Raw genomic sequence first — 126,609 nt, forward strand, 5'->3', positions numbered from 1 at the left:
AACATATTTGTATCAGAATGCAACAAAGTGCCCTCTTGCAAAAACTGCAGGTGGTATAAAGTATAAAGGGGAACAAAAGGCAAAAACTTACGACTCTGCACTTCCATTAAAATCATGATATGTGAGTGCTTGACGAACACCGGTTTCTTTCTCAGAGAGAGAATACCAGTCAGGAATTCCTACATCTCTCCCAGGAGCCCTTTGTAGTTGATATCCAAGCACAATGGCATCACGCAAACGTCTTGCTCCGCTCAGCTATATTTTTATAGCAAGTTGATTGGAACAAAAAAAAAGTCATTTGGATTAAATGTTCTGAAGTAACAAACACAAATACATCATATGAAAAATTTCACAAAATAATCAAATGGAAAACTTTGCCTAGAGCAAAAACAAGGACTATTAGCAAACAAAAAAATTACTTAGCAACAGAAAATACAATTCTAGCTCTGTACTAATGACAGCAGAATCTCCATCTGAACAATCGGAGGTCCAACATACAGGGTAAATTATGGCTCAACAATTTAAATATAACTTGTACATTAACTCACCTTTCCAGAAATATACTTCTTCCCAACAGCAGTATCTTGAAGGATATGTGCAGCCACCTGAATGACCACCATTAGCTTACCTACTAAGTATTGTAAATGCAATCTAAACAACTAGTGAATCACATCATCTGTTTGGTCTAAGGAAAACAGGAGGTGGATATTAAGCTGCTGCTTCCTGACCTATTAGAAGAACTAGTTTTCCTGCAATTTAAATGCTTCTAAATATTTGGCCCTTAAAGAAAATAAACAACTTCAAGTTATTCTGTAAAAATAGAAGCAAAACATGATTGCTAGATCGAGTTTTCATAATATTTAAAATATAAATATTATATCTAACAATAGGTAGTTATTACCTCTCCACCATTTATGGGACCATCATAGCAGGGTTGAAGTGTGATAGCACGTAGAAGATAAGGTTTCCAATGCCCAGTAAGTAAATCCCTCCGTATCATCTCAATGCCACATTGGTAATGCTGTTTTGTGATAGAACAGAAGAGAACACAGAACATAACCTCAGATAGGGCACTTGAGTGACAGTGAAACTTTAAATTAGTTTTAACATAAGGTAGGACCTAAGATGTTTCAACCTCAAGCATATTCCGCAAAAATGGTTCTTCATTGAAATAATCTCTTCGAACAAATACAAATGGCAGCTTGTAAGCCAAAGCCTCACTGACAGTGCCATATCCAATTTTCCCTACATTGGAACAGGCAGAATTTTTGTTTGTGTCAAGCAACGGGTAATAAAAAAACAAGATAATAAATAACCTTAAACACCAAAGGTTATAAAAAATTCATTACCAAGCATACAGTCAGATGCCGCCATCAAATCAGGAGTGTAGGCATCCTTTGCAAGCTTAATGAAATTTGGAGGAAGCTCTTGAGTATCAGATGCACCACATACCTTTCAGAATGTATAAAATGCCAATCAGCTGAGTCGGTCAGGCATTAATGGGCAAGGGAAAATGTTACTATTCAGACAAAACATACCAAACAGAGCCATCCGTCAGGCAACCACTCTCTCTTCAGTTCCCACCCCGCAGGCTGGATAAGAATATAGCAAATCACAATGTTATTAATATTTAAATAATTAAATATACATAGAAAACAAAATTAATGAAGTTTTAAAATAACTTTGATATAATGACAAAATGAGGACTATTTCTTTCCCGGAGATTCTACCCTTCTGTTGAAAAATAGAAGGGAACACCCAGCGCCTGAATTTGGTACTGATAGTAATTTCAACTATCGCAGCATATAAACTGATGCAGCAACACCACTAGCAAAATCAGATCAGAGAGCATTACTCGAAACTGATATACCATTATAACATTGTACATGTGACTACTAGCAGATTCAGACCAACCTAAACAAGTCGAGAAACAGGCAAATCAACTGAACAGAGATGTGCTACTGACAGCCATCAGTTAGATATTAAGATGAAGTAAGGCATCTACATATAAGAAAACAGAATGACCTCACTCACCTGTCCTCCGAAGTTGAAAATGACAACCTTAATAGCATCTGCAATTCCTAGTTCCTTTCTCACCTGATACATGAAAATTATGGAACTAACTTAGAAAGCAAGAAGTGGGTTAAATTTGTAGAATACCACTCTCCAGCAGGATATACAAACCTCGGATCTAGACTTGTGCAACCTTCTGACCACAAGAGGAACATCAATGACATCGCGGAAAGCGGGCACTGCGGAAAACATAATTGAGAACTTTTTCATGAAACTGCACACCTAGACCATTAGTAAACCATTATTCAGACTTAATGACGTACTGGGGCAGTATCCGGGGAGTCGGAGCAAGAATTCACAATGGGAGTAATCTTCTGCTATCTACAATTGTTGTCAACATGCACACATGGCTAATTAACAGACAGCTTAATTATCATATTACGTATAAACAAAGAGAACAGATGCTAAACTAGAACTATGTACATTTTTTTCAAGAAATTTTACTGTGTATGGCTGTTGGGATTTAGCAGGAATATTCAGTACTAGCCAGCAATCAACGATTGATTATGACATATCAAAGTTCATTAAGCTTGGATCCACAATTTAGCATTTTTTGTGCTGCTTTACCCCCACCAACCCATCTTTCTATAAGTAGGTGTCACAAGCTCGCCTAGCAAAAGTTAAAGATCTGAGATACCTGCCACACAATTGAGCGATGGTGATTTCCAGCTGCTACGACATACTCTGCATAAATGAAGTCCCAGCTGCAGACCAATAAGATATGTCAGGGAATTCAACTTGCATGTGGGAGTATGTTCAGTAATCAGCAATTCTTTTTCAAGTTTAGAGCAAATCAAGTTCAGGCAAAGCATGGCAGATAGTATGTAATAGTTGACTGCAGCAAGTAAACACGAATCCCCAGATACCTACACCCCATCAAGTTGGGGAAAAAAAGGCATAACTGAATCTAATGTTTATCTGTAGGACGTCATGCTTTTCGTGACACCTGGAACGAAGGAATCGAAGTAACCACCAACCTGAAATTGGTGACGCACACAGATCGAATGCCGGCATCTGCAGCGGCCCTGCACGCCACGGGGACAACATCTGAAACCTGCAACATTTGGTCAAGTGGGTTGTGTTCAGTCCTGTACAGTATTCAGAAATGTTCAGAGACAAGCAGTAACAGCTAACTGTCAGTGATCATGGTACGACACCACTAGGTCGGCCTTGATCGAGTTGAGCCACTCCACTTCGGCCTTGAGGATCGACTCTCGGGGCACCACGGCCGTCTGGTGATACTGCATTCCGCACGCAAACGCGATTACGCGAAGCAGGAGAGAAGTCAGTGCGCGCGAACTCTGAGGTCGAAGCGAGGGGCAGGAAGCATCGCGGTGGGATGGAAATGGATTGTGCCCGTTGTTAAGCCCCCGGAAGCGAACCTTTTCGAGCGAGGCGAGGCGGTCGACGGTGAGCGCGTCGGCCTGGACGGCGCCGCAGTCGAGCAGGACCTTGCGGATGTGGAGGCAGGGGGAGCTGATCTCGGTGGTGAAGACGAACTCCGGCGCGGCGGTGACCACGTGCACGTCGTGCCCCGCGGCGACCAGGTGCCGCACGACCTGCAGAGGACGCACGCGGACGGAATCACGCGCAGCGGACAGACACGGGGAGGGTGGAGGGAGACGGGGCGCCGAACCGGACCTCGAGGGCGCGGGTGGCGTGGCCGAAGCCGTGGCCGGTGATGTAGTAGGCGAACACGAGGTGCTGCGGCGGCGCGGTCACCTCGCCGCCGCCGTCCCCGTCCCCGTCCCGAACCCTCATCCTCCGCTTGCTGATCGAGCGATCACACAGTCTCGCTCTCTCTCTCTCTCTCTCTCTCTCTCTCTCTCTCTCTCTCTCTCTCTGCGGCTTTGTTTCACCTGAGTGGACTCTCTCTCTCTCTCGGTGGTCTCGTCTCCTGTTTTAAGTCGCCGTCGCGTAGGGGGTTTGGTCACATCCGATCCCGGCGCCGGCTTCAATGCGCCGCCGTGCGTTGCGCCCATTCGCTTATCCTCCTACCAAACCGCTGGTGCGGGACTCTCATCAAGTCATCATCTGATCATCGTTGATTCGTTTGGTCTCGTGGTACAGTGAGGTCCGAGAGTTTGGGAGTCTCAAGCAACAATGATGTGCGGTCTATGCTTTGCTGCAAGGGGATGGGATCATGGGACTACGCGGTATGGATATCCTTATCCTCCAATCTTATCTTCCGGGCATGATGGCAGAAGCAACCTCTAGTTATCCTGATTGTATAAATCACTGACGTCATGCCTGTAAGTTGTAACCTTCCTCCCCACGTCCTAAAATACAAGGATTTGTGACTAAATCCATTCTAAGTTGGGACGTATGAAAAGAAAACAAGAATTTTGACAATGTGAAATGAGCATCCATAATGAAATATACTTTCATAGTTTATTCCATTTATTTTTGGTGGATGTTAATATTATTCTTCATAAACATGGTCAAATTTGAAACAATGACATATGAAAAACTCAGAAATCCTTATATCTTGGGACAGATTAGTAGAAAATATAACCAAATATTTCCAACTTTTGACAAAAATTATATGCATATTCTGAAACCTGGAATGCTTTTTCGCAGTTTTAAGGGTGCATTTTTTTTTCCTTTGACCTGGTTTCAAAAGTCTTATAATGCCATAAAAAGTTTCAGCTCAAATAATGTCATTAGAAGTTTATAGACCAGATGATGCCAACTCCAACGTATCATATCTGTCGTGGTGTGCAAACCCACAGCCGGGTGGCGTAATGCACCCGCCTAAGCCCAGAGGGTGAGTACTCGGGGGTTAGCTAGGATTAGCCCAATCTCGGTGGAAGGATGCGATGAACACAGCAGGTTTAGAGTTGTTCGGGCCGCCGGAGCGTAATACCCTACGTCCACTGTGTGTTGTATTGCTTGTGTTCCCTTCGTCTCGAGAGAGTCTGAAGAGTGCGAGAGAGCTTGTGTACAAGCTGGGGGAGGAGCTATGCCTGTCTCTGCATGTGTGAAAAATTGTGGACCCTCCTGTCCCTGTGAACCTCCTTCCATTCTACCGTGTGTGCTCTTCCTTTTATAAGCCCAAGGGGAGCAGTACACTGAGCAGGACCCCGACAGGTGGGCCCGGCGATGTATTATAAACTACACTTTGGCCTTCAATGCCTCAGATCCGGAGATCTTGTCGTTCGCTTCCGTGCGTAGCTTCTGACTAGGGATGGTCTTGAGCTGTCCTGTCGGAATAGAGTCTAGCCTCTGGAGCCGCGCGTCGAGGTCATGATGAAGCGTCGAACTATTGAACCAGTCCGCTGTAGCAGCGTGCACTGTTGCTCCAGTTAGTAGCTGGTCATCATGACTCGTCGCCCACGCGCGCGGCGCTAAGACACTGCTGCGTGCCTCGGTAAGAGACGAGCCGCCTTGGAAACAGGCAGGCTTACCGTGTTGTCATGTCACACCTGTCCAACCCGTGAGTGGGTATCCGATGCCCTGCTCTAGCAGCGCACGCCCCAACCTGGCGGCAGGAGGGCTAGCTTCAGGCAGAAGACTCGTGCCTGTGGGACATGTAGAGGCACCAGACCCGGGGGTCGACAGCCGCACCCACATGGGCACGTGGCAGTTCCGGACCCCTGCCCAAGCGGGGAGCGGAGGTCCGGAGGTCGGCCCTGTGGGACACGTGACAGCGCCGGACCCTGGGGTCGGCGGCTGCGCCCACAGGGGCTTGCGAGGGCTCCGGACTCCTACCCAAATAGGGTGCTGGGTCCGGATCCCTTAGCTGGCTCGATGACTCAAGCCTCCTGGAGGTCCGGCTTCCACTTGTAGAGGCCCAGGTCCGACCCGCGGAGGTTCGGGACCTGTCCGCGGGGGGTCCGGACCCGTGGTCCGTGGTTGCCGCTCCTGAGCGCCTTCGTCCTTGTCTTGTAGGAGAGGGTACTCCTATCCGAGTGTACCGACAATATCAATTAATTGGATGTCAACCTAACGAGGTTCACCTGTAACAAGTAGTCTACTGACACTGAACCGGGAAGATCAGCATGCACCAGGAGGTATCATGCTACGCATACTCAATACGTTGTTTGGTTATCATACGATGATCTAAAGTAGCCACTAGCCAGCCACTTCCTACACAGCTGGTGGAGGCCCATTAGAGGATTCCTTAAAACACAGTATACAGGGCCTCCCGGCTGTCACCTTGACCACATAACATGGGCTGATGCATTTGGTAATGATGGCGGGGTCATACAATGTTGCCACTGGTGAACGTTCTCGCCGTCGAAACCCCCAGCAGTTGCTTCAGGCGCTTCCTCAACATCCATAGAAGTTACTTCACTCTCATCGGCCTCCATAGGCACTTCAAAAGTCTGTTTGCTCTCTGGCTCAGACGCAACCCAGTCAGATCTTATAGACATTTGCGGTGGTTTCCAAGGAACTAGAGCCAAGCTGTTGCTACGCCCCGGAGATTCATCCTCCAGCTCAAGATAGTTCGCTTGATTGAAAGCATGGTCTGAAAAGTAAAAAGGGAGAAGAAACTGGTGAGTTGTTAAATTCAGAACACATTAAAGAAATTTAAAAAGCAAACCAATGAATAAGCTCCACGAGGAGACAAAAGAACCAAAGAGAATAGAAGGACAAAGATAATCATTTGCAAGTACGTCGCATTAAAAATCACAGAACAGCAATGGATGCAGAATAATTATAACACTAAAAAAAGATCATATGCAAACCATGCAGTACCCACCCAAATTGGAATGTAGACAGGTGCTGCCTTCCTAAAACAAATACTCATCTCATGTCCCTAGGCAAATGGACGACATGCTTGCAAATATTCAACTACTAGGCACAACTAAGTAGAGACTCTTTGCAGCTCTGAATAACTTGCTTAAAATATTTATTATGCAACAGATTGGGACATGTCATGGATATAAAATTTCACAGATCATCTAAATAGGTTAGTGCATATATTACATTTACATAATGTTAATACAAGGTCTGGAATTACATTTGACACTGGTAGCATAGATTCAAGGGAAGAGTAAATTTAAATATAAGTGAGAGCTGAGATGGTTGGTCACAATCTACTTACTTTTTAGACCACGAATCAAGTCTGGACTGACTATGAATGATGAGCTTGAAATGCCAGTGTTATATACTGGTTTGTATAAAACAAGTGCCATGTCCTCACTAGGCACATAATGTGACATTGAACCTTCCATCATGACTTCCACACTGGGCATATTAACACCACCATTGATTTTCTCTCCCAGCATCTGAAATGAGATGGAAGGAGCTGGTGGTTCTTCTTCCATGATTGGTGGGAGCCCAGGGTCCTACCAAAAATAAGCAGCACTTTATTCTGTGACACATTACAGTTGCAGTAAATATTCTGAGTAAATATTTCCAACGAATGCAAAACATTAATATGACAGAATGCTTAATTATATGCACAACAAGATATGCAGAGCACCAATGCAGGACAAACCTCGCTTATCTATATACATGTAGAAGAAAATTGCAACACATATATTTTTCCTTCTTCACTTGAAAGTCATCAAAGAGAAGGCAAGGGGCTACTTTGCTAGATAATAGGATTTGTCTCAGCAAATGCATAGTAACTAAGGCTTATGGAATTGGTGTATAGAGATGATGCCATAAGAACACCCTGGATATAATCCTCAGACAAACCATGCTATACTTCTACACAAAAGAATTTCAATGAATAATAAAACGTGCAACTACCTGTATGTAAACAAAACAGACATTCTCATGAAATAGGACGACCAACAAAAAGGCTACCGATTCGCTGGTTGCGTACAGTGTTTGCAGAAAAGACAGTTTCATTACCTAAATATTCAGTAGGGAGCTCCTGACAGCAGTACTGCCTGACAGGGCAGATACTGGTGAGTAAACTCAACGTTTAGTTAATCAGGAATTAGCGAATGGTACAGAAACTGGACGCCAGAACTGATCAAACTTCTACTGAATATTGTGTGCCAATTGCATGAAGATGCTTTAAACACATAGCCACTTATACAGCTCTTAGACATGACGGTAAGCATAGAGAATCATTAAGTGCAGGAGCTAACAGTGGCACAATCCTGGGACCGTGCGATTGCATCAAATTACCACCTGGAATTTGTGACTATCTACCACAACTGAAAAATATATGAAGGCAACCGCTCCCGCTTTAAAAAATATATATATCATTAAAATAAAAACTCTCCCTATAATCAACAAATCAAGGTAGGCGTCCATCAATTATCACTAATTGGAGAGGTGAACACGCATGCACAGTAATTAGGGCAAAAGTTACGCCTCTAAAAATAGACATTAATCACAAACTAAAATGGGTAAAAAAATGCACAAAGACAAGCTCAACAACTAACCAATCTGCGGCTCTTGGCGGCGGGGCCGGAGAGGGAGAAGTCGGAGAGGCCGTCGACCACCTGCTCCAGTTCTTTCCTCTTCCCCGCGAACCCCACCATCGTCTCGTCCACCAGAACACGAGGCCCCGCGAAATCCTGCCGCGGAACCCGCAGATTCCTTGAGGAACCCGCCGGAATCGAGAGCTGGAGGACCCCCGGAGTGCGGCCGCGGCTGCCCCGCCGCGCTCGCAAGTGCTGTGCTGCCCGTGGGGGTTTTCGCTTCGCGCGCCGCGAGATCCTTGGGGAGGGTTTTCGCGCTTCCGATTTCGCACGCTCCGCTCGTGTGCGGCTGCTTGCCTGGTTTGGCAAAGGTTTGTTGGTTGGCTCGCGCTGGAGGAGGCTTCCAGAAAAACGCGGCGGCCTCGAGCATGCTCACATACAGGTGGGGTCGGATTTGCCCCCACTGTTTTCAAGAAAGTCCTTACTATCCCTAAAAAAAACCCGGGCCTGTTTCGTTTCAGTTGCGCTACACGCGCTGCAAAGATCTAGGCCATGTGTTGGTTTACCCGTGAAAACGTTTTCATGAAAACTTTTTGTTACTTTAACCACCAATTAAGGGTATTAAATAAAATCTAATTATAAAATTATCTCCACAACTATGGTACTGTAGCAGTTATTCTAACTAATGAGGCATTTGACCGTACAATTAGTGAATAATTAAGCGCGATCACTGTAGCATAACTGTAGCCAATCATGATGAAACTTGAGTCATTAGATTCGTATCGAAAAGTTACACTCATCCCTGAAAAGATTTTGCAAATAGACTTCATTTATTACTCTATGCGGACATTCGTCTTTTTGTGAAATTGTGATGTGACCTTTAACCAAATATGGCCCTAGCGCCGGGTCGACTCCCAACTTGCTCGAAGCCTTAGCGCCGCCGCCGGCGTCTCCAGCCTTGGTCCCCTCCTTCTCCTTCGGGGTCTCGCCCGAGGCCGAAGGGAGTGGAAATCCATTATTTTTTTTCTAGTTTCTACATTAGATCGAGTCATTTAAAGTAAAAGTCTTCTAGGTTTAGAGTCTCTCCATGTCAAGTCTCTTGATATTGGAGATTTATTTCTTCCTCCTCCTCTCCGGTGACGGCAAGAGGGCAGGGTGGATTCGTCTTCTCCATGGCGGATCTGTTGAAGATGAGGGCGACACCGACATTAACAACTTCATTGATTTAACAACATGGAGATTTGGTTTTCCAGGTGGTGACATCAAGGTGGAGATGATGCCGCCGTCATGGAATAATTTTCTCCGGTCTCTTCTCCGTTTTGTTGTGGTTAGATCTGACCACAATGAAGGACTAGAGAGATTATGCAGATCTGTCTTTATTTTCTTCGGTGGCAGAAAGAAGAAGACGGAAGACACAAGAAAGAAGAAGTTTCTCCACTTCGCCTGCAGGAGTGTTGGCCGCCATTCGTTGGGCTTGTGTTCTCGAGTTTGTTGCGGGTGTTTGCCTGTGCACGCCGAGTATTTGCCTGCGGAGCGTTCAATACGAAGCGTCATATAGGTCTGGAGTTGAGAATTTAGACTATACAAGACTTTTAGATGATCAGGTTGTATTCCAGCGTGCTTGTAACCTGATGATGTACTCAACTATGGTCTAATATATTTCTTCTTTCGTCTCAAAAAAAATACACGCGCTACAAAGAAATCTTATATACATGGAGTGCTAAGTGAAATTTATTTGCAAAACCTTTCCACAGATGGATGTAACTTTTCGCGATGAATCTAATAATAGTAATTGATCGATGATTGGCTACATTAATACTACAGCAACCAATCTCTAATCGTGCGGTTAAAGGCCTCATTAAATTCGTCTCGCGAAGTAGCGTAAGGTCGTGAAGTTAATTTTGTAAACTATCTTTATTTAGTACATCTAATTATTGGTCAAAGTTTGTGCTACATGTGCTACGGAATAAACCACGTTTTCAAATACTTGTCACTTTTGACCACTTTATTTATTTCAAAAAATTTGACACTTCACATTCCTCAAAACATGATCTCCTGTTTTGCCTAATAAGAATCTACACTATAAAGAACCAAAATAATTGAGAATATTTTCCACCAAAAAATAATCCTTACACCTCTCACAAAGACCCCACCTGGCAGGCTCGAATCAGTAGAAAGTTTTGGTGCACAAGAAAAAACTTTAGACTGCGAAATATTGCTGTTGTTTTTCCTATTCTTTTTTCATCCAACATTTTTCTTACCCGCTCGCGTACGCAAGAGTCAATCCGACATGTACACCTAGGATATATTTATTCTTCCATTATTTTTTTTCTTTCTATAGTCCAAATCAAGTGCCATGTAAGATGAACGAATGATTTACTGCACATTTTCTGAACTTGTCGATTATGATATTACGTGTACATGTTTGATGGTTGCATAAATGTTACTTTTCGCTGTAGGATAACTAAACTAGGATGGATATGATGTGTATGGCATGTGTGGTCTTAGACTGTTCGTGTTAAAATGTTCAGTTTTGCACTAAATTAGAGAAGATGGATATGGTGTATATTATAATATTCAGTTTATTTTTAATTTATTGGCCACATTCGACATGTTTATGGATATCAAAATTTTCAAAAAAAAAAGAAATTTAGTTTGAGATAAGCTACATTGTTCAAAACTCGCACACTGAAATATTTTCCTACAACTAGGACAGATTTCCAATATGCAATACAAATAGCACTGATCACGTTCTACTTGCCTAAAACTATAGTGTATTAGTATCAATATCCCACTACCGGGGATTAACTTGTTCCGGTTTGACAAATGTTTTATGCTGGCTGGTATAAAGTTGGCAGTAATTGCCCAACATGATATTTGTTTTCTGGTTCTAGCAGAAGTGTGTTGTATAAAATGTGCTTCTTGACTATGTGACACGTTTCTATTCCATTGGAACACGTCCATATATTCAGGTTGGTGTGTTGTATCTAGAAACCAATTATTCTTGTGCACATATAAATTGTTTTGCTTTATGTTCGACCAAACTCTGTATTTCTTCATTGTCTCTTCCTCTCTCATGTGATCCGATTGCCTAATGGTTACCATATTGTTGCGTCAAGTTCTGGTGGTCAGGAGTACCCGTGGTCTATGGTGAGTACTTAAAAAAATTAAACATTGAGGTAAGTTTGAATCAGTAGTCATCTGGCTGGTGTTAGACCAATGATTTCTAGAGTGATTAATATGTGGTTTACTGCCATATTGGTCACAATGTGAATGTAAGGTAATTCTATCCAACTTACTAGCTCCATCTGTATCTTTTTTTCTCGAATACGCAGGAGAACTGCGTATCTTTGTATTAAGAAGAAGAAAAAGGTCCAAATACAAAAGGAACCACTCCCCCCTTGGACCAGAGAGGGGAGTAGGAGTTACATCACTTCTAGGACTATTACAAGCAAAATAAGGGGCAGGACCTGACCACAGATAGTAACACAACTAACACTGTTAATAGGATGCTCTCCCTAATCCCAGGGCAGCAAGGCCCTTAGCACCACAAGCAATCCAGGAATGCGATTCATCTTTGAAGGCTTGTAGAGCAACTTGAACACTTGGAGCCGATCCATCAAAAATGCAAGAATTTCTATGCTTCCATAGAGTCCAGGCTCCAAGAATAACCAGGGAATTGAAACCTTTTCTATTCTGTTTTGGTACCTTTCTCCAAGATTTTCTCCACCACTCAGCAAAGGATTTGGCTTGTCGAGTGGGCACCAAGGAGGATAGGTCCATAGGTTGGAGAATGCCTAACCAGAATTGCCGGGCGAACACGCAGGAGGTAAGGATGTGCTGTGCTGTTTCATCCTCCTGATCACAGAGAGGGCAGCGGGCTGGATAGGGGAGCCCCCGTTTTTGGAGCCGATCAGTTGTCCAATAGCGATTGCGAATAGCCAACCAAACGAAGATCTTGCATTTGTTGGGAGCCCATGATTTCCACAAACGTTTCCATGGTTCAAACTGAATGGAACCAATGAAGAAAGCTCTATATGCAGATTGCGAGGAGAAAGTACCTGAGCTTTCAAACTTCCAGTGATGCTGGTCTACAGAATTGTTTAACTGAAAATCAGTTAGGGCATCCCACAGTTCCAAATACTCCACAAGTCCACGCAAGCTTAGCGCCCCCCTGATATCAGATACCCAAGAATGATCAACCAAAGCCTCGGCCACTGTTCTTGCTTTTCTTACCCGTGCTGGAACAGCCTGAAAAACAGATGGTGCAAGGTCCTCAAGTCTGGTTCCCAGCAGCCAACGATCAGTCCAAAAAAGAGTGTTTTCTCCATTGCCCACAGTAGTTACTACTGATATAGCAAACAGTGCAGTAGTATTAGGATGGACTGGTATTTCAAGGCCAGCCCAAGGGCGATTTGGGTTGGTCTTTTCAAACCAAAGCCAACGCATTTGGAGTGCCCACCCCATGACTTCAAGATTGTGAATGCCTAGTCCACCCAGGTCGAGTGGTCTCATAACTTTCTCCCAAGCAACTAGACAGCAACCTCCATTTGCCTCCTTTCGTCCTTTCCAAAGAAAGCCTCTTCTTATCTTATCTATTGCCCGGATAAACCATTTAGGGACCTTGAGAGCAATCAGCAAGTAGACTGGGATGGCGGTGAGAACAAATCGGACAAGTACCGCTCGACCAGCAAGGTTCATGAGGGGGACCTTCCATCCAGGGAGTTTATTTGCTATTTTTTCAATCCAGGCTAAGAGATCACCTCTTCTTAGTTTCTTGTTGGAGATAGGTAAACCGAGATAGGTGGTTGGAAAGGAAGAAGTTGTGCAATGTAAGGACTGGCTGACCACTTCAACAATATCACCATCACACTGAATAGGGACGACGCAGCTCTTTTGGAGGTTGGTCTGCAGTCCGGATGCCTCACCAAAAATCTGTAACAAGTCTTTTGTTAGATGCAAATCTTCTGCTTCGGGGCGAATGAATAATGCTATATCATCAGCATACAAAGATAGGCGCTGCCCAGAAGAATGAAGGGGCTGTATCTAATGGTACGACGAATCACTGGAAGTTATATTTGAAGTTTTGGAGAATCTAATGGTGTCATATTTTCTCAAAAATTCGTTCATTTAGTATAGTTGGTGGGGATTTAAAGTTAAACAAAAAAGCGTGCATACAAAAGTATACAAATACAATGTAAAAATAGTACAAAAAAGGATTGGAGGGTTCATTTAGACTAAAACATGTCATACAAATATTCATTTAGTATACTTTGCGGGCATTTGAATTTAAACCAAATTTTTTTTTGAATTTGGCCGGTTACCAGTCAAACCGACCGGTTACCAGTCAAATCGACCGGTATACCGGTACAAACCGTTTGCACAGAGGATTTTAAATTCAAATTTGACTTCGACCGGTTTGGACCGGTTTCCGGCCAAACCGGTCCGGTATTGTTGTCGGTCGAAACCCACCGGCGAGCAGCGACAGGCAACACGAAGAGCCGGGAGGTCGCCGGGGCGCTGGCAGGCACTGCTCCCTCGTCGACGGCCCGCAATTCCGTCACGTGCCCGGAGATTCCGTAGAAAGTCGGGCGTGCCACCTGACCTATACCCGATCAGGAAGATGCGAACGTGTTTGTAACGATCTGCCTGCATACACAAACACATGGAAACATAAGTCCGAGCCGTGGTTGGCTCCCCAGGACGACTCTTGCATCGGCTTTAAAGAGCCAATCAAGTCCCGATGTCAGATTGGATCTGTTTGTATCCGGATATTGATAAATAAAGCAAATAACTGTAAAGCTAGTTCAATTAAATCTAACTAATCTAATCCACGACGGTAAAAGCTTCACTGTTAGATCGGAACATCCTACCCGTGACTGGGCCTAATGAACATAACAGATAACTAAACCATAACCAAAACAGAGGCCTAAGAACTAGCAAGAGCCGATTCCCGGATCAATTCCATGTTAAGACTAGAGCAAAGCATCTAATACACCACCGGATCATCCAACCCGTTTGCAAGGCCTAATCTAACAGATATTACGCCAACTCTTAAGAATAAGAGCAAACCATGACAGATCAGATCTACTAAAGATAAAAGAAGCAAGGTGTTGTCTTTACGCACCTAACTCTATGCAACGAGAGCTAGTATAAGATGATAACATGATCGCGTAAAGACAACATAATATTCGTAGATGATAAGCAATGAAAGCATGATGAATCTACTAGAAAGCCATGCTACGAACATCAGGATAACTAGCATTACTCGCCAACAAAAACGCTTCAGCACGAGCAATACCAAGGTAAAAGCAAGAACAACGCTACCCTGATCGCGAGAAGCGATCAGGGCAGTATGGCGCTTACTTGGATGAAACCCTAGGATTAGGGGTGGCGATGCGCCGAGAGTTGTTGTTTGCGAGACGTGATGACGTTCTTTTTTTCAGGAATAACATAGGGTACATATTTATAGTTCGGAGACTTGGGAAACAATCTAAACTAATCTTGTCCCGATCGGACTCTATCTCTAATCTTGAATTAAATCTAAAGATACATGGCCCATGTGGTCCAAATGCTTACGCAGGAGCCGATTTACAAGCCTTCTTAATCCTCTGCTTTAAGCCCATCTTGCTTTCGGCCCATAAATTAATCATGTTAATTTATGGCGATAACACATGCCCCCCTGGTTTTGGCAATGATAATTCCAAAACCACTCCGTCGCTTCACCTTCCTGTTAATGTTCATTAAACACACTGCAACCACCAAGGAAGATGCAACGTCTCTGCAACTGGCTCCTCGTAGAATGTGAAACTGCCGATCCGTCTTCCATCCTTTTACTATTTAATCTCACCCCAAATCGGCTCTTCTTCACGGCAAACTCCTTCTTCCTCCCAAAGACAAGTAGCGCAGAAAAAACCCCAGTCCTCCAGCACCAGTAGCCATGGCAATCTCTTCCTCCTCCGACTCCAACTCCTTCGGAGACTCTTCCTCCTCCTCTTCTCCTTCTTCTTCCCCCCTCCCTGCTTCTTCCATCGACTCAATCCCGGAGAGTCGGGAGCCGATGCCGGAGTGGGACCCAACTGCAGCGTATGAAGCGCTGGCTCCTCTTCACTGGGATGCAGAGGAGTTCGACTTCGGGACCATCTCCGAGGAGGACGAGCCCAAGACCGAGGGAGAAGACCTCCGGCTCCTGTTCCAGGAGGAGTCGGAGAGCAACGACGAGGAAGACCCCTCTTTGGCTGGAGTTGACTCCTCCTCGGAAGAGGAGATCGACTCCCGCTCCGACGATGACGAGCCGATGGGCGGAAAGCCCTTCCAGTTCCTCGGGTCCTCCGAGGAGGACAGCGAGGAGGAGAACAGCGGCAGCGACAATGGCTGGAGCGACTCCGGGTCCGAGGGCGGCGGCAGCGCCTTCGGCAGCGACGACGACGACGACAGCGACGACGACGGCAGCGGGGATGCGCCGGCCCGAAGCCCCAAGCGCCGTAGGTACTAGGTACCTACGAGCAGTAGAAGTAGGTAGTATCGTAGGGGTAGGATCACAAAGCCGAAGGATTAATTCCTTTGTAACAATCGGCTTTCCCTTGTAATGATCTTTCTTTTAAATGGAATCGAATTTCCTTCAATTACTGTGTACTGATGTACTTTCCAAAAAAGCCAATGGCAACGCATCAGGCTCCTATAAATATCCAAGAGCCGACGAAATTCAAACTAGAAGCGACCCGCACAAGAGTAGAGTATCACTTCCACCTTGAACCGAACTCGAAACAGACTCTTAAATCCGAGCGTAATTCGAAAACCCAGCTCTACAAATTCGAGCAAGAACTCTCCAAGCACCCGGAATTCGAATCAGAACTCACAGCAACCAAACCCCAAGTCAACGGATCTGAACCATGGCAGATTCTGCAGCTCAAACGACAAACTCTGCAATCAATGATGCGGCAATCTGCGGCTGAAGGTAATATTCGGCCTAATCCTTTAGTTTTCCTCAGCTTACCAAGCCTCTGAAACACTAAACTCTGAAACATGACACCATATGCATACTTCTGAATTTCTGAACTTCAGGTGTCAGACATCCTTCTGCCGCATACCTCCAATCCAAAATCTTTCTGTCTTGGCCCACGAACTTTCAAAAATCCTATAGATTTGATCTCTTGTGAAGCAAATAGGATCCCTTTCGTAAGTCAAAACATCGATCTGAACCTCTGGGCCGACTGCTTAAGAGCCTAGCCTAACCCCCTTGAGAGCTGGATTACATGGTACAGCAGAGTAGCAAAAGCTTATATGCCCTTGTGGCAGGATTTGAACATAACCGATGCACTTAGCTTATCACTGTCTTCTCTCGACAAAGATGAAAATCTTCTGAAAATCATCGGCTATTTTTGGTCTGATGCACTGAACTGTTTCCTCTTTGGTCATGGACCCATGACTCCCACTCTGCTAAATGTCACCATGATCACTGGCCTAGACATTGAATCTCCTAATCCAGCTGCCCACAAAATGGCAGAAGTCCCCTTCAAACTTTCTTCTAAGGCAAACTGCACAAACTGGGGCACTAACATGAACCAGCATATGAAAATAAAAGGTCCAGTGACTGAGAAGGAACACACAGCCTTCTTAAATCTTTGGCTAGAACACTTCATCTTTTGTGGTCTTTCTTTAGCTCCAACTAAAAATTATCTTCCCGTGGCCTATCACCTGGCCCATGGCAACCACACCGGCCTAGGTAAACTTTTCCTTGGAGAAACCTACAGATATCTCCATCTGATGACATCTAACTTGCTTAACCAAAAGAAACTGAGAACTGGAGGCCCTTGGTGGTTTATTCAGTTGTGGACACAACTGTACTTTCAACACTAGATCCCAAACTTCCAAGGCCTGACCAAGAACTCCTTTTCCTGATGTGAATGGCAAACCAATTAGATGCACTAGTGATGGCCAAGCTCTATTTAGCCTCCCTGGCAGCAAACTGAATTCAACAGATGCAGCAAACTGGTTTAGAGTCTTCTATAAAGGCTTAGAGAATCCCCTCTATTTTCCACTTACTGAATCTGAATCCTTTGAAAACCCAACTGCCTTCAGACTAGATAGCTTTGCCGATGACGACAGCACTCGGCATCTATATTCCCTAATGATTCGACCTAGTTTCCTCCCTGTTGGCATGAGTACCTCTAATAGAATTATCAAGCCAGGTTATGAAACCTACCAACCAGTCATAGCAGCTCGGCAATTCGGCTTAGGACAAGTCCCTCCCCACTTCCATACTCACCACTTGGTGGAGAGTAGAGCCGATATGCCTGATGGTCTCACCAGCTCAAGATGCTACAACATGTTCGATGATCTCCACATTCCAATACCAGCCGATCTGTCCTTTGATCTTTCATCAATCGATTTTAGCACATGGTGGGGAATGTGGAAAACCCATGTCTTCAGAAAAGCTCTAGGTCCTCGACTGCAGCAAATTGATCCTGAACATGTAATCCCCGAGGAAGAGGTACTGAATTTATACATTCATCCTTTCTAAGTCCTCCATTCCTTTACTTGACTAATCCTGCTCACCCTGTTAGCAGCAACAGGATGGTCCAGAACCTATGACCAGCAACAGGGAGCCATTCCACATTCTTCCAACTGCCCCTGACGTACTCTTCTGCAAGGGATCATCACCAATGAAGAAAGTGATAATGACCATTCAGTCAGACTTACTTCAGTCGGATTCCAAACAAAGACAAATTTCTGTAATTGTTGCCCCCCGAGTCTTGACCAAGAAAAGGAAGATGATCACAAGGCGAGTCATCAAGAAACCATCATCAGCTTCCCCGAGTCCATCAGAGTCGAACACCAACCAGGTAACTCGTCTTTCTAAAACTTTTCGTAATTGCATACACATGTACCCTGGTTGACTGTAATTCTACTTCCAGGATGCAGTTGAAGACATCTCCAACGCAGAAAGCCCAGTACAACATGAGATGACTGCAACTCCTAATGTACTCACGGAGGCAAACGAGGAACAAGCCGATACAGTCGATATTCTTGATGTCAACACAAGCTCTAACAGGACGATCGCTCTTGAACCGCCCAACGCTTCTTCTTCAGAACAGGTAACATTACAAAAACCAATTCTGAATCAGCCGATAGATTCATAAACACACCTTGCTCTAACTTCAGATATGTCCATAGGGCTTTGATATTTCAGGTTTGCTCTCCTTTGACCCGGCATCAATGGGTCTGACTGCCCCTGGAGCAAAAGCACCATCCTTGCAGCAATCGGCTAATTTGGCACATCAGCTTCAACTCATCAAGGATCTACTATCTGCTCCGATCACTGCTTTGGTTGATGATTCCAGCAAGATAAAAGAAATTCTTGAGCAGATAGAAAACCAGCTTCCAGAATCACTTCAAGTCAAACTTTGGCCAGCCGGCCATCTCCTTTTCTTCCGGGCAGAGGTGAAGGCAGCTCAACAAAGAATAGAAGCACGTCGTTCTCAAGTCTCTCTGAAAACTGACATAGCTCAAAAGTGCAAAGCACTCAACCAAAAGAAAGCAACTCTGGATGCTAAAGCTGATATCTCCGAGAACACAAGACGACTCAACCTCTTGGAAAGGAACTGATGGAACTTGAAGAAAAGGTCCGCACTACCCAAAGACTAATCCAAGAGGAGAAAGCTTTGATCGCAAACTCCAAGCAGGAAGCCCAAGAAATGACTGAACAAATATAAGCGGAGTTTGCAGAGATAGGCACCTTGAGTCGGCAGATAATATCAGACAACGACAAGGACGACAAAGCAATCATAGCACGAGCAGATGCTGTACGTGCAGAAGCCATCCATGCGATAGAAGAATTCCTGAACTAGTAGAACTATTCAGAAAACACTTGATGTTGCCTGTTAAAACCTGAAACTTTGTACTCATTTAAAAACACCTTAAGTCGATGGTCACACATCGGCTATCTCGCTTCTCATATATTATCTCTTTCTTTCTCTTTTTTTACTGGCCAACTCAACGTGTTGGCCTCTCATGATTTTTTTGCGGCCAACTCAACGTGTTGTCCTATTACACTGCAGCCAGATGGATCTCATCGGCTTTCGTTACTCGCTTTCCCACATGCTCGGGAAATACTTCTTGAGGTGTTGGCCATTGATAGTGATAGGAAACTTGGCGCCATCCAATTCCTCTAGCATGTATGCATTTCCAGGCAAGACCTGATCAACCTTGTACGGCCCGTGCCAAGCTGGAGACCACTTGCCATACTTTTTATCTTTAGTTCCCAATGGCAACACTGCCTCCCAAACCAAATCTCCAACCTAGAAATTCTTTGGCTTGACTTTTTTGTTGTACGCACGAGCAACTTTAGCCTTATTTTCCTTGATCTTCTCCAGCGACGAAAGCCTTAGCTCTGTCAGATCCTCCACATTATCGTTCATCAAGGCTGCATACTGTCCAACAGATAGATCATTCTGAAACTCAACACGCCTTGATCCGGCCGTGATCTCCCATGGTAACACAGCGTCTTGACCGTAGACTAAATGGTACGGCGATGTCTTGGTGGATCCGTGACATGAAATACGATATGCCCACAAAGCCTCTGACAAAACTTCATGCCAGCGCCTAGGATATTCATCGATCTTTCGCTTTATGAGCTTGATGAGGCTCTGGTTGGATGCTTCAGCTTGTCCATTAGCCTGGGCATAATATGGAGATGATCTAATCAGCTTAATCCCCATGTCATCGGCAAACTTCCTGAATTCCTCTGATATAAAGACCGATCCTCCATCGGTCGTAATGGTCTGAGGGATCCCAAATCTGTGAATGATGTGCTCTTTGACAAAGCTGATCACATCTCTTGACGCTACTGACCTCATGGGCACAGCTTCTACCCACTTTGTGAAATAATCTGTAGCAGCTAAGACCCATTGGTGACCTTTGCTAGATGACGGGTTGATCTGACCAATCATGTCCATGGCCCAACCTCTAAATGGCCACGGTTTGATGATAGGATTCATTACTGATGCTGGCACTATCTGAATTTTGCCAAACCTCTGACATGCCTGACATCCCTTATAATATTTGAAGCAATCTTCAAGCATAGTGGGCCAGTAATAACCCGATCGCCTAATCAGCCACTTCATCTTATGAGCCGATTGGTGAGTACCGCAGGTTCCTTTATGAACCTCATGCAAGAGCTGATTCGACTCTGAAGGCCCCAGACATTTAAGCAGCAGTCCTTCCAAGGTCCTGTAGAACATGTCATCACCTATCAGAACATACTTCATAGCCTTGAGTCTTGTCCTCCTGGGTGCCCCCCCCCGAGCCGAATCCTTCAAGTAATTGAAGATATCGGCTCTGCAGTCTCCGGGTTCTAGAAACTGAACCTCTACATCGACTCCATCGGCTGTCTCCTTGTACCCAGAAGCCATCTGTGCCAAATCGTTGGCTTCATTGTTCAGAGTCCTGCGTATCCAGTGGAAATTGATGTACCTGAATTGTGACATCAACTCACGGCACTGCATCCATACCGGAAAAGAGCCTCGCTCTCACATCTATATTCTTCCGTGAGCTGAGAAATCACCAGCTTCGAATCTCTAAATATTTCCACCGCTTCTGCACCAGCTTCGAGGAGCAGTTCCATCCCCTTGCGAACGACTTCATATTCCACCAAATTATTGGTGCATGGGGCAGTCCCCTTATGGAAAAGGAGTAAGTCTCCCCACGAGGCGAGACCAACAGAATTCCCATGCCGCACTCATCATCGCAAGCCGATCCGTCAAAAAACATAGCCCAAGCACGAATGAATAGTGCAGCAACATCAGTGCTGATCCTGTCTGCAACAAGATCCGCCAGTGCCTGTCCTTTGACTGCTTTTGCAGCCTGATACCGAATATCGAACTCTGACAATGCAAACATCCATTTTCCAAGCCGACCTTTCAGTACATGAGCCGACAACATGTGCTTTATGACATCTGATCTGGTCTCGGCGTCTAACATGCGCCTGCTGAGGTAGAAAACCACCCTCTCCTGGCCGTCGTGCTTCTAAACCAATACTGAAGCAATGGAAGTGTCACACACGGACAGATACACATAGAACGGCCTATCTTGCTGAGGAGGAACCAACACTGGAGGCTTTGACAAATATTCTTTGATTTCATCGAAAGCTTGCTGCTGTTCTGCCCCCCAGCAAAACTCATCATCGGATTTGATCTTCACTAAAGCCAAGAACGGTTCAATGTGCCCAGACAGATTAGAAATAAATCGTTTGACAAAGTTAATTTTACCGATGAGCTTCTGCAACTCTTTCTTTGTAGTAGGTGGCTTCATCGTCTTCACAGCTTCTTGACTCTTCAGGCCAATCTCGATTCACCATTCATGCATCAGGAATCCCAAAAATTGACCGGCCGATACGCCAAAAGCGCACTTCTTTGGGTTCATCTTGAGCCCAAACCTTCGAGTCCACTCCAAAACTTGACGCAGATCTTCTAGATGCCCCCAGCTGATTTGGACTTGACCACAACATCATCAATATAAATTTATACCAGTTTACCGATGAAATCATGAAAAATGTAATTCATGGCACGTTGGTACGTCGCACCGGCATTTTTCAATCCAAAGGTCATAACCAAGTACTCGAACAAGCCGACCGCGCCTGGTACTCTGAACGCGGTCTTGTGCACGTCTTCTGGGGCCATGAAGATCTAGTTGTAACCGGCTTTACCATCCATAAAACTTATCATTTTGTGGCCGGCAGCTGCGTTGATCAATGTCTCTGCAACAGGCATCGGGTATTCATCCTTTGGCGTCGCTCTGTAGAGATCTCTAAAATCGACGCAGACACGCCATCGGCCATCCTTCTTTTGTACCGGTACCACGCTAGAGATCCATTCTGCATACCGGTACAGACTGATGAAACCAACATCCAACATCTTCTCCACCTCTTTCTTGACTTCATCTAGGACTTCGGCTTTCATCTGACGTGCTCGTTGCTGAAACGGCCGAAACCCTTTCTTGAGCGGGAGCCGATGCTCGATGATGCTTCTATCTAGACCGGGCATCTCAGTGTAGTCCCATGCGAAACAATCCCGGTACTCTTTCAGCAGTGTAATCATCCCCTCACGCAAGACCGGATCCACTTTTTGCTGATAAATGTCGGCCGTGGCTTATCTCCAAGACTGATGTCAACCTCTTCCAAATCGTCAGCTGACGTGAACCCGTATCCTAGCTTGCCGTCGTTTGAAAAACCAGCTGCAAACACAGGGAGATGACAAGAAAAATTATTTGGCCAACCGCATGGAGTGGCGTACAGGCCCCGCCATGTTGATCTGGAATGAAAAATTCTGTCCCGTAGGAGTGGAGTCTGACAACTCTACCACGTTGGCTTGCGGGAAGGGCTTCGTGTCAACCTTCATCGTGTGTTGGGCCAGGATTAATCGGCCTTACTCGATAGCCGATTGAATCTGACGACGCAACTCCTTGCATTCACCCGTGGCATGAGTGAACGAGTGGTGCCATTTGCAATACAGTCTTCCTTGCAGCTCTTATGCCGTCGGTAGCTTGTGATTCTCTGGGAGCTTCAACTGCTTCTACTTGAGGAGCAGATCAAATATCTGCTCTGCTTTGGTCACGTCGAAGTCGAAGCCCTTCACAAGCCCCTGCTGTTTGACCCACTTGCACGGGACATGGTTTGCCCCCCGAGTCCACTCTGCCACGGCCACTTCTTGCTCCTTGCCAGAGTCGTCAGATTCATCCGCCTGGGCCATGTTCACATGGCGCTTAAACTTGTCTTGGTACAGCTCAGGATGATAAAGATCATATGCAGTAAGCTTCTGCACCAGGTACGCCAGAGATTTGAACTCCAACTGGAAAGCCGTATCCTTGATCGGCTTAGCGAGTCCCAGAACTGCCAGATCGACTGCTTCCTTCTCCGTAATGCATGATGAGTAGCATCGATTCTTGACCTCTCTGAAGAGCTGTATGTATTCTGACACCGTCTCTCCTCGCTTCTACTTGACTTGGGCGAGGTCGGCAATTCCAGCTTCAGCAGCCTCTGAGTGATACTGGGTATGGAACTGATCTTCCAGCTGCCTCCAAGTTCGAATCGAATCTGGGGCTAATGACACGTACCATCCAAAAGCTGGGCCTGTAAGAGATTGGCCGAAGAAACGGACCCTCAGCGGATCCGATACTGAAATCATCCCAAGCTGCGTTAAGTATCAGCTCACATGCTTAATGGAGCTGGCTCCTTCTGACCCGTTGAACTTGGTGAACTTAGGGAGCCGATACTTGGGTGGCAATGGGATCAAGTCATAGTCACTTGGATACGGCTTGGAATAGCCGATCGCTTTTCTCTTGGGCAGGATGCCGAACTGGTCTCTCAGTATTGCACTGACCTGCTCCACACTAAGAACTCCTGGGGCCGATGGCTCAGCACTCGGCCCAGTAGCGTACTTTGCCGGCCACGCTTGTTTCTCCGTGTCAGCTCCAGAAGCTCCTGGGTTTACCAACTGCACCGAGCGTGTTGGATTGACGCTGTCAGGGATGTAGGCGCACGTGTAGCCGTGCGGGATCTCCTTGGGTGGCTCGGTGAAGAACTGGCCTTCTCCGGGGTCACCACTGATCTTGTGGACGACGTAGATCGGCGAACTCTGCTGTGCTGCTGCCGCGAGCGAGTAGGACACTGGCGGCCTGGTTTGCAGTGCAGCTTCCCCCTGTGACTCCCCAAGACTGGTCCCGACGGGGAGTACTGGTTCTTGATCACCTCCTGGACAACACGATATGCCATGCGCTCGAGCTCGTTTACCAGGCTCTCTGAGTGCCGATGAAGCACATGAGCCACCATGTAGTTCATCTCCTGACGTAGGGCCTTGGTACGCTCCTCTGAAGGCATGGACAGGTCAACGTTGTCGAGAGCGCCCTCTGGTGAGAATCACTTCCACCTGATGCCATGGTTGCAGGTCCTCTCAAAAGAGCCGATGAGATTGGCTTCGAACTGAACTTTGACCTCATCGTATTTTTGCTTGTGCTCTGTAGGCAGCTCTTCATACGTGACAGGTTTGGTGACCGGCAGAACCGATGCTTGGTCCTGAGCTCCTGCCATCTCTGCGGTGGGAGTTGTTGTTGACGGGTGTCCCAGCAGGCGTGACAGAATGTGTTGTCGGTCGAAACCCACCGATAAGCTGCGACAGGCAACACGAAGAGCCGGGAGGTCGCCGGGGCGCTGGCAGGCACTGCTCCCTCGTCGACGGCCCGCAATTCCGTCACGCACCTGGAGATTCCGTAGAAAGTCGGGCGTGCCACCTGACCTATACCCGATCAGGAAGGTGCGAACGTGTTTGTAACGATCTGCCTGCATACACAAACACATGGAAACATAAGTCCGAGCCATGGTCGGCTCCCCAGGACGACTCTTGCATCGGCTTTAAAGAGCCGATCAAGTCCCTGTGTCAGATTGGATCTGTTTGCATCCGGATATTGATAAATAAAGCAAATAACTGTAAAGCTGCTTCAATTAAATGTAACTAATCTAATCCACGACGGTAAAAGCTTCACTGTTAGATCGGAACATCCTACACGTGACTGGGCCTAATGAACATAACAGATAACTAAACCATAACCAAAACAGAGGCCTAAGAACTAGCAAGAGCCGATTCCCGGATCAATTCCATGTTAAGACTAGAGCAAAGCATCTAATACACCACCGGATCATCCAACCCGTTTGCAAGGCCTAATCTAACAGATATTAGGTCAACTCTTAAGAATAAGAGCAAACAATGACAGATCAGATCTACTAAAGATAAAAGAAGCAGGGTGTTGTCTTTACGCAGCTAACTCTATGCAACGAGAGTTAGTATATGATGATAACATGATCGCGTAAAGACAACATGATATTCGTAGATGATAAACAATGAAAGCACGATGAATCTACTAGAAAGCCATGCTACGAACATCAGGATAACTAGCATTACTCGCCATAAAAAATGCTTCAGCACGAGCAATACCAAGGTAAAAGTAAGAACAACGCTGCCCTGATCGCGAGAAGCGATCAGGGCAGCATGGCGCTTACTTGGATGAAACTCTAGAATTAGGGGTGGTGATGCGCCGAGAGTTGTTGTTTGCGAGACGTGATGATGTTCTTTTTTTCAGAGTCTGGTCCCATAAATTAATCCTGTTAATTTATGACGATAATAGGTATACCGGTACCGGACCCCGCCGGTTTGGCCGGACCGGTCGGTAACTTAAACCCTGGTTGGAGCTCACTTGCAGAGTCTAAAATTGCTTCAGATTTCAATTCTCACTTAACAATTTTATATATAATATCTCTATTGGATACTCTGAATATAAAATAAGCTATTTCATACCCGAGCCATTTGCGCGCCCGATCCGCCGGTTTTCCCCGTCTGGTCTTCCGCATCCGGTCCGGTGCTTCGCTCTCCCCCCGGCCCACCACCTCCCCACCTCCACCGTCACCGAACCCGAGCCCAGACCCCGACGCCGCACCCCCAAAACCGCCCAGCTCGGATCCTTGCCGTCGTCGTTCCTTCTTCCCCAGACTCGCCCCCAATCCCGGCGTCCAGCTCCGATTCGCGCCCCCAATCCTAGCACCAATTCGCCGCTCCCACCTTCAGACGCGACCCCAATACCGGCGCCCAGCTCGGATCCTGGCGGCGCCGCATCAACCTGCCGTCGGCGCTCATTCACCCACGAGACGCGTCCCCAACTCCGGCGCCGTACCACCCCCATCTCGGCGCGTCTCGGCCTCCCGTCGGTTTGTCTTCTGGTGCGTCAATTTGTCTACTATTCACTACTTTACTCGATTCCTCATGTGCGTTGATTCAGGTTCTCTCCACTTTTCTGGATCGGCGGTGACGGCCCCCAAGATCCGATAAAGCCGTCCACCTCAGGGTCGCCCGATCGCCGGAGAACAAGGCGGCTGCGTCCACCTCGCCCTCGGTGCCGCCCGATCGCCGGAGAACAAGGCGGCTGCCGCGGCACCGGCGCCGCTCGCTGCGCCTGCTCCATCTCCCTCGCCAGCAGGGCAGAGGATCTCCGGCTGGCAGTCCACGGGGTCAGTGCGCGCGCCCATGCGGGTCGGCAAACTGACCTCCGCCATGCCTTCCTCGAGCAGATCGACCTCCTAGCGCGGGGCCTCGGGCGCCAAGCAGCTCACGCAGCGACTGCGCCTGCAAGAAGACGCAGGCGGAAGTGGCAGCAGGGAGGAGGACGAGCGCCTGCCGCTTCTGCTTATTATGCAAATCGATGAGGTAGGGGCATATGATTTTTCGTCTCCCATTCGTTCAGTTGAAATCAATTGTTTTTCTCAATTCCCGTGGTGGATCTGGACGATTCGTGCAAGCATCGAGCATTAGCTTAGTCTGATGCGTTTTTCTTGGCAGTGTATCATCAGCGTCAATCCATCGCTCCCACCGGCACCGGCGACGGCCCACTCAGCCAGGTTCAGCGTCGAGTGTCTCAAACGGCAAGGTCAACTTGCGGGGTTGCGGCGCCTGGCTCCATCATCATCACCTGAAGCTGTCGATTTCTTCTAAGGTTTCCTCCCTGCTGCTCGAAGCCCTTCCATCCCCTCCTCTATCCTATTCTATGTTGCTCGATTTCTCATGGCTACTTGACTACTAGTGTAGTGTTAGGGATTTGCTCTTTTGGAATAGGTCCAGCTGCCGGCGCACGTCCCTAACCTAGGAGCTAGACGCAACTAGCACCCCCAACCTCTGCAGGCTCTGATCTGAATACAGTTGTAGAACATCCTCTTTTGAGCTGCTGAGTGCCAGGACCATCCATTCAACCCAAGATAATATTGACAGTGTTTTGAATTTTGAATTAGCTAAATACATCGACTATGCTATCCAATAATAGTTTTTGCAATTGGATTTAGGCTTTTTGTTTCTAATGGATTACCTTTGAAACTAAACTTTTTTACTTACTGATTTTCTAGCTGTTCATTTCGATCATTCATCGATGAAGAGGTGATTCTGCCGATGTTGTGTTTTTGAGCTCCCCATTTAAAAGATTGTGTGTTTAATCTTGCATGCACTGGATTTTATCCTCTTATAAGCAGATCTGTTGGGCCCTCCTAGTTTAATCTGGATCTCCTGTTTTAGCTATGCTTTTTCCCCAACAGTACCGTTGATGCAAAAAGAATCTTTATTTTTGTCAGGTTAAGATTCATTATGCCATCTACTATGCTTCCATCCTATCATCCCTGTAATTAACTAGCACATAAATAAGGAAAATTTTAGCAGTTCAATGCCTCTATCATTGATGTATCTCTGGTTTACTACCCAATACCCAATAATGTTCCAAATTAATCTACTTATACAATCAATGTTCTTAAGGCGCTGTCGCGGCGACCTACCCCCCTCACAACGCCTAGGCGTATAAGGCGCGCGGCGAGGCGACGCCATAGACATATCCTAAATATACCATGATAGTAAAATTTAGTAGCATATACATACCTTTGTTGAGCTGTTGCACCGTACATTCTTCCTTCCCAATTACTCCACTCAAGCAAGCAATAGACTAATAGAGGCATCGAGCAGAGCAAGCACAGACAGCAGAGGGAACTAGGGAGCAGGGAAGATAAACACGAGCACAAAGCAGAGGAAAGGGAAGGGAAGACCGGAGATTGGAGATGAATTACCTAGGCATTGCAGTCTAGCAAGGAGGCCGAAGATAGCAGAGGAGGCGCACGGAGGCAGGGGCCCACGCGGAGAGGCGGGAGCGCGTGAAGGCGCAGAGGAGGCGGGGCTGCGCCGCCGCGCTGGGCCGCACGGGTCTCGCGGATGAGCAGAGATACACGGGACCGCGAGGCTGCAAGCATCGCCGTGGTGATGCGCAGAGCCGCGAGGGTCGCAGTCGCCGCCTCGGCGAGGATCCATGCCACCACCGTGAGTTCCCTTTGTTACCTCTCTCTTCTCTGTTTCCCTCTCCTAATTAAGCCACGACTAGGCTTTTGCCGCTCGATTTCGCGTCCAATTCTCGCCCGCCCTCAATTTCTCGTCCGATTCCCGCCTGCCCCTCAAGTTCCCGCCTGCCCTGCTCCAATTCCCGCCTGCCCTCAATTTTCCGTGCGATTCCCGCCCGCCCCTCGAGTTCCCGCCTGCCCTGCTCGAGTTCCCGTGCGGCACCCATCTATGGCGACCGCCTCGTCCCCCAGGACGCCCAGCGACCGCCTCGTCCCCCAGGCGGACGCCTTGCGCCTGAGGCGGACGCCATAGGCGTTCTGGCAAGGCGAGGGGGACGCCTACCACCCCGAGCACGCCTCGATGCCTAGTCGTCGCCTAGGCGATGCCTTAAGAACATTGTATACAGTGCCACGAATGCTTCGTTATAGAAAATGTGATTTCTCAAACTGATTAAATGCCAATTCTTTTAGTCGGCTTCTTTTATAGATCAATTATTCTTTGCTGATCAATTTCTGTGAGCTGACGATTCCGTGGAAGTGAATGCTGGCTGAAAAACTAGGCATGTACATGCATCTGATTTTTTTTTTGAAAATTTGATCAATTTGCAATATACTAAGCACAATTACATTTGCATCTACCCATGTCTATTTATTTTAGGCAGAATAGATTATGAGCCTGTTGTGCTTTTGTTTGTTTTAATGCTATGTATATGTATTATGCTAGTACATTCCACAGTTTTTTTAGAACAGTATATTCCACAGTTAAGAAACTATCAGATGACTATGAGAACTCACAACAGCAATTTAATCATGTTGAGCTAGATTGGGTATTCAAGTTGGCATATTTGCCAACCATTTTACTTTCACCATTAAATTAAGCAATCTCTGGTGCGTGGAAGTACATTTGGATTTGTGTAGTTTGACTTAAACAATTTACATCTTCAGTTCAGCTGGTGAACACTATTGTTCATGGATCTTATTCACGGTATTGTTACAGATTTAAGGTTCCTGACTTTTACTTTGCTTAGGACACATTGCAGGTGTGAGAGCATCGAGTAATCTCTGCACCAGTATCACATTAGAGCAGATTGGTCATAACAAGCAAGCTTGACATTTGTTTGCATTATGGAAGACATCCAAACTCGCTGTTATGTCAGATGCTGTTGAAAGCTGAAATATCTCTGAGGGAAATGTAGAAAAATCTTACTAGCGTCATCATTTATATCTTTCCGAGACATACATTTGTGTGCCTGTAATATGATTTCCAAGGCATCCCGGTGCATATGATATATAAATTCTTTCATGTATACTTTGTTCAAAATTTCTAGCTGCTAATCCTTATTTTATTTTATTCATATATTTAGCTCATTTAGTTAGTTGATGAGTGCGTAATTTTGTTAGTCTTTCTCGTAAAAATTTGACGGCCTCAAGCGATAAATAGCACTTATAAGGGAAAGAATGATTATGCATGTTTACCGTCTCTTTCTACCACCGTGCAACGCACAGTACCTTGGGCCCTAGGCTGTCAGAGCCCTGACCTATGTTTTTTAATAGTGAAAAAATCGTGTAAAACTGATATAATGACGCGCCCAAAAAACTGCAGCAGAACGTGTGGACGCAACAGCGCCCAAAAAACCGCAGCAGAACGTGCGGACGCAGCAGAAAAAAAAAACAGAGCGGGACGCTCGGTCACGCGGCACCAAGGAACCGCACTAGCCGCTGGCGCGGAGGAGGTATTGAATAGCGGTGTCATATATATATATTTGTTTGTGCTTCTTCTATTTTGTTGTTGTATAAGATTGTAGGCGCTTCAATTGCCCAGGATTAAATGCATGCACCATGTTTCTCTTTGTATGACATTATGTGGTTTTGTGTTAATTGAATAAAGATTCGGTGTTATGATGTATATTCTATGAATATAAAATATATATTTAATAGTTTTTTAATGACACGTGCATGCCATATGTGCACTCTATTAGTATTATAGAAATGTACAAAGTATCTTTACAAGAATATTTTGATCATTTCATGCTATAATAATTGCCTTAGTATTCGTATCTTGGTCAAAGGTGAGCGATGGGCCAAAGCCCAGTTAAGAAAAGGAAAAATCTAAAAAAGGCCCAACTCGGCATCAGGACTCTTGTTCGTTCTCCACTTCTCGTAGGCTCGTAGCGCTGCTCCAACCACCACACTCCAGTTCTCCGCCTCGCCGCCCAAAACCCACTCTCTTCAAAACCCTTCCTACCGCGGCGGCCGCCGGCGCCGACGGCGACGGTGAGGCAGCCATGGCCGCCCCCGCTACCCGAAGGATCGTTGGCGCTGAGGTTCCCATCCCCAGCTCCGACAAGCTGCGGTGGATCGACCTCACCGTCCCCTCCTCCTTCGCGCCGGCTAGTCCCGCCGATCCCTTCGTCTGCGTGCCCCCGCGCGCCGCCTCGGGGTGCCACATCATTCCTTCCGGAGATTCTCAGTATTACCTCTCGTGGTATGTTTGTCGCCTCTCCTCGCTTCTTCGAGCTCTATTGTTATTCTGTTCGGGATGAGTGGCACATTGTGTTGGCTCAACAATCAGATTAGATTTAGCGTAGAATATAGTTGACGCCTTCGGAGTTGTTTGCGCTCATGTTTCTGTGAGATGAATCCTTTTAGAACTAGAACTAGAACTTAAACGCACACTCAGTCTTGCTGTGGTACTTGCCACGTTCAGAGAAACCCTAGGTTCATAATAGGTGTGGATTTTCTAAAGGAACCTTACGTCTTCCGTTTACAGGAGGATTCACGAGGAACAACCAAATTTGCTAGAGGTCATCGAACTTAGTGCTTCCAAAGAGTTCCCTAGCTCTGGACTGCGCTTGGTCTTCCAGGAGGCGCTATGTCCATTTGCCTTTTTATGTGAACGAGAGGTTGGCTCATTCCTCATATCTTATGCTAATTGTTATTTTTTCAGTAACTTTCTGGAACCATAGAGACTAGCTAATCACTTTTATGGCAATGCAGGGTCGAAGGCAAGGGGAGCTTGTCTATCTGTTATATGTGCTTACCGTTTCTGGAGTTGCGCTCTTGTGCCACTTGCGCAGCCCATTTTCATACTTATCTGGTTCAGTACTGCATCAAGATGATGTAGTTGAGTTTAGTCTCCAAACTCATGCTCAGAGTGCAAAGGTTACAGCGGTATCAGCAAAACCAGGATGCATAGTAATTGGTCGGCAAGATGGCTCCGTCTGCTCTTACAGCCTTGGCAAGTTAGCTCCGAATACACCAGGCATGTCCTCTACCGTAATTCACAGAAGCAAACTCACTGTTCTGGATTTAATGTGTTCCAGATGATTGGAATAGGGCCCTTCTGTAGCTCTCCCCATGGTTTCTGACAGTTACTGTCTTCGACTGTAGGATTCTCGAATGAGCTGCGAGATGATGCTGGGATTGGGCGTTTATGGACTCTCATGTCGAGGTACTACTTTGCTTATACCAAGCAATGAATACATTTCATAGCTTAGTGTAGCATAGACTAGGAAGCAAGAACTGCATGTGCACTGTTCATACGATGGTTGCTCAATTGACACTTCCATTTACTGTTGCAAGTCGCAGCGTAGCATATTTCTATATGTGAATGGAGTTCCAGTTTATTTTACAGCATGTTTAGTTGATCTACATTTCATGTTTCATTTTTTTTATCTATTTGCATGATGTTTATCTGCATTATTTTGCAGAATCAAAACTGTGGGTCCTGTGCAGGATATAGTGGCAACTGCCATAAATGAAAGGGACCTGTTATTTGTTCTTCATTTAGATGGACATTTGCGCATATGGGATAATCACACGAAACTTCTCAACTATAATGTTCACTCAAATGATATTGAAGGTAATGCCTATGTTCTGTATACTTGCTACCCTCTTGATCTTGTCCCTCTGAGCTGTTGATAAGTACGTTATGGTTCTTGTAAGCAATGTTGCTGTGTTTACAATACATGCAATGCCACTGTGACACTTGTGTAAGCCACAATCACAACTTTAAGTCCTTAAGTCAGTTTTGCTTCCAGCCTCGTATCCAATCTGTTCATGCTGTTGACATCCATTGTCTATACTAGTTAATGGACAACTGGTAACTTTTAGTGGTGGGCTGATTATAGCTTTATCTGTAGTTCTGTACATGCTTGTTTCAGTGAGCCCTGTGGCATAGCTTTGGAATGTGGAAAAGAAGTAAAACTAGGGCCAATTGTAGCTAGCATTTGGGGTTTCATTTGTTTGCACTAGTTCTAAGAGTCAAGGGAAGGGTTTGGTTGAGTAATTTGAGGCACATAAAGATTAATGATTTTCATGAATAAACAGGCGCGCTTTGTCAATGCATTGCAATATTGCTGTTGCCTCTGCAATTTTGTCTTTTGTTTGGCAACGCTGTTGATGATATCTCTCTATATCAGGCCATCCGTCCAGGCTATGGGTTGGTGAGGCTGATGACGATCAAGAGCTGATATCTTTGGCAATTCTGCATCAGAACACTGTGGTATGTCAAGAATGTTGTCTGACCAGTTATTTACTTGCTCATTCGCCATTTTCACAAAATCTACATGTATACACCATGAGAACAGAACCTAAGGTTTGTGGTGGTAACTAGGTAACTCCACTGTTTGAAAATGGCAAGAGGATGTTCTACTCTAGGTTTAGTGTTAATCGGAAGTGTATCCATACATACTATGCACCAAGAATAATCTAATCGCAAGCTATGCTTTGCCAGTATTTTCTTACTTGATGGGACTAGCATAGTTGGTAAACTACATGATCTGAATGTTATTGAGAATAAAGAAAACTTTTTTTTAACCTTACTGAGAAAGAGGAGTCGGGTAGATTGAGGGTGGCAGTTATGAGCTTAATGTTGGCCCAAATGATCTGATTTCTTTCCCTTAAGGCCCAAAGGGCAGTCTTAATACATATATAGACTCCAAGACTCTTAAGACATCTTAATAGACTCTTAACACCTAAGCAGCCACATGAGGCTAGAAAATCCTCTGTGTGATCCCATCAATGGTTGAGATCACCGCGCTGGGGGGGGGGGGGCTTTACCTAGCCCTATCTAGTATAATAGATAGATACATGGACACACATGTGTGAGACTTATCTAAAACTTAGTTTCGAGCTTGCCCTGGTTGGTGTTGTACTAAAATTGAACTGGTGACATAATTACTGTGAAGCATTGTTGTCCCCTCAGTTCATAAGATGGTGATATTTACTAGCTGTGGATTATATAACCTTTACCTGGTGATTATCCTGTGTTTAAATGTCGGATCTGATGATCTATCCTTTGCTTGTGCTCATGTCTGTCACTTCATGAAATCTATTTTTTTGTCTATTGTGGATTGTTCACCACTGTATAATGGCTTAATGTGATGAAAACTGCTATTTTTTCTCATCATTATTGCTGGAAATAGCTGACTGGTTACCATTATTACATTTTAAAGGTTCAAGATTGTGATCATGTTGCTGTGTATGGCTTCAGTTTTTCTGCTGGGGAAAAGTTCCCATTCTCTCCTGAACCTTCAATTTCTACTATACCTTTGCTGGAGGTAAAGCGCCACTGTGGGTGATGTGCTTTTATTTTTATTTAGTTTATTGGCATTGACATCAATGAAGGGCGGGCCTGGTGCAGCGGTAGAGCCTACCGTCTGTAACCGGAAGGTCCCGGGTTCGAGCCCCAACCTCTGCACATTTGTGTGGGTAAGGCTTGGGGCTTAAAGACAACCCTTCCCCAGACCCCGCACAGTGCGGGAAGCCTACGGCACTGGGTACGCCCTTTTTATTGGCATTGCCATCAATAATCTTTACTATTGTAAGATCTCCATCTACTTAAGTAATTTGAAATGAATCAGTTAATCATAATTATTCTGGACTTTCAAATATTTATATTTTTAAGCAGTTTTATGGAAAACAACGTTGATACATCATCCTTACATGTTAAAAACATCTTCCCTCATTAGATAATATTCCAACATCCTTACTCAGGGGAAGCTTGTCGACTTGAAAATAGGCATGGACAAGCTTTGGATACTTAAAGAATTTGGAACAATGCTGTATGAAATATTGCAGTATGACATTGAAACGTAAGTCTGTTGTACATCATTGTTGTCACCATGTTCCATTCCAATCCTTCAACCAGTGGTAGACTGGTAATTTGTTACGTAACTTATGTCGCACCAAGCACCTCTTATTTTAATGATCTTGATCACTATATGTACACAGCATCAACTGTCTTATTTTAATGACCTTTATCACTATATAAGTACATGCCATCAACTGTACTAGGCAAGTCAACTAACATACATTAGTACAAAAATACACGCCAGTCTTGATTTATTTTTTCTACTTTTATTTGTATTACATATATTATCACCTTTCTGCACATAAATTTGTAAGTGTGCATGCACTAACATATCCTACTTCCGTGAATTCTTGGGGGATATTCAGATGTGCAAATGTATGAACATTGAGTTAATTGGTGCTGGGGTGAATTTGCCACCAAGCCCATATATGCATCTCATCTTAACCAGTGAATAGTTAATTTCTTAACTACTTCCGTTTGATTGTCGGTTATTTTATCAGTTGATTGCAACATGATATAGTTGGATGTCACCTTGTCATCTATCTCCGAGCTTTTCTCAAAATTCTATAGTCAGTATTTGATTTCCTTTTTCTTATGTAAATTCTGGACACAGTTGCTAAATTATATCAAGTAATGCTAATTGATTGGCCAGATTTTATTTACAATGTAAAATATTGCAGTAAGAAAATTTGCTCTTATGTGCTACAAGAAGATGCTATCAGTGAGCAATTGTTTCAAAATTCTGACAATGCATTGGATGATTTGGTCTGGACAGCTGATTCAATGTTCTCCTCCTTGAAGGTAGCTGTATTTTCCTTTTGATTTTGTTCACAGTTCTAATTTCATCTGGAACACACAGATATGTTTATCTGATGATTAGCTTGAATAATTTGTTTGCTACTTTGCATTGCTGATAATTTTTTGGTTATCTTCTCTTTTCTCTTGTAAATTGAGTGATCTGCTGATGGATGCTTAATTCTATTGCACTTGGTCACTGAAACTCTAGAGATTCTTGGGCAATATAATTATAATCGTTCTCAAGTGTCATACATTTCTCTTTCTAGTTGCATATTCATAGTAATTTCCATAGTTCTTTAGTCTAGGGTTGTGCCTAATTTGATCCCTCCACTTCTGCCTGTTGGTTCATTTTTATCTTTTAAGTTTCACAACGGTTAGTTTTATCAGCATATTTTAAACCTATCTTTTCAAGTGAAATATCATATTATTCAGATGATAGAGTTTTATACTGTTGCGGAATATATTGTTTAGCATTTCAGAGCTCTTCCATGCATTTTAACTAAAATTTTTTTGGCATGTTTTGTGACTACTGACTAGAGAGTACTTCAATGTCCCTTAGCTATCTATACATCTTTGGTATCTGTAGGAAGATGCTTTCAATTTTATTTCATCCATGTTTCTGCGGAGGCTACTTCAACCAGGAGTAAATCACTGTTCTGCTCTACGTGAAACCTTATTAGAGCACAAAAAGTTTCTATCGGATTCTGAGTTTCAGTCACTTACAGCTAATGGGCTACGAAAAGAAATACTATCCATTATGGAACAAGAGGTATTTTTTTCCTTTTCTCGATTCTTTTGTACTTTTAAGGCTTCTAATTTCTAGTTTGTCTTTATAGCTGAATCTCCAGACTCATTTTTTGTTTTAGGGAAGTTCACAGACAGCGAGTGCTACAGCTTATCACTGGAAAAAATTCTGTGCACGATATCTCCACAATTGGTGCTGGAACAATAGGCCATATGGGTTGCTTCTTGATACTAACAACGAAGTGTTTGGTTTAATAAGAAAGGGTTCATTTTCCCTTTTCCGCTGTTTGGAGGGTGTGGAGATGCTTATTTATGGTTTGTTTCTGTCCTAGTATTTTCCAAAATGTTTCAGCTTATCAGTTGAGAGTAATTATGCAATGCTAACTAGCCTAACATTTCAGGTTCATCTGATGAACTGCGCAATATTGATGACCTAGAGATGAACTTATTGGATGACACATCTGACTTTGAACTCCTCAATGAAGTCCTTAGATGCATGGGCCATATACACCATCTGCTGGGGAGATCTTCCACGGCAATATATTACGAGTCCCTTATCAGTTCTGTTATATCATCTGATGAAATTGCTTTGCAGATAGTAAAAATTCTAGAGACTGGTTTTACTCAATCATCCTCATCCGTCACTTCATTACTTGGAACGGATGCTTATATAGAAAGAAGGCAGGCAGCTCACAAACATCAAAGGAAATTTTCTGTTGAGATGTTACTATCTTTTCATAAGTTGCAATCAAGATCCACATCCTGGTCGGTGGTATTCGATGTGATTGAGAAGTTTATGAAGTGTTTGAACACAAACATCAACGTACAAGACTATGAATCAAAGAGAGTTTGTAATGTTAATTCCATGTTACTAGTTCAGGCTACTTCACAAGTTGCAAGGACGATGTTTGAGTGTGCTTTTGATCTGTTTCTGTTCCTCAATTATCTTGTTGGTGTTGGTGGGCAGGTATGCTGTACCTTTTTGACTTTTGATATTTCTGTCTGCTGTGTACGAGCCTTGAATTTTGCTTCTTCTACCAAGTACACACATGACTGTCTATTGAGTTGCATACACCAACCAATTCAACCCAAAAGTTTAAGCTGATAGGGAGAGGTGGGCAATTCACTTATAATTCAACACTCCCCCACACGTCTAGGCTCCGTGAGGCCTCAAACATGGAAATAGCAGTCAGCTGCAATTATTTTATTTAATCGCGCCCGCCAGGATTCGAACTCGAGACCTCTAGCCCTGATACCATATTGAGTTGCATGCAGCAACCTATTCAACACAAAAGCTTAAGCAGATAGGGAGAGGTAGGAAATTGACTTGTACTTAAACACTATCACATAGCTAAAGATACACATTTCTTTGGCCTTAATGAGCTTACTTTTCTCATCTCAAATGTAACTTGCAATAGCTGATCAGAACTGTCACAAACTTATTCAAATACTGGGATGTTGGATTGCTCTTTGTGATATTGCAACTGGAAAGTTAAATAGCAATAATGAATTTTGGTTGGTGAGCCAATCTTGTGCACATAACATATGGCTAACTACCAACAACTGCTATTGTCTAACAATCATCTAGGTGAATATTTGCTATTTTACATGTCCAAAAAAGTTAATTCCATGTGCAAATATTAAGTGACAATGTTTCTTTTTCCTAATATTTTACACCTTTTCTTATGTTTGGGTTGTAAAATTGTAAATGAATGAGTCCCCATCTTCATTTATACAATTGTTCTTCTATAGTATATATTATTTTGATTTCTTTCTTTGATAATAATAATTTCTGAATCAGGTCTCCTTGTTGCAAAGTGATGTTGCTAGAATAAAACTGAAGCTGTTCCCAATGATTCAAGACATATTGGGACAGTGGATTGTTCTCCACTTTGTAGGAATCTCACCAACCTTGCCACCAACCATCGAAGATTTTAGTTATCAACTTTCTTCTCTTCAGCTCGGTAATGATCCCCTAAAAGATATGACCGTATCCTACCTGTGTCGTCTATATACATATTTTGAGTGGGCATCCTGCCACTGCCTTTATTGTCTTATTTTCCTCTGTTTAATGATGTTATATAATGAGTTCACACCAAAGGACCATGTGTCGGTTCGGTGTTTTGTAAAGGCGTGCATAAGATTTTGTTTTTAGGGACACTTGTGTGATCACATCTAGACATCTAGTATGTTCCACAGGACAATGCTTACCCTGGTTTCTTGTGTTTCTGCGAATCTGAACTAACTGTACAAGCTCCTGCAAAGCCTCCAAACAGGTTCATATACGCGTTGTGTGTGAGAGCCCAAAGAATGTGTTGTTAACTTCACATTCACTAGTTTTTATTCCTTCTATTATTGCATTTGTTAAATGTAAGGTCTCTGCATTAGTTACGCATATCTAATACTTTGTTCAACTGCAAAAATATTGAGAACAAGGGTATTGCGGTGTCTTGCCTCTGATTGTAGAGGACAGAGTCCAGCTCATTTTTTTTAATTTAGAGCAAAGGCAACTGATTATCATTACTCAGCTTGCCCCCATTTACTGTTCTGGGCAAATTAGAGATATGTGTTGTTTTCTTGCCCTCCCAAGACTGAGCTATATTTTTTCTTTGTTTCCGAGGGATAGCCAAATTTGGCATCTTCCTGTCCTCCACTAGCAAGGCCAGGCAGGGGTGGGCAAGGAAAAAACCCAAACATGCTGGAATTTGTGGTCCTGCGTGTACAACTGATGACAGATTTTAAATGGTGAAATCAATAGGATGACACATTTACTTGTTCGGGCAACTGCTGGCAAACTCTACATTTGGATAACTAATATCTTGCGTATAACAAATATACGACGAAAACTTGACCATGTTGGTAAATGTCTAAGAAAATAGATGTGAAATTTTCTATATCTCTTGTCAGACGGTACACTGTACCTCGCCATTTTATGATTTTCTGGTAGTTGATTATGTTCTGCAAGTAGATAAATCTTTGAAGCTTGCTCGCACATGCCGTTCTAAAAAGCTGTTTATTGTTACTTTTCTTCTTACAGGTAAAGTAGATGAGCTGTCTTTGCACAGAAAGCTTGGCTGCTCTGATTTTACATTGGCTTGTTTACTTGATTTTCCAAAATGTCCTGAAGGGGATGTTATGTCACCTTGTTTTCCTAATCCAGCGGAAGTAATCAATCTTGTAAGGACGTTTAGTAGTATGATTTTGTGTGGAAGAAATTTTGAGGGTGTACAGACTTTCTTGGGTTCCACAATTAATCTATCAGCAATTCTCATCCGCAATGGTCAATATGAAGCTGCTCAGGTACAAATATTTGTTTTGTGCTCTAAAATTTATTACAAACATATTTTGATTTTATTTGATGTTGCTTTATTTATACAATATATATCAGATAAGCCCTCCTTATCCACATTTTTCTATCTTATAGAATTTGTTGGGAATTCTGGAAACATACTTGAACAATGAGAAAGTATCCCATGCTGGTCTGGATGCAGATACTGCATGTTCAGCATATCTTCATCTCAATGGATTTTGCCTTCTGATGCTTGCACATGATGAAGCAAACACAGTTTTGAGAGAATCCAAGGTTCATGATGCTATCCGATGCTTTTTCAGGTACTACCTTTTCACTATTTGAACTTGTGCAATGAGCCTTATTGATTACCAAACGGCACATTCGTGGAAACTGTCTTTAGCGGTTGGGGGCAGCAATAATTTAATTTTCTTATTTTGCTCCTTCACAAACAACACTGTACATAAACACACATGTTACTGAGTTATTAAATATGAAAGGATTGCATCAGTGTTGCTAGCTGTTATTTAGAAGCCTAACTGACCAGGCACTTGATCTAGTTCTAGTTTACTCTGCTTTTTAGGTTAAAAAAGTTTGGTTGATCTAACTTACATGATAGTGATAACTGAAAACATATGGTTCTCCATCCTTAATCCTACATCTACGTACAATATTCTTATGTTTTTGAATGGAACTACGATGGAAGAACAGTACCTCATCAGTAACCTGGAGGTCATAAATTTTGTCCTACACCTTGCAATTAGTCTGATATATGGTTTGCAAGCTCTCAAATTTATAGAACCGTAACCACAAATCCAGTACACCCCTCACAAAGTAGTGACACGGAACAACTCATCTTTACCTGTAGCATTTGGTTTCTTGCTAGCATCATGCAAGGGATTGTCAAACAAGCAATTCAATGATTCAAGTTACCATTTTCTGGTAAGAGTCACTTCATTTAGTTTTAGTTATCTAGTTCCGTGGGTTCTGTGAAACTTAGTTCAGAACTGAGGCAGCACCATCTGTTAGTTTCTTCTATCAGATCAAAGGTATCTCACTGTTAAACTCACCTTAAGATAAAAAACTGCAGGAATATTTTAGTTTCCTGTTTGGAGGAGTGGGGTACAAATGCATAACTTAAGGATGTTAGCCTGAAAGGCTTGAAAATCTAATGATAAAATACTTGGATGTGTATACTTATCTCATTATCCGGTTCTTTTTAAATATTGGTAGTCTCTTTTGTTATAATGTGATGGCAACAAAACTGACTTTCCTATTAACATAGGCCTACACTAGGGGTCAGCATTGAACCCTTATTTATTTGCTTTAGTGATGGATGAGGTCACAAGGGATATACAAGGTGAGATCCCTTGGTGTATGCTATTTGCTGATGATGTGGTGCTAGTTGACGAGAGTAGGGCAGGGGTTAATAGGAAATTAGAGCTGTGGAGACGCACGTTAGAGTCGAAAGGGTTCAGACTTAGTAGGACCAAGACCGAGTACATGATGTGCGATTTCAGTGCGACTAGGCATGAGGGGGAGACGTTAGTTTAGATGGACAAGTGGTGGTCCAGAAGGATACTTTTCGGTATTTAGGATCGGTGCTACAAAAGGATGGCGACATTGATGAAGATGTTAGGCATAGAATTTCAGCTGGCTGGTTGAAATGGCGGCAAGCTTCTGGCATTCTTTGTGACAAGAGGGTGCCACAAAAGCTAAAAGACAAATTCTATAGGACAGCAATTCGTCCGGCGATGCTATACGGTGCTGAATGTTGGCCTACAAAAAGTCGACATGTCCAGCAACTGAGTGTAGCAGAGATGCGGATGTTGCGGTGGTTTTGCGGGCACACAAGGAGGGATAGAGTCCGGAACGAAGTTATTCGGGATAGGGTCGGAGTGGCACCAATTGAGGAGAAACTTACCCAGCATCGGCTGAGATGGTTTGGACATGTCCAACGAAGGCCTCCTGAGGCGCCGGTGCGTAATGGGGTTCTTGAGCGGGTCGACAATGTAAAGAGGGGTAGAGGTAGACCTAAACTGACGTGGGATGAGTCGGTTAAGAGAGACCTTAAGGATTGGAATATCTCTAAAGAGATAGCTTTGGATAGGGCGCTTGGAGACTAGCTATCAATGTGCCTGAACCTTGAACTTATTTCTTTCGGGTTTCATCTCTAGCCTACCCCAACTTGCTTGGGAAAAAAGGCTATGTTGTTGTTGTTGTAGTCTCTTTTGTTATAATAATGGGCTACTGTTTAGCTCTCTCTGGTGTTTAACTGTTAACTTGACATGTACTTTGGAAAACAGAGCTGCATCCAGGCATGAAGCTCCAAAGGTTTTACAGAAGTTTTCATTGGAGACAGGCTTTCAAGTTTCTGGTGACATCCTCCTCCTACCTTTGCTTGCTGTATATGTACCCCATTTAATTTATATTCTAACTGTTTAGCTTTTCTTCAGGGGAATGCAGATCTATTTCTTTGTGGAGACTTCATTACTACGAGTGGGCAATGCAAATTTTTGAGCAGCACTCCATGAGCGAGGGGGCGTGCCAGTTTGCTCTTGCTGCTCTTGAACAAGTTGACGACATCTTTGATTTGGATAATGGAACTGAAGCCGAGAGCCTTCCAGAGACTGCTGCAATGATTAAAGGACGACTATGGGCTAATGTATTCAAGTACAGCTTGGATTTGAAACACTTCCGGGATGCATATTGTGCAATTATCTCAAACCCTGATGATGATAGCAAATACATCTGTTTGAGGCGTTTCATCATAGTTCTTTGTGAACTTGGGGAAACAAAGGTTGGCATATTAAGTTGCTTATTTCCCCTTATTCTTCACCACATGCAATGGATAATTACCATTTTATCGGCTATGTTCATGTACATATTTAGTGTTTAGGGTTGACTGTAATGCCTAGGCAGCAATTAGGTGCTAGGTGGGTGGGTGATTCTAGAAAGTGTTATTGGTAGTGGTCATGAATCATGATACATGTTTAGACGCCAACTAGGTACTATAGGATTACTAGCTTGGCTGTTGACATGATCTAGCACACTTGATTGTGTCCTTAATTTTTGGTATTTTTACATTAGGGGTTCTCACAGTGTGAGATGTCCTACAGGGTTGTGCAGTGCAGTTTTGTTAGAAAAAAATCATAATTACGCCTTTTCTGTGTTAGTTATTCAATTATTTTAAATTTCCATTGTATATAAGGTATTGTTAACGGGTCAAGCTGGCTCCTCTAACTACTATTGCCTAAAATCATTTGAGTTGGATGCTTTTGTTGTGTTTGAGCATTTTTTCCTGACTATGGAAGACATGTTGACAAATCTGGCAGGCTTTCCTCTAAACGTCATGAGCTAATAGTCATTAATTGTATGCAAGACATGATGACAAATCTAGCAGGATTTCCTCGAGGCACCATGAACTAAAAACCATATAAATCAATGTTGTCTGTGTTCATGCTATCCAGTTGCTTTCCTTTTCATTTTATGCAAGGGATATTTGCTGCTTGATTGGAGCTTAAAGTTGCCTCTTGTCTGTGGAAATAGGTTCTTTGCAACGGAGAGATTCCATTCACTAGTTTGGTAGAGAAAGTGGAACAAGAACTGTTCTGGAAGGTTCCCTCCCTCCCTACCCCCCACCCTTTATCAGAATGGCCCAATCTTTGTGTCAATTGCTTCCTGCCATATCGTTCTTATTTTTGGTTTCACAGGCTGAGCGCTCAGATCTATCTTCTAGGCCAAATATCTATAAGGTTCTTTATTCATTTGAAGCGTATAGGAACAATTGGAGGAAGGCAGCTGCATACATGTACAGGTACTCTGTTAGATTGAATAGAGAGAGTAATGCAGGTGGCAGCCGCCAACTTCCTCACGTGTTGCAAGAGAGGTTGGATGCTTTATCTGCTGCTATCAACGCATTGCAGCTTGTTGATCCCTCATTTGCATGGCTCGATTCTGTATGTGAAGCTGATGATCAAATTTCTCCAAGTAAAAGGCCTAGGAATCTTTTGATGGAGAACTGTATGTCTTGTCAGACTTTTTAACCTCTATTTGATTTGTGGCATTGCACTGCAATATGCTTGATTTAACTTTATTCTCCATTTGCAGTGGCTTTTGGCACAGATTCTGAGCTTTCTAGATTGCAATTTTGTGTTGATATTGAAATCCTTGAAAAGGAATATACATTAACAAAAGCTCTGTATAGGCTAAGCACTGTGAAATCAACATTCAATTTTTCAGGTATGTCCAAAGCTACTCGTAAGACCTTATTACTTACATTTATAAAGATCAGCATCTTAACAATCTTTGAGAATTAACAGTTTAACACCGAAATCTGTTTGTGTGTGACCGCAGAAAGCCAATCTATCGAATCCCTGATGGATATTCTTATAGATGAGAAATTGTATGATTTGGCCTTCACAATCGTGCTCAAATTTTGGAAGGAGTCTGGAATGAAAAGGTGGACTGGATTTTCTTATTCGGTTTTTACCTGTAGTCTTGTATTAATGGTTTGTTTTTTGTCATGCCCTAGTTCTGGTCTGTGCATCGATCTGACTGTAGCTATTATTTTAATTGTTTCGTTGTAGGGAGTTGGAGCGTGTCTTTTCAGCCATTGCGCAACAGTGCTGCCCAAAAAGATCAGATAAATCAGGGTATGTTGGGTAGGTAATTGTACTAACAAGTAATAGTGTTATTACTGACGTGAAATGTTGTAACCTAATTCCAGGGGAAATTTGACTGACAGCCGACAACTGCTTTTGCTGCCTTCATCTGAGGATGATGCATGGGATGGCAACACTAAGAGTATTGCTGTGACCCAGCAGCTGCAGGGAAGCTGCCACTGGGAAACCCTTGAACTATTTATGGTATGTGCCTTTTCTAATTTTGCTGTCTTAAGCATCCTAAATGCTTATTTGAATGGGCTTCTTTTATTACATTCTTTACTGTTGACCTCTTGAGTGAGAGCTGAGAGTCAGTTAACAGTATCAAACATTTTGACCCCCCCTGGTACTGGTTCTACAGGAATTCTTTTTTTTTTCTTTTTTTAGTGGGAGGTTCTATAGGAATCCTAACATTTTGGGTCCTGCATGTGATGTGTTCTATGACCAGTCTTTTTGTTCATCTTTGTCTGATTATTAGTCGATGATTTCTACTTCCTGAGTAGCAGAATAGACCTATTAGGTGCAGGGGTGTATGCAGTTCTGTCAGCAAGTATAAACTGGAGTTTGAATTTGAAGCTCTGAATATCTATTTAAATTGAAGTATTTGAATTACCCTTGAAACTAGATTGAGCCATATTCTAAAAAAGTCTCCAAACTAGAGAGTGAAACTAAAGAGGCATGGCTTTTCTTCATATTATGTATGGAGTGTTTGATATTTTCTCTGCATTCCCAACAATGATAGCCGACACATGTTCAACATGCTAGTCTAAACTCTAGCTAGTCTCTATGCATTGCATATGGTAGTTCTATCGCCGTGTCAATACTTTTATTCCCCTTTTTCAGGAGAAATACTATGATCTGCATCCTAGGTTGCCAGTCATTGTTGCCGAGACTCTTCTTTATACTGATCCTGAGATTGAGCTACCTCTTTGGTTGGTTCAGATGTTTAAGGTGATCCTCTGATCAATAGCTTCTGCTAGATCTGTTGTTTAATTACATTGTTGGTGTGCTGATCGACTGTTGGTTTGGCTGCTACACTTTATTTTCAGACTAACAAGGCAGGGAGCAGGATCTCGTGGGGCATGTCCGGGAAAGAGGCCGATCCTGCTGCCTTATTCAGACTCTACATAAACTATGGCCGGCATGCAGAAGCAACCAACTTGCTGTTGGAGTATCTGGAGTCGTTCGCATCATCGGTAATGAACCGACAGGCCGTAATACCCACATTCAAGATCGCAGCAAATATAATCCTAATAACATATAAATCCCTGGAAACCATTTGCAGAGGCCAGCGGACATCCTCCACCGCAAAAAGATGTCGGCGGCTTTGTTCCCCTACACAGCCGTGGAGAGGCTGTGGTGCCAACTAGGGGAGATTCAACGCGCCGGCCACAGCGTGGATCAGTGCGACCGGCTCAAGAAGCTGCTGCACGGAGCCCTGATGAGCCACCTGCAGCAGGTTAGTGCCACATGCAAACCGCGTTCTGTTGTGCGTGTTGTTTTGATGCTGACTCCGTTCTTGTTGTTCCACCATTCCAGGTGGTGGTTGACTCGGAGGACGTGCTGTCGTCGGTTGGCGGTGGACAGGGGATGCAGGCCCAGAGCAGCTGAGATCGTGTTGGTGTTGGTCCGTGATGTAGAAATCAGAGATCTTTCCAAAAAAAAAAAATGTAGAGATCAGAGGCGCTTGAATCTTGTACATAATTGTTTGTATGGTTAGCTGTTTATCGAGTGATCGAACCATGTGTCTTGGAAAACAAACTGCCTCTGGCCCTCTGGCCTCTGCTGAAACTTCAGCATGGAAGTTCTGATAACGTGTTCGAGTTCCATTTGTAGATATTGCCAGAGCTTGTAGTGCTGGTACATCGCGGTCGTCGTTCAGGAATAGCACTGGCGACGGGCGCAATGGGATTGCTCCAATTGGAGCCTGCGCGATTTGTCACATTTGGCTACAAGCAGGGCCGGCACGAGTATAGTAGAAAAAAGAACGTAGAATTTGTATAGAAAAAAAAAACAGCATGATTGCAAGAGCCCAGTCATGTCACAGGTGGAAGGGCGGCGACGGCCACCTCTTGGCTTTGGCTGACAGGGTGGGCCCGCTTGCCGCACACCGAAACGATCGCGAACCACGGGCCGGCCGTTGTCATTGTTTCCCCCACCCAAAACTCCAATTCAGGTCTTGTTTAGATGTTTTCAAAATTCTAAAATTTTACAAGATTTCTTATTACATCGAATCTTTGAATGTATGTATTAAATATTAAATGTAATTAAATAAAATAAATAATTACACAGTTTGTCTGTTGCGAGTCGAATCTTTTGAGTCTAATTAACTCATAATGAGACAATAATTACCAAATACAAACAAAAATACTTCAATAATTTACATTTAAAAGTTTACGCATCCTCAATTCGATTCCTCACCCCGAACCGAGTCAAACCCCTCGGCTGGTGCGTGCGCGCGCGTCGTCTCCCACCTCCCGCCCCGCCCCGCCGCCCTCCCTCTCCGCCGCCGCGGGCTCGGCTGGCAGGCAGGTCGGAAAGCGGCGTCGGCGACGTCAACTCGCACCAGCCCTGCCCGCGAGCTAGGCGCAGGTAACCCCTCTCCTCGCCATTCCGCCACGCGACGCCTCTGATCCGATCAGCGGATCAGGTGGTGGTGCCAGTTCGGTTGGGCTCGTCCACTGCGGATGCGGGGTTGTTGGTAGCTAGCACATTTCGCGTGCGCCTCCACGGGTACGCTGTAGGCTGAGGCGGGGGGTGTTTCGGACGAGCAGGAGGGTCGGGGATAATGGGGCTCAACGGCGCGGTGTCGGGGGTGGTGTCGAGGAAGGTGCTGCCGGCGTGCGGCGGGCTCTGCTACCTCTGCCCTTCGCTGCGCGCCCGCTCCAGGCAGCCCGTCAAGCGCTACAAGAAGATCATCGCCGACATCTTCCCCTCAGCACAGGTTAGCGGTTCCCTTCTCCTGCACGTCTGCTTATTACTTGCTTAGGCTAGTTCCATGATTCTGTTTAATGTTTACTCGCCATCAACTATATTCCCTGGTGGCACACAAGGCTGTCTTAGTTTCGCCTTTCGGATACAAACAGAAGCAATGCGGGATATACTAGTTTTGAGCTGCCTAGTGCCCTGGTTTGACTAACATGTCTCCATCATGAATCTCTTGATCATCATTCACTAATCCCCACAATAATAGGGAGATGGTGATGGCATGATAATCTCTTTCGGTTTCCTCACATAACTAGGTTTCCCCAGGTCATAGTTCTCAATGAAGATAGATGGGTATGAATTACATGCAGTGGTGATTGATTACCTGAAAAATGAAAACATGACTTAATTTCATCACATATTGCAGGAAGATGAACCAAATGAAAGGAGGATTGGGAAACTGTGCGAGTATGTTGCTAGAAACCCTCATCGCGTGCCAAAGGTGGGGGTGTGTTCCTTCCACCTTAAGTGTCTTACAGATTGCACATGGTTCATTGCTTCCAGTTGACTTGCTTTCTCTTGCATACCGTGTCTGTGCAGATCATGAATTACTTGGAGCAAAGGTGTTACAAGGAGTTAAGACGTGACCAGTATGGCTATGCAAAAGTAGTTGTGCTAGTATACCGCAGGCTATTGGTATCTTGTAAAGAACAGATGTGAGTTTTAATTTTTCACTTTCAGTCTACAATGCATCAGATCTATCTCACCCTAAAGAAGAACAGCTTGATGTTTGGCTTTCAAAAAATAATATAGCTTCTGTATTTGCATGTTGTAAGTTCATTTCAAATGTTTGTAACTTGTAAATCAGAAAGTTAATTTTCTCAGTGCAGACCGTTACTTGCTAGTAGCTTATTAAACATCATACAGACACTTTTGGATCAATCAAGGCAGGATGACATGCGCATCATTGGCTGTGAAACCTTGTTTGATTTTGTTGTCAATCAGGTACCCAATTCAGTAAGCAATAGATGCCTTTCTATACTCATGGCGCTATTTCAATCTTTATCAGTCACTGAATTCTGAGCTGATTCCAGGTGGATGGTACATATCAGTTCAATTTGGAAGAACTTGTTCCAAGACTCTGCAAACTTTCTCAAGTAGTAAGGGAGGATGAGAAGGCTAATGCACTCCGTGCAGCAGCCCTGCAATCTCTTTCCGCTATGGTAAGTAGTATGTTCTCACCAAGCCATATTAGATTGCTGTCTTAGCTTGGATCAAACAACAATAAAGTAGGTTGTCAGTGAAGATACGATCTGGCAAACTGCCTTCAGTATTAAAAATATAGCCCAATCTAACTTATTATGATGATTCTCATCACAATTAGGTGTGCTTCTTAAAGCAATATATAGATCCGTTAGTGTAGCGACTGTTCATGGATATATACATGCAGTTCCATATTTGTACACTGCTTCTAAAACTGGCTAAGAACTCCAATTAGAATTCCGTAGTAGTTTATCACCTTGGATTTTCTGATCCTGCAGTATGTATTTCACTGCCAGCAATAGGGTCATGCTGAGTAACTTTGTGTGCATGTCTATGTTAGACTTTTGGTTTTATTTTGCATTCTTGTTACAATACATATAGTTCCAAAGCAATGCAAACTGCAGATCAAATATGCTCCAATGCTCACATATCCTTCATCTTATTATTATATGCTGAACAGGTCTGGTTCATGGGTGAGCATTCTCATATCTCATCCGAGTTTGATAATGTAAGTATCTTGTAGATGCTGATTTTACTTATCTGTCTTTGAAACTTCAGACTATCATTATTTTCTCAACGTTAGATGTTTGCTCAATATTGCGGTCAGACACTGTACAACCTAAAAAATAGGTTGCTTTATGCAGATCTGCTCAAGTTTTTTCACAGCTGTAGTACAATACTTATTCCACATATGATACTATTTTTGCTTCTATATTTTTTTACCAGATGTTATCTGTTGTGACTATGAGAATTTTCTATGCAAATATATCGTGCTCTCAAACTTTTGTCCTTATCTTCACTGCAAATCTGCAATTGACAGGTTGTCCAAGTAGTACTGGAAAGCTATGAGCCTGAAAAGGTGCAAAAGGACAACAGAGCCACTGAAAATCCAGGTGGTCAGTGGGTGGAAGAAGTCCTTAAAATAGAGGGTCGTGCCTCTCCATCTCCATTTGCTGTCTCTAAGATACCTTCTTGGAAGAGCATAGTTGGTGATAGTGGTGGAATTCATCTGCCTATGTAATATAATCTTATTTTTAACCTAAATTTGTAATTTCCTCTTGTTGTACAGTTCTTAACTGTCTCCTGTCTTGTAGGGAAGACGCCAAAGATCCTTATTTTTGGTCAAGGATCTGTGTGCATAACATGGCCACACTGTCCAGGGAGGCAACCACATTCCGCCGTGTTATGGATTCCCTATTTTGCCACTTCGATAGTACTAATTCATGGTCATCCAAGAATGGACTTGCACTTTGTGTTCTATTGGACATGCATATGTTCATGGAAAATTTAGGTGCTCTATTTGCATATTTTAAGGCACCTGAAAGTAGACCTTTGGCAATCGTCATTAACACTGCTACTTCATTTATTTATCTATAACTGGCTTTGCAGGGAAAAACATTAATCTGATGATATCAGTACTAGTAAAGCATCTTGAACACAAGGCCATACTGAAGCAACCTGAGATGCAACTCAGTATTGTGGAAGTGATATCTGCTCTTGCAGAACAATCAAGAGCTCAAGCTTCAGCAGCAACCATTGGTGCTATAAGTGATCTTGTGAGGCATATGAAAAAGACACTGCAAGTTGCTATTGGCAGCAAAGATTTGGAGGTGGTAAAGTGGAATGACAAACTCCGGAAGGCTTTTGATGAATGCATAGTCCAGCTGTCGAAGAAGGTCAATTTCCCTCCAATTCAAACTTACCAGTGCTGTGCCACTTGATGCTTTTTTACCTTATGTCCTTACTTTTCGTTCCCTTGCAAATTTGATGCTGCTAATATAATGCTTCTTACCTCTTAGCTTGATCTGCATAATATTATTATGATTATACATGCAGATCAAGCTGTCGAAGAAGGTCAATTTCCCTCCAATTCAAACTTACCAGTGTTGTGCCACTTGATGCTTTTTTACCTTATGTCCTTACTTTTCGTTCCCTTGCAAATTTGATGCTGCTAATATAATGCTTCTTACCTCTTAGCTTGATCTGCATAATATTATTATGATTATACATGCAACCTACACTTATAGTTCATAGGAGCCCACAACTCAGCTGGTGTTATTGATCAGGTAGGTGATGCTGGACCAGTTCTTGACATGATGTCCGTGATGCTAGAGAACATATCACGCACTCCTCTTGTTGCTATAGCAACTACCTCCGCTGTTTATCGCACGGCTCAAATAATCGCTTCTATACCAAATTTGTCGTATAAGAACAAGGTATGATGTGGGAGCACTTACTAATTTTGAATTCATTTTAACAGCAACACATAGTGCATGCTCTCTATAACAAATAATTCTCTGTCATACTTGTCAGGCATTCCCAGAAGCGCTTTTTCATCAATTACTGTTCGCAATGGTTCACCCTGATCATGAAACACGTGTTGCTGCTCACCGCATATTTTCTGTTGTCATTGTCCCATCCTCTGTTTCTCCCTTCCGCAATTTGAAATCCCCAGATCAGCATAGAAAGCATGAGGTTCAGCGGACACTCTCGAGGGCTGTATCTGTCTTCTCATCGTCAGCTGCTTTGTTTGATAAGTTGAGATGGGAAAAGAACTCCTTTATAGAAAATATACATGAAGAAATCATGAACAGAATTTTGCATGGTGCCGAAGATGAAACTGCTACTCCCAATGACTTGCAAGGCTCACAAAGTTTGAGACACAACCTCAAAGTTTCTTCAGCATCTCAAAAATATTCTTCGACATCCTTAAAGGAAAGCCAAAACTCGTTGACTGAGGCAACCAATGAAACAGTATGTCCTGCAATGTGCAACCTGTTACCTGTCCATTCCCCTCACAAAAAAAGAAGTCTAACATGTTGAACCTTGTGCTCAACAATATATAGGCTGGTAACGTTTGAGCAAAGCTTTGCTTCTATTCACATCCTTCTATGAACTTTTTGATACTTTCAGGAACCAACTGTGTTAAGACTAAGCGGCCATCAGGCCACACTTCTGCTCTCATCTATCTGGGCTCAAGCGATCTCTCCAAAAAATAATCCTCGAAATTATGAAGCTATTGCTCATACTTATTGTTTGCTTCTATTATTTCTGGGATCAAAGGTACTTCTATTTATGAGCTGTCATGTGTTTTATGTGTATTTTTATCTGAGTTTGCAGAAAGTTTCTATTTTCCTGCCAACTTTTTTCCCTGTAAAAAGGATGATATCGTATAGTTTTTTGAGCAACGATATCGTACAGTATCATGCTCAACCATTCTCATACATATTATTCTTTACTCTTGTTTTTGGTATTATCGTTTATAACATTATCCTCCACACTTACACAGTTTATTGTTTACTCATTTGGAATAGTCATCGCTCAGAACATTATTTCTCTTTGTTAATTATCTGTCCCCATTTCCTCTTCCAGACATCAATTTTTGAGGCTCTTGCTCCCAGTTTTCAGATTGCATTTTCTTTAATGAGCCATTCACTTGGAAGAACAGGTGAGGACACATTACTTATTGTTTGCCTTGCAGTTGCCAAATTACATGCAGGTTTAGTTGTCTGATGAATTACCTAACCATTTTATTCTTGTTTAGATTCATTGCCACCATCTCGCCGTCGGTCCTTGTTTACTCTGGCTACATCGATGATTGTTTTTGCTTCAAGAGCTTTCAACATAGCACCTCTTTTGCCAATTTGTAGATCAATGCTCAATGATGGAACAGTATGTCTCGTCAAATTCCACTCCACCACTCCAAGTCTTCTTGTTTTTGGTAGAGTCCAGTATATCATGTGTGTTCAGTGTTGTGAATGTTAACACATAACAAATACCACTGCACCTCAGCACATGGCTAGCCGAATAATGCCCAAAAGTGAACATGCTTTCATCAAATGAACAAAGAATTATGGAGCATCTTGTAGTTCGTTCACCAATTTCTTTCCAGTTGCACCAATTATTTTTTCTGTAGATGCAAAACATATAGTGGGTACATTATAGATTAATGATTTAATTTGTATTATTGTTCTTCAAGTCCTTTTTTTGCTGCCTGTGTTTTCTTTTTTCTATTAATTGCTAAGCTTTATGTATGACAACTGTTGTAGATGGATCCATTCCTTCGTTTAGTACATGACAACAAACTTCAGGTTGTGAAGGATTATCAAGAAATATCCTATGGCTCAATAGAGGACAATGAAAATGCCTTGAGGTCTCTTTCAGCAGTAGAACTAACAGAGAGAAACTCTCGAGAATCCATGGTCTCCGTGATTATGAATTCCATAGCAGATATACCAGATGTAATTTTCCATCCATTCTGTATAACCATTTCTTGAATTTCCTGAACTGAATTCCATGCAATGTCTTGATGAACTTTCCCCACAAATTTTACAGTCAGAGTTAGAAAATATAAGAATTCAACTGGTAAGTGACTTCTCTCCTGATGACATGTGTCCAAATAGTGCTCACTTTTTTGAATCACCCGGTAAGAATGCAGAGTCAAGGTATTATGATGATACCTACTATCAAGAGGTATACACATGACATATCACCTTTATATTTCTCCCGCTTTCTTTTTGCTGTCCTAAAGTACATGTTAAATTTGAGCAGGCTGAACTTATCGATTTGACAACTGACAACTATATGTTTGCGGAAGTCTCTGCACCTACACCAGGCGTCCCTGTGATCACACCAAACCTTTTGAGTATTGATGAACTTCTAGAAACAGTATGTTCTTTCTCTCAGGTCATTGTTCACCTCCTCTCTCTTTGTTTATTCAACTGGTTGATAACTTGATATGCGCATGTTTATAGGCTGCAGCTTTTGACGAGCCCAGTGAGCTAAAAGTTACATAGCTAAACTAGAACAAAGTATTGGCATTTTTTGCTTTTACTTTTGTTTACTCCAAATAATCCATTTCATTCTTGTACTATGCAGTAGTACTTTGAATGGCGAGGAATTACCTGGTATATATGATTCCTGGGGTCAATTTATAACGTCATCTATGTGCATATTACAGTTGGTCAATGACACATCATCTCAGGCCCAAAGATGCTCAGTACCAGCTGCCCCAGACATCCCATTCCAGGAGATGACTAGCCACTGCGAGGCCCTTTCAATGGGAAAGCACCACAGGATGTCTGTCCTCATGAGCTTCAAGCACGGCAGGCAAGCATCCATCGTGCCGAACAACCAGGTTAACCACATCGAAGCAGGTTATGCCTCTAACAAGCAGGTGCAGATCAACTTGATTTCGAGCTCGCAATTTACCTTTCGCCGATGCATAATTTATGTGGCCGAAAAAATATCAGGGTATGGGGTGGGCGGGATGGAGGCTGACTGTTGCCGTTTCGTTTTTTTCAGAGCACGAACCCGTTCCTCCAGCAGATCCTGGATGGCTACCCGCAGAGCATGGCTGCCGGCGGCGGTGAGCCACAGACTGATGGTGGCGTTCAGCAACAGCTACTGAGGCTGCCGGCGTCGAGCCCATACGACAATTTCCTCAAGGCTGCTGGCTGCTGATTTTTCGCCTGTGTGGATAGTGTGAGTTTACAGCTGATGGGTCACAGGCCAAAGTTGCCATTTGTACAGCTATGACCTGGAAAAAAGAAGAAAAGCGAAAAGGGGCACACCCAACTCATCGCGTTCGTTGTCGTGGGCTGTATCTGTAAAAGCTGCCTGCCTCGACCTTACAACCTAAACAAGAGCGTTACAAATTCTCAAAAAAAAAACAAGAGCGTTACATGCGGAGTTTTTCTTTTTATGAAATCATGCAGAATGGTCAGGGATGCAGGTTTTGCTTTCTCGATGGGTCGATCCAAAATCTCGTTTGGTCGAACTAGTTTGGATTTCAAAGTTGTAAAAATACCGCTAGACTAAATGAATTAAACGTCGCGGTGTTTTTTTTTTGAAAGGAACTACGGCACCCCCCTTGGGTGCCTGCCTGAACCTTTATTTCAATGTGAGAACAACAATTTACAAAGTTTACAGGGAGCTAGCAAACTAGCTTAGAGGTACATCAAGAGAGGGAAAAGAACACAAAGAAAAAGAGAAGGAACTGCTACTTAACTAAAAAAAGAAAGCCTAGCCAAAGGCACCCTAAGCTCTGGCTACAGGGGGGGACTACTCCAAGCTACAAGGTTCAACTTATCGTCGTGGTGTCACCACTACTTGCGTCTCTCTACATGTCCAAATCCGTCTCACCAGATGAATCCAAGCACGAAACGCTGTCTACTCGACAACGATCAGATTCAGATCGAGAAGCTGCCGAGACATGGAAGGTTCTTCTTAATGTAATGATACGCAGCTCTCCTGCCTATTCTCGAAAAAAAAAAGACATGGAAGGTTCAGAGAATGGGAAGTTGGGAACCGTCCGGATTCTCCGATGAAAATTAGGCCGGTTCAAGAACCAGGACGGGCCGGCCACGTACTCTGGCCTACACTCTCCTAGTACCATCCGTACTCCGTGCGTCCGTACCATACCCCGGAATTTCATTCTCGTCCTCTACTTCGGGCCATCGTGTCATCACCTCGCTAATGTTCGATGGCTTTTTATGCGTCGTTCTCGATCTTGTTGTTCATCTTCTATTTTTGAAAACGATTTTTTTTTTGAAAACGTGTTGTTCATCTTCTAATTGGGGTAGTACGTGTGGACCTTTGCATCGGACAATGAGACACTGACAACCGTACCCCACCAACGCCCGCAGCGATATCGGGCCCCACCTGCCGGCGAAACACCCCGTTCTCAGATAATCCCAACAAGGCGCGGCGGCGCGCGCCCAACCAACAGGCGGCCATGATATATACGCACGCATGCAGGCCGATGCAACAACACTCCAAGGCACTCGCATTGCTTTGATCCCTCCTCTCCCGGTCCCTCAACACCAAGACAAGATCGTTCCAGGAGTGTCGAGTCGATCGATCACAAAGAACTCGATCATCCGGATTCGGATCTGAATCACGCCATCTCATTCTGATCTCGGCATAGAAAGAGTTCACCTCGATCGGAGGCGACAGCGAGTGGTGGAGTAGGGGGACAGACAAAGGAGGAGCAGGCGGTCTTGTTCTTGGGTCGAGCCGATGATGGCGGTGAAGGGTTACTTCCGGGCGCCGAGGCTCCACGGGCGGAAGCAGCAGCAGGCGGAGCTGTACGGCGGGGAGAGCCCGAGCGCCGCGCTGCTGGACGTCGGCGACGAGATGGCGGCGGCGGTGCCCAGGTGGTACTTCGCGGTGTACGTGGGCCCCGAGGCGCGGCGGTTCGTGGTGCCGACGAGCTACCTCCGCCAGCCGGCGTTCCGGGACCTCATGGAGCGCGCCGCCGAGGAGTTCGGCTTCGCGCAGGCCGGCGGCATCCGCATCCCGTGCCGCGAGGACTTCGAGGCCATCGTCGCCGCGCTCGACGACGCTGCTGCGGCGCGCCGGCGGCGGCGAAATTGCCCAAGGCCTGGTCGTTGTAGCGTGCTAGAAGCTGGGCAGCCATGCATGCAGAATTGCAGTCATGGAGATCAAGATCGTGAAGAAAACAAAGGATTATTTTCATCTCAAACTGACTTGATTAACTCAAATCAGGGGAAGCGCCCTTTGGTTTCTATTATGCTATTACCTCATTATTAGGAGTAATCTTTGTTTTGTAAGGGCTCCAAAACTGACATGAAACAGAAAAGAAAAAAAAAATTCTTTGTATTTCTCCGGTTTTCTCGAGCTGCCACTTTCCCTGTATTTGGTTATCTGTTGAAATACTGTCCAGATTTTATCAGAAAACAGAATGTTAAAGATCTTCTGCTCTTCCAGTTTGCAACAAGATATATTCTTTGGGCTGGCAGCACTGGATTACTTATTGGTGACGACGACGATATGTCTATCTGTCACAATACATGTGAAGAAGATTTCAAGCCTTTGTGATCTAGTGCTCAAGCCATGTGTAACCGTACGGCCTATTTCTTTTTGATCTGGAACCCTCTTTAATCAGTAACATAGTTTAAAATTAAAGAATGTGCTGTGGGATAGCATCCCCTTGTTTAGAGAAATATGTAGCATCTCTTGTTAGCAGAGGGGATTAAGTTAATTAAGGTAGCATACATGTCCAGAGGCAATTTAGCAAGAGAGGTATACTAAATTATAGTATCCAAAGGTACAACACTCTTTGAGGTAAAGCATTGACTTCCCTATAGAATTCCTAGTAGTCAGAAACTGAACCTTTTCTCTCTCTTTTTCCAGTACTGGAATAAATTGAATATTTGGATACACACAAAGAATTTAACATGGTTGGAAATAGCCCGCTATAGCTTCGCTATAGCCCGATAATAGCTTTTTAGGAGATCTACCGCTATGCTATACAATATTTGTCCGCTATATCCGCTAAAGAAGGTTTTATGAGATTTAGCCATACTAAATGTCTGCTAAATAGGTTTTTGTGAGACTTAGCAGTGCTAAATGTCAATGGGTACTGTTGGGTAGTTAAGAGACGTGTTAGACTCAAATTTTAGGTGTTAGACCAACGATACTTATAATTTGTATGAGATTATTTATTATTTTATTATTCCGCTAAATGATTTAGTTTTCGCTATAGCCCGCTATAGCTTCGCTATAACTATTCTATAGCTTTTAGAGAAGGTTACCGCTAAACTTCATAGCCCGCTATTTCCAACCTTGGAATTTAAGGAGGACAGAATGACAGATGAGAGCTGCCAACTCATGATTGCAGAGTGTTGAGCAAAGATGCATCTCTTGTGTGTATGTATATTGGAAACACAGAAGTAGCGTTTACTTCATTGAGGCACAAGTACATTAGACCCAGGGTTCAAAAATAGCCCACAAGAACATTGTTCAACTTCTGAGCAATTAAAAGGAAAGTTAAAAGTACAAAGAAGGGTGGAAAACGAATTCTTGGAAAGGAGACTTTTACCCAATCTCCTTGGCGCAGATCCTTCATTTTAACATCTTTACACAAAAAGAATGTGAATCCCTTGTTTAATCCTCGCGTATAAATTTGCAAATCTCATCAATTTGCGGATTCTTCCCCATCTCTTCTCGGAACGCCAAGAACCAACCAAGAATGGAAAAATAGGAAGTGTTGAAAAAGAAACTCATCATCTGCACAAGATCCCAGGTTCTGAAGAACAGTAGCAAACTGCCTCCTCCTTCCTGCCCACCAGCCGCAGGATGCCCTCAAACACCTCGACATCACAGGGGATCCTCAGGGCCCCCTCATGCCGAAACACGAACTCCTCTTCTGCCTCCTTCAGGAGCTCCTCAAATGCCCAGTGGCCCAGGTATTCCGTGGGAATCACAAACCTCATCATCTCCTCGCCGACGCACACCGCGAAGAACCCCTTGGGAACGCCATGGCTGCCGTTGCTCTTGCCGGCTTTTGGTGAGAGTGCAAGCCGCTTCCACTTCTTGAGAAGCTGTTGTAGCCTCACAATGTCTCTGATCTTGTTGCTGCTTGACATACCTTGCTCCCCCATTGTCAGTCTAGGTAGCTACCTATCTCTGCCTCTGGTTTCTGCTCCCCTTGCTGGGTGCAACTACGAATATATAGGAGGATGGATCAGTGTCTAAAGATGGCTTAGCGTGTTCATCGGGTTAGTTTGAATGTACTAATCAGTGGCTTGATATGATGCTTATTTTATGTCTGAGAGTACTATTTTTTATGCTGCTGTTCTGACATTAATTAAAGCAGAAAAGGAAACGATGAGCACCTGTGGCAGCAGCTGCTGAGAGTATTCTGATTGTACTGTCCTGTTAAACATGTATAATGTGACATTCTGATTTCTGCATCTGAAGCCCTCAGCTGCTTTCAGCAGTGACATCATACTTCATTAGTTTGAAATGTGCTTATATGGAAGTAAGAACACGGAAAACTTGGTCACATCTGTTGGTGTATATGTGAGTCCGTGTATAGAGGTCCGTCTAGAGGCCCATATATAAGAACTATATATATCCACCCTTCTAGGGTTTGGAGGAATACATCACATTATTCTCTCCTATATGGGTCACACGCCGGCCGCGCAGGCGGCCTGCTGCAGGGCAGCGGCTGCGGCCGGATCGGCGGCGGCGTTGGGCAGGGGACCCTGCAGGGCGGCGGCGGCGGCCACGGCAGGCAGGGGGCCTGCACAGGCGGCGCGCCCCTCATGGGCGGCTGCAGCAGGGGTTGCAGGGCGCCCGCGGCCGCAGGCCCGGCGGCCCCCGCGGCGTCCTGCGCCGGCGTGAGGGCTGCTAGCGCGGCGGACGGCGCGCGCCCGGCCGGAAGGCCCAGGCGGCGGCGCCAGCGGCAGCAGAGCAAGGGGCGGCGGCAGTAGGGGTGCAGGCACGCGGCGTAGGGGCGGCGATCAGAGCAGAGGAAGGGCGAGCGGCAAGGGCAGCAGCAGCACCCTGGGGGGCGGATTCGGCGGCGGAGGCCGCGGGGCCGGCCGCGCCCGCGCCCGCCCCCGCGCCGGCCTGGCCCGCGCAGGCGTCGGCGTCCAGCGCCGGCGGCCGCGCAGAGCCCACGGCAGCAGCATCCAGCGCGAGCCAGGCGTCGGCTGCAAACGGAGCAGGGGCCGGAGCGCGCCAGGCCAGAGCAGAGGAAGAGGAGGACAGGGGAGGGAAGGAGGGGCGCCGACGGGATTTGTGGACTCGAGTCGTCCGGATATGGTCTGCCGGCTCAACAAATCCCTCTATGGTCTGAAGCAGGTTCCTCGGGTTTGGTACTCTCGGTTCGCCACGTTCTTGCTGACTTTGGGATTCACCGCCGTGGGGATGAGACTGCCTACCTGTTGCTCTATGTTGATGACATTGTGCTCACCGCCTCCAGTCAGCAGTTGCTTGAACGCGTCATCTCCTCTCTGCAGCAGGAGTTTGCTATGAAGGATCTTGGTCAGCTCCACTACTTCTTGGGCGTTACTGTTGAGACTCGCCCGTCTGGCCTGTTCCTTCACCAGCGGCGGTATGCACTCGACATTCTGGAGCGGGCTGGGATGACTGATTGCAAGCCATACTCCACTCCTGTCGATACTCAAGCGAAGCTGTCTGCTGATCTGGGTGATCCCGTGGCTGATCCTACTGCCTACCGAAGCCTTGCCGGTGCCTTGCAGTACCTGACCTTCACCCGGCCGGATATCACCTATGCCGTTCAGCAGGTCTGTCTTCACATGCATGATCCCCGGGAGTCTCACCTTGCTGCGCTGAAGCGTCTCCTCCGGTACGTCCGTGGCACTGTTGACTTCGGCTTGATTCTTCACCGCTCTCCCACCTCTGAGCTGGTAGTCTACACCGACGCTGACTGGGCTGGCTGCCCGGACACTCGCCGCTCCACTTCCGGCTACGCCGTTTTCCTGGGCGGCAACCTGGTCTCCTGGTCGTCCAAGCGGCAGCCAGTTGTCTCCCGCTCCAGTGCTGAGGCGGAGTACCGGGCTGTCGCTAACGGCGTGGCGGAGGCGTCCTGGCTACAACAGCTCTTGGCGGAGCTCCACAGCCCGCTCGCCAAGAGCACGCTCGTCTACTGCGACAACGTCAGCGCCGTGTATCTCTCCACCAACCCCGTCCAGCATCAGCGGACGAAACATGTGGAGATCGACCTACACTTCGTGCACGACAGAATCGCCATCGGCGATGTTCGGGTACTCCATGTCCCGACTACCTCCCAGTTTGCTGACATTTTCACCAAAGGATTGCCCTCCTCGACCTTCTCGGAGTTTCGCTCCAGCCTCAACGTAGCCGGTGGCTAGTTGTGGCTGCGCGGGGGGAGGGGGGGTATTTGACATTTGTACTCTCTTCCTTGTCCAGTCTTGAACACCGCTGCGCCAGTAGTTCAGACTGCGGGGGGTTGGCTTTTTTGTTGTCTAGTCTTGAACACCGCTGCGCCGGTAGTTCAGACTGCGGAGGGGGGGGTGTTGGTGTATATGTGAGTCCGTGTATAGAGGCCCATGTATAGGAACTATATATACCCACCCTTCTAGGGTTTGGAGGAATACATCACATTATTCTCTCCAACATCAAAATCATCATGCAGATTTCCGTAGTATTTCCTGAACAAAAAGTATTAATAAGCTAATAGCCAGTTAAGTGTGAAATTGCTTAAAGATTCCCTGAATTTTATACACAGACATGGTACCTTTTTCTAAAAAGAAAGTCGTTCTTTCCATGTCAAGTCAAAAACCTGACTAACTTCTGAAGAATGCAAGTGCGATCCAACTGATGAAAGATTCCCCCACTCTGCTAATGATGAGCAAAGGGCCCAGATGTTTGTAATCAGCACCAACTCTAGTCTGCTTATCTGAACAACTACCATGAATGATTTGCTTGATTGCTTCAACCTCATCATTGCTGCAAACCAATTGACAGTTCATGGATTGGAGAAGTACGCCTCTAGTCCTAGCTTTAGGTAGCATCCCAAAACTACCCCTGCAAGTTCTGGTGTTTGACTATGAAACAGAAGGTTCTCAGACAATTGTATATACATGGTTTCATGTTGTTTATTCCTCAGTTTTCTTACTGGTACTAATCATTCACAATGATACCTTTTCTCTACTTAAGATCATTTACTAATCTTTGATATCCTCTTTCTTTATTTGGGGGTTATTGGGTCAATATCAGTGCTCAAACCTTGGTTATGCTTCATATCTTCCGTGTATGGTCAGCTCCTGAAAGCACAGTTCTTGCTACCTTCTCCACCTGTGAAAAGAATACATTAATTCTGAGTTGCAGTTGTTGGGAAGAATATGGAGATGTGCTATAAGAACAATGACAATCATGTTTCAGGCACTAGTAAACTATCTCAAATAACTGCTACTTACAGATTTAAGGTACATATCAAGCTCAGTTTACTAATGATAAATGGTGCAAAGCTAGTAAACATTGGTTCCCCTAACAAAAAAGTAACTATCGGTGCATAAAATTTCTTCGGACAATCAGAACAGAAGATTCCTCTTTCGGTAGTGGACCAAGTCAGATTAGTATTAATTTCTTAAACCTCTGAAACTAATTAAATGAATGTAGCATGGCTCTCCCCACTAGCCTGTCTACAATCACACAAGAGCTCCTTAGGTACTGGACAGAACAATGCACCAACTGCTATAACAGAGGTTCATGCACCTTAAGTTTCGTAACTAGAGCAAGCAATGTTGGCTCACTCAGGAACACATCTTAAACAAAAATAAAAATACTATCAGGACTTAGGTCCTCAGGATGCATCTTAAAGAAAGAGAAGGCGCCTGTGCCCGTGGCCAGAAAAATGAGTCCAGTTGTTGCAATGGAGTGCATAACTGAAGAACTGTTGGGACCTTCTTCCTGACACATGAGTCACTCACATGGGTAGAAATTCTAGCAGCTGAGAATATCGAGGCAGATATGAGGAATGCAACACCATAGATCACATGCTAATAGCATCAGCTATAGCTAGCTGACACAAATTTCCAGATCTGGTATCATGGACTCTAGAGGCTGGAGCTGGCACATGCATTGTGAGGGAAGCTTATGTCATGCCATTCTTTTTTTTTTCTCGAACGGCGCAGGAGGACTGCGCGTCATTTCATTTAAGATAGAAAAAAAAGGAGAGAGCACAGAGGTTAGACAACCCCTGTACTCCGTACAGCTCACACAAAAGGTCGACTCTTACAAAAGAAAAACAACCCGTGACCATGCCCCTAGGACCCAAGGTGCCGGTGGCATCGACCTATCTAGGAGCTCCTTGAGTTTGGATGCTCCTGCCATGCACCAAAGAGCACACTCACTAGACACAGTCTGGAGGAGCAACTGAACACTTGGACGAGCACCCTCGAACACACAAGCATTGCGGTGCTTCCAGATTTCCCACGTGACCAAGATGATGAGGGAGTTCAGACCCCTGCGACGATCTTTTGGCACCGATTTTATAGTCATTCCATTCTTCACATCCATGTTTTAGAAGATCATCACTGAGCCTGCAAGATCATCAGTGAAAGCCTGCAAGATGAACGTAGGTGAACACAAAACTTCCAGTGTTTAGAAGTAGTACAGACAACAGGTGTTTTCTTGTGGCAGAACTTGAGTGTAGCACATAACTTAAAAATGGCAAATGGATTAGAGAATATAAATAAAGGTGATAAGGGTCTCATAATAAGTAACTAAGAATTTATCTGCTACTGAAGAATCACGTTGACACTAAATATACAAGGACAAGAAGGACCTTATAGCGCCTGCTTTTTTCTGTCAGATATTTAACTTCGTATATGAAACAGAAGCAACAAGAATTAGTAGCTCGGCTGTCAGATAACTTGAAAACATATCAACTCCCAATGATAAGGAAGGGGTACTGGATTCATCAAAGATCATTACTTCCTTTTTCTTTTTCCATTTCTTTTCAAGGGAAAGATGATCACTTCACGTAATCAAACATATCAAATCTATGCAACCAACCAATCAGATCAGAAGATTTTAGGAACAAAAAACATATGCCCAATGATTACCATAGTATGGATGCCACACTTGTTCAAGGAGACTTTTTATTTAGTTCCATCCAAGCAGATACTCTTTTTGCTTTGCGTGTCTTGAGTACAAGTCTACAACAATTCCATCTCGAGAGCAGTGTTTGTATTCCATTCTCCCACAGTAAAATATCAACAGGGTCCGGTGCAGTCATAATGCTCTACTCCCACCATAACAGCATAACCAGATATGAACCATGAGTTGTGATAGGATAAACAGAAAAAACTAAGATGTCTTACACAACAGTTCTGACTACTATACAGTTTGATGTGGTATGCTTGAGTGCCAGATATTAGTTCCTTGAGTAGAATGCTAAAAATTTGTAGACCATGTAAGTTTTGTAGGAATTTGGATTTATTACGTTTAAATAAAGCTGTCAAGAACTACACAGAGCCTGTTAACAAAAACTGTCTATGTCCATTGCTGCTTTTGAGCTACCATTAGAATTCACACATTCTATCTAAAAGCGAAGTCCAAATTTCAGAGTAACAGCGGTTTAGTTTCAGTGGTAGTTTCCTATACTTAACAGTACATTACTTCTTTTAAGTGAAAACTGGGGTAAAAAAAAAGCAATGATCTTCAAACTGATAAAGTTGTGTCGTGAGAGATTTGTAGTTGGCATATTTCATCTGCTATAGCTAAACAAAGTATGTGGATCAATAAATTTGCTAATAAGATACATATGTAATTTTTTGCAACTTCCACGATGCAACAGTTGTCGACAAATAACTTTCCGGAACATACTCACAATTCCTTTTGTGGCCCTCTTTTAACCGAATCCTTTACCTTCGTAATATTGTAAAAAATAGCAAACCTTATCATAAGAATTTTTTTTTGATGTTATCATAAGAATTGATTCACAAGTAATGCTCAAAATATCAACCAAATATCTGGTAAAAGATTGTCACTAGACACAGAAATATAGAAGCTGACCGAGTATTGCAAAATGGTCAATGCAGTTATTCTGGTCTAGTAAGAAGCAAACCAAATGATAACATTTTCTCACACAGCCTTTCAGCAGTTACAGTGAACTAGAAACATCAACATATTGAACTCCTTCAACAGAAGATATTCCAGCAAACGTAATAACAAGCACGGATGCATCGACTGACAGCGCCAGTACCCTGGATCGCATAGTTCTTGTTTGCTTCTGCAATGATCCAGGAAACACTATATATCACGAGGAAATCTTGCAAATGTCCTCATATTCGACGGCCCTGAGAATCTTCCCATCATAGAGGCCTTTCTCAACCTGCACTTTTGCACAGAATTTCTCTGTATCCACTGAGAGCAACCTGGCATTCGAACCTCGATAAGCCCCATTCACAATCCGCACCAGCCCACCAATCTGGGGGATCACAGTCTCAAGCTCATCTTGGTCAACTCTTAGAACATGCTTGCTCTCCAACATCTCAATCTCCCCAACATATTTATCAATAACTTTCTTGACCACCCCTTTCTGCTTGTAGTAACCCTTCTCTGCCAATGATTTACTCATCACCTTGACCACAATCCCAGGACACAGCCAGTAGTCCTTTCTGTTGCTCCTTTCCTTGGCCTTCTCCTCCTCCTTCATCAGCTCATCCAATGCCGACCTTCTTGCCTCCGCTGCTTTCACATTCTTCCCCTTATTTCCCACCTCATCCTTCTCCTTCTCTCGGACACCAGAGTCCTCTTCATCGAACCCAAAATTCAACTTTGGCTTATCCTCGAAAGGATTAACCTTCGGCCCTGGCGCAGACTTCTGAAGAGCAATCGCAATCTTCCCGGTTGCTTTATTGGCCTCTTTTGAGCCATTCTCCCGTTTCTCTCCACCATCGTCTGAATCTGAATACTCTTCTTCACTGTCGGACTCAGATTCGCCCTCGGCAACATTACCATCATCGACATCATTGGCTTTGGCTAGGGACTTCTGTGCACGCTCAATCTGGCGGGCGATCATGCGCTCCTGGCGCTCGTCCTCGGCCATGTCTGACTTGATCCTCTTGCGCTTGAGGCGTGCCTTGACGGCCTGCTCCGAGTCACGGTCGATGTAGGTCATGAACCACCCCTTGGGCGTGTCCTCGACCTTGCAGTAGCCCTCGCGTCCCAGGAACTTGACGAACTCGGTGAGCGTGGCCCACCTGGTGGAGTTCATGTGGACGTGGTGCCGGTCGGCGATGTACTCGTTGTAGACGACGGTGGCGGCGACGCGGGAGTGGCGGTGCGCGCGGCGGATCAGGGCGAGGAATGTCTCGAGGAACTCCTCGGAGAAGCCCTCCACAACGCGCTCGGGCGCCATGCCGAAGACCTGCATCTGCCGCTGGTGCGACTCCGACATGCAGTGGCACTTGAACCCGTTCTCGTCGCGGCACTGCTTCTGGCACATCTGGCAGTACCACCGCAGCTTCTGCAGACCCTTGGCCTTGATCCGGTTCGCGATCGCCTTCGGCGTCAGGAACTCGTGCTTCCCCATCGCACCGCCGCCGCCCTTGCCGACCAATTGGGTGAAGATCTGTTTATTTCAGGTGGGGAGTGATGGAGACGGAGGGCGGGGGCTGCCGGAGAGGAGGGAGGCGGCGGCGCCGACGAGACGGATTGGGGATGGATTTGGGTCGGGGACTTTGTTTGGAGGCTTTGGGATTGAATGGGCTTATTTGAAAAAATGAGTCGGTGGCGGAGGCGATCAGGCGAATTATCACGGCCGTCGAATTGACTTTTGTGATGTAAAATTGATTTTGACATCGATTAAGTCGGTTCCTAGCCAGAAAATCGACGGCCTCGATCGTTTTCGTATAGATGGACGGACAAGATCACTTCTAGGAGCCCGGATTTATCAACCCCACACAAGGGAAGGAGACGCTCGGCCTTGCTAGTCCCCTCCCCAATCTCGCATCTTCCGTCTCGTCCACCAAACCCTAGCTCGCCCGCGCCCGCGCCCGCGCCGCCGCCATGGACGGGGTCGAGGCGGAGATCGCGCGCACTCGGGAGGAACGGCTCAAGATGGAGGAGGCGCTGGCGGCAGGCGCGCCCATGGCCGTCTCCTCCGTCACCTTCGACACCGACCTCTACGGCGGCGGGGGCGCCGACCCCAACCGCTTCGCCGGCTACGACACCTCCATCCCGGCGTCCGAGGACGACGCCGCGGAGGAGGACACGGAGGCCGCCAACCCCGCGCCGCGCCGCCTCGCGGCCTACACGGGCCACGCCATCGCCGCCGCCGACCTCCCGCGCTCGGCCGACGACGACGGGCTGCCCAAGAGGTCCCAGCGCATCATCGACCGCGAGGACGACTACCGGCGCCGCCGCCTCAACCAGATCATCTCGCCGGAGCGCCATGACCCGTTCGCTGCCGGGGAGGCCACCCCGGACCCCTCGGTGCGGACCTACGCCGATGTCATGCGCGATGCGGCGCTGCAGAAGAAGAAGGAGGATCTGCTGCGGGAGATTGCGAAGAAGAAGAAGGAAGAGGAGGAGAAGGAGAAGGAGAAGAAGGCTGCTGCGCCCGAGCAGCCCGCTGCCACCACGAAGAGGCGCAACAGGTGGGATCAGTCGCAGGACAGCGATGCTGGTGCTGGGGCCAAGAAGGCAAAGACATCCTCGGACTGGGACGCCCCTGACGCAACTCCTGGGATTGGGCGTTGGGACGCAACACCTGGACGTGTTGGAGATGCCACACCCTCTGTGAGAAGGAATAGATGGGATGAGACACCGACTCCAGGGAGGATGGCTGATGCTGATGCAACGCCTGCAGCTGGCGGTGTTACCCCGGGTGCAACTCCTTCTGGGGCTTGGGATGCTACTCCAAAGCTGCCTGGTGGTGTCACACCAACTCCTGGTAAGAAGCAGAGATCAAGGTGGGATGAGACGCCAGCGAGTATGGGGAGTGCCACCCCTGGTAGTCTTGGTGCTGCGACACCTGCTGGTTATACTCCTGGACCGACGCCGTTTGGTGCAGAGAACCTTGCCACACCAACTCCTAGCCAGATTGCTCGTGGCCCGATGACTCCAGAGCAGTACCAGCTCATGCGGTGGGAGCGGGACATTGAGGAGAGGAACAGGCCTCTCACTGATGAGGAGCTTGACGCCATGTTCCCGCAGGAGGGGTACAAGATTCTTGAGCCTCCGGCTTCCTATCAGCCTATAAGGACCCCGGCAAGGAAGCTTCTTGCAACGCCAACACCTCTGGGAACACCACTTTATGCTATTCCAGAGGAGAATCGTGGGCAGCATTTTGATGTGCCCAAGGAGGTCAATGGTTTACCGCTTATGAAGCCAGAGGATTACCAATACTTTGGAACTTTGCTGAATGAGGAAGAGGAGGAGCAGTTATCGCCGGAGGAGCAGAAAGAGAGGAAAATCATGAAGCTGTTGCTCAAAGTGAAGAATGGCACACCCCCACAGCGTAAAACAGCACTTCGGCAGCTGACAGACAAAGCCCGGGAATTCGGTGCTGGACCACTGTTCAACAAGATCCTGCCCTTACTCATGCAACCAACACTGGAGGACCAGGAGCGGCATCTTCTGGTGAAGGTCATTGATAGGGTACTGTATAAGCTGGATGAGCTGGTCCGTCCGTTTGTGCACAAGATTCTTGTGGTTATTGAGCCACTGCTAATTGATGAGGACTACTATGCTCGTGTTGAGGGCCGGGAGATCATCTCAAATCTTAGCAAAGCAGCTGGTCTTGCCACTATGATTGCTGCCATGCGGCCGGATATTGATAACATTGATGAGTATGTCAGAAACACCACTGCTAGGGCGTTCAGTGTGGTGGCATCTGCTTTGGGTATCCCCGCTCTCCTACCATTCTTGAAGGCTGTCTGTCAGAGTAAGAAGTCTTGGCAGGCTCGGCACACTGGTATCAAAATCGTTCAGCAGATAGCTATTCTCATGGGCTGCGCTGTTCTGCCACATCTCAAGTCACTAGTTGAGATCATTGAGCATGGTCTGAGCGATGAGAACCAGAAAGTGCGGACCATTACCGCCCTTTCTCTTGCTGCACTAGCTGAGGCTGCTGCACCCTATGGCATAGAAAGCTTTGATACTGTTTTGAAGCCTTTGTGGAAGGGTATCAGATCTCACCGTGGGAAGGTCCTTGCTGCCTTCTTGAAGGCCATTGGTTTCATCATCCCTCTGATGGACGCTCTGTATGCTAGTTACTACACAAAAGAGGTGATGCAGGTCCTTATTAGGGAGTTCCAGTCACCAGATGAAGAGATGAAGAAGATTGTCCTCAAGGTCGTGAAGCAGTGTGTCAGTACAGAGGGTGTGGAGGCTGATTATATCCGGAATGACATCCTTCCTGATTTCTTCAAGCACTTCTGGGTTAGGAGAATGGCTCTAGATCGTAGGAACTATAAGCAGCTTGTGGAGACTACAGTGGAGATGGCGAATAAGGTTGGAGTTGCTGATATTGTTGGGAGGGTTGTTGAGGATCTGAAAGATGAAAGCGAGCCCTACAGAAGAATGGTGATGGAAACAATTGAGAAGGTGGTGGCCAACTTGGGTGCTTCAGATATTGATGCTCGTCTAGAGGAGCTGCTTATTGATGGTATTCTGTATGCTTTCCAAGAGCAGACAAGTGATGACGCAAATGTTATGCTTAATGGTTTTGGAGCTGTGGTTAATGCACTTGGACAGAGAGTTAAGCCTTACCTTCCTCAGATTTGTGGTACCATCAAGTGGCGATTGAACAACAAGAGCGCAAAAGTTAGGCAGCAGGCTGCTGATCTGATCTCCCGGATAGCCATTGTCATGAAGCAGTGCCAGGAGGAGCAGCTCATGGGCCACTTGGGTGTTGTGCTGTATGAGTACTTGGGAGAGGAGTATCCTGAAGTGTTGGGTTCAATTCTTGGAGCCTTAAAGGCTATCGTCAATGTCATTGGTATGACTAAAATGACTCCCCCAATCAAGGATCTTCTTCCTCGTCTGACCCCCATCTTGAAGAACAGGCATGAGAAGGTCCAAGAGAACTGCATTGATCTTGTTGGTAGGATTGCTGATCGTGGAGCAGAATTTGTGCCAGCAAGGGAATGGATGAGGATTTGTTTTGAGCTGCTTGAAATGTTGAAAGCTCACAAGAAGGGTATTAGGAGAGCCACTGTGAACACATTTGGTTATATTGCTAAGGCTATTGGACCTCAGGATGTGTTGGCGACCCTGTTGAATAACTTGAAGGTGCAGGAGCGTCAAAACCGTGTTTGCACAACAGTAGCGATTGCTATAGTTGCTGAAACCTGCTCACCTTTCACAGTTTTGCCTGCCCTTATGAACGAGTACCGGGTCCCAGAGCTCAACGTCCAAAATGGTGTTCTAAAGTCCCTCTCTTTCCTCTTTGAGTATATTGGTGAGATGGGCAAAGATTACATATATGCTGTCACTCCCTTACTTGAAGATGCCCTCATGGATAGAGATCTGGTTCACCGGCAGACTGCTGCCTCTGCTGTTAAGCACATGGCTCTAGGCGTTGCTGGCTTGGGATGTGAGGATGCTCTTGTCCATCTGCTAAACTATGTGTGGCCCAACATTTTTGAGACATCTCCCCACGTCATAAATGCTGTCATGGAGGCGATCGAGGGGATGAGGGTTGCATTAGGTGCAGCTGTGATTTTGAATTATTGCTTGCAAGGTCTCTTCCATCCAGCAAGGAAAGTGCGAGAAGTGTATTGGAAGATCTATAACTCTCTATACATTGGTGCCCAGGATGCGCTTGTTGCTGCATATCCTGCACTGGAGGATGATGGGGATAACATCTTTAGCCGTCCCGAGCTGGCAATGTTTGTCTGATTAACGTGAGTCTTGCTTACTCCAACTTTCTGCATGCAATGATTATTAAAAGAATTATTTTCACCTTAGTTTTGTATCCTAAAACATGTGGCTGTAATTTACTTTCTTAGATGCTCAAGTCTCATGGTATGTTTTAAGATTGCTGCTATGTTTTAATTGATTTCTCATGCTGTGCTATTCCTTAGGTGATTTTTTTTTACGTATAACCCTTGGGTGATTACTTAAAACGATGATACTATTCGAATGACATCGTTCATTGTTCTGTGAGCTGTCACGGCTATCTAGATATATGCATCACTAGCTGGCCCTTGCCTGTAGGCAGCGTGTATGGCACCCAAGTGTTGTTACTTGTTAGTGTTTGAGCAGTGCTGTAGGAAACAGTAATTGGTCTGTGTCGTGTTCCTTTTTTTCATCTTGTTTTTCCTGTATATCTTTCTGCAAAAGAAGGATCTGATATACAAACGCATTGGCAGGCTGGATGTACTTGTCCATATGTCGTCATCAATATGCATGTGAAGCTTGAACTGGGTGGTATTTGAGTTGGAGCTTCTACTTAAATTACTCGGTGTTACCTCTTGTGATGCATGTTATTGAAGTTGCATCTTTTTTTTGTGTATTTGCAGGATTATTCTTTCTGAAGGGGGGTGCAATGTTTAGGAATTATTTTTCCTGGTTTACTGCAATTTAGTGCTGAATTGCTGACACAATCTGACCTTACTGACCATTTGGGAAATGCTTTGTTTTCAGGGCACTTTGGGTTCAAGCTGCCGAAGAGTTGCACCTGGATTTAGGACCAGTCCTAGGCGCAGAGTCCCCGCGGCATCTTTAGTTTACATTATGATCCTATATATCCTGAAGGAGAAATGACAATGCTAGTTTGCTGTCGTCTTGTTATGAATATTGAAGGCATTGTGTTCTTATAAACTTTGTATTTGCCCCAGGATGTTATATACTTAGTGATATGCTGTGAACCATGGAGGTTGCGAGCTCCTTCGTGTTTTTGTTCCCTCGCTGTATTGTTAAGTTGTTATGCTTTTATGGTTTTCTTGCTCATGTACCGTGATCAGTGAGCCAATGAGGGATTTGGTATTTTGGTTGCTACGGGGCACAAGCTACCGAGTAATGAGCGCCTTCCAACTGTGCGCATGTTACCTTAACTAGCTCGACAACTTTCTGTTTGTGACAATTGAATCGTCTAAACTTTGGTCCTGCTTGAGACTCTGCTCTGAGGTTGAACATTGAGGATTATTTGAGTGGAATCACTTTTTTTTTTGAGAAAGTGGGATCGCATTAATGTTAAAAGAGTTTGAAACAAGAATAGATGGCTGTGCAAGTATTGAACATTTACGCCTTGTTTAGTTGCGAGCATAAACTTTTTGGAAGAGAATCTTTTCACATTTGAAGTATTAAATGTAGACTAATTTCATAATTAATTACAAAATTTGTCTGTAAACTACGAAGGGACTAATTAATCTGTCAGCAGCACATGTGTACTGTAGCATTTATTGTAGTAATTTAGTATCTAATTATAGCTTAATTAGGCTCATTAGATTTTTCTCATAATTTACAAGCAAACTATGCAATTAGTTTTTTATTTCGTCTAGATTTAATACTTCATATATGTAATATTCTCATTTGATGTAATACTTTTAGAATTTTGAATTTTACATCTGCTTGGAGCTTGCAAAATTTTGTCCGTAGGCGTTCCAATTAGACAGACCTACGGCAGTGTCAGTGAGCGGAATATGCTCAATATGCTCTCCGGCCGACGGGAAGGGGAAAATGTTAGGCGGCGCGTCCTTGGTTTTTCAGTTTTGTCGTTGGCGACACGCCACGCATCACGCGTCTCGACGCTACTTTCCATTCATCACGTCCATCCAGATCTAGGAGCACACGGATAATTCACCGCATGTTGTTGCTGTCGATTTGAATGGTTTCTACTTCAACAATTATGCAGCGGGATTTGAAGGCATCTTTGCATACCGCCCCACCGCAGATGAACAAGATCATTTTCACCGTGTTCGGCTGGTGTACCAACCTCCAGCCCTACATTATTTCTCTCACACCGCTCCAACACCAGCTTCTAGCCACCAGTCAGACAACAGTGTTTTTCTCTCACACCACTCCAGCTCCAGCCTCCAACTCCAGTCTGCCTCCAACTCCAGCCTGCCGAACAGAGGCTTTGTCCTTGCTGTCCTACGGCGACATCAGGGTGGAAAGTCCCCATTGTCTAGTACTTTTTTTTTTTCAAAACAAAAACACTATAAAGATTACGAGATGGGGTCAAGAATTACTTTTTTTTGTCGAGAATTACTTAGTAGGATGTGGTGGTTTCAATTTCAAACAGATAAAATGCAGTTCTGTCAACAAAGAAAAATATGAAAAACTGTATACATCAAGTTCATGGTAGATGCACAATTGCACAAATGGTGATGGGTAGGTCGTGTTACTCCTGCTAATGGGGCGGGGCTTGATGGATTTTTTGGGTGGGTTTTAATACGGGTACTATTGGATGGGTGGAAACGGGTGACACTATGAAATGAGTTGGGGCGGGTTGGGTTGACGATATAGACGGGTTGGGACGGGTTGGGGCGCTATGGTAGTAGATCGGCACGTAAGTCGCATATCATCTTCCATTGTGACTTCGGGTTGGGGCGGGTTGGGGCATTGGGCCGACGGGGTGGGTCGGGGCGGGTGGTAGTTAAGACTCTTGAAATATGGGTAGGAGCGGATTTGGGGTGGGTTCAACCCCATTAGCAGGCGTAGGTCGTGTAGAAACGCGTCGCAAGGTAGTCAGTTTGGTCACCAACTTTGACCGCGTCCGCGCCCGCGCCACCAGCCCACGGTGCCCACCAGCCACCGCCCAAGGCCACACCGGCACACCGCACCAGACCGGACCGGACCAAACCCGCCCGCCGCGTTAGCGTAACGGGCCGACCAACGCCGATGGCCGGGTTCGCGCGCGCCACCGCGCCTCCGTCCCCGGCGGCGGCGCCGGCGCCGGCTCTGCTCACCGGCGAGCGCCTCGTGGTCTTCCTCTTCGCCGCCCGCGTCGCGCTCGCGGCCCCAGCCGGCCTCGCCGCGCCGCTCGCGGCCCTCGCCGCCGCCGCCCTCGCCGTCGAGATCGCCGTGGATGGCTCCGCCCCCGCCTCCTCCCCGCTCCGCCCCTTCAGGACCAGGTGCGCGGGTGATCACCCCTGTCTCGTTCCGTGCGATCTCACCCGTGTCCCCCGGTTCAATTGGAGTGGAAGTCTCCGCGATTTGGTTTGCTGCGGTGTGAATTGAGGCCATGCTCGGCTCCCCCCATCCAGCGAACGAGGTGCGTAGGAGCTCCGTTTTAGTGGATGGTAGTGCAGTGTCCTGCAAAGCTCCTGGTGGAACCGGGAAACCTGAGGCTGATTCATGCGAATGGTGGCCGAATACAGGTTGCTTCAACGTGTGGGCTGTAGTGCATGCGCAATTGGGGAACAATTAAGGGGTTGGAGAAGTAAGGAGTGGATCCCTATCCAATTGGGTTGCTAGATTTAACATGCAATGTAAATGCAGTATACTCCACAGCAAACAAATGCGTTTAGCCCATGGTTATTTGGCTGGTAGGAATGCCAAGGTTAGATTAGTGACTCTGTTCAGATTAACTAGGATTTGTGATGTCCAAACCCACTTGCATGCTCTTTTGGGGCTAAACTGTCTGTAGTTGCTGGATTGTTAGTTCACCTTCTGTGTTATGTGTGTGACCAGGGGCGAAGCTAGCAATTGCGGCCACCAGGGCCATCACCATTTTACGACGGGGATATCAACGCTAAAAATCAGTAATGAATAGTACTTTGTCTAGGATTCCCGGAATTTCGTCGGGGTCAGCTGACCCCACCGGCAATAGCTCCGCCCCTGTGTGTAACCTACCTAGTTTCTACTATGCAGATGCTATTCTGCATGCTGCTACGAAGACCCATAATAAGGAAACCGTAATAACAATTATGTATTGTGTGCTCCAGGCCAGGTGCTTCATCAGGCATACTTCTTGGTGCCACTACTCTGCCCAGCGTCATGCTTTCTCGGTTAATCCAGCGGGCAAGGCTCTTATCAGCTGATCATAATGGACTCGAAGGTATATTTCTGTTTTGTTGTCTTGATCATGTTGTTTTTTTTAAACCGATCATGTTGGCTATTAAATAAGATATTCCTGAATTCTTCATTGAAATTTCATGAGTTGAAGTATTTCTGAAGTGTATCTGGTGTCTATTTTGTTGTTGGTTAGGTTCTTATGTGATACACACAGTTTACTAATTACACATCCTGTTTCTGTTGCCAGAATTCTTATACCTTGAAATGCAGTACTGGGCAGCATCAATCAGCTGTCTCAGTGTGCTAGCTTTCTTCCTATGGCACCTACGGCGGTCTAACAGAAATGGAATTCCAAAACATTTCAAATACGGCTCGTTGTCGGTAGCCTTATATCTCATGACATACTTCATTTCCTTTGTAATGAAGACTGGAGGTACCGTGCAAGTTTAGTATGCATTTTTATGCAATTTAGGTCTAGCATGCCCAGGGAAGTTGTCAAAAATGACATATGTGTTGAATTTATTGTAGGTCTGATGGTAATGACCAATATGGTGTATATTCTCTGCCATGGAGTGGCTGCTGTGATCTTAATCAAGCATATTCTAGAGAAGTTTCCTTCATGTTCATCTTTTGGTTTGTATTTGAAGTCTGAGATGTAATTAGATCTTTATTTCTCTTCTTTTTGTCATGTCTGGTTTATATTAATAAATTCATAAACTTTTGAATATCTTATAGTTTATACAAGTCCTGTTACCTTGTGTGGTTCTTTTTAGCTTCTGTAATCTATCAGCGTATTGTTCAACTACCTTGGCTTGGAGCCCCCCTCACACTATTTACGCTGTTGCATATTTTCAGGCGAAGCGCTTCTGGTGTCCAGTGGTCTTGTTCTTTACTTTGGTGATATGCTGGCCCATACTCTTTCAAAGGTGTCATTTATTGTTCCAGAAAATAGTGCCAGAGCTGATTGTACATATTGACTTAATTATTTTGTCTTGCATTTGGGATGACAGATGGATTGCTCTATGTCATCAAAAGCATTCATTCACACACCTGGAACTAGAAGCGATATGACCACAATTATTCAGGTAGAGTTGCTTTTTGTTGTCTGGCATGAGTGTAATAGCACATTTATAATTTTCCCCCTTTTCTTTTGGTAGGGGAATTTACTTGGGCTTTTTCTACTTCCATTGCTATACAAAAGTTCGCTTAAATTTCGGGATTACTGTAGAATGGATGGAAAGCAACAAACACAAGAAGCTGAGGAACGTACACAGAAAACAATTGGTTCTGCTGTATTCTATATCTTGTTGGTGGTGGTGTTAATGTTTTTAGTGCCATCATGGACACACCTTGTTCAAGGTCTCAAAGTGCATCCTTTTGTTTGGTAAGCACTGCAGTTCATCTTTTCACGGAAAGTGCCTAAAAAGCATGCGCACGAACACGCCATTCTTAATCATACATATCACTGAGTTTGGCACACCCTTAAATTGGATATCCCTCTGTGCTTAGATATAGTTGTTTGGTTTATGGGATTCCTCGTTTTAACATATATTAGAGTCGACAAGATAGTTTTCATCATATATGTGTGCTATTAATGTTGACTGGTTGAGAGACATAATTTAACAGGGATGAGTACCCTCTATTGCTTCAAGTTTATGACTTCTTGGTCTGTGTGAATAGGGTAGTTGGACAATGTTTTTGGGATGTATTTACACTTTGTGAGATGCTATTGCTGCTCATTGTTGGAATATAAGTGAATTGCACACCTCTCCTCATCAGCTTAAGCTTTTGGGTTGAACTGGTTGGTGCATGCAACTCAATATGATATCAAAGCCAGAGGTCTCGAGTTCGAATCCTGATTAGCGCAATTAAATAAAATAATTGCTGCTCGCTCCTATTCCACATTTGAGGCCTGAGGGAGCCTCCACGTGAGGGGGAGTGTTGGAATATAAGTGAATTGCACACCTCTCCTCATCAACTTAAGCTTTTGGGTTGAACTGGTTGGTGCATGCAACTCAATACTCATAAAATTTTTAAAATGTTGACTTATGTTTGCTAAATGATTCATTGTTTCACAGGATTATTAACTACATGTTCACTGATTCACATGAACGACTTGCTTTATGTGCATACTGGATATGTGTGATATATGTATCAGTTAGACGGTTCTACAGCATATCAAAGCAAAGCAAAACAGAGAGGATTCTTTTGCGCAAGTACTACCATCTTGTCGCTGTTCTGATTTTCTCTCCTGCAGTTATATTTCAGGTGATTTGTGCAAAAAAAATTTAGTTCAATTTTCATCTGTGCTAAAACAAAGGTCAATGTCCATCAGAATATTGAGTAGTTTGCTCTGGAAAAATGTTCATTTTTTGCAGCCTGCTTTCTTGGACTTGGCATTTGGTGCAGCATTTGCAGTTTTCTTAACATTGGAGATGATACGAGTAAGAAAACTATTGCTTTGTCTTCCCGATTTCTTTTTACTTATTTGCTTTAATTTTAGTAACCTGTGCTCTTTGCCCCACAAAATGTTTTAACCATACATCAGATTTGGGAAATATACCCGCTTGGGCATGTTGTGCATCAGTTTATGAACGCCTTTACTGACCATCGTGATTCTGAAATTCTTATTGTCAGGTTGGTGTGCTTTAGTAGGCTTCATTTCCCTCACCTCATATCTCATCATTTTTTTTTCATGTCCTATGGTATGATAAGCCTAATATTATTGGTGTTTTCAGCCATTTTTCACTCTTACTGGGCTGTGCACTTCCTAAATGGATGTCATCTGGACTAAATGACCGACCGCTTGCCCCTTTCGCTGGAATTCTCAGCTTAGGGATAGGTGATACCATGGTAAGTTCTATGTCTAATGTGTGCGACCTGTTAATTATTATCTTTGATCCATATGATAAATTCTTTCCTTTTCTTTCCTAGGCATCAATGATAGGGTACAAGTATGGCGTGTTAAGATGGAGCAAGACAGGAAGTGAGTATTAGTTTCTTACTTTCTCTGTGTTTTGCCCTTCCACTCTTTGTTCTCACTCGTATGCTTTGTTTTTTTTATGAAATATTAGAGAAAACAATTGAAGGCACAGCAGCAGGCATAACTTCTGTGCTCGCAGCCTGCTCGATTCTGGTGTCACTCTTAGCTTCCAGTGGGTACATTCTTTCGCAGGTCCGAGCTCATTCTTGCTTTTAAGCTACTGAAAGTAAAACCAACAAAGCAATCACAACATCTTGCTGACCATCTTTTCCTGCTGATACAGAATTGGTTATCGCTATTGGTAGCTGTAACACTGAGCGGATTATTAGAGGCATATACAGCACAGCTCGACAATGCTTTCATACCTCTCGTGTTCTATAGTCTTCTATGTCTATAGGAGTAACCTTCTGTACATCAAACTGACCTCAAGGTCCTCTTTTTGTTTGCTAAAATATGCTAGTATATAGTGGGATATGTTACTTCAACATGATTCAGACTCCTCAGCGCATCATCTGGCTGATTGAACTGATCACATTCTCTGTGATCTCTATTCAGAAGTTGAGGAGAGGTGCTCATGGTTGAAACAGTTGGTATAGGGGTAGGAACAGAAGTAGGAAAACATACATGTTCTCCAATAGATTGCATTTTTGGCATAGTTGACTGTACATAAAGTATTATCTGAACCTGTCATTGTAATATACATGTTCCTCCAAACAATTTGTGGGCAAGGTGTTTCTCTTTGGTCGCCCACGGGCAAGAATAGAGAGGTGTGACTGGGTGGGTCTGTGAGTTCATATACGTTGTGTTTTTGTTCAACATCTTAAATATATATAGATAGATCTGAATTTGCAGGAGCCAGTTTCAGCCTGTTAGCATCATGCCTTGATGTGGATGCTTCTGATCATCATTATGTGGAGTGTGTGGGCTGATCATGTATCATGAACAGGAATGCGCTGCTTCATGCCTTGATTTGGTGCGCGTGTTTCTTACTTTATTACCCTGTCAAGCCACTGTTGTATGTTTGTGCTTCTCCCATTCTTTTGGAACTTTGGAATCTGGAAGTAAGTTGGTGCGAGTTCCATGCTACAATGCGTCCGTGGAGTGGTTTAGCTGCTTCGCCGGAGCGTTGTGAAAACTGTCAATCGTCCAGCCCTGTGAAGTTTCCTCTTCAATATCTCCATGTTTCGTACCCGATTTCCTCTTGGAAGTTTCAACATGGATTCTGGAAGATGCTCAGCCAGAAATGGCTAGACCGTTTCCGGCATGGAGCCGGAGCTGTGACTGTGAGCATCGCGATCGCGACGGGGTGTTATGTACGCGTCGCCGCGTTGGAACCTGGGTCCGCCCGTGGCGCGCACGTCATGAACCGCGTCACGTACGCGGCGATGCACGGTGGCGGATCGATCAGGCACACGTCCAAGGTTCCGTTTGCATCATCCAGCAGACCAGCACCGATCAAGCAGCACATGTCCGGAGCTGAGGCTGAACGGAGCCCGACACGAACTCCTTCGCAGGGAAGGAAACGAGACGGGGACCTCCCTTCCGGCCCCACATGTCACAGACACGCAGGCAGCCGGGCGCCGACGTGACGGCCTAGGAAAAGACAAGCGGGAGCCGGGAGCCGACGGAAGGCGGCGGCCGTGGGGAGGGGAAGGGGAAGAGGAGACTCTCGGAAAGGAAATAAAAGGCCCAGGATGCGGCGGGCTCGGGCCCAACTCCGGAACGAGCCGAAGCCCAGCGCGAGAGCAGCAGAGCAAACCACCAAACCCTACTGCGCTTGCCTTGCCGGGCGTCCGCGTCCGCCACACCCACCCACACACAGACGCGCTCGGCGAGGGGGAGCCAGCCGCCCAGCCCAGAGAGGCGGAACGAGTCGAGCCGCGCCCCGCCTCCGTCGGGACCCCTTATAAGCCGCCTCCCCCCAAACCCTCCCTTCCCCTAGCCCCTGTTCCTCCCCCCGCACCAGCGCCACCGCCGAATCGAATCCGAGACTCCGATCTCGGATTCGCCGCCGCCGTCCCCGCCGCGCCCAGCGTTCGTCGCCGTCGCCGTCGCCGTCCCCGCCGCGCCCAGCGTTCGTCGCCGTCGCCGTCGCCGTCGCCTCGCTCTCCTCCTCCCCGCAGCTCGTCAGGTAACGCCGAGATCTGCCCCCCGCCTCTCGCGCCCGCGCGCTCCGTTTCGTTTAGTTCGCCTCCGCTCGATCCGTGGTTCCCGCCGGCGTTTTTGGTGAGTGGTCGGGTCTGTCGAACGCCGTCGGGCCCGGATCTGGGTCGATTCGGGGGAACAAGTTCGAGGTGCGATGCGGAAGGTTTTCGTGGCCTTCGCCGACCCTGTGCGAGGGGTTTCAGAGAGGAGCGGCGCGGGGGATTCGGCTGGTGGAAACTAGGGGTGCCAATTGGTAACCATTAGGTGCCCCTCCAACCCAACCCTCTATAGTTCAAAATTTTGTACTAATTCTCCAAAACCATATCTCAATTTGGAAAACTAGTATAAAATTTTGAACTAAAGAGGGTTGGAGGTGCACCTAAGGGTCACCCATTTGCACCCCTAGTGGAAACGTTGGGGTTCGTAGATTTGGGAGGCGTCTGGGTGTTCCCTGCTGATCTTAGAGTTGTAGCTCTATAAGCATGGTGTTTTAGTATTAGCAGCGCTTGTTAGTAGAAAATTTCGTCTTTTCTGGTTGAGTGAAGAAATTTAATTTCGCGTTGCCTCCAAGTTTGTACGCTGCAGCCTCCTTTGTGTTGTGAACCTCGTATCCAATGAGTTTTTGTTATTGTACTGTTAGTGATACTGATAAGAAGCTTGAGCTTTCTAATAAGGCGCAGTGTTTCTTGTACTTGCCTTGCCTGTGTTGTGTTATAGTCATCTCTGTTGGCGTCGATGTCCCAGTTTTCTAGGTTAACCTACACCTTTTCTTGCTGTACAGCCATGGCAGGACTAGCACCAGAGGGTTCCCAGTTTGATGCCAAGCAGTATGACAACAAGATGCAGGAGCTACTGTAAGTCATATTGAATCAGTTTTGTTTTTTTAGCCACTCGCTGTGTTTAGCTCTCCGTACTCCCATCACTTTGTTCATGGATTCACAATAGTTTTCTTTTTGTACCAGGACTGAAGACTTCTTTACCACCTATGATGAAGTCGTTGAAAGTTTCGATAACATGGGGCTCCAAGAGAACCTTCTGAGAGGCATCTATGCCTACGGTATGTAAAACTCTATACTTCATGATATTCATTCAATGGTTACAGTTTTGATTTGCTATGTAAACACTTTTTACTTCGTTTGCAGGTTTTGAGAAGCCATCAGCCATTCAGCAAAGGGGAATTGTTCCCTTCTGCAAGGGGCTTGATGTGATTCAGCAAGCTCAGTCTGGAACAGGGAAAACAGCTACATTCTGTTCTGGAATTTTGCAGCAGCTTGATTATGGATTGGTTGAGTGCCAGGCATTGGTTCTTGCTCCAACCCGTGAGCTTGCGCAGCAGATTGAGAAGGTCATGCGTGCTCTTGGGGACTATTTGGGTGTCAAAGTCCATGCCTGTGTTGGTGGAACATCTGTCCGTGAGGACCAGAGGATTCTTGCTAGTGGTGTACATGTTGTTGTGGGCACACCAGGGCGTGTGTTTGATATGTTGCGTAGGCAGTCTCTACGCCCGGACAACATTAAGATGTTTGTGTTGGATGAAGCTGATGAGATGCTCTCTCGTGGTTTCAAGGATCAGGTTTGCTTCTTATACTCCTTTATTCATGCTTGATACTTGTTATTGGTCTAGCAATCAGTATGTCACATGGACCTGGGTTTATCCGGTTGTCTGCTGATTAACATAGTTAGGTTGATGTGAAAATTTACCAAAAACATCTGATAATGAGTTGCCTGAATTTTTTAGCAGCTTAGTAGGATTCTAAATTTTACATGGTATTCAGTGCTTGATTAAATTAAGCTTAGTAGGATTGCAATTTTTAACTTAGATTCAAGCTTTACTAGGATTGTAGTATGTACTGAGAATTTTGCTGAGCTGGCTTTGCTTGGTCTAATCTTCCTAAAATAGCTTTGAAACTTTCATGTTCTTTGAACTGATATTATGTGCCCTTTTCAGATCTATGATATCTTCCAGCTTCTTCCATCAAAGATCCAGGTTGGCGTGTTCTCTGCTACCATGCCCCCTGAGGCCCTTGAGATTACCCGCAAGTTCATGAACAAGCCTGTCAGGATCCTTGTCAAGAGAGATGAGCTCACCCTTGAGGGTATCAAGCAGTTCTATGTCAATGTGGAGAAGGAAGATTGGAAGCTGGACACTCTCTGTGACCTGTACGAGACCCTGGCCATCACTCAAAGTGTCATCTTTGTGAACACCCGCCGCAAGGTGGACTGGCTCACAGATAAGATGAGGAGCAGGGACCACACCGTCTCTGCCACGCACGGTGACATGGATCAGAACACCAGGGACATCATCATGAGGGAGTTCAGGTCCGGGTCTTCCCGTGTGCTCATCACCACCGACCTGCTTGCCCGTGGTATTGATGTCCAGCAGGTTTCCCTGGTCATCAACTACGACCTGCCGACCCAGCCCGAGAACTACCTCCATCGCATTGGCCGTAGTGGTCGGTTCGGGAGGAAGGGTGTTGCCATCAACTTTGTCACCCGTGACGACGAGCGGATGCTGTTTGACATCCAGAGGTTCTACAACGTGACCATTGAGGAGCTGCCTGCCAACGTTGCTGATCTCCTCTAGATTGTGTCCTAGGATATTGCTGCTAAGGTGCTGGATAAAGAAGCCTGTTTTAGTTAAATATCGCAAACTTTTCTCTTTCCTGGAGGAGTGGTAATGTCGTGTTATCAACTATTTGCATTGTGGCTAAGGATGGTTTCTAAGCTTTTCTTCTATGCAACGTTTGGGAAAAATTTTGTAGCGTGTAGGTCTGTGTGCCGCATCCTGGGCTAGCTGGGTGCTGAGACACTACTGGAGTATTTACCTTGCTGTTAAGCTATGCTTGTCCTGAGTACTTGCTTTTCTGTGCATCATGACGGTAAATTAGTTGCCTATTTACTGTGTCTGACGCTCTTACAGCGTTCTGATGACTTGCTTCGGTCTAGTCAGAGCGTTGTATCCTCTACGATTTGCTTGGAAAGAGCACTTGTTGAAGCGATGGCGATTGTTTTTTTGACATTTAGTGTTGTCCACTTCATATCCTCGTCAGCCTTGTCTTCCCTTTGGGGGCGTTATAGATCTTTGGTCTCTTTGTGAAGACGTGATAGCCTCGGTGCTATCTATCTTGTTGCTGCTTCGTCCCGTTGAAAGCGACCTGATGTCCGTTCAGCTTATCAGGCATTCAGGTCGCTCGATGGTTGGACGTTACTTTTTTCTAGCCAATCTCCCTTAGCAAGAAGGGCGAGTCAAATTCTAGCCCTAACAATTTCACAATCTGAGCCCTTCTGATTTGCCGTGAATTGTCTTGCTTTTGCCTAAACTATCTGGCGAAACGTGGGGAATCAATTGGTCGGTTCCATTGGAAAATAGTTGCTGAAAACCACTTTGCACTGGCTGTACCCTCCACAATGTTGGTCCAGAAATGAGACATATAAGCATCACTTTTTTTTTTTGAAGCAATATAAGCATCACTTGCTGTTAAGAAAAGTTGGAGCGGCACCTGTTGGTGCGCAGAGGCTTGCTCACTAAAAAAACGAGGAAAGCACGTGCAGCAAGTGGCAAGGCATCCTACAGCCACACATCCATCCATCTTCACTGTTTTGTTTTCATTTTTCACTATCTAATGGGCCCTGTTCGGATGCACTGAATTTGGCTGATCTGGGGTGATTCAGCTGAGCTTAAGTCCAGCCGAACGGCTGGGGAACCAGGCGTAGCACTGCCTTAGTCACGCTATCCAGCACAAACAGTGCGAAAATCAGCCAGCCAGCCAGCACTTTTCAGTGCATCCGAACGGGCTAAGAGCTTCCGAAGAGCTTAGGCTGCCCGCAGCGGTATCCGGGAAAGCCTCCTTCAGGAGCTTTTACCGGACGGGAGAGCTGCAGCGGCGCTCTGTATCATCTCCGCTATCGACGCGGAGCGCCCCGCGTCCTCCAAATCGAACGGAGGTAGCGAGCGTGTGCTATACTCCGATGTGGCATGGGGCTCGCCTCCCAACGTTGCCTTGCCTCGCCTCGCCTCCAACGGATCCGCGCCGCCGCCGAACGAGAAGAGCTTCCGCCATGGCCGCCGCAGCTCCCCGCCTCGCCTCCGTCGAGTCCGAGCCGCGCAGCCACAAGCAGAGCCTCCACCTCCGCCCGCCATAGCCGCCCCAGGTCCCGCCTCGCCTCCGTTGAGTCCAAGCCGTGCGTCCACGAGCAGAGCTGCCACCACCGGCCACCATGGCCGTCGCCTGGTGCTGCACGCCGCGCCCCATCCTCCGGCCACCCTCCGTCGATTCCGCACGCAGGAAGCTGCTCGTCGGTGGGGAACGCCGCGCTGCCCCGTGCGTCGGCCATGCATGGCCACGGCTGGCCATGGCGAGCGTGCGTGGTAGAGCGTGGGCGGCAGCGGCCTCCGCGGGCGAGAGCTGGGGTCGCGGCACGCGCGGGCGGCGGCCTCGGTCGGAAGAGGGGCGACGACGGCGCGGGCGGCGTTCTCGGTCGAAACGGGGGCGGCGGCGTGTGACAGATCCGCCGAGTTAAAATGCTTAATTAAGCATAACTACCATCATTTGGCGCATCAGTTTAATTAAGTGTAACTTGACAGGCTGTTTCCAACCCACAGGCCGACCGAAACACACCAGAAGCCTCGCACGAAGGCGAGCGCAGAAGGTACCAGCATAATAAAATTTTACAACAAAAGTTATTAATTTTTAATTATTTACAAAACCGCTTTCCATTTAGAATAAACATAAGAAATGATAGCAGCAGAAAAGAATTTAACCTGAGGAGCATTTTTAATAGAGAACAAATAAATCAAACTAAATAAATCGAGAACTACCGAAACGTGAAGACAAGGCGCCACATCGAGCCCACCGATATGACACCTAGTTAGCTCCTAAACCTAAAATAGGGTAAACAACAAACCCTGAGTAACTAATACTCAGCAAGACTTACCCGACCAGTGGGTATAACTTAGCCCACATATCTAGACATGCAAAACTTTTTGCTGGTGGTTACTTTTGCGAAAAAAGCGACTAAAGTGAATCCTTATTTCCATATTTTAGCTCATGATTCTATATATCTTGACCATCATCTAAATTTGGAATATCTAGAGCAAACATGGTAAAAGCATATAATAACATTCCAAGTGAATATAACCATATGCCAGACATACTCCCACTGGATACTACGCTGTGACGTAGTGATCAAGGTGCCCATGCCCGAGAGCGACTGACGGTGAATCGATTCGTTTTAACCTTACAAGGTGGACCTAACCAACACGACACGCGTATGTCCCGTCGGACCACACGCACCAACCGTTCCCCTTCCCGCCTCGAATTACAGAACCGCCCCACCTACATATAGTCAGCCGAGCTCAACGAGAGACCACCAAAAGTAAACATATGCATCCCGTTTCTCCACGACTACTCGACTCGCCCTAAGGGGTGGTGATGAAGTTCTGTACTTTCGAAGCGAGACAGTACTAGGCTTACCGGTTTCGACTACCTCCTACTCCCGGCATGCGGTTAGTACAGTTCAAAAATGATCAGCAGGGCCAACAACAGCTCGGTCCTTAACCGACACAGGCGGAACTACACCTCTCCCGCCCGGTCTCAGATTCTATTCTTTCTTTCATTCCAAGACTTCCATCCCAAGATGAGTAACTCATATACGGAAACATAAAAACATCCTATATCTTGCGAGTAACAAAAAATTACTCGACTTCTACCGAACCCTATTTAGCATAGCATTTCTATCGTCCTATACATACTAGTACAACTCAAGAAAACCTAGGGTTCATGCAACTAGGGTTTCAAATAACTCCTAAACATAATGCACAAGTAATAAATACATATCTAGGTGTCATAATTTAAATTAATAGGATCTGCACCGGGGCTTGTCTGGGGTAACACTAAGTCAGTGTTAATGCTATTAAGGCCTTGGACCCTTCCGACCTTGGGCCGGGTCTTTGGTTGCTTCAGCGGGTCCTTCCATCTTCTGGCGATATTCGTCGAACGCCGTCTTGTGGGTCAACTCCAACACCGCGTGCTTCACGTCCACACGTGTACCTCTAGCGCACCTAAATGAGGCGCAATAATGCATATGCATGAATATATATGAATTGACAATTAATGCACATGCATATGACCCAAATTAGTGCAGCTAAAATTCCCTACTTACAAAAGAATCATACTAAAAAATGAACTAGTTGGCGGACAGTCCGCTATGCAGCAGCGGACTGTCCTCAATTCAAACTTGCTGACGTACCAGACCTAAAAATTGATTGCTCATGTTCTAATATAGATATATTCTTTTGAGCTTTTCTATGCGGTGTCTTTATGCTATACCCTCACTGTATATACATGCTAGCACTTGTAAATGCTTTGAGACATACCTGGAAGCTCACACTCACTCTTTGCATGACATAGCATATTTTTGTGGGGGGAACAAATTTTTATCAATGATGATGGTTTGGTTTATGCGGACTGTTTGGCTAACCGAATATGATTCATCAGCTATTAGCCGATCCACAATGATCTTTGTAGCATCGGTTCGGCAAGTGATTGTTTTGCAGGAGAGGTCGTATGTGTTGATGCTGAGCTGATGAAGCACGAGGATGATCACATAAGTCAGTGACATCCATGGAATATGAAAACTAAGACCGGTCTGCAACAACATTGAGATTGGTCGAGGAAGGCGTGAGGCCGGTTCAAACAATCAGTCACAAAGTCAGTTGGCTAATAGCCGATCTATCGGCTCGGGGGGAAAGACCATCAGTGGCATGAGAAGACAATTTGAGGAGATGATGTTTTTAATTGGTTTACGGTTGGCGCTTAGAAGATTTTGTCATATTTGACCAAACTTGGGGGGCATGTGTTATCGCCAGAATTTGACCAGGATTGGTAGGCCAAATGTCAGAAGAAGCCCACGGTAAAGGAGTCCACTTAGCCAGGCTTATATCATAAGTTTGGCCAAATACAATGATAATTGGGCACTCAAGGGTCAAGCTGAGATGGGGTCACGGGCCTAATCCGTGTTGAAGCCCAGTCTATTCGCGAGGCTGGTTCGGACTGCAGGAAGAGGCCGCACAAAAATGGACGCCCAGGCCACATATGGACTCCGTTTTGGACGTTCTAGATATGCATGGAAAGCTAAGGAGATAAGCTTTCCAATATAACTGGAATCACGTCCAGATTCGCTCAGAGTTGACGGAAACTGCCGAAACAATAGGACGACCAGAATCTGCCACAATTATACGGCATGTTTCGGCTGATATTTGGAAGTTTCATGAAGATCTGGACTGGTGGAGGGAAGAGTCCAGATCATGTTATCTAATCTTCGAGTCTTTATTGAGTTGTAATCTATCTCTAGTCTTCGTTTAGGAAAGAGTTTAGAGGTTGCCTTGCACGGCAAGAAGTCTCAGGACTATAAATATGTACCCTATGACATTTGTAAAAAAAACGTCATCACGTCTCGCAAAACAGCAACTCTCGGCGCATCGCCATCCCTAATTCTAGGGTTTCATCCAAGTAAGCGCCATGCTGCCCTGATCGTCTCTTGCGATCAGGGCAGTGTTGTTCTTGCTTTTACCTTGGTATTACTCGTACTGAAGCATTTTTGATGGCGAGTGATGCTAGTTATCTCGATGTTCGTAGCATGGGTTTTAGTAGATCTATCGTGCTTTATTGCTTATCATCTACGAATATCATGTTGTTTTCGTGCAGTCATGTTTCAATCTTATGCTAGTTCTTGTTGTGTAGAATTAGTTGCACGGAGACAACACCCTGCTTCTTTTCTGTCTAGTAGATCCAATCTGTTACGGTTTGCTCTTGTATATAAGAGTTGGCGTGATATCTGCTAAGTTAGGCCTTACAAACGGATTTGATGATCCGGTGATGTATTAGATGCTTTGCCTTAGTCTTAATAGGGAATTGATCCGGGAATCGGCTCTTGCTAGTTCTTAGGCCTCTGTTTTTTTCTACGGTTTAGTTATTTATTACGTTTATTAGGCCCAATCACGTGTAGGATGTTCCGATCTAGCAGTGAAGCTTTGACCGTCGTGGATTAGATTCTTTAGATTTAATTGAAGCAGCTTTACACTTATTTGCTTTATTTATCAATATCCGGATAAATACAGATCTAATCTGACACCGGGACTCGATCGGCTCTTTAAAGCCGATGCAAGAGTCGTCCCGGGGAGCCGACAACGGCTCGGACTTATGTTTCCACGTGTTTGTGTATGCAGGCAAATCATTGCAAGCACGTCCGCACCTTCCTGATTGGGTATAGGTCAGGTGGCACGCCCTGCGTCTTCACAAGTCGCGGCGTGTGCTGGAATGGCTGGCCGTCGACGAGGGAGCAGTGACTGCCAGCGCATCGGCAACCTCCCGGCTCTTCGTGTTGCCTGTCGCTGCTCGCCGGTGGGTTTCGACCGACAACACATTCTGGCACGCCCGGTGAGATCTTCATCAACAATAACGCCCACCGCGGTGATGGCAGGAGCTCAAGATCAAGAACCCGCTCCCAAGCCCATCACGTATGAAGAGCTGACTCCAGAACACAAGCTAAAATATGATGAGATCAAAGCTCAGTTCGAAGCCGATCTCATCGGCTCTTTTGAGAGGACCCGCAACCATGGCATCAGGTGGAAGGGGTTCTCACCAGAAGGCGCTCTCGACAACGTTGATCTGTTTGTGCCGTCAGAGGAGCGTACCAGGGCCCTACGCCAAGAGATGAACTACATGGTGGCTCACACGCTCCATCGGCACTTAGAAAGCCTGGTGAACGAGCTTGAGCGCGTGGCACATCGCGTTGTCCAGAGGTAATCAAGAACCAGTACTCCCCATCGGGACCAACTCTGGTGAGTCACAGGGGGGAAGCTGCATTGCAAACCAAGCCGCCAGTGTCCTACTCGCTCGCGGCAGCAATACAGAAGAATTCGCCGATCTACGTCGTCCACAAGATCGGCGGTGATCCTGGAGAAGGCCAGTTTCTCACCGAGCCACCCAAGGAGATCCCGCACGGCTACACGTGCGCATACATCCCAGACAACGTCAATCCAACGCGCTCCGTGCAGTTGGTGAACCCAGGAGCTTCTGGAGCAGACGCGGAGAAACAAGCGTAGCTGACAAACTACGCTACTGGGCCGACTGCTGAGCCATCGGCCCCAGGAGTTCTTAGTGTGGAGCAGATCAGTGCAATACTGAGAGTCCAGTTTGGCATCCTGCCCAAGAGAAAAGCGATGGGCTATTCCAAGCCGTATCCGAGTGACTACGACTTGATCCCATTGCCACCCAAGTATCGGCTCCCTGAGTTCACCAAGTTCAACGGGTCAGAAGGAGCCAGCTCCATCGAGCATGTAAGCCGATACTTAACGCAGCTTGGGATGATCTCAGTATCGGATCCGTTGAGGGTCCGGTTCTTCGGCCAATCTCTTACAGGCCCAGCTTTTGGGTGGTACGCGTCATTGGCTCCAGTTTCGATTCGGACTTGGAAGCAGCTGGATGTAACATCCCAGTTTTCATCACGATTAAGGGAGAGTGTTGAAATTTATAATGCAAACTTCTAGAAGGTTCTATAAAAATAAGGATAAACCATGGCATAATTTTGTTCACCATGACAAGGTTCTAGAATGTTCCACAAGAATCATAAGAAGACAAGAAGCTTGGATATTTTCTTGCCATGGTAAAATTTAGAATTTTCTAGAATTAGATATTTGTAGGGAATATAGATATTTGTAGGGAACCTCCTAGAGTGTGACATGTGTCACTCATCCAAGAGGGTATGGGTGCCTATATAAGGAGGGTGTCACCCCTTGCCATGCCATACTACTCCACTCCATCCCACACACATCCAAGGGCATGGTAGAAGTGAGCATAGGTAGAGTGTGCTAGGTGTGTGTTCCTTTGTTGCTTCAATAAGGTAAGCGTCTTTATAAGTGTTAGTCTCCCGGTTAAATTTAAGTACTTAGTGTATAAGTTGTGATCCATCGAAGGTTGGCTCTGCCACCCGGGATCACAAAAGGGTCTGGGCTTCATCGAAGGTTGGCTCTGCCACCCGGAAGCCAGCTTCATCTGTTGGTAGGCTCTGCCTCCCGGAAGCAAAAGGCGGCTCTGCCGTCAAAAGGACCCGGTACACTAAGTAACTAGAAGCTGACCGACTCTGAATTGAGTTGGTGTAGGTCCTCAACTTAGTAGGGCTGCCTCAATCACTAAAATAAAACTTATGTTGCAATTAAACTAGTAACGTAAAATAATACTAACGTTATACGAGGTATTACATAACTACTAGGTAAACTATTTTATACTCTTGCCTTGCGTTAGTACATTCGTTCCCTCCAGTAACCAGCATACGCATGCTTGCACCCACGACAAAAATCATCTCGTCTCTTTCCATAAAAGCCTCTCAAGTCACCGTACCATGCCATAATTCCCAGACAATCATGACAGCGCCTACCTCCTTTAGCATAACTTCATCATTCCCTGGAAGCCATAGAGTACCCACACTATTGACCTTGAAAAGACCCGTCATGGCAGCACCCACCTCGCTAAAAAAATCGGGGTCGCCACGAACAGTGCCGGCCGAGATCTTTTTTCCGCCGAACCGCCTCACCCGCTCGCCCTCGCTCGCGCACGCGCGACACGCCGGCCCCATGACGGGACCGCACACTGCCGCCGGCACCATGCCGTGCCGCCCACCCCCACGTCCCCACCTCGCCCACGCCGCTGCAGCGCCCTCGCCGGCTTTGCCGCCTCGGCGCTCGCGCCTTCAGTGCTGCCACTGTTCGCGTTGACGGCGAGCTACCGCAGCCCACGCCGTCGCCGTCCTTGCGCGACGCCGCTGCTGCTCTCCTCGCCTATAAAAGGAGCAAGGCCGTGACGAGCCCCGTCACCAGCCCAATCGCACCGAGCCGCTTCGCTCCACCAGCTGAACCACTCCTCCCGAGCCCAGCTCACTCACGAAACGAAGCTCCAATAATTGATCCTCTTCCTCGAGCTGTTCCACGCCAAGGTGAGATGGCAGGCAGCTCCCCCGACCATTAACTCCACTAATAAAGGCCCAAAACACCCCCAGGCCATGAGCACTTAATCCAAATCATTCTACCAATCAATACTGTAAACTCAAAATCTCCTTCATATCAACTCCTTTTCACGTAACTCTTTTTCCTCCTATTTTCATCTCCATTTGAGCTTATTGCTTGCTTGTGTTTGTTTGCCGGTTGTGCCGTTCTCGCCCGTAGATCACGGAGTGACCGAGGAGGAGCCCGCCAAGGAGCCAGAAGACCCATACCACGAGCAGGAAGCCGCCGCCGACGACGCGTACGCAAGCGAAGGCAAGTTTCATCGACCCCTACGTGAGCGGTTGCATCCATGTGAGGACGTTTAGCTGTAGCCTGGGTCTAGGATCGATTACATATACCAGTACTTGAGTGATTGAGTGTGCTCATACATGCATATGAGTAGTTATGCATATCCAGAGTTGAGACTAGGATATGAAGGGTTTTGGATGAGGCTAGGGCAGCTGGGTATGCTGGAGCCGGCGCTACCGTGGTGGTAGACTGGCAGGTGAGTGCTACCGTGGTGGTAGGCTCGAGTTGATATGTTGAGGGATGATTGCTGCCCTGGTGAACCATAAGGACCGAGTTGTTTTGACATCTCACCTAGCTTACTTTCAGTACGACCACATGAGTTTGTATGGGCAAACCCTAGCCTAATCCCACTGGCTAACCTGGTAGTCGTCCGAGGTGGATATGTTTTGGGGTGAGACCTGGATTGGTCCAGACCCGAGGGTTTGGGGGCGACTAGTCGGGGTTGAGCCACGGCTGGGTGTCGGCTATGTCGGTTGTCCGTTCGGGCAGCCGAGCGTGTGGGTACAGTGTACGACCTCTGCAGAGTGTATAATCCATTCGAATGGTCCGTGTCCATGGTATGGACAGGCTACGGTGTGGTCCTGACAACTAGTGAGCTACCTATTGTGAGTTGTGTCGGGAAGAGTTGCATACCATTAGTTGCATTGTTAGTAGAATGTGCTTATTATGTGTCGTGCATGTCATTTCCCCTCCCGTAGGGTGAGGTGGAGCTTGCTGAGTACTTTTGTACTCACCCCTGTTGATTTTTCTCCAGAGGATCCTGACTTTGTGCCAGAAGACTACGAGTAGATCGTGTCCACACCCAAGCTGATCGAGTGGAGCCGTGATGGATGAAGAGCTAGTCATGCATGTCGTTATGCTAGTTGTTATCCTATGGTTGTTCTGTGTAGCTTTGTGTTGTCACTTTACTCCTCATGTACGTGTTAAATAAAGCTCTGTATGACTCTGGACTCCACTTGATGTAACATGTATTGTACCGGAGACTTTATTCGGTAATTAATACATGGTTTAGCCCTGATCTTTGGGTCGGGGCGCTTCAGGTGGTATCAGAGCCATGCTTGGCTGTAGGACGCGAACCGGTAGTAAACGATGACCGTAGGAGCCGTAGAATGGTCAATCCTTGAAAATATATTACTCCTTAAACTTTGTCCTTGTTATGCTAACCCTACCCTTGAAAATCAGATGGCGGATGACTGGACCACCACCTACTGCATCAACGAAGATGGATTCCCCAGAGTGCTTTATGCTGCCACAGTGCGACTTGGTATTCCGGAACGACCGGAGTACATGGGTCGCGAGTTCATGGAGCATGGCACCGAAAGCTGTGAGGTCACCATCCATATTGGCGCCAGTGATAAGTACTTAGAGATGCAACCCTGGAGCGTCACCGCCACTGGAGCCCGTATGCCTGACACCATTCAACTTGCAGCTCGCAAGGCGCTGCGGTACCTGTGCCAGATGTTTGAATGGCACTTGGGTTCCACTCCCATGAAGTACTTTCCACCGCTGGACCGTAGCCGTCCTGCTTGGGCGGCGAGGATCCGCAACCTGGAGAGCCCCGCAGGGACAGAGAAGAACCCCACAGTTGTCGCTATGTCTGGCTATTTGCTTAGCCTCGACGATTTGTGCGACCAACTGCATCAGCGTGTGAGAGATTTAATCCAGCGTGCTGAGGAAGCGGAGTCCCGTTGGCGTAAGGCTAAACTGGCCGTAGCCCAAGCAGAAGCCCGAGCAGCCGAAGTTGAAAGCCGCCTTGCCATGGCCGAAGAGAACCTTAGGGAGCAAGCAGATCGCCACAGTCAGCTCCTTAGGGGTGTCTACCTAGTGGACCGTGCCAAGCGCAAGGAACGCCATCCCAGGACTGCCGCGGAGCTGCCAATCCTAGAGGGAATTCCGCTATGTTCCTCGTCCCAACCACGCAGGAGGATTTGTGAATCAGTGCCGCCCATGCCTCCCGCATCTCCCCGAGATCCCGGAAACAGTGACCCCGAAGACCGTGTTTTAGGGTTCAGTAGTCGAGTCGTCCCGGCCGACCCTTAAAAGTCAAGCCGCATTATTGTAATCCGTCGTGTCATGTACCCCTGCTTGTTTGAATGAATGCTTGTTGGTGCTTGAATGATTTGTTTGTGTGCATTGTGCGGTACAAAATATTATATATATACAAATATACCCCAGCATTATACTATGGGAGTCACCTAATCTTGCCCTCCTTGACCGTAGATGTCTCATCGCTCGAGCCGAGTCCAGGGACTCCATGCTCAGGAAGACGGTGACGAGGTCAACCCGAGAAACCAAGCCCCTCTGAATGTAGCCCCAGAAGCACCAGAAAATGGACAACTACCGCCGCTACCTCCCCGTGCCCCGGCACCCATTGACTTGGCATCCATACTGCAGCAGCAGAACCAACTCCTTCAAGTTCTTGTGACCACTCTCACAACACAAGCTCAAGGCAATCCTGGCAACAATAGACCTACAATGCATCATAATGGCAATGGCAGTAGAATTGCAGATTTCAACCGCCTGCAGCCACCTAAGTTTGGAGGATCTGATAACCCTATTGAGGCAGATGATTGGCTACGAGAAATTGAAATGAAGCTTGAAGTGGTCCATGCAGATGATAGAGACAAGGTTTTGCTCGCAGTACAGCAGTTAAAGGGACCAGCCCTTGTTTGGTGGCAGAGTTACCGGGAAATAAATGAAAATGCTAACGAGATGGTATGGACTGACTTTGTCAAGATCTTCAGAGAACATCACATTCCCAGTAGTGTTATGAAGCTCAAGAGGGATGAGTTCAGAAAGCTTTGTCAAGGTGGTATGACTGTGACAGAGTATCTTCATAAGTTCACAGAGTTGTCTCGTTATGCACCAGAGGATATCAATGATGACGGGAAGAAGCAAGAAGCCTTTCTTGGTGGGCTTAACCCTGAAATCAGGACCTTGGTTGAAGTCACCACCCACAGTGACTTTAATGCTATGGTCAACAGGGCCATCACCATTGAGAGAAACAGGAAGGCAGAGCTCAGTGAGCGCAAACGTCGGTTTGAAAGTAAGAAGCCCCAGCAGTTGGAGAAGTTCCAAAGGACCCAGTATCCGGCTCACTCGGGCCCAAGGAGCCAGGGTGCCTTTTCATTCAAAGCGCAGCCCAGTTCTTTCCAGAAGCCCACTCAGTCAGCTCCTGTTATGAAGACCCAGAATACCCTCCGTAACCAACCGTCTGGTGGAAGTCAAGTGACCGATGCGAAGACCTGTTTCCACTGCCGCGAAGCCGGACACTACAAGGCCAACTGTCCGTATCTCAATCAGCCCGCCCCTTCTGTTTTCTCCAACTCTGTTCAAGGACCGAAGCAGCCGACTGGAGCCAACCGTGCAACACCAGCTAAGAGCCAGCAACAGTCCTTCGGCAAGGCAAAAGTGAATCATGTGAATGCTGAAGAAGCAGAGGATGCACCAGGAGTGATTCTCGGTGAGTTTCTGGTCCAATCAGCTCTAGCCTCAGTGCTTTTTGATTCTGGATCATCGCATTCCTTTATATCCTCCCATTTTGTGGAAAAGCATGATATACCTACTATAGCCCTTAAGAGGCCACTAATAACCCGTTCCCCTGGAGGTCATATACCTTGCCACTTAGGTGTCTTAGATATCCCGATAAACCTAAGTGGGGTAGTATTCCTTGCCGACCTAGTAGTCCTTACTTCCAAAGGGATAGATGTCATACTCGGTATGGACTGGCTCACCAAGCACCGCGGGAACATAGCCTGTGCTGAGAGAGCAGTGACAGTCACCAACCGCCAAGGGTTAACAGTCACATGCCAAATCCAGCCTAGCCTGTTAGACTCCATGGTGAACCACATCCAAGCAGAATCCCCCGAAGATGTGCCAGTAGTTCGGGAGTTCGCAGATGTGTTCCCAGATGAATTACCCGGTATGCCTCCAGAAAGAGATGTAGAGTTCACTATTGACTTAGTCCCTGGAACCAAGCCTATAGCAAAGAATGCCTATCGGTTAGCAGCCCCAGAGCTTGCCGAGTTGAAGAAGCAGCTTGAAGAGCTTCAACAAAAGGGATTTATTAGACCTGCTGCTTCTCCGTGGGGAGCCCCAGTGCTCTTTGTGAAGAAGAAAGATGGAAGCATGAGACTTTGTGTGGACTACCGTGACCTGAATGCAGTCACCATCAAGAACAAGTACCCTTTGCCTCGGATTGATGACCTGTTTGATCAGCTGAAGGGAGCTAAGTTCTTCTCCAAGATAGATCTAACTTCAGGTTATCATCAGCTCAGAGTGCGACAAGAGGACATCTCCAAGACAGCCTTAAGGACCCGTTATGGCCAGTATGAGTTCACAGTGATGCCTTTTGGTCTGACTAATGCCCCTGCCTTTTTCATGACCCTCATGAATAAGGTGTTTATGGAAGAGTTAGATCGGTTTGTCGTGGTATTCATAGATGACATACTGGTCTACTCTAAGAGTGCTGAGGAGCATGGACAACATCTTAGAATTGTGCTGGGAAAGCTCAGAAAACACCAGTTGTATGCCAAGTTTAGCAAGTGTGAATTCTGGCTGCAGAGAGTCAGTTTTCTGGGTCATGTCTTAACAGCTGAAGGTGTTGAAGTGGACCCAGAAAAGGTCAAGGCAGTATCAGAATGGAAGCAACCAACCTCAGCCTCGGAGATTAGGAGTTTCTTGGGATTAGCCGGCTATTACCGGAGATTCATCGAAGGTTTCTCTAAGATAGCCCGGCCTATGACTGAGTTACTCCAGAAGGACACGAAGTTTGTTTGGTCTGAAGCTTGCGAGAGAAGCTTTCAAGAGTTGAAGAGGCGACTAACTTCTGCCCCAGTGCTAGTTTTGCCAGATAATCAGAAGAGCTTTGTCGTTTATTGCGACGCATCCCGACAAGGATTGGGTTGTGTGCTTATGCAAGAAGGAAGAGTTGTGGCTTATGCCTCAAGACAGTTGAGAGCACATGAGCAGAACTACCCCACCCATGACTTGGAATTAGCCGCAGTGGTGCATTCCCTCAAGATTTGGAGACATTATCTGATTGGGAATAAGTGTGAAATCTACACGGATCACAAGAGCCTGAAGTACATTTTCACCCAGACAGACCTCAACCTTAGACAGAGAAGATGGTTGGAGTTGATCAAAGACTATGATTTGGAAATTCATTACCACCCTGGAAAGGCTAATGTGGTGGCTGATGCGCTCAGTCGTAAAGCATATTGCCATCACTTAGTCACACAAGCCCCAGAGCTGAGTGAAGAAATGAGGAAGTTGAACCTAAGGGTTGTACGCCACTCTTGCAACTATAACCTTAGTGTCCATCCCGTCCTGGATGACCAGATAAAGGAGGCTCAGATGGAGGATAAAAGATTGGTATGGATTAAAGATCGCAACAGTGAAGGCAAAACCCCAGATTTCAGAGTAGATAAAGATGGAGTCTTGTGGTTCAAGAAGAGATTATGTGTGCCTAAGCAAGGTCATTTCCGCAGGACCATCTTGGATGAAGCCCATAACTCAGCCTATTCCATTCACCCCGGCACTACAAAAATGTACCTGGACCTTAAGGAGAAGTATTGGTGGAATGGTATGAAGGGGGATATCGCTCAATTTGTCGCTCATTGTGATGTGTGCAATAGGGTTAAGGCAGAGCATCAGAAGCCTAGTGGATTACTCCAGTCGTTGCCGATCCCAGTATGGAAGTGAGATGAAGTTAGTATGGATTTTATCACCGGTCTACCAAGAACCCAGAGCGGTCATGACTCAGTTTGGGTGATTGTTGACCGACTCACTAAAGTGGCACACTTCATCCCAGTGCGTACCACTTATGGAGGTGATAGATTAGCCAAATTATATATTGAGCGTATTGTGAAGCTGCATGGAGTACCTAAGAGGATTGTGTCAGATAGAGGCACCCAGTTCACTTCGAGATTCTGGAGCAGGTTACATGAAGCACTTGGTACAACGTTGGACTTTAGTTCAGCCTATCATCCTCAGACTGATGGCCAGACCGAAAGAGTTAATCAGATCCTTGAAGACATGCTAAGAGCCTGTGTTCTTACTTATGGCAAAAATTGGGAAGACAGTTTGCCATATGCAGAGTTCTCTTACAACAACAGCTACCAGTCAAGCTTAAAGATGTCGCTGTTTGAAGCCCTCTACGGGAGGAAGTGTCGCACACCTCTCATGTGGACCGAAGTCGGTGACCGCATTATTGAGGGCCCAGATTTTATTAAAGAAGCAGAAGACAAGATAGCAGAAATCAGAGAGAATCTAAAGGCAGCTCAATCCCGCCAGAAAAGTTATGCCGATAAAAGAAGACGTACTCTCAGCTTCGAAGTTGGAGACTATGTGTACCTTAAAATTTCCCCAATTCGCGGCACGCGCAGATTCCAGGTACGAGGAAAGTTGGCCCCACGTTACATTGGACCTTTCCCAATTATCAAGAAAGTGGGAGCGGTAGCCTATAAACTTCAGTTGCCAGCAGAGATGTCAGATGTACACGATGTATTTCATGTGTCCCAACTCAGAAAGTGCCTGCGAGTACCAGAAGAACAAGTGGCCCCAGAGACAATCGACCTGCAGGATGATCTCAGATATCAATAGGTACCAGTAAAAATTCTGGACACTGTGACGCGAAGGACCCGCAACTCAGAAGTCAGGATTTGTCGAGTTCAGTGGAGCAGGCATTCGGAAGCAGAAGCAACCTGGGAGAGAGAAGACGCGCTCCGAGCTGAGTTTCCCAGTCTCTTTAGTGCTGAAGCTGAATCTCGGGGACGAGATTCAACCTAAGTGGGGTAGGTTTGTAACATCCCAGTTTTCATCACGATTAAGGGAGAGTGTTGAAATTTATAATGCAAACTTCTAGAAGGTTCTATAAAAATAAGGATAAACCATGGCATAATTTTGTTCACCATGACAAGGTTCTAGAATGTTCCACAAGAATCATAAGAAGACAAGAAGCTTGGATATTTTCTTGCCATGGTAAAATTTAGAATTTTCTAGAATTAGATATTTGTAGGGAACTTAGATATTTGTAGGGAACCTCCTAGAGTGTGACATGTGTCACTCATCCAAGAGGGTATGGGTGCCTATATAAGGAGGGTGTCACCCCTTGCCATGCCGTACTACTCCACTCCATCCCACACACATCCAAGGGCATGGTAGAAGTGAGCATAGGTAGAGTGTGCTAGGTGTGTGTTCCTTTGTTGCTTCAATAAGGTAAGCGTCTTTATAAGTGTTAGTCTCCCGGTTAAATTTAAGTACTTAGTGTATAAGTTGTGATCCATCGAAGGTTGGCTCTACCACCCGGGATCACAAAAGGGTCTGGGCTTCATCGAAGGTTGGCTCTGCCACCCGGAAGCCAGCTTCATCTGTTGGTAGGCTCTGCCTCCCGGAAGCAAAAGGCGGCTCTGCCGTCAAAAGGACCCGGTACACTAAGTAACTAGAAGCTGACCGACTCTGAATTGAGTTGGTGTAGGTCCTCAACTTAGTAGGGCTGCCTCAATCACTAAAATAAAACTTATGTTGCAATTAAACTAGTAACGTAAAATAATACTAACGTTATACGAGGTATTACATAACTACTAGGTAAACTATTTTATACTCTTGCCTTGCGTTAGTACATTCGTTCCCTCCAGTAACCAGCATACGCATGCTTGCACCCACGACAAAAATCATCTCATCTCTTTCCATAAAAGCCTCTCAAGTCACCGTACCATGCCATAATTCCCAGACAATCATGACAGTGCCTACCTCCTTTGGCATAACTTCATCATTCCCTGGAAGCCATAGAGTACCCACACCATTGACCTTGAAAAGACCCGTCATGGCAGCACCCACCTCGCTAAAAAAATCGGGGTCGCCACGAACAGTGCCGGCCGAGATCTTTTTTCCGCCGAACCGCCTCACCCGCTCGCCCTCGCTCGCGCACGCGCGACACGCCGGGCCCACGACGGGACCACACACTGCCGCCGGCACCATGCCGTGCCGCCCACCCCCCACGTCCCCACCTCGCCCACGCCGCTGCAGCGCCCTCGCCGGCTTTGCCGCCTCGGCGCTCGCGCCTTCAGTGCTGCCACTGTTCGCGTTGACGGCGAGCTACCGCAGCCCACGCCGTCGCCGTCCTTGCGCGACGCCGCTGCTGCTCTCCTCGCCTATAAAAGGAGCAAGGCCGTGACGAGCCCCGTCACCAGCCCAAGCGCACCGAGCCGCTTCGCTCCACCAGCTGAACCACTCCTCCCGAGCCCAGCTCACTCACGAAACGAAGCTCCAATAATTGATCCTCTTCCTCGAGCTGTTCCACGCCAAGGTGAGATGGCAGGCAGCTCCCCCGACAATTAACTCCACTAATAAAGGCCCAAAACACCCCCAGGCCGTGAGCACTTAATCCAAATCATTCTACCAATCAATACTGTAAACTCAAAATCTCCTTCATATCAACTCCTTTTCACGTAACTCTTTTTCCTCCTATTTTCATCTCCATTTGAGCTTATTGCTTGCTTGTGTTTGTTTGCCGGTTGTGCCATTCTCGCCCGTAGATCACGGAGTGACCGAGGAGGAGCCCGCCAAGGAGCCAGAAGACCCGTACCACGAGCAGGAAGCCGCCGCCGACGACGCGTACGCAAGCGAAGGCAAGTTTCATCGACCCCTACGTGAGCGGTTGCATCCATGTGAGGACGTTTAGCTGTAGCCTGGGTCTAGGATCGATTACATATACCAGTACTTGAGTGATTGAGTGTGCTCATACATGCATATGAGTAGTTATGCATATCCAGAGTTGAGACTAGGATATGAAGGGTTTTGGATGAGGCTAGGGCAGCTGGGTATGCTGGAGCCGGCGCTACCGTGGTGGTAGACTGGCACTTGAGTGCTACCGTGGTGGTAGGCTCGAGTTGATATGTTGAGGGATGATTGCTGCCCTGGTGATCCATAAGGACCGAGTTGTTTTGACATCTCACCTAGCTTACTTTCAGTACGACCACATGAGTTTGTATGGGCAAACCCTAGCCTAATCCCACTGGCTAACCTGGTAGTCGTCCGAGGTGGATATGTTTTGGGGTGAGACCTGGATTGGTCCAGACCCGAGGGTTTGGGGGCGACTAGTCGGGGTTGAGCCACGGCTGGGTGTCGGCTATGTCGGTTGTCCGTTCGGGCAGCCGAGCATGTGGGTACAGTGTACGACCTCTGCAGAGTGTATAATCCATTCGAATGGTCCGTGTCCATGGTATGGACAGGCTACGGTGTGGTCCTGACAACTAGTGAGCTACCTATTGTGAGTTGTGTCGGGAAGAGTTGCATACCATTAGTTGCATTGTTAGTAGAATGTGCTTATTATGTGTCGTGCATGTCATTTCCCCTCCCGTAGGGTGAGGTGGAGCTTGCTGAGTACTTTTGTACTCACCCCTGTTGATTTTTCTCCAGAGGATCCTGACTTTGTGCCAGAAGACTACGAGTAGATCGTGTCCACACCCAAGCTGATCGAGTGGAGCCGTGATGGATGAAGAGCTAGTCATGCATGTCGTTATGCTAGTTGTTATCCTATGGTTGTTCTGTGTAGCTTTGTGTTGTCACTTTACTCCTCATGTACGAGTTAAATAAAGCTCTGTATGACTCTGGACTCCACTTGATGTAACATTTATTGTACCGGAGACTTTATTCGGTAATTAATACATGGTTTAGCCCTGATCTTTGGGTTGGGGCGCTTCAGGTGGTATCAGAGCCATGCTTGGCTGTAGGACGCGAACCGGTAGTAAACGATGACTGTAGGAGCCGTAGAATGGTCAATCCTTGAAAATATATTACTCCTTAAACTTTGTCCTTGTTATGCTAACCCTACCCTTGAAAATCAGATGGCGGATGACTGGACCACCACCTACTGCATCAACGAAGATGGATTCCCCAGAGTGCTTTATGCTGCCACAGTGCGACTTGGTATTCCGGAACGACCGGAGTACATGGGTCGCGAGTTCATGGAGCATGGCACCGAAAACTGTGAGGTCACCATCCATATTGGCGCCAGTGATAAGTACTTAGAGATGCAACCCTGGAGCGTCACCGCCACTGGAGCCCGTATGCCTGACACCATTCAACTTGCAGCTCGCAAGGCGCTGCGGTACCTGTGCCAGATGTTTGAATGGCACTTGGGTTCCACTCCCATGAAGTACTTTCCACCGCTGGACCGTAGCCGTCCTGCTTGGGCGGCGAGGATCCGCAACCTGGAGAGCCCCGCAGGGACAGAGAAGAACCCCACAGTTGTCGCTATGTCTGGCTATTTGCTTAGCCTCGACGATTTGTGCGACCAACTGCATCAGCGTGTGAGAGATTTAATCCAGCGTGCTGAGGAAGCGGAGTCCCATTGGCGTAAGGCTAAACTGGCCGTAGCCCAGGTAGACGCCCGAGCAGCCGAAGTTGAAAGCCGCCTTGCCATGGCCGAAGAGAACCTTAGGGAGCAGGCAGATTGCCACAGTCAGCTCCTTAGGGGTGTCTACCTAGTGGACCGTGCCAAGCGCAAGGAACGCCATCCCAGGACTGCCGCGGAGCTGCCAATCCTAGAGGGAATTCCGCTATGTTCCTCGTCCCAACCACGCAGGAGGATTTGTGAATCAGTGCCGCCCACGCCTCCCGCATCTCCCCGAGATCCCGGAAACAGTGACCCCGAAGACCTTGTTTTAGGGTTCAGTAGTCGAGTCGTCCCGGCCGACCCTTAAAAGTCAAGCCGCATTATTGTAATCCGTCGTGTCATGTACCCCTGCTTGTTTGAATGAATGCTTGTTGGTGCTTGAATGATTTGTTTGTGTGCATTGTGCGGTACAAAATATTATATATATACAAATATACCCCAGCATTATACTAGGGGAGTCACCTAATCTTGCCCTCCTTGACCGTAGATGTCTCGTCGCTCGAGCCGAGTCCAGGGACTCCATGCTCAGGAAGACGGTGACGAGGTCAACCCGAGAAACCAAGCCCCTCTGAATGTAGCCCCAGAAGCACCAGAAAATGGACAACTACCGCCGCTACCTCCCCGTGCCCCGGCACCCATTGACTTGGCATCCATACTGCAGCAGCAGAACCAACTCCTTCAAGTTCTTGTGACCACTCTCACAGCACAAGCTCAAGGCAATCCTGGCAACAATAGACCTGCAATGCATCATAATGGCAATGGCAGTAGAATTGCAGATTTCAACCGCCTGCAGCCACCTAAGTTTGGAGGATCTGATAACCCTATTGAGGCAGATGATTGGCTACGAGAAATTGAAATGAAGCTTGAAGTGGTCCATGCAGATGATAGAGACAAGGTTTTGCTCGCAGTACAGCAGTTAAAGGGACCAGCCCTTGCTTGGTGGCAGAGTTACCGGGAAATAAATGAAAATGCTAACGAGATGGTATGGACTGACTTTGTCAAGATCTTCAGAGAACATCACATTCCCAGCAGTGTTATGAAGCTCAAGAGGGATGAGTTCAGAAAGCTTCGTCAAGGTGGTATGACTGTGACAGAGTATCTTCATAAGTTCACAGAGTTGTCTCGTTATGCACCAGAGGATATCAATGATGACGGGAAGAAGCAAGAAGCCTTTCTTGGTGGGCTTAACCCTGAAATCAGGACCTTGGTTGAAGTCACCACCCACAGTGACTTTAATGCTATGGTCAACAGGGCCATCACCATTGAGAGAAACAGGAAGGCAGAGCTCAGTGAGCCCAAACGTCGGTTTGAAAGTAAGAAGCCCCAGCAGTTGGAGAAGTTCCAAAGGACCCAGTATCCGGCTCACTCGGGCCCAAGGAGCCAGGGTGCCTTTTCATTCAAAGCGCAGCCCGGTTCTTTCCAGAAGCCCACTCAGTCAGCTCCTGTTATGAAGACCCAGAATACCCTCCGTAACCAACCGTCTAGTGGAAGTCAAGTGACCGATGCGAAGACCTGTTTCCACTGCCGCGAAGCCGGACACTACAAGGCCAACTGTCCGTATCTCAATCAGCCTGCCCCTTCTGTTTTCTCCAACTTTGTTCAAGGACCGAAGCAGCCGATTGGAGCCAACCATGCAACACCAGCTAAGAGCCAGCAACAGTCCTTCGGCAAGGCAAAAGTGAATCATGTGAATGCTGAAGAAGCAGAGGATGCACCAGGAGTGATTCTCGGTGAGTTTCTGGTCCAATCAGCTCTAGCCTCAGTGCTTTTTGATTCTGGAGCATTGCATTCCTTTATATCCTCCCATTTTGTGGAAAAGCATGATATACCTACTATAGCCCTTAAGAGGCCACTAATAACCCGTTCCCCTGGAGGTCATATACCTTGCCACTTAGGTGTCTTAGATATCCCGATAAACCTAAGTGGGGTAGTATTCCTTGCCGACCTAGTAGTCCTTACTTCCAAAGGGATAGATGTCATACTCGGTATGGACTGGCTCACCAAGCACCGCGGGAACATAGCCTGTGCTGAGAGAGCAGTGACAGTCACCAACCGCCAAGGGTTAATAGTCACATGCCAAATCCAGCCTAGCCTGTTAGACTCCATGGTGAACCACATCCAAGCAGAATCCCCCGAAGATGTGCCAGTAGTTCGGGAGTTCGCAGATGTGTTCCCAGATGAATTACCCGGTATGCCTCCAGAAAGAGATGTAGAGTTCACTATTGACTTAGTCCCTGGAACCAAGCCTATAGCAAAGAATGCCTATCGGTTAGCAGCCCCAGAGCTTGCCGAGTTGAAGAAGCAGCTTGAAGAGCTTCAACAAAAGGGATTTATTAGACCTGCTGCTTCTCCGTGGGGAGCCCCAGTGCTCTTTGTGAAGAAGAAAGATGGAAGCATGAGACTTTGTGTGGACTACCATGACCTGAATGCAGTCACCATCAAGAACAAGTACCCTTTGCCTCGGATTGATGACCTGTTTGATCAGCTGAAGGGAGCTAAGTTCTTCTCCAAGATAGATCTAACTTCAGGTTATCATCAGCTCAGAGTGCGACAAGAGGACATCTCCAAGACAGCCTTCAGGACCCGTTATGGCCAGTATGAGTTCACAGTGATGCCTTTTGGTCTGACTAATGCCCCTGCCTTTTTCATGACCCTCATGAATAAGGTGTTTATGGAAGAGTTAGATCGGTTTGTCGTGGTATTCATAGATGACATACTGGTCTACTCTAAGAGTGCTGAGGAGCATGGACAACATCTTAGAATTGTGCTGGGAAAGCTCAGAAAACACCAGTTGTATGCCAAGTTTAGCAAGTGTGAATTCTGGCTGCAGAGAGTCAGTTTTCTGGGTCATGTCTTAACAGCTGAAGGTGTTGAAGTGGACCCAGAAAAGGTCAAGGCAGTATCAGAATGGAAGCAACCAACCTCAGCCTTGGAGATTAGGAGTTTCTTGGGATTAGCCGGCTATTACCGGAGATTCATCGAAGGTTTCTCTAAGATAGCCCGGCCTATGACTGAGTTACTCCAGAAGGACACGAAGTTTGTTTGGTCTGAAGCTTGCGAGAGAAGCTTTCAAGAGTTGAAGAGGCGACTAACTTCTGCCCCAGTGCTAGTTTTGCCAGATAATCAGAAGAGCTTTGTCGTTTATTGCGACGCATCCCGACAAGGATTGGGTTGTGTGCTTATGCAAGAAGGAAGAGTTGTGGCTTATGCCTCAAGACAGTTGAGAGCACATGAGCAGAACTACCCCACCCATGACTTGGAATTAGCCGCAGTGGTGCATTCCCTCAAGATTTGGAGACATTATCTGATTGGGAATAAGTGTGAAATCTACACGGATCACAAGAGCCTGAAGTACATTTTCACCCAGACAGACCTCAACCTTAGACAGAGAAGATGGTTGGAGTTGATCAAAGACTATGATTTGGAAATTCATTACCACCCTGGAAAGGCTAATGTGGTGGCTGATGCGCTCAGTCGTAAAGCATATTGCCATCACTTAGTCACACAAGCCCCAGAGCTGAGTGAAGAAATGAGGAAGTTGAACCTAAGGGTTGTACGCCACTCTTGCAACTATAACCTTAGTGTCCATCCCGTCCTGGATGACCAGATAAAGGAGGCTCAGATGGAGGATAAAAGATTGGTATGGATTAAAGATCGCAACAGTGAAGGCAAAACCCCAGATTTCAGAGTAGATAAAGATGGAGTCTTGTGGTTCAAGAAGAGATTATGTGTGCCTAAGCAAGGTCATTTCCGCAGGATCATCTTGGATGAAGCCCATAACTCATCCTATTCCATTCACCCCGGCACTACAAAAATGTACCTGGACCTTAAGGAGAAGTATTGGTGGAATGGTATGAAGGGGGATATCGCTCAATTTGTCGCTCATTGTGATGTGTGCAATAGGGTTAAGGCAGAGCATCAGAAGCCTAGTGGATTACTCCAGTCGTTGCCGATCCCAGTATGGAAGTGAGATGAAGTTAGTATGGATTTTATCACCGGTCTACCAAGAACCCAGAGCGGTCATGACTCAGTTTGGGTGATTGTTGACCGACTCACTAAAGTGGCACACTTCATCCCAGTGCGTACCACTTATGGAGGTGATAGATTAGCCAAATTATATATTGAGCGTATTGTGAAGCTGCATGGAGTACCTAAGAGGATTGTGTCAGATAGAGGCACTCAGTTCACTTCGAGATTCTGGAGCAGGTTACATGAAGCACTTGGTACAACGTTGGACTTTAGTTCAGCCTATCATCCTCAGACTGATGGCCAGACCGAAAGAGTTAATCAGATCCTTGAAGACATGCTAAGAGCCTGTGTTCTTACTTATGGCAAAAATTGGGAAGACAGTTTGCCATATGCAGAGTTCTCTTACAACAACAGCTACCAGTCAAGCTTAAAGATGTCGCTGTTTGAAGCCCTCTACGGGAGGAAGTGTCGCACACCTCTCATGTGGACCGAAGTCGGTGACCGCATTATTGAGGGCCCAGATTTTATTAAAGAAGCAGAAGACAAGATAGCAGAAATCAGAGAGAATCTAAAGGCAGCTCAATCCCGCCAGAAAAGTTATGCCGATAAAAGAAGACGTACTCTCAGCTTCGAAGTTGGAGACTATGTGTACCTTAAAATTTCCCCAATTCGCGGCACGCGCAGATTCCAGGTACGAGGAAAGTTGGCCCCACGTTACATTGGACCTTTCCCAATTATCAAGAAAGTGGGAGCGGTAGCCTATAAACTTCAGTTGCCAGCAGAGATGTCAGATGTACACGATGTATTTCATGTGTCCCAACTCAGAAAGTGCCTGCGAGTACCAGAAGAATAAGTGGCCCCAGAGACAATCGACCTGCAGGATGATCTCAGATATCAAGAGGTACCAGTAAAAATTCTGGACACTGTGACGCGAAGGACCCGCAACTCAGAAGTCAGGATTTGTCGAGTTCAGTGGAGCAGGCATTCGGAAGCAGAAGCAACCTGGGAGAGAGAAGACGCGCTCCAAGCTGAGTTTCCCAGTCTCTTTAGTGCTGAAGCTGAATCTCGGGGACGAGATTCAACCTAAGTGGGGTAGGTTTGTAACATCCCAGTTTTCATCACGATTAAGGGAGAGTGTTGAAATTTATAATGCAAACTTCTAGAAGGTTCTATAAAAATAAGGATAAACCATGGCATAATTTTGTTCACCATGACAAGGTTCTAGAATGTTCCACAAGAATCATAAGAAGACAAGAAGCTTGGATATTTTCTTGCCATGGTAAAATTTAGAATTTTCTAGAATTAGATATTTGTAGGGAACTTAGATATTTGTAGGGAACCTCCTAGAGTGTGACATGTGTCACTCATCCAAGAGGGTATGGGTGCCTATATAAGGAGGGTGTCACTCCTTGCCATGCCATACTACTCCACTCCATCCCACACACATCCAAGGGCATGGTAGAAGTGAGCATAGGTAGAGTGTGCTAGGTGTGTGTTCCTTTGTTGCTTCAATAAGGTAAGCGTCTTTATAAGTGTTAGTCTCCCGGTTAAATTTAAGTACTTAGTGTATAAGTTGTGATCCATCGAAGGTTGGCTCTGCCACCCGGGATCACAAAAGGGTCTGGGCTTCATCGAAGGTTGGCTCTGCCACCCGGAAGCCAGTTTCATCTGTTGGTAGGCTCTGCCTCCCGGAAGCAAAAGGCGGCTCTGCCGTCAAAAGGACCCGGTACACTAAGTAACTAGAAGCTGACCGACTCTGAATTGAGTTGGTGTAGGTCCTCAACTTAGTAGGGCTGCCTCAATCACTAAAATAAAACTTATGTTGCAATTAAACTAGTAACGTAAAATAATACTAACGTTATACGAGGTATTACATAACTACTAGGTAAACTATTTTATACTCTTGCCTTGCGTTAGTACATTCGTTCCCTCCAGTAACCAGCATACGCATGCTTGCACCCACGACAAAAATCATCTCGTCTCTTTCCATAAAAGCCTCTCAAGTCACCGTACCATGCCATAATTCCCAGACAATCATGACAGCGCCTACCTCCTTTGGCATAACTTCATCATTCCCTGGAAGCCATAGAGTACCCACACCATTGACCTTGAAAAGACCCGTCATGGCAGCACCCACCTCGCTAAAAAAATCGGGGTCGCCACGAACAGTGCTGGCCGAGATCTTTTTCCCGCCGAACCGCCTCACCCGCTCGCCCTCGCTCGCGCACGCGCGACACGCCGGGCCCACGACGGGACCGCACACTGCCGCCGGCACCATGCCGTGCCGCCCACCCCCACGTCCCCACCTCGCCCACGCCGCTGCAGCGCCCTCGCCGGCTTTGCCGCCTCGGCGCTCGCGCCTTCAGTGCTGCCATTGTTCGCGTTGACGGCGAGCTTCCGCAGCCCACGCCGTCGCCGTCCTTGCGCGACGCCGCTGCTGCTCTCCTCGCCTATAAAAGGAGCAAGGCCGTGACGAGCCCCGTCACCAGCCCAAGCACACCGAGCCGCTTCGCTCCACCAGCTGAACCACTCCTCCCGAGCCCAGCTCACTCACGAAACGAAGCTCCAATAATTGATCCTCTTCCTCGAGTGTAACACCCTAACTTAGTTTTCCTAGTTAATAATAAATTTATTTGGTTTTATTTAATTTTCTAGGAATTTATTTGCTTAGTCTTGCATTTAATCTAATTTTTGTTCCATAAGCAATTAAAATTTATCTTAGGGTTAAAATGTTTGTTGCATTCATGCTGGAGCATCTCTTTTATTTGTTTGAGTGTTAGTGTGGAATTCAAATTTGAATTTGAATTCGAATAGTATTAGTTTGGTTTGAATTAGGAGAAAGAAATAGAGGAAGAAACCAAACCCAAACCCAGTTGGAAGCCCAAACCGCTGGCCCACTTCCCTTTTTCCCAGCCCAGCAGACCAGCCCAGCTCCTTCCCTCTTCAGCCCAGCAGTCAACGCGGCCTCCTTCCTTGGGCCCGCTCCCCGCATCCGGCCCGCGACGCCACTCCCCTCTTCCCCCACGGATGGCCTGATCCAGCAGCGGCCCAGCGCCCCTCGCTCACGTCCAGCGCAGCGGCCCGTTCCGCGCGCATGGCCCACTCCCACGCCTCGCGCCCCGCCGGCCCGACTCCCACCCTCTCCGCTCCCTCCGCACCGCGCGCTCGTTCTGAGTCTGCCCGTTCGGACCCACCTGTCGGCGCCTTCGGCCACTCGCGCGTCGCCCGTCCCGACCCGCCGGTCCCACCTACCGTGTCCCCGCCTCAATCGCTGCCAATGCTGGCCCACTGGTCAGCTCTGTCTTCCTCGCCTTACCCTGCCGTGCAACAAACGCCCGCCGCTAATCTCGCCGTGACGCTCGCCCGCGCCCTCCACGGCACACACGCCGAGATCCCAGCTCCCCTTCCATATTTAGCACCCCGGCCTTCCCTGCACCCGCACCTTCCCATCTCCCGCCCCACAACCCTAACCCAGCCCTACCGCGCTCCTGGCGTTGGGGCAGAGGACCCACGCCGTCGTGTCCCCGATGCTCCGTCGTTCCCCCGCCATCACCAGTCGCCGCAAAAGCCCTGCCTTGGAGCCAGAAAGGTCTGCGAGCCCCCAGTCCCCACTTCCAGTTCTGTTGTGCGCGGAATTTCGCCGGGTCCGCCACGCATGTGAGCTCTGGCCTCGCCGGAATTGTTCACCACCGGTGATCCTCCGGCCTTGCTAACCGGTCTCCTGACTTCGCAGCGCGCTCACGCACCAGCCCGAGGGACTAGGATGCTCGGACCTGTACTCCAGCGCCCGCTCCACGAGCTCCGCCGTGCCACCTCCTCCCGGACTCGCCGTTGACACCCTCTGCACTTCATCTCCGCCCGATTCGGGCCACGGTGAGAACCGTCTCCATCTCCTCTCTCTTTTCTAGCTAGGTTTCATAGCCAGTAGACCTCCCCCGAGGCCAGAATGCCCTGCGCCGACGAGTCTCGCCATGCAGAGCCGCCGCCGCGGTTGGATCCGCCGCCCTAAGCAACGCCAGCCCCCGCTTTTGCCCTAGGAGCTTTACCCGTTCCGCGCGCAGTCTCTAGAGCCAAGCTGCGCTCGATTTCGTGCCCGGACGGCCAAGTTCGGCCCGGTCCGGTGAGCCCCAGCCGTGCGCCGCCGTGAAATAGCTCGCCGGCGACAGAACCGCCGCCGCCCTCGCGTGATTTGTTTCTGGCCGTCCGATCTGAGACGCACGGCCAAGATTAGATCAGCTTACCCTTTGATCCACACCATTAGATCTAGATCCAACGGCCAATATCCTAGGATACCGGTTTGGCCTGGGTGTTTTGCTAAAGAACCCCTCAGGTTTTCCACAATCAACCCGGGGTCCATCTTTACTCAGAAATATTTGCAGATCAGTTCTGTTTTCTTGCAAGGAACCCCCTGAGTTTGTCGAATATCGAACCCGCAGTCTAGCACTAGTCTTTTCATGAGTTAGACCCCAGAGTTTTAGTTTAATTATGTTTTAGTCCTCGGTTTTTGCAGAAAACCCCCTGGAATTTAGTTTTTCTCGCAGATAAGCCCCTAGAACTTGTTTTTGGCCTAGATTATGCGTTTTAGCTCCGTTTTAGGCGTTCTTTATGTCCACGCGATCGTTGTAATGCGTAGAATAGTTTTAGACTAGTTTAGTGTGCTGTTTTTATGTATTGTTGTACTGTTTCTTAGTTTTTGTTAGAGTTTGCTTGTATGCTTATTTTTGTGCATTGTTTTGGCCACGTGCTCGTGAGTAGACGTTGAGCTACCGGAGGAGCATCAGTACCAGTACCCGGAGCAGCAGTCTTCTGAGCACTTTGAGCAGCAGCAGGAGCAGTACGAGGAAGGCAAGTATAACATGAACAACCTATCACTTTAATTACAATTTCATACTGCATTTTAATATTGTATGCCTTTAAGGATTTCCTAGCCAGTTTATATTCTTTAAACATACCTTTGGGTTGCATTTTGGTTAGTTGTGCTAGGTTGCTGCGCTATAACACACTCTGGTCCTTTTTAATTAATTTGATTAATGGTTTACTTGAATTTAATTCTGAGAGTGGCACTCTGTGTGGCTTGAGTGGCTCACTTCTCGTTAAAAGATGTTTTTTTAGAAACATGGTTTAGGGGGCCAGCACGGTGCTTAGTGCTTGGTTGGCCACTCTCCATAAGGACCGGTTCATAGAGCGACAACCTGGGACAACAGCGCTACCACAAGGCTAGAATGGGATAGACTTGGCGTAATAATTAGATCTTTTTGGTTTGGAGTAACTTACCTGCGGGGCAAGAGTAGTAAGCTTCAATGGTCCCTGCTCCTCCGGCTTGGTCTGTGCTACGTGCTTGTACCCCTGGAGGTGGGCCCCATCGTCGCCGACCTAACTCTCGCGGTTACGCCTTACCAACGAGATTCTTTTTAAAGGCCTCGTAGTGAGTCGCTGGCCATCTCACCTAAGGAAGTGTGATGAACAACTGGCGTAGCTCACGACTTGTGGGTAAAGATGTGCAACCTCTGCAGAGTGTAAAACTGGTATACTAGCCGTGCTCACGGTTATGAGCGGCCCAGATCCTCCTTTTGATTAGTGAAGTTGTCTCCTTCCGACGAGGGAGGTGCTTCTCGGGGTTAGCTTGGTGGCTTGGTTTCGGTTTGGTTCTCAGTAGTAGTATAATTAATTCTGATTAATTACTATGTAACTGGGTCAATGGAAATTCATCAACTCGTAGTAAATAGCTTTAATAAAACTTTGCCAACACTTAAAAGCTAATGCAGTTGAGTCAGCCAGCCTAGAGCCTCATAGTTTGTGTTATACTTGTTGAGTACAAGTTGTGTACTCACTCTTGCCTCTTCTCTACTTTTTCCTCTTGGCTACGCTACTGCTGCTCAGTTCCTGCCGACACGAGGGAGTTCGTCCAGCGCTACCAGGACTACGAGGACTTCTAGGTGCTTCGTCTCCCAGTCGACGTCCCTGTGGCGCCCTGCTTCAGCTTCGGAGAGCTTTATTCGTATTTTGTACTTCGCTTCCGCTGTATCAGACATTTTGTCATTATTGTAATAAATAGCATTCGTATTCGCTTTATTATATCTTTTTACGTGATATGTGCTATGATATACTGTTCATTCTGTTGTATATACGTGTGACTTGATCCTGGCACGTATATGAATGCTCGGTTTATGTTCTTTTATAAACCGAGTGTTACATCGAGCTGTTCCACGCCAAGGTGAGATGGCAGGCAGCTCCCCCGACCATTAACTCCACTAATAAAGGCCCAAAACACCCCCAGGCCGTGAGCACTTAATCCAAATCATTCTACCAATCAATACTGTAAACTCAAAATCTCCTTCATATCAACTCCTTTTCACGTAACTCTTTTTCCTCCCATTTTCATCTCCATTTGAGCTTATTGCTTGCTTGTGTTTGTTTGCCGGTTGTGCCGTTCTCGCCCGTAGATCACGGAGTGACCGAGGAGGAGCCCGCCAAGGAGCCAGAAGACCCGTACCACGAGCAGGAAGCCGCCGCCGACGACGCGTACGCAAGCGAAGGCAAGTTTCATCGACCCCTACGTGAGCGGTTGCATCCATGCGAGGACGTTTAGCTGTAGTCTGGGTCTAGGATCGATTACATATACCAGTACTTGAGTGATTGAGTATGCTCATACATGCATATGAGTAGTTATGCATATCCAGAGTTGAGACTAGGATATGAAGGGTTTTGGATGAGGCTAGGGCAGCTGGGTATGCTGGAGCCGGCGCTACCGTGGTGGTAGACTGGCAGGTGAGTGCTACCGTGGTGGTAGGCTCGAGTTGATATGTTGAGGGATGATTGCTGCCCTGGTGAACCATAAGGACCGAGTTGTTTTGACATCTCACCTAGCTTACTTTCAGTACGACCACATGAGTTTGTATGGGCAAACCCTAGCCTAATCCCACTGGCTAACCTGGTAGTCGTCCGAGGTGGATATGTTTTGGGGTGAGACCTGGATTGGTCCAGACCCGAGGGTTTGGGGGCGACTAGTCGGGGTTGAGCCACGGCTGGGTGTCGGCTATGTCGGTTGTCCGTTCGGGCAGCCGAGCGTGTGGGTACAGTGTACGACCTCTGCAGAGTGTATAATCCATTCGAATGGTCCGTGTCCATGGTATGGACAGGCTACGGTGTGGTCCTGACAACTAGTGAGCTACCTATTGTGAGTTGTGTCGGGAAGAGTTGCATACCATTAGTTGCATTGTTAGTAGAATGTGCTTATTATGTGTCGTGCATGTCATTTCCCCTCCCGTAGGGTGAGGTGGAGCTTGCTGAGTACTTTTGTACTCACCCCTGTTGATTTTTCTCCAGAGGATCCTGACTTTGTGCCAGAAGACTACGAGTAGATCGTGTCCACACCCAAGCTGATCGAGTGGAGCCGTGATGGATGAAGAGCTAGTCATGCATGTCGTTATGCTAGTTGTTATCCTATGGTTGTTCTGTGTAGCTTTGTGTTGTCACTTTACTCCTCATGTACGTGTTAAATAAAGCTCTGTATGACTCTGGACTCCACTTGATGTAACATGTATTGTACCGGAGACTTTATTCGGTAATTAATACATGGTTTAGCCCTGATCTTTGGGTCGGGGCGCTTCAGGTGGTATCAGAGCCATGCTTGGCTGTAGGACGCGAACCGGTAGTAAACGATGACTGTAGGAGCCGTAGAATGGTCAATCCTTGAAAATATATTACTCCTTAAACTTTGTCCTTGTTATGCTAACCCTACCCTTGAAAATCAGATGGCGGATGACTGGACCACCACCTACTGCATCAACGAAGATGGATTCCCCAGAGTGCTTTATGCTGCCACAGTGCGACTTGGTATTCCGGAACGACCGGAGTACATGGGTCGCGAGTTCATGGAGCATGGCACCGAAAGCTGTGAGGTCACCATCCATATTGGCGCCAGTGATAAGTACTTAGAGATGCAACCCTGGAGCGTCACCGCCACTGGAGCCCGTATGCCTGACACCATTCAACTTGCAGCTCGCAAGGCGCTGCGGTACCTGTGCCAGATGTTTGAATGGCACTTGGGTTCCACTCCCATGAAGTACTTTCCACCGCTGGACCGTAGCCGTCCTGCTTGGGCGGCGAGGATCCGCAACCTGGAGAGCCCCGCAGGGACAGAGAAGAACCCCACAGTTGTCGCTATGTCTGGCTATTTGCTTAGCCTCGACGATTTGTGCGACCAACTGCATCAGCGTGTGAGAGATTTAATCCAGCGTGCTGAGGAAGCGGAGTCAAGTTGGCGTAAGGCTAAACTGGCCGTAGCCCAGGCAGAAGCCCGAGCAGCCGAAGTTGAAAGCCGCCTTGCCATGGCCGAAGAGAACCTTAGGGAGCAGGCAGATCGCCACAGTCAGCTCCTTAGGGGTGTCTACCTAGTGGACCGTGCCAAGCGCAAGGAACGCCATCCCAGGACTGCCGCGGAGCTGCCAATCCTAGAGGGAATTCCGCTATGTTCCTCGTCCCAACCACGCAGGAGGATTTGTGAATCAGTGCCGCCCACGCCTCCCGCATCTCCCCGAGATCCCGGAAACAGTGACCCCGAAGACCATGTTTTAGGGTTCAGTAGTCGAGTCGTCCCGGCCGACCCTTAAAAGTCAAGCCGCATTATTGTAATCCGTCGTGTCATGTACCCCTGCTTGTTTGAATGAATGCTTGTTGGTGCTTGAATGATTTGTTTGTGTGCATTGTGCGGTACAAAATATTATATATATATACAAATATACCCCAGCATTATACTAGGGGAGTCACCTAATCTTGCCCTCCTTGACCGTAGATGTCTCGTCGCTCGAGCCGAGTCCAGGGACTCCATGCTCAGGAAGACGGTGACGAGGTCAACCCGAGAAACCAAGCCCCTCTGAATGTAGCCCCAGAAGCACCAGAAAATGGACAACTACCACCGCTACCTCCCCGTGCCCCGGCACCCATTGACTTGGCATCCATACTGCAGCAGCAGAACCAACTCCTTCAAGTTCTTGTGACCACTCTCACAGCACAAGCTCAAGGCAATCCTGGCAACAATAGACCTGCAATGCATCATAATGGCAATGGCAGTAGAATTGCAGATTTCAACCGCCTGCAGCCACCTAAGTTTGGAGGATCTGATAACCCTATTGAGGCAGATGATTGGCTACGAGAAATTGAAATGAAGCTTGAAGTGGTCCATGCAGATGATAGAGACAAGGTTTTGCTCGCAGTACAGCAGTTAAAGGGACCAGCCCTTGCTTGGTGGCAGAGTTACCGGGAAATAAATGAAAATGCTAACGAGATGGTATGGACTGACTTTGTCAAGATCTTCAGAGAACATCACATTCCCAGCAGTGTTATGAAGCTCAAGAGGGATGAGTTCAGAAAGCTTCGTCAAGGTGGTATGACTGTGACAGAGTATCTTCATAAGTTCACAGAGTTGTCTCGTTATGCACCAGAGGATATCAATGATGACGGGAAGAAGCAAGAAGCCTTTCTTGGTGGGCTTAACCCTGAAATCAGGACCTTGGTTGAAGTCACCACCCACAGTGACTTTAATGCTATGGTCAACAGGGCCATCACCATTGAGAGAAACAGGAAGGCAGAGCTCAGTGAGCCCAAACGTCGGTTTGAAAGTAAGAAGCCCCAGCAGTTGGAGAAGTTCCAAAGGACCCAGTATCCGGCTCACTCGGGCCCAAGGAGCCAGGGTGCCTTTTCATTCAAAGCGCAGCCCGGTTCTTTCCAGAAGCCCACTCAGTCAGCTCCTGTTATGAAGACCCAGAATACCCTCCGTAACCAACCGTCTAGTGGAAGTCAAGTGACCGATGCGAAGACCTGTTTCCACTGCCGCGAAGCCGGACACTACAAGGCCAACTGTCCGTATCACAATCAGCCCGCCCCTTCTGTTTTCTCCAACTTTGTTCAAGGACCGAAGCAGCCGATTGGAGCCAACCATGCAACACCAGCTAAGAGCCAGCAACAGTCCTTCGGCAAGGCAAAAGTGAATCATGTGAATGCTGAAGAAGCAGAGGATGCACCAGGAGTGATTCTCGGTGAGTTTCTGGTCCAATCAGCTCTAGCCTCAGTGCTTTTTGATTCTGGATCATTGCATTCCTTTATATCCTCCCATTTTGTGGAAAAGCATGATATACCTACTATAGCCCTTAAGAGGCCACTAATAACCCGTTCCCCTGGAGGTCATATACCTTGCCACTTAGGTGTCTTAGATATCCCGATAAACCTAAGTGGGGTAGTATTCCTTGCCGACCTAGTAGTCCTTACTTCCAAAGGGATAGATGTCATACTCGGTATGGACTGGCTCACCAAGCACCGCGGAAACATAGCCTGTGCTGAGAGAGCAGTGACAGTCACCAACCGCCAAGGGTTAACAGTCACATGCCAAATCCAGCCTAGCCTGTTAGACTCCATGGTGAACCACATCCAAGCAGAATCCCCCGAAGATGTGCCAGTAGTTCGGGAGTTCGCAGATGTGTTCCCAGATGAATTACCCGGTATGCCTCCAGAAAGAGATGTAGAGTTCACTATTGACTTAGTCCCTGGAACCAAGCCTATAGCAAAGAATGCCTATCGGTTAGCAGCCCCAGAGCTTGCCGAGTTGAAGAAGCAGCTTGAAGAGCTTCAACAAAAGGGATTTATTAGACCTGCTGCTTCTCCGTGGGGAGCCCCAGTGCTCTTTGTGAAGAAGAAAGATGGAAGCATGAGACTTTGTGTGGACTACCGTGACCTGAATGCAGTCACCATCAAGAACAAGTACCCTTTGCCTCGGATTGATGACCTGTTTGATCAGCTGAAGGGAGCTAAGTTCTTCTCCAAGATAGATCTAACTTCAGGTTATCATCAGCTCAGAGTGCGACAAGAGGACATCTCCAAGACAGCCTTCAGGACCCGTTATGGCCAGTATGAGTTCACAGTGATGCCTTTTGGTCTGACTAATGCCCCTGCCTTTTTCATGACCCTCATGAATAAGGTGTTTATGGAAGAGTTAGATCGGTTTGTCGTGGTATTCATAGATGACATACTAGTCTACTCTAAGAGTGCTGAGGAGCATGGACAACATCTTAGAATTGTGCTGGGAAAGCTCAGAAAACACCAGTTGTATGCCAAGTTTAGCAAGTGTGAATTCTGGCTGCAGAGAGTCAGTTTTCTGGGTCATGTCTTAACAGCTGAAGGTGTTGAAGTGGACCCAGAAAAGGTCAAGGCAGTATCAGAATGGAAGCAACCAACCTCAGCCTCGGAGATTAGGAGTTTCTTGGGATTAGCCGGCTATTACCGGAGATTCATCGAAGGTTTCTCTAAGATAGCCCGGCCTATGACTGAGTTACTCCAGAAGGACACGAAGTTTGTTTGGTCTGAAGCTTGCGAGAGAAGCTTTCAAGAGTTGAAGAGGCGACTAACTTCTGCCCCAGTGCTAGTTTTGCCAGATAATCAGAAGAGCTTTGTCGTTTATTGCGACGCATCCCGACAAGGATTGGGTTGTGTGCTTATGCAAGAAGGAAGAGTTGTGGCTTATGCCTCAAGACAGTTGAGAGCACATGAGCAGAACTACCCCACCCATGACTTGGAATTAGCCGCAGTGGTGCATTCCCTCAAGATTTGGAGACATTATCTGATTGGGAATAAGTGTGAAATCTACACGGATCACAAGAGCCTGAAGTACATTTTCACCCAGACAGACCTCAACCTTAGACAGAGAAGATGGTTGGAGTTGATCAAAGACTATGGTTTGGAAATTCATTACCACCCTGGAAAGGCTAATGTGGTGGCTGATGCGCTCAGTCGTAAAGCATATTGCCATCACTTAGTCACACAAGCCCCAGAGCTGAGTGAAGAAATGAGGAAGTTGAACCTAAGGGTTGTACGCCACTCTTGCAACTATAACCTTAGTGTCCATCCCGTCCTGGATGACCAGATAAAGGAGGCTCAGATGGAGGATAAAAGATTAGTATGGATTAAAGATCGCAACAGTGAAGGCAAAACCCCAGATTTCAGAGTAGATAAAGATGGAGTCTTGTGGTTCAAGAAGAGATTATGTGTGCCTAAGCAAGGTCATTTCCGCAGGACCATCTTGGATGAAGCCCATAACTCAGCCTATTCCATTCACCCCGGCACTACAAAAATGTACCTGGACCTTAAGGAGAAGTATTGGTGGAATGGTATGAAGGGGGATATCGCTCGATTTGTCGCTCATTGTGATGTGTGCAATAGGGTTAAGGCAGAGCATCAGAAGCCTAGTGGATTACTCCAGCCGTTGCCGATCCCAGTATGGAAGTGGGATGAAGTTAGTATGGATTTTATCACCGGTCTACCAAGAACCCAGAGCGGTCATGACTCAGTTTGGGTGATTGTTGACCGACTCACTAAAGTGGCACACTTCATCCCAGTGCGTACCACTTATGGAGGTGATAGAATAGCCAAATTATATATTGAGCGTATTGTGAAGCTGCATGGAGTACCTAAGAGGATTGTGTCAGATAGAGGCACCCAGTTCACTTCGAGATTCTGGAGCAGGTTACATGAAGCACTTGGTACAACGTTGGACTTTAGTTCAGCCTATCATCCTCAGACTAATGGCCAGACCGAAAGAGTTAATCAGATCCTTGAAGACATGCTAAGAGCCTGTGTTCTTACTTATGGCAAAAATTGGGAAGACAGTTTGCCATATGCAGAGTTCTCTTACAACAACAGCTACCAGTCAAGCTTAAAGATGTCGCTGTTTGAAGCCCTCTACGGGAGGAAGTGTCGCACACCTCTCATGTGGACCGAAGTCGGTGACCGCATTATTGAGGGCCCAGATTTTATTAAAGAAGCAGAAGACAAGATAGCAGAAATCAGAGAGAATCTAAAGGCAGCTCAATCCCGCCAGAAAAGTTATGCCGATAAAAGAAGACGTACTCTCAGCTTCGAAGTTGGAGACTATGTGTACCTTAAAATTTCCCCAATTCGCGGCACGCGCAGATTCCAGGTACGAGGAAAGTTGGCCCCACGTTACATTGGACCTTTCCCAATTATCAAGAAAGTGGGAGCGGTAGCCTATAAACTTCAGTTGCCAGCAGAGATGTCAGATGTACACGATGTATTTAATGTGTCCCAACTCAGAAAGTGCCTGCGAGTACCAGAAGAACAAGTGGCCCCAGAGACAATCGACCTGCAGGATGATCTCAGATATCAAGAGGTACCAGTAAAAATTCTGGACACTGTGACGCGAAGGACCCGCAACTCAGAAGTCAGGATTTGTCGAGTTCAGTGGAGCAGGCATTCGGAAGCAGAAGCAACCTGGGAGAGAGAAGACGCGCTCCGAGCTGAGTTTCCCAGTCTCTTTAGTGCTGAAGCTGAATCTCAGGGACGAGATTCAACCTAAGTGGGGTAGGTTTGTAACATCCCAGTTTTCATCACGATTAAGGGAGAGTGTTGAAATTTATAATGCAAACTTCTAGAAGGTTCTATAAAAATAAGGATAAACCATGGCATAATTTTGTTCACCATGACAAGGTTCTAGAATGTTCCACAAGAATCATAAGAAGACAAGAAGCTTGGATATTTTCTTGCCATGGTAAAATTTAGAATTTTCTAGAATTAGATATTTGTAGGGAACTTAGATATTTGTAGGGAACCTCCTAGAGTGTGACATGTGTCACTCATCCAAGAGGGTATGGGTGCCTATATAAGGAGGGTGTCACCCCTTGCCATGCCATACTACTCCACTCCATCCCACACACATCCAAGGGCATGGTAGAAGTGAGCATAGGTAGAGTGTGCTAGGTGTGTGTTCCTTTGTTGCTTCAATAAGGTAAGCGTCTTTATAAGTGTTAGTCTCCTGGTTAAATTTAAGTACTTAGTGTATAAGTTGTGATCCATCGAAGGTTGGCTCTGCCACCCGGGATCACAAAAGGGTCTGGGCTTCATCGAAGGTTGGCTCTGCCACCCGGAAGCCAGCTTCATCTGTTGGTAGGCTCTGCCTCCCGGAAGCAAAAGGCGGCTCTGCCGTCAAAAGGACCCGGTACACTAAGTAACTAGAAGCTGACCGACTCTGAATTGAGTTGGTGTAGGTCCTCAACTTAGTAGGGCTGCCTCAATCACTAAAATAAAACTTATGTTGCAATTAAACTAGTAACGTAAAATAATACTAACGTTATACGAGGTATTACATAACTACTAGGTAAACTATTTTATACTCTTGCCTTGCGTTAGTACATTCGTTCCCTCCAGTAACCAGCATACGCATGCTTGCACCCACGACAAAAATCATCTCGTCTCTTTCCATAAAAGCCTCTCAAGTCACCGTACCATGCCATAATTCCCAGACAATCATGACAGCGCCTACCTCCTTTGGCATAACTTCATCATTCCCTGGAAGCCATAGAGTACCCACACCATTGACCTTGAAAAGACCCGTCATGGCAGCACCCACCTCGCTAAAAAAATCGGGGTCGCCACGAACAGTGCCGGCCGAGATCTTTTTTCCGCCGAACCGCCTCACCCGCTCGCCCTCGCTCGCGCACGCGCGACACGCCGGCCCCACGACGGGACCGCACACTGCCGCCGGCACCATGCCGTGCCGCCCACCCCCCACGTCCCCACCTCGCCCACGCCGCTGCAGCGCCCTCGCCGGCTTTGCCGCCTCGGCGCTCGCGCCTTCAGTGCTGCCACTGTTCGCGTTGACGGCGAGCTACCGCAGCCCACACCGTCGCCGTCCTTGCGCGACGCCGCTGCTGCTCTCCTCGCCTATAAAAGGAGCAAGGCCGTGACGAGCCCCGTCACCAGCCCAAGCGCACCGAGCCGCTTCGCTCCACCAGCTGAACCACTCCTCCCGAGCCCAGCTCACTCACGAAACGAAGCTCCAATAATTGATCCTCTTCCTCGAGCTGTTCCACGCCAAGGTGAGATGGCAGGCAGCTCCCCCGACCATTAACTCCACTAATAAAGGCCCAAAACACCCCCAGGCCATGAGCACTTAATCCAAATCATTCTACCAATCAATACTGTAAACTCAAAATCTCCTTCATATCAACTCCTTTTCACGTAACTCTTTTTCCTCCTATTTTCATCTCCATTTGAGCTTATTGCTTGCTTGTGTTTGTTTGCCGGTTGTGCCGTTCTCGCCCGTAGATCACGGAGTGACCGAGGAGGAGCCCGCCAAGGAGCCAGAAGACCCATACCACGAGCAGGAAGCCGCCGCCGACGACGCGTACGCAAGCGAAGGCAAGTTTCATCGACCCCTACGTGAGCGGTTGCATCCATGTGAGGACGTTTAGCTGTAGCCTGGGTCTAGGATCGATTACATATACCAGTACTTGAGTGATTGAGTGTGCTCATACATGCATATGAGTAGTTATGCATATCCAGAGTTGAGACTAGGATATGAAGGGTTTTGGATGAGGCTAGGGCAGCTGGGTATGCTGGAGCCGGCGCTACCGTGGTGGTAGACTGGCAGGTGAGTGCTACCGTGGTGGTAGGCTCGAGTTGATATGTTGAGGGATGATTGCTGCCCTGGTGAACCATAAGGACCGAGTTGTTTTGACATCTCACCTAGCTTACTTTCAGTATGACCACATGAGTTTGTATGGGCAAACCCTAGCCTAATCCCACTGGCTAACCTGGTAGTCGTCCGAGGTGGATATGTTTTGGGGTGAGACCTGGATTGGTCCAGACCCGAGGGTTTGGGGGCGACTAGTCGGGGTTGAGCCACGGCTGGGTGTCGGCTATGTCGGTTGTCCGTTCGGGCAGCCGAGCGTGTGGGTACAGTGTACGACCTCTGCAGAGTGTATAATCCATTCGAATGGTCCGTGTCCATGGTATGGACAGGCTACGGTGTGGTCCTGACAACTAGTGAGCTACCTATTGTGAGTTGTGTCGGGAAGAGTTGCATACCATTAGTTGCATTGTTAGTAGAATGTGCTTATTATGTGTCGTGCATGTCATTTCCCCTCCCGTAGGGTGAGGTGGAGCTTGCTGAGTACTTTTGTACTCACCCCTGTTGATTTTTCTCCAGAGGATCCTGACTTTGTGCCAGAAGACTACGAGTAGATCATGTCCACACCCAAGCTGATCGAGTGGAGCCGTGATGGATGAAGAGCTAGTCATGCATGTCGTTATGCTAGTTGTTATCCTATGGTTGTTCTGTGTAGCTTTGTGTTGTCACTTTACTCCTCATGTACGTGTTAAATAAAGCTCTGTATGACTCTGGACTCCACTTGATGTAACATGTATTGTACCGGAGACTTTATTCGGTAATTAATACATGGTTTAGCCCTGATCTTTGGGTCGGGGCGCTTCACTGGAAGACCAGTTCCATACCCAGTATCACTCAGAGGCTGCTGAAGCTGGGATTGCCGACCTCACCCAAGTCAGGCAGAAGCGAGGAGAGACTGTGTCAGAATACATACAGCGCTTCAGAGAGGTCAAGAATCGATGCTACTCATCACGCATCACGGAGAAGGAGGCAGTTGATCTGGCAGTTTTGGGACTAGCTAAGCCGATCAATGATATGGCTTTCCAGTTGGAGTTCGCATCTCTGGCGCACCTGGTGCAGAAGCTGACGGCGTACGAGCTTTACCATCCTGAGCTTTACCAGGATAAGTTCAAGCACCATGTGAACATGGCCCAAGCGGATGAATCTGATGACTCTGGCAAGGAGCAAGAAGTGGCCGTGGCAGTGTGGACTCGGGGGCAAACCCCGTCCCGTGCAAATGGATCAAGCAGCAGGGGCTTGTGAAGGGCTTCGACTTCAACGTAGCCAAAGCAGAGCAGATATTTGATCTGCTGCTCAAAGAAAAACAGCTGAAGCTCCCAGAGAATCACAAGCTGCCAACCGCACAAGAGCTGCATGGGAGGCTATACTATAAATGGCATCATTCGTTCACTCATGCCACGGGTGAATGCAAGGAGCTGCGTCGTCAGATTCAATCGGCTATCGAGCAAGGCCGATTAATCCTGGCTCAACACACGATGAAGGTCGACACGAAGCCCTTCCCACAAGCCAACGTGGTAGAGTTGTCGGGCTTCACTCCTACGGGCCAGAATTTTTCATTCCAGATCAACATGGCGGGGCATGTACGCCGTCGTGACGAGCAAAGGAGAGAGGTCGTTTCTGGAAAACGGCCCCAGGATCAAAATGAGCCAGGGTGACAGCATATTACTGAAGAGCAAGTGCGTCACATCCGTAATCAGCTTCCAGCTTCTGATCGGCTTCTAGAAAAATACCAGTATCAGTACAAGTTGCGCTGCCGATATGAATCGGAAGAGGAGGAGTATGAGCACCGCACGGGAAGGACGCTGGGGAGGTGTCAGGCTATACGCGACCACTGGCATTGCCCATTCTTCTGGTACTATTGGAACTCCGGCATGAGCCGATTGCCTACTATAGATGATTGCTTGGAGTGCAGGCCTCGGGAATGCCAGCAAGGTGAGGCATCAGTGTTCCAGCGCTTGGGGCCCAGAACACATCGCGATGGCCGTGTGAGGCGGCCATCCAGGGATGATCACGAGCCAGAAGAATAAGATAAGTATCATCGTCCACGATGGTGTCCTGACGGGCTCAGCCGATCACAGAAGCGTAGAGTGCAGCGCCTGCAAAATCTCGAAGAGGCGGAAGCAAAGTACCTCGACGTGCTAAGGAAAGCGTGTCTGGATCTCGCGGAGCAAGTCAAGCACCCGCGAAGGGTGGAAAGGTGCCCTCCGAGGAGGGAGTGGCACCCCAAGCAGCCAAGAGCCGATGACAAGCCATCGGCTGATGTGAACTTGGTGTTCGTGCTCCCGTCGGAGTTTCGGGCACCCCAACCGGAGGAATTGGTCATCGCGCAGCTGGATCTCGGCCCACAGCCGATCATCTTCGAGAAGCCCAAGGAGAAAAGTTACAAGCACCTGAAGGGATTGTATCTCAAGGGCCTCATCGATGGCAAGCCTGTGAACAGAATGTTGGTCGACACTAGCGCCGCAGTCAACCTTATGCCGTACTCAGTGCTGCGCCGGTTGGGTCGTTCCACTGCTGATCTTTATCAAGACCAATGTGATACTCAATGATTTCAACGGTCAACCGTCGGAGGCACAGGGTGTCCTCAATGTGGAGTTGACAGTTGGCCGCAAGACCGTTCCAACATCATTCTTCATCGTCAACAGTAAGAGTACATACACTGTGCTGCTTGGGAGGGATTGGATTCACGCCAATTGTTGTGTTCCTTCCACGATGCACCAGTGTTTGGTCCAGTGAGATGGCGATGAAGTGGAGGTGGTCCGTGCAGATGACTCCAGCGAGGTTTCGCTCGCAGACATGAACGCTTGGGACGCGGAAGGACAAGAGCCGATCTCAGGGATCGCGCCGGAAGACTGTGATCGAATCAAAGCGACAAAAAATGGGTTGAGGCTGGTCTTATCCACTGGCCTCACAGAATAAACACATTCTGGCACGATTTGGTGATGAAATATGGAGACCCATACAAAAATTTTCGTCCGGATGAAGAAATACCGCCGGTGCTCCTACAGCTTCTTTGCCATCGGCTACTTCCGCTCCTTCGCAGTTTCGGCCATCGACATCGGCTACTTCTGCTCCCATGTGGGCGTGTGAGTGTCTGATACATTAGCTGATCGATCTGGCCGACAGTACTTCTGCCTAACAGATGTGCTGATTGGACTTTAGGCTACAGGTGTTCAGCTTTCTAACAGCCGATAGTTGTGATGAGAATGCATTATGGCAAGTACGGACTAGGCGGGATTTTAACCATCGGCTCGTCAACAACCAATTTGATTTGTAATATTCAAACCCACCATTGCATCATCATATAGTATATGCGTTTATCACTTACACTAGCTTTCTTGTATGCTTAGTAGCTTCTACTTGTGTTTCGCGTATATATTTTGAGGTGTGGATGCTGGTGACCATGTGTGGTTAGGCTCATTTGAATATGTTGAAGATCTGATACAGAGCATGGCTTTTATTCTTTTGAAAATCTGAAATATGGTCACCGCTTTACTTGGCTACTAGTATGTGTAAGCTGACTTTGCTTTTACTATCTTGTACATGCCTGGTAGCTATATCCTTTTCTTGGAATCATTTATGCAGCTCGAGTCTCAATGCTTATATGATAATCTTGTGTTAAATTACATTAAAATCTGAATGATGTCCATGCTGTGCTATAATGAAAAGATCCATGTGGGTTTGTTTTGTCTCACTAATCTAGTTCGGGACTGCTTGCTATTGCACTTTAGCATGAACTTGGACTAGGCAGTGAATGACCAAAACCTTGCTTTAAGCTTCTGATGGTTCAATGGACCTAGACTTAGCATTGGTTGGTAAGAAGTGGCCTAATAAGCAAATAACCCCTGGCACAGAACAAAAGGCTTGTTTGAGTTTTAAATGCAATATGTTTTAACCTGCAAGACCTGAGGGCATGAGTAACCAAGCTTGTTAAAAGATCCTTGTATCGGAAAGAGCTCACTAGTGTAGGTACTTGCTGGTTTTTGCATGTCATGCTTTAATGTATTAGTTGGTTGGGCTAAGTGGTGATGCTTTTTATTTTGAAAATCATAAAAATTGCTTGCTCATGTTCTAATATAGATATATTCTTTTGAGCTTTTCTATGCAGTGTCTTTATGCTATACCCTCACTGTATATACATGCTAGCACTTGTAAATGCTTTGAGACATACCTGGAAGCTCACACTCACTCTTTGCATGACATAGCATATTTTTGTGGGGGGAAGAAATTTTTATCAATGATGATGGTTTGGTTTATGCGAACTGTTTGGCTAACCGAATATGATTCATCAGCTATTAGCCGATCCACAATGATCTTTGTAGCGTCGGTTCGGCAAGTGATTGTTTTGCAGGAGAGGTCGTATGTGTTGATGCTGAGCTGATGAAGCACGAGGATGATCACATAAGTCAGTGACATCCATGGAATATGAAAACTAAGACCGGTCTGCAACAACATTGAGATTGGTCGAGGAAGGCGTGAGGCCGGTTCAAACAATCAGTCACAAAGTCAGTTGGCTAATAGCCGATCTATCGGCTCGGGGGGAAAGACCATCAGTGGCATGAGAAGACAATTTGAGGAGATGATGTTTTTAATTGGTTTACGGCTGGCGCTTAGAAGATTTTGTCATATTTGACCAAACTTGGGGGGCATGTGTTATCGCCAGAATTTGACCAGGATTGGTAGGCCAAATGTCAGAAGAAGCCCACGGTAAAGGAGTCCACTTAGCCAGGCTTATATCATAAGTTTGGCCAAATACAATGATAATTGGGCACTCAAGGGTCAAGCTGAGATGAGGTCACGGGCCTAATCCGTGTTGAAGCCCAGTCTATTTGCGAGGCTGGTTCGGACTGCAGGAAGAGGCCGCACAAAAATGGACGCCCAGGCCACATATGGACTCCGTTTTGGACGTTCTAGATATGCATGGAAAGCTAAGGAGATAAGCTTTCCAATATAACTGGAATCACGTCCAGATTCGCTCGGAGTTGACGGAAACTGCCGAAACAGTAGGACGACCAGAATCTACCACAATTATACGACATGTTTCGGTTGATATTTGGAAGTTTCATGAAGATCTGGACCGGTGGAGGGAAGAGTCCAGATCATGTTATCTAATCTTCGAGTCTTTATTGAGTTGTAATCTATCTCTAGTCTTCGTTTAGGAAAGAGTTTAGAGGTTGCCTTGCACGGCAAGAAGTCTCAGGACTATAAATATGTACCATATGACATTTGTAAAAAAAACGTCATCACGTCTCGCAAAACAGCAACTCTCGGCGCATCGCCACCCCTAATTCTAGGGTTTGATCCAAGTAAGCGCCATACTGCCCTGATCGTCTCTTGCGATCAGGACAGTGTTGTTCTTGCTTTTACCTTGGTATTACTCGTACTGAAGCGTTTTTGATGGCGAGTGATGCTAGTTATCTCGATGTTCGTAGCATGGGTTTTAGTAGATCTATCGTGCTTTATTGCTTATCATCTACGAATATCATGTTGTTTTCGTGCAGTCATGTTTCAATCTTATGCTAGTTTTTGTTGTGTAGAATTAGTTGCACGGAGACAACACCCTGCTTCTTTTCTGTCTAGTAGATCCAATCTGTTACGGTTTGCTCTTGTATATAAGAGTTGGCGTGATATCTGCTAAGTTAGGCCTTACAAACGGATTGGATGATCCGGTGATGTATTAGATGATTTGCCTTAGTCTTAACAGGGAATTGATCCGGGAATCGGCTCTTGCTAGTTCTTAGGCCTCTAATTTTTGCTACAATTTAGTTATTTATTATGTTTATTAGGCCCAATCATGTGTAGGATGTTCCGATCTAGCAGTGAAGCTTTGACCGTCGTGGATTAGATTCCTTAGATTTAATTGAAGCAGCTTTACACTTATTTGCTTTATTTATCAATATCCGGATAAATACAGATCTAATCTGACACCGGGACTCGATCGGCTCTTTAAAGCCGATGCAAGAGTCGTCCCGGGGAGCCGACCACGGCTCGGACTTATGTTTCCACGTGTTTGTGTATGCAGGCAAATCATTGCAAGCACGTCTGCACCTTCCTGATCGGGTATAGGTCAGGTGGCACGCCCTGCGTCTTCACAAGCCGCGGCAATGTGCTGGAATTGCGGGCCGTCGACGAGGGAGCAGTGCCTGCCAGCGCATCGGCAACCTCCCGGCTCTTCGTATTGTCTGTCGCTGCTCGCCGGTGGGTTTCGACCGACAACAATAGCGCAACATATAAATACTGATATGGTAGATAAATACTAACATTTGGAATGACAAAGGAGAAATCGATGTCGCCAGCTATATATAACGCATGTCCTTGTGCACAGCTTAGCTTGTGCATTTCCCATTTTATAAGTGCAACTTGAATTGTATTCTTTTGTGCACACGATGTACTTTTGCACTACTACCTCCTACATCATCGACTTTTATTCAAATTTTAACCAATAATATTTACTTAATTAATTATTAAATAAAGTTAGAACAAGTACTATTCGATCTATAATCAAATGTACTTTAGTTTTAACTTCTGCATTTAACTATTTGCATAAATGTTTATTCAAAATATGAAAAATCAAACAAACCTGAAAAGAAAATAATAAAAAAATAGAAGAAAAAAAAGAAAACGAGCTAAGGATTGCATGGTCTTCTCTTTCAAAAAAAAACATTGCATGGGCGTCTCTCCGTGGTGGGCCGAACTGGGACAGAGTTCATCAACTTCGCCTGCAAGTAGGCTAACCGACCGATAAGAGAGGCCTCCGTCTCAAAGCAAGCGGCGATCAGAAAATCTATCCATCTTCCGCAAGATTTTTTCCATCTTACATTCCAGTATTTGAAATTCGTGCAAATAATTATAGCTCTTAGATCCAACCAAACCCTACCTTCCTCTCTCTCTTCCTCACTCCTCCTCCCTCTCTCTCTTCCCCCAGATCCTCCCGCGCGCCGCCGGCACCCGCGCCCCGCGAGCCGCTCGCCCCCGCCGGCGGCTGCTA

At 46.5% G+C, this 126,609-nt stretch overlaps 10 protein-coding genes and 1 long non-coding RNA gene across 21 annotated transcripts in view; 7 read left to right on the forward strand and 4 right to left on the reverse strand.

Annotated features, from left to right (window-relative positions):
• The window catches only part of LOC120654631 (L-arabinokinase-like), an 8,820-nt gene extending 4,947 nt beyond the window's left edge, over nt 1-3,873 (reverse strand). Inside the window, exons 1-14 of one of the 4 annotated variants that reach the window (XM_039932209.1) lie at nt 3,715-3,873; nt 3,456-3,632; nt 3,231-3,314; nt 3,051-3,127; nt 2,711-2,777; nt 2,337-2,394; nt 2,185-2,252; nt 2,026-2,097; nt 1,539-1,592; nt 1,350-1,452; nt 1,136-1,245; nt 902-1,021; nt 549-605; nt 92-255 (exon numbers count right to left, since the gene is read on the reverse strand). In XM_039932209.1, coding sequence (XP_039788143.1) covers nt 92-255; nt 549-605; nt 902-1,021; nt 1,136-1,245; nt 1,350-1,452; nt 1,539-1,592; nt 2,026-2,097; nt 2,185-2,252; nt 2,337-2,394; nt 2,711-2,777; nt 3,051-3,127; nt 3,231-3,314; nt 3,456-3,632; nt 3,715-3,834 — 1,331 coding nt within the window. In that variant the 5' untranslated portion in view covers nt 3,835-3,873. Of the gene's footprint in view, nt 1-91; nt 256-548; nt 606-901; nt 1,022-1,135; nt 1,246-1,349; nt 1,453-1,538; nt 1,593-2,025; nt 2,098-2,184; nt 2,253-2,336; nt 2,395-2,710; nt 2,778-3,050; nt 3,128-3,207; nt 3,315-3,455; nt 3,633-3,714 lie in introns of those variants that run through there. The other 3 variants (XM_039932210.1, XM_039932211.1, XM_039932212.1) reach the window with 3 other exon arrangements.
• An 883-nt stretch (nt 3,874-4,756) lies between these two features.
• LOC120654632 lies at nt 4,757-8,844 on the reverse strand. The gene is made up of 4 exons (XM_039932213.1): nt 8,424-8,844; nt 7,124-7,367; nt 6,000-6,544; nt 4,757-4,781 (listed from the first exon to the last, which is right to left on the reverse strand). Exons 1-3 carry the CDS (start codon nt 8,520-8,522, stop codon nt 6,228-6,230), a joined length of 660 nt encoding a protein of 219 aa, XP_039788147.1. The 5' UTR covers nt 8,523-8,844; the 3' UTR covers nt 4,757-4,781; nt 6,000-6,227.
• Nucleotides 8,845-25,763: 16,919 nt separating this feature from the next.
• On the forward strand, nt 25,764-29,629 carry LOC120654633. 2 transcript variants are annotated; one of them, XR_005667131.1, is made up of 3 exons: nt 25,764-26,154; nt 26,226-26,650; nt 26,783-29,629. It is a non-coding gene; the product is annotated as an uncharacterized LOC120654633 (long non-coding RNA). The 2 variants fall into 2 exon arrangements; XR_005667130.1 differs by having other exon boundaries at nt 25,766-26,166.
• An 853-nt stretch (nt 29,630-30,482) lies between these two features.
• On the forward strand, nt 30,483-45,734 carry LOC120654634 (nuclear pore complex protein NUP160-like). 2 transcript variants are annotated; one of them, XM_039932214.1, is made up of 27 exons: nt 30,483-30,793; nt 31,079-31,211; nt 31,306-31,570; nt 31,699-31,759; nt 32,019-32,170; nt 32,730-32,812; nt 33,765-33,869; nt 34,306-34,403; nt 35,083-35,203; nt 35,787-35,969; nt 36,067-36,259; nt 36,346-36,911; nt 37,746-37,908; nt 38,982-39,244; nt 39,369-39,556; nt 41,540-41,610; nt 41,690-42,033; nt 42,783-42,851; nt 42,947-43,256; nt 43,344-43,475; nt 43,590-43,695; nt 43,823-43,888; nt 43,963-44,101; nt 44,741-44,848; nt 44,947-45,093; nt 45,183-45,356; nt 45,437-45,734. In XM_039932214.1, exons 1-27 carry the CDS (start codon nt 30,594-30,596, stop codon nt 45,506-45,508), a joined length of 4,512 nt encoding a protein of 1,503 aa, XP_039788148.1. In that variant the 5' UTR covers nt 30,483-30,593; the 3' UTR covers nt 45,509-45,734. The 2 variants fall into 2 exon arrangements, with proteins under 2 accessions (XP_039788148.1, XP_039788149.1); XM_039932215.1 differs by having other exon boundaries at nt 30,492-30,793; nt 43,981-44,101.
• A 624-nt stretch (nt 45,735-46,358) lies between these two features.
• LOC120654635 (protein SEMI-ROLLED LEAF 2-like) lies at nt 46,359-53,749 on the forward strand. Of its 3 annotated transcripts, none has more exons than XM_039932216.1 (19): nt 46,359-46,841; nt 47,250-47,324; nt 47,423-47,538; nt 47,713-47,827; nt 47,917-48,045; nt 48,546-48,593; nt 48,906-49,102; nt 49,180-49,376; nt 49,475-49,761; nt 50,152-50,301; nt 50,399-50,839; nt 50,999-51,148; nt 51,458-51,533; nt 51,630-51,757; nt 52,135-52,326; nt 52,421-52,558; nt 52,637-52,771; nt 53,046-53,261; nt 53,390-53,749. In XM_039932216.1, the coding sequence occupies exons 1-19, from the start codon at nt 46,686-46,688 to the stop codon at nt 53,546-53,548; spliced, it is 3,105 nt and encodes a 1,034-aa protein (XP_039788150.1). In that variant the 5' UTR covers nt 46,359-46,685; the 3' UTR covers nt 53,549-53,749. The 3 variants fall into 3 exon arrangements, with proteins under 3 accessions (XP_039788150.1, XP_039788152.1, XP_039788151.1); XM_039932217.1 differs by having other exon boundaries at nt 46,360-46,841; nt 52,637-52,753; XM_039932218.1 differs by lacking the exon at nt 53,390-53,749 and having other exon boundaries at nt 52,637-52,753; nt 52,964-53,104.
• A 1,359-nt stretch (nt 53,750-55,108) lies between these two features.
• Nucleotides 55,109-55,927, forward strand: LOC120654306. Its single transcript, XM_039931809.1, has 2 exons — nt 55,109-55,472; nt 55,773-55,927. The coding sequence occupies exons 1-2, from the start codon at nt 55,109-55,111 to the stop codon at nt 55,925-55,927; spliced, it is 519 nt and encodes a 172-aa protein (XP_039787743.1).
• Nucleotides 55,928-56,733: 806 nt separating this feature from the next.
• LOC120653904 (auxin-induced protein X15-like) lies at nt 56,734-58,038 on the reverse strand. The gene is made up of 2 exons (XM_039931575.1): nt 57,727-58,038; nt 56,734-57,552 (listed from the first exon to the last, which is right to left on the reverse strand). Exon 2 carries the CDS (start codon nt 57,490-57,492, stop codon nt 57,115-57,117), a length of 378 nt encoding a protein of 125 aa, XP_039787509.1. The 5' UTR covers nt 57,493-57,552; nt 57,727-58,038; the 3' UTR covers nt 56,734-57,114.
• Nucleotides 58,039-63,334: 5,296 nt separating this feature from the next.
• LOC120654638 (KIN17-like protein) lies at nt 63,335-65,097 on the reverse strand. Its single transcript, XM_039932222.1, has one exon. It carries the CDS (start codon nt 64,923-64,925, stop codon nt 63,648-63,650), a length of 1,278 nt encoding a protein of 425 aa, XP_039788156.1. The 5' UTR covers nt 64,926-65,097; the 3' UTR covers nt 63,335-63,647.
• Nucleotides 65,098-65,312: 215 nt separating this feature from the next.
• LOC120654636 (splicing factor 3B subunit 1-like) lies at nt 65,313-70,276 on the forward strand. Of its 4 annotated transcripts, none has more exons than XR_005667132.1 (3): nt 65,313-69,243; nt 69,712-69,769; nt 69,862-70,276. XR_005667132.1 is itself a non-coding variant. In XM_039932220.1 (2 exons), the coding sequence occupies exon 1, from the start codon at nt 65,402-65,404 to the stop codon at nt 69,236-69,238; it is 3,837 nt and encodes a 1,278-aa protein (XP_039788154.1). In that variant the 5' UTR covers nt 65,313-65,401; the 3' UTR covers nt 69,239-69,243; nt 69,712-70,276. The 4 variants fall into 4 exon arrangements, 2 of the variants coding, with proteins under 2 accessions (XP_039788154.1, XP_039788153.1); XR_005667133.1 differs by having other exon boundaries at nt 69,712-69,766; XM_039932220.1 differs by having other exon boundaries at nt 69,712-70,276.
• Nucleotides 70,277-72,128: 1,852 nt separating this feature from the next.
• Nucleotides 72,129-76,297, forward strand: LOC120654637 (dolichol kinase EVAN-like). Its single transcript, XM_039932221.1, has 12 exons — nt 72,129-72,417; nt 73,231-73,343; nt 73,548-73,733; nt 73,829-73,933; nt 74,156-74,226; nt 74,311-74,385; nt 74,458-74,684; nt 75,379-75,568; nt 75,679-75,744; nt 75,849-75,937; nt 76,039-76,153; nt 76,235-76,297. The coding sequence occupies exons 1-12, from the start codon at nt 72,185-72,187 to the stop codon at nt 76,295-76,297; spliced, it is 1,533 nt and encodes a 510-aa protein (XP_039788155.1). The 5' UTR covers nt 72,129-72,184.
• Nucleotides 76,298-78,360: 2,063 nt separating this feature from the next.
• Nucleotides 78,361-81,286, forward strand: LOC120654639 (eukaryotic initiation factor 4A-like). Its single transcript, XM_039932223.1, has 5 exons — nt 78,361-78,414; nt 79,210-79,282; nt 79,391-79,485; nt 79,571-80,001; nt 80,377-81,286. Exons 2-5 carry the CDS (start codon nt 79,212-79,214, stop codon nt 81,010-81,012), a joined length of 1,233 nt encoding a protein of 410 aa, XP_039788157.1. The 5' UTR covers nt 78,361-78,414; nt 79,210-79,211; the 3' UTR covers nt 81,013-81,286.
• The last annotated feature ends 45,323 nt before the right edge of the window (nt 81,287-126,609 follow it).

The sequence above is a fragment of the Panicum virgatum genome, chromosome 1N, assembly GCF_016808335.1.
Source record: "Panicum virgatum strain AP13 chromosome 1N, P.virgatum_v5, whole genome shotgun sequence".
Classification (NCBI taxonomy): Eukaryota; Viridiplantae; Streptophyta; class Magnoliopsida; order Poales; family Poaceae; genus Panicum; species Panicum virgatum.

What these genes read in the sequence shown, in the direction of transcription:
- LOC120654632 (XM_039932213.1), bottom strand. Translation starts at nt 8,522, where the DNA reads ATGGTGGGGTTCGCGGGGAAGAGGAAAGAACTGGAGCAGGTGGTCGAC. An exon ending in CCGCCAAGAGCCGCAGATTG is followed by an intron (nt 7,368 to 8,423) that starts GTTAGTTGTTGA and finishes TATTTTTGGTAG; the next exon opens with GACCCTGGGCTCCCACCAAT. An exon ending in CTTGATTCGTGGTCTAAAAA is followed by an intron (nt 6,545 to 7,123) that starts GTAAGTAGATTG and finishes TTTACTTTTCAG; the next exon opens with ACCATGCTTTCAATCAAGCG.
- LOC120654634 (XM_039932214.1), top strand. Translation starts at nt 30,594, where the DNA reads ATGGCCGCCCCCGCTACCCGAAGGATCGTTGGCGCTGAGGTTCCCATC. An exon ending in TGTGGAGATGCTTATTTATG is followed by an intron (nt 36,260 to 36,345) that starts GTTTGTTTCTGT and finishes CTAACATTTCAG; the next exon opens with GTTCATCTGATGAACTGCGC. An exon ending in GGTTGGTTCAGATGTTTAAG is followed by an intron (nt 44,849 to 44,946) that starts GTGATCCTCTGA and finishes CTTTATTTTCAG; the next exon opens with ACTAACAAGGCAGGGAGCAG.
- LOC120654635 (XM_039932216.1), top strand. Translation starts at nt 46,686, where the DNA reads ATGGGGCTCAACGGCGCGGTGTCGGGGGTGGTGTCGAGGAAGGTGCTG. An exon ending in ATTTGTCGTATAAGAACAAG is followed by an intron (nt 50,302 to 50,398) that starts GTATGATGTGGG and finishes CATACTTGTCAG; the next exon opens with GCATTCCCAGAAGCGCTTTT. An exon ending in CAGTATGTTCTTTCTCTCAG is followed by an intron (nt 52,772 to 53,045) that starts GTCATTGTTCAC and finishes TGCATATTACAG; the next exon opens with TTGGTCAATGACACATCATC.
- LOC120654306 (XM_039931809.1), top strand. Translation starts at nt 55,109, where the DNA reads ATGGCGGTGAAGGGTTACTTCCGGGCGCCGAGGCTCCACGGGCGGAAG. An exon ending in GCGAAATTGCCCAAGGCCTG is followed by an intron (nt 55,473 to 55,772) that starts GTCGTTGTAGCG and finishes AATACTGTCCAG; the next exon opens with ATTTTATCAGAAAACAGAAT.
- LOC120653904 (XM_039931575.1), bottom strand. Translation starts at nt 57,492, where the DNA reads ATGGGGGAGCAAGGTATGTCAAGCAGCAACAAGATCAGAGACATTGTG.
- LOC120654638 (XM_039932222.1), bottom strand. Translation starts at nt 64,925, where the DNA reads ATGGGGAAGCACGAGTTCCTGACGCCGAAGGCGATCGCGAACCGGATC.
- LOC120654636 (XM_039932220.1), top strand. Translation starts at nt 65,402, where the DNA reads ATGGACGGGGTCGAGGCGGAGATCGCGCGCACTCGGGAGGAACGGCTC.
- LOC120654637 (XM_039932221.1), top strand. Translation starts at nt 72,185, where the DNA reads ATGGCCGGGTTCGCGCGCGCCACCGCGCCTCCGTCCCCGGCGGCGGCG. An exon ending in CTTTGTAATGAAGACTGGAG is followed by an intron (nt 73,734 to 73,828) that starts GTACCGTGCAAG and finishes AATTTATTGTAG; the next exon opens with GTCTGATGGTAATGACCAAT. An exon ending in TCTGAAATTCTTATTGTCAG is followed by an intron (nt 75,938 to 76,038) that starts GTTGGTGTGCTT and finishes TGGTGTTTTCAG; the next exon opens with CCATTTTTCACTCTTACTGG.
- LOC120654639 (XM_039932223.1), top strand. Translation starts at nt 79,212, where the DNA reads ATGGCAGGACTAGCACCAGAGGGTTCCCAGTTTGATGCCAAGCAGTAT. An exon ending in GAGAGGCATCTATGCCTACG is followed by an intron (nt 79,486 to 79,570) that starts GTATGTAAAACT and finishes CTTCGTTTGCAG; the next exon opens with GTTTTGAGAAGCCATCAGCC. An exon ending in CTCGTGGTTTCAAGGATCAG is followed by an intron (nt 80,002 to 80,376) that starts GTTTGCTTCTTA and finishes TGCCCTTTTCAG; the next exon opens with ATCTATGATATCTTCCAGCT.